The sequence below is a fragment of the Colossoma macropomum genome, unplaced genomic scaffold, assembly GCF_904425465.1.
Source record: "Colossoma macropomum unplaced genomic scaffold, Colossoma_macropomum, whole genome shotgun sequence".
Lineage (NCBI taxonomy): Eukaryota > Metazoa > Chordata > Actinopteri > Characiformes > Serrasalmidae > Colossoma > Colossoma macropomum.
The window spans coordinates 21,542,007-21,658,529 of record NW_023494794.1 but is presented as its reverse complement, the minus strand read 5'-3'; the positions used below and the strand labels follow the sequence as shown (position 1 = coordinate 21,658,529).

Here is a 116,523-nt window from a genome sequence, read left to right as displayed (position 1 = left end):
GCTGGAAAATGAACAACTTGGACTTAATAGCCGTTTCCACTAGAAATGAAACACACGAAGGTTGGACTTTTGCACAGAGCTGTAAATACATGACAGCATGAAACAGAACCATTTAAACCCAGTCTGCTTCAAACGTTCACCTCATACGAGCATGGAGTACATCACGAGCTGAAACCATTACAAGGTGTTTATTGTGTAAATGGTATGATGCGGCTTTAAGAGGTGTCTAAACGGAATAAGGAGCACTCGCTGAAGTTCACATTTGATGTGCTGTGACTTTTTAAACAAACTAAATAGCCGTGTCGATGGAGCATGCATGCACCTACGTCATACAGGTACAGTTCATCCGGTTCCAACTTCTTGCCTCCAACTTTGGAAACTAGTTAGGTTTGTGTTTGTATACCCGAGATGTTCAGTAATCTTGTTGTGTTGTAATTACAGTATATGTTTTGCACTGACAGTAGCAATACTTCCGTAACTGTGGACAAAAAACGTCCCGACGTGTTTTGGATGTGAGACTTATCGTTAGGGTGTCTGAATATTTTGAGCGAGAGAGAGAGAGAGAGAGTACGAGAGAGAGAGATAATAGATCTACAGAGATTTCAAATAAAGATGCAGTTTTGTTACTAGCGTTCCTGAACACAAAGAAATGTTCATATAGTTTTTCTTCACGGATTTTTAAAAATCACTTGTAGGAAATATGACGTGAACTCTCGGATTTTTAGACTTTCTAGATTAGCACTGTTACTATTTAAGACGTTTCTATTTGCAGTGAGTGTCACGATGTTTGATAAAAGTTCGTACGGGTTTTGTTATCATGGTTGTGTATGTTTAGGTACGATCAATGTTTATATTTCGAGATAAAAATGTATTCAAGATTAAAAAAAGAATTTATATATATATATATATATATATATATATATATATATATATATATATATATATATATAAATGATCACTGTTGTCGGAACAAAACCTCGTATCTCCAAAAATAGTAACTTTACAGGAGAAGTAAAAAACATAATTCCCTTTTAATGAAAGTCAATGGAACCAGACTTCTTCCCCAAGTAATTTTGCGCCGTTTCTTTTGGTCCATTCATCATGAAATTTACACACAATATAAAGGCCAACAGGCATTTTCACATAATGACAAAAACTGAAAAACGCTAAAAATGGAGATACGAGGTTTTCTTCCGACAGCGGCGATATATATATATATATATATAGTGTGTACAGCATTATTAGTATTAAAAAAAAGTACAAAGTCATCTTTACTGTTGCTAAATGTTTACTAAACAATTGACCTAGTTTTATAAAGAATTACGTCAGAGCCTAGATTTGTGATGTTTTTAATATTTATATTGAAGAAGAGCATAAAAAGTATATGTATCAGTACCTGTCTTACGTTTCAAAGCATGTTTTTAAGCATTTGTTTTCATTCTGTGTTGGACAGACTGTCCCTCCAAATATCGTAGATTATCAGTTCTGCTCAGAGAACTAACTCTGTTTGTTTTTGTTTGGTTTTTCCCTTATTTGTCAGAATGGTTTTCCAAACAAAACAGATGCCTCAGTTGATGTACATATTTATTTGAAAGGCAAAGTGTTTATTCTTTGACCGTTCTTTGTAATGATTCTTGAATACGGATGGTATTTAAAAAGAAAAAAAGCAACCTAATATATAGGATGTCACTCATTTTACTTTGTTTTCTACACTGTATTGTCACTCTTCTGCTTTTACCATTGAAAGGGGACTCTACCATTCATGTTTATTTCAGTTAGACTTGAGAATGTTTAGTAAAGTTCACTTGCGTATCTGTTGCTAAAGGACAATTCCAGAAGTACATTTCTGCATAATTCAGTCATTGAGATGTAAAGTTAGAGCGGTTTAATGTGAAATGTAATACTGTCTGATCATGCTAAAGACACCTATATGAGCTTATTGGACATCCCATTCCAAATACATGGGCATTAAGGTGGCGTCTGCCAAACTTAGATTTGTCCATCAGGCTGCCAGCATTATTCATCACTCCAGAGAACTGCTCCAGAGTCCAGTGGCGGCGTTTTACACCTCTCCAGCCGACACTTGGCATTGCACAGTGATCTTAGGCTTGTGTGCAGCTGCTCAGCCACGGCATTTCATGAAGCTCCTGACTCAGTTCTTGCGCTGATGTTGCTTATAAAGGCAGTTTGGATCTCTATAGTGATGCCTTGCTCTGTGAGTTTGCGTGGTTTACAGCTTCGTGGCTTAACTGTTGTTGCCCTTGGTGCTTCCATTTCACAACAATAGCACTTACAGTTGACCAAGGCAGATCTAGCAGGGCAGACATGTCAAGAACTGATGAGGCAGAGGTGGCATCCTATGACAGTGCTGTGTTTAAAGTCACTGAGCTCATCAGTACGACTCATTCTACTGCCAGTGTTTGTCTATGGTGATCGCATGGCTATGTGCTTGATTTTATACTCCTGTTAGCAATGGGGGGTGGCAGAAATAGTTAGGAGGAGGGGCGTCCATACAGTAGGCATACAGTGTACCTCTCCACCATGGATGTATTTATATACACTGCAGGCCAAAACCGTCTCTCGTAAAACAACGTCTCAGGAATCAGGCAGCGCATTTTGTGTAAAAACTTTCTGTCAGGAGCTTTTAGGTGCTTTGAATGCTTCAGATGTCTGGTTCCCATCACCGCCACTATGACGTGGTATTTGTAAATCAGAGCATTTCACATTAAACCACTCTGAATGACTGTGTTCACATCTTAACCATTTAATTATGCAGAAATAATATTTAAAAAATTCATGTTTTTCTGATATTTTGGTCTCCCCTTGTGCTCGTCTTACTTTAAGAAATCAGTGATCACCGTTATCTCGCACTGTCTGGCTTTAATGAGGGACTCGGTCTTTTGATTCTCTCAGTTTCACTGATTTCACTCACTGAGACATTGACGCACCACATCACTGAAAAGAAAAAGAGGGAAACTGTATCAATGTAGACTCAAATAAAGTAACTCTTAGAAAACTTTGTATGTTGTTGAGTGCAATAAACAGACCTTATGTGCAATAAGACTCCAGCCGCCCTTGTACCTCTGTCTGTGAAAGGGTCAGCTCTGGCCTTTCATTAGTCGCAAGCTAAAATATGCGAATGACCTTTAAGTAGCTGCACGATGTTCTAAGTGTGACTAATTACCAGCAATGTGACAAATGATTGGCAAATCGCCCTCACGAGCACCGTTACTGCCCGTCATATTTAATAGATCAGCCTCCACTGTGTGCAGGACTAAGTGAATGCAGTGCACCAGCACCCTCTGTCGTTAACTTGGATTCAACACCAGTCACTGAACCGTCCGGTCACAGGAAGAAAAACACAACTATGCTATAAATGTTCAGGCATTGTTATGTTTGCTGTGTTTAAAAATGTATCTGGACACAATCGGATCATGGGGCATCTCATTTCTAATTTTGTGTATCGTTAAACCCACAGCATTTAATACACACCGACAGGCCACTTCATTAAGTACAGCTCCTTGTCCTTTTTACAGGACAATTACAGACTGTAGTCCATCTGTTTCTCTGCACATTTGTTTGCCCCCTTTTACCCTCTTCTACAATGGTCAGGACCCCCACAGAGCAGGTATTATTTGGGTGGTTAATCATGGTGGTGGTGTTGTGTTAGTCGCGCTGGTATGAGTGGATCAGACACAGCAGTGCTGCTGGAGGTTTTAAACACTGTGTCCACCTACTGTCCACTCTATTAGACACTCCTACCTTGTTGGTCCATCTTGTAAACAAAGTCAGAGACAGTAGCTCTGCTGCTGCACAGTTTGTGTTGGTCATCCTCTAGCCCTTCATCAGTGGTCACAGGACGCTGTTAGCTGGATATTTTTGGTTGGTGGTGTTTAAAAACTCCAGCAGCACTGCTGTCTGATCCACTCAGACCAGCACAACACACACTAACACACCACCACCACCACGTCAGTGTTACTGCAGTGCTGAGAATGATCCACCACCCAAATAGTACCTGCTCTGTGAGGGTCCATGGGGGTCCTGACCATTGAGGAACAGGGTAAAAGGGGCTAAAAAAGTATGCAGAGAAACAGATGGACTACAGTCTGTAACTGTAGAACTACAAAGTGCACCTATATGGTAAGTGGAGCTGATAAAATGAGTGAGTGTAGAACCAAGAAGGTTATAATGATATGGTTGATCAGTGTAAATATTCACATACAGTGCACTCTACAAATATTGGCACCCCTGGTAAACAAAAAATATGAGCCGTAAAAAAACGCTTATCCTTTTGATCCTTCATCCAAAATATTAAGAAAAATCTAGCCTTTATTTAAAGTACAATAATTCAACGACAAAACCTAAATCTTATCAGGAAATACCTTTTCTCAAACCTGTGGTACACAATTGTTGTTATCCCTAGAAGTTTTGTGAAATCTACTTGAAGTATATTCCCATTCATATTCTATGTTTGTAAGTTCACCTGAACAATTAAGAACACAAATGTTCAGCCATGACTTCCTGTTTCACTGGGGAATATATATGAGATGAAACACAGGCCAAATTCCCTCAGTCCTTATGGGAAAGACCAGAGAAAACAGCTATAATGTACAACAAAAGGTTGTTGAGCTGCACAAATCAGGAAATGGCTATAAGAAAATTGCTAAACAGTTGAAAATGCCCATTTTCACTTTTAGGGCAGTAATTAGGCAGCAAAAGGAGATGTTATAAAGGCAGACTGGACACACTACATATTGAAAATGTTACATTTAGTTGTTGAGGCTTTGTGGAATTTTTAGTTGTTTTTTTGCTTTTGTCTGATGCGTAAAAATGAATACTGGAAATCAGATGAAAGGATGTCTCTTCTGCACAGTGCTGTAGTTACATAGCAGTTTACTGTCAGCTAACCTGGATATCATTTACTGGATGCCCCAGATTGTTTTGTTTCAAATTTGAAAAGCATTATTTGAAGCATACTGACGATTGTAGTAGTCGGTCTGTTTGCTCCTTTGGATCAAACTGATTAGAAACTCTGACTAAAAATTAAGACATTGGCTCTTCACTGCCCTCTGGTGGAGCAGAGGGTTCAGACATCTTATGGTTATTAAATATGAGCATTTTTAACATTAGAGAGAATTCATCTTCTGCTGCACCTCCTCCATACGAGTGAAGAAACGTAAGGACTCCAGCTTTTTAATTTAGGTTTGTTTTTATTTGAAGGTTAAAGTTAATCCCATGCTGTGTTTCAGTAAGAATACAGACGGTGCTTGTTGGCTCCGGTCAGAATATCCAGTAGTACAAATCAGATTCAAGTTACACATACTGAACGGATGAGAGAGAGAGGACAAAAAAACAAAAAAAAGAGAAAGAAAAGGAGGACAGACCTAGAGAGCAAGCGAGAAGGCGGGACCAAGAGAGGCAAAGCAGAGGGCAAAGAAGTCACATGGACGAGATGATGCTTAAAAAAATGAAGGAAAAATGGATCATTTTTAATTTGAGGGAAAAAAAACAAACAAAAACACACCAGTAATGCTTTCTTGCTCATGGTTTGCACTTAAACCAAGTGAGACAGAGCGCTGAAGAGTTCCCCTGTTTATTTCCTCTAACAAAGCCAAATACTGCAAGCCATTCGCTAAAAATAGATAAGAGACGGAGGACGACGAGTTTATATATAACGCTGGAGCAATGTTCTGGTAAGATAATGCATAGAGGGCTATGAGCACAAACCCACGGGATGCTGGGAATGCGTTCAAGGCATTGAGACGTTCATGATGCATCCGAGAGCCTAAACCTGCTTTAAAAGCCACACAGCAGGCCAGTCAGAGACAGAGGGCACTTAAAAAAAACAAACTAAATCCATCCCTTTAAAAACAAGCAGGAGAATAAAGGCCCTTTCTGGGTTTCCTCTTCCAGAAGAGAGAGCTGAGATTTACCACTGACGTGACCATCCCAACCACCAAGAGACAGCAGGCGATGCACAATTACAGAAGAAATAATTCTTCCAATCACACAACTGCGAATTCAATCTGGCAAGCGATACTGTACCGCCACGGCAGGCCGAGTTAAAAGCAAAGCGAGATATAAAATAAAGCCTGTATGCACACAAGACTCTGTGGGAAGCATTGCGACAGGTAAGGAATCGAGGGGGAAATTCTCTGCAACACCTGTTCTCTCTGGTGGACAAATTCACATGTGGATCTGACTGAGCCAAGTCAAAGGAGGGTGAAAGAAAGAAAGAAAGGAAAAGAAAAAGGGAAAAAACAACATTTAAAAATGCCCAGGGCGTAACCCGAAAGAGCACAAAGCTGGACAGAGACATACCAGACAAAAGAGAGAGAGAATGATGGAAAGAAAGAGTGAGCGAGCAAGCGCCAGAGAAGAGAGTGGCTTCAGAGCTCTTTCTGTGACACCATGGACACCTGAGGGGGGCAGGGACGAGAGGGATATATACGATAGAGAGACAGAGAGAGATAGAGAGATAGAGAGAGAGAGAGAGAGAGAGAGAGAGATTCATGTTGGCTGTGATGTCTCACTGGTTCTCATCTTCAACATCTTGCAGTGCTTCTTTATTCTGTTCTTCACCTGAGAGAGAGAGAGAGAGAGAGAGAGAGAGAGAGAGAGAGAGAGAGAGAGAGAGAGAGAGAGAGATAACAATTACTGTAAATGGTGGGGTGGGCTGTAGGGGTGGGATTAAAAGAAAAAAGAAAAAAAAAACAAAACAAAAAAAAAAACAAAAAAAAACAACAATTCTACATTGTTGCACAAAATGTCCAACAGTCGTTCAGATTAGCCTTTAACTGAAATGCGTCCTAGGGCTGCATGATAAATTGTGTTTTTTCATGGTTACTGTCATACTAGTGTTTGAAATGAACACATCATTAAGAGCTGTGACAACCAATAAAATGACCTTCCATGCGTGCACTGCTCTACTGTACTTTAAGTGCTATAGCAGTGCTGTACTTGTCTTAGCCAAACTCTGCTCTCACACATACAGAGTGACTTAACCACTCTGCTATAGAGCCAGTTACAAGGCAAGTGCAGGTGCACACCCTTAACTAATATGTAAAAGTAGTTCAAACGTGATGGCTATCATTAATCCCAGTGTTGTGCATCAGCATATGGATCTTTCAAGGAATTAAAATGTTTTGTAGGCCTACACTGTGAGCAAGTACTGCATAAAGGAGCATTTTCTGATTATATCATGAGTACTAATAGAACACTGAACAACTGCATGAATCATAAGAGATTTAGGGCACTTAGAGAGCATCTGTAAACAAGAAGAAAAACAACAAAAACCAACAACCACCAACAATCAGTGTATAATAAGAATGTATAATAATAATAATAATAAGCTGCCTGGATATCAGCCCATATGACATTTTATTTCATTCATTAATGTCACTTTTGCAAATATTTAATTCAAAAATTATACTTTTATAAGAACTAATAGTATATAATGTAATCAGTTTTTATTTTTTGATTATGATGTAAAAATAGAGAACTGAATATCATTTTGCACGTAGTTAGTGGTGGTTATTATTATTACACATTCTTATTATACAGCAGTTGTTGTTGTCATAGCTCAAGTATAATGACATCGGATCATAGGACCCCTTCTGATTCCCACCCTAATGTAAAATCTAACGGCCTGGTCAAAAGCTCTCAAACAAGGCCATTTGCCAAATTCTGAATAATTATAAAGCATGCAGTTGATCAGTGTTCTTTAAGTACTGACGATATTCACAATGTGCTTAGAAAAGCTATTGTTTATAATGATAATGATAAAATATTGCCATATTGCCCACCTCTCTGTGTAATACTGGGGAGTCCAATCTTATTAAAAAAAAATGGCCGGTGTAGTTTTGTTGGAATGAAAAGCAGATACATGGACTTAGTCTTAATTGACCATACATCAGATTAAACAAGTGGAATTAGGTGCTTTTCTGCCCGATTCAAATGTAAACTTGTAGCCACAAGAGCTTTTTGCAGATAAGACTGGACATCACAGTGCATCAAAAAGTCTTATAGAACTGTTATATTATATAGTACTTCATCTCACCCACCCTAAAGGTTATGGCATTCTATAATTACATTTCTATGCACGTGTCGCAAAAACGACAAACAGGTCCTCGATGCAATTAGACACATTCTCACTTTAGAACGTGCAATACAGACGCACCACACAGTGGCTCCAGAACAGCAGGCATTTTCAGAACTTGCTGCACATAATCAGGCTTAACTAACAGGCAGTGCTGTGCTGCATGTGTGGAAATGAAGCATGGGTGTCAAACTGAGCCCCTCAAGGCCGACCACCTCACTTAAGCTCACATTTAATTTTACCAGTCGTAGATCTCCGTTAGGACTCGGAGCCGTGAGCTGCTTGGCAGCGTAACCATAGCGACTGCATGGCTGACTGCCACGCAGCAATGTGTGGTAAGGAATTAGCAAAGTGCGACAAAAGGCCCAGAAACAAGGGGGACGAGAATAGCAACCGGTGACGTAGCGCTCGTTAGGCTAGCAGCTGGGTGACAATTGCACGTTGCCCCACTGACTGTGTGCGGAGTGTTAGCAGAGAAAAGAAGGCAAGACTTCAGGTGAGAGTGCAAGTGCAGCTCTGTTGTGTTGGTTTCTGAGCAACTCCAGTGAGAGTGAGGATTCATTCACACAAACATTCAGATTCCACCTCAAAACACCATGCAAACCATACAAAAAGGTTCCAACTGTACACTGAACTAGGGATGTAACGATATGCTTTCAGGTTCAACTTAATTTTTTAATTCTGAGGGCAAAAATAGATTGTTTTCGAAATGTCTGGAGTCTACAGAGCTCTTATTAAATACTATGCAGATGGGCTCAAATAAATAAAAGTTCTCAAATAAAACTTTTTCTTAGCTACTGCAGCTCTACCCTCTTATAAAATATACCTCAAAAGTCACAAGGCCTAGAATTTATAAGCAAAAACTAACGGCCTGGCCATTCGAAACTATCCTGTAGCTGCTATTATACTCTGCCTTTTAATGAGTGCTCTCTGCGGGATTTTTACTTTCTCACTGATTTTTTTTCTTTCTCCTCCTGATGGTCTCCTGGTTAGAGCACAGAGTCGAAGTTTTACCACCCAGACCATGTAAAAAGGTTGAGTCATTCTTCAAAAGCACTGGACGGTTTTTTTTTTCAATGTGAAGCCATCTATCTGAGAAAACATGGAGATGTGTATTCAGACAGGACAAAACTTATCAGAGCACACACTGAGTTTGGTTTAAAAAACAAATTTAAAAAAATGGCAGAAAAACCTAACCCTGTTCTCAGGGTACCTTAGGTGGTCCGTTTTGTTCCAACCCAACTCGTCTCACATAGGGATGAAGGAGATCCATCTGGGGGGGGCCCTGAGAACCAGGTTGATTACCACTGCCACCCTGATCTGAGCATTTATTTTTGCTTTTTTGCGATACTGTATTGAAATGGTTCCACCTTCACAGTAAACCAGAGTGATAAACAGTCAGGAGTTCAGAGTGCAGACAAGCTTGGAGCCAGTGCCATCGTGAACGCCTTTAAGGGCAAATCAACAAATCTCCACTTGGACACACAGCAGGATGCAGTGAAGTTAGTGAGAATCGCAGAAGTCAGCGGGTGTACGGGCGAGCAAGTGAGAGAGAAGGTGAGAAAAGACACAGAAAAAGGAGGAGATGACTTACAAAGAGGAGCTCTAGAGGGAATAAGGGGAGGGGTGGGCTGTCCTTATGAATCTACACCAGCAGGATGGAGGAGAGAGAGATGTTAGAGCACTGGGAGCATGAGTTAGAGATGGAGAGAGAGAAGCAAAACCTGCTTATGGAGGGGGAAAAAAGAAAAGTAGAAAGAAAAAAGACAAAAAAAGGAGAAAAAGAAAAAGACAGGAAAAAAGAGAAACACAGTGAGAAAAAAAAGTAAAAATTAAGAGAACCATAATAATAAACTAAAAAAATAAAATAAAAAAATAAGACAAAAAAAGAAAGCAAGGAAAAAAAATTAAATACATAGGAAAAAAGAGAAGAAAAGAAAGAAAAAAATTAAAAGGAGAAAAAATGATAAAGAAACAAACAGAAGGAAGAAAACTGGCTGGTTAGGACAGAAATTAATTGAAGAATTAGCATTTAGGGAGAAGACAGAGGAGGGGCCAGAGGAGCCCAGCCAATCAGAAAAGAGCTGATAACTCTCTCTGGAGCCACACTCAACCTGAAATCCTCAAGAATACAGAATGTGTGCATTCAGACGGCCCTATTCAGAGTCATGAACTCCTAATCAGCTAAATTTCTGAAATGATCTAAAGAACTGGTTTACAAAGTCAATAATACAAATGGTGAACTGAGGCAAGTTATATGTTACCCAAGTTTACCAGTTGTGACGCAGCACCAACCAGAAGATTCTCTGACTCTACATAAACACACTAGACCAAATGCAACAATGGTAAATATATCACTACTACTACATTTACGTGTATTGTCTGATCAAGTACCTCTTAATCTGAGAAACTGGCCTAAACAAAGACATTTACTTGAAATTATTCCATTCATAGTTCTGTTTACAAGCACAGTCTGACTTCACTAACGTTAATGTGAAACTCTCCTTCGTGGAACATGGGATTTGTAGCCACAGTAGTTTTTAGTTCTGCTTCGGCCTCACTTCGTCTCTCTCTCTCGCGCCGTGTCTCTCCTTCTAGCACCATGTGTGGACAGGCAGTTTGGACGTGCCTTTACATCTAACAAGGCAGTATCACTTTGTATAGACACACTAGGTAAGGGGCGAGTACCACCCGCTGTGTTTTTGTGCAGGTTAGCTCCAGTTAGGCAGGTTAGAGGCTTCATTCTTTTTCATTGCTTTGGCACTGTCCGTAGTCCACTACTGCTGCTAGCTTCGTACACAATATTCTCACTTCCAGCGTTCCCAGTACTGACGGCAGACTTGCCTTTTCGATCACATTCAGCCATATAAATTAACGCTGTTAGCCGGTCACTAATTCACTCTATTGACGTCTAGCTGGATGCTTTCTTTTTTTATACAGTCAAATGTCCTGTTTCCTTTTCCTACTTCACTAAAACCTTTAAAGGTGAATGTATATTGTATTACAAATCATTGTCTAAACGTGGTACTCCCACTGTCCAGGTCTCTCCCTTCCACCCCTCATCACATATTCCATGTTACTTCCCCTTTACCCCTAGATACAATCACAGGGGGACGTAACATTTGGGGGCACATCCAGAATTGTTTTTCCTGGTTTTGGTTTATGTACGTGATGTGTTATGGATTGTGTGGGGTAGTGGGTGTTCCTTTTTTCCTTCAAACTAAATCTCTCCTGAAGACTAATTCAAATTGTTTAACTCGAGGGGTGCCTCTTCCCCCCCCTCCCAAAGTCGCTTGTGCTTGTTTTGGTGCCAAAGTGCCACAAAACATGGAAATCTTCCCCAAAAAACTTTGTCACTTTCTCATTCAGGAGCTGAAACTTTGAGCTTATCCGTTTATTGCTGGGATATTTAACTCCGTTTCAGCAACCTCTGAATGTGCAGCACCCCACATTATAAAGCAGAAGCCAAACAAATCCTTCTGATGTTTATCAAAAAGTATGCGTCGTGGGGACATAGCTGATCAGTCATACTGGTGGTCTCCATGCCAATGCCAGAGACAACAGTGATTGGCTGAATGAGTTTATGCTGCTGGCAAAATAAGAGGGCAAATAAAAATGTCATGTTTTTCGTGTCTGTAAATTTGCGTTTGTGCAAGACAAGCAAATCGCTCAGCGTTCAGACTACTACGGAACCATTGGCCACATAATCAGTTTTTTTATTGTGTAACTCCTAGTAAGCTTACATGCAGTGAACAGACATACCCTCATTAAGCAACCAACAATAAATCATTTACTTGCGGTGTGAGGTCAGTGCTCAATCCCTGTGGAGATATTTTTAAACTTCTCACATGACTTATTAGTGGTCAGTGCCCTACTGAACACAAACAACTGGTAGTTATGATTTGATGACAGGAATTTCCTAACTTTCTGAGCTGACCAGGACCGTCCGAATGCACCGCACAAGAGGTGTCCTTATGTGGCTGACCCTGGATCAGCGTGTGCTTTGGCTTACCGTCTCCCTGCATGTCTGAAGTCCATAGTGTCAGGTTGTCACGTAGCAACTGCATGATGAGTGTGGAGTCCTTATAGCTCTCCTCACTGAGCGTGTCCAGTTCTGCTATCGCATCATCGAACGCCGCCTTTGCCAACCTGACCGAGAAGAAGAGAGACGTCAGAGGTCAAACCTAAAGCATTTACCAAGCTCACAGGCGTAACCTCAAAAACATACCACAGACTGTTTTTTTAACTCTTAATTCATTCTCAAAGCAGAACAAACGTTTTCTCAAGATAATGTTATTAATATAGCTACATAAACAACTGTTTTATCAAGATAACATTTGTTATGTTGTGATAATGGCATAACATCAAGATTTGTTGTGATATAAATAACTCAAGATATTAAGAAAACAAATGAAAACTTTTATCGGTTATGGTCACAAAACTGTTTATAAAACTGGTTGCAAATACTACTTGACGCCTGAGATATTGTACGAATTTAGTTTGAGATAAGACTTTGGCCTAAAACAGGTTTAAAATCTACCAAATGGTGGAGAAATACACGCAGGGCATTATAAGGCAAAACTTCTTTTTCCAGATTTACTACTATTTTACCATCAACACTACATATAAACACTCAGAAGACACGTGTAGGTCCACTGTGTGTCAGCATAGTAATTAAAATGGTTATATTTGAACTATAGACACTGCAAATATTTGCACTGTAGACGCCACAATACCTGGTTTCTATCACCACCACTGTAAAGAAATTAGAGTCGGCAAGTTTATTTACGATGCACCATCAAGCCACTTTGAACGATTTAACATCTGGATGACTGACTTAAACAGAAATTCCGGTAGAACTGCCCTTTATTAATTAATACGTGTGCAGTACACACAGCAAATCAGCCTATAACTCAAATTATAAAATAACCCATGCAAAGCATTAGGCAAACGTCATGAATTAGCTAGAGCCAAGAGGAGGGAGTGGCTGTAAAGGACCTGTCCAATCAGATGCACAGCTGACAGACATGAAGGCCTGGTTTGATGTAGGTGTGATATTCACAACTGCCTTCTATTCATAACACAACGAACACAGCCTTTTCTAAAAGAGGTTCCCATCAAGCCTACATGGTGGTTGGTGAATGAAAGCCTGATTACGATAATCCCAGTGAGTACAAAAAGAGAGACATCAGAGTCTTGCTCCAACCAGAGAGGCTTTCATGTGTGGTTACCATGGATACATGCATATGAGTACCCTCGAAATCTGTACGTTGAAACAGACTGAACCGGTGACTCTTGTGCCAAACAAATGGGAAAGAGTTATTCAAGCAATTCATTTTTATTACTAAAAGCAACACCACTAAGCCTTATCTAAAGCTGAAGTCTGTCTAGTTTGTACTGGTAAAAGGCTACACCCACTGCATAAAGCACATCAAGCTACATCAGTTCCAACCCAGGTGACTGCTCAAAGTACCTGGGACATTAAAGAAATAACTGCTTAACGTTATGGGTTCATATTACACACAAAACAGAAACTGGCTTGTTCAGTCTACGTGCCCTGCAGCTACATGCAACTGGCCACCCAAATCACAGAATGGCCGAATTAAATGCCTCACGGGTTGACATGGGTGACCCACCTGTGAGTGACTCACAGCCGTTTGACTTTGAACCATAAATAGGCCACAAGAACAAACACTACCTTTTATTTTACACCGAGGTAGATTTATATCCTACACTTTTCTTGTTCCTTTTTTCTTCGAGGATCTGCTTACAATTCTTGTGTGGTTTTAATGTACCAAGAACAGTCCTAGTTCATTTTTTGACCATTTCCAACTTCACTTGATCCATTAGGATTAAATAGGCTCTTTTTGTTACTGCACCTAAGATGGATGTATGTAAAAGAGATTGCCCTGTATTGTGTTTCATTCAAAAAGCAGTCATGGCTTAGCTGCAGTAGGTTGAATAGGTAGATACATGTTTGCTGCAGAGCTTTACTATTAGAAAAAAAAAGAAAACATTTTTAAGAGAAGAGAATGGTAACAGTTACTTTACATCTGATTAACTTAAAAAAACTAAAAAAAACCCAAAGTAATTGTGGTATGTGCAAAAGTTTGGACACTCTTCCAGGTGTAAAATCTCAGAACTTAATTTACTTGTTAGGCTTTAACTGACTCCTCAGGACTGGTTAGGAAGGACAAGAACTGTCATTAGTTTATGCTGTGAGAGTAATAAACTATCTGACTCGTCCAATCTTGCGCTAACAAGCAACAACCACTGTCTAAAATGTCTTTAAGAAATTGCAGTTAAGGGGAACCGCTGAAAACCAAAAAGTCTCAGATAGAACTGTATGCTGGACAGAAAGGCAAAGCAAAACGCCCATATGATAGCAAAGGACCTGCTGGAAGTGTTGGTGCACTGTTCTACTGTGCAGTGTTGTTTAACAAACATGATCTGCATGGATCGGAGGGAAACTACCTGCAAACTCACCACAAAAGTCAACTTTAGCTTAAAATAAAAAAATATCTAGATAAGCCATTTTGAGTGTCCAAACTTTAATTTTTCTTTCTTTTTTTCTCTCTAGGTTACTCAAATATAAAGTAACTGCAGTTACAATAGCAAAAAAAGGTAAATTCTTAAGTTTCTTGTAGAGCTTTTATTTACTTATTTGCACATTTAAAAAAAAATCATCAATAATATTTAGCTGGGGTGCCTGAACTAATGCATAAAACTGTATATGCGGGTAGGAGACGATTCGTAGAGCTGACCTGCAGGCGCGGTCCGGGGAGTTGAGGATTTCGTAGTAGAAGACGGAGAAGTTGAGGGCCAGGCCCAGGCGGATGGGGTGCGTGGGCGGCAGTTCGATCATGGCGATGTCGCTGGCTGCTTTGTACGCTACCAAACTGTTCTCTGCTGCTTCCTTCCTGTCGTTGCCCGTGGCGAACTCTGCCAGGTACCTGTGGTAGTCACCCTTCCTGTAGACACGCACACACAAATACTTCTGACAGCTGAACAGAAATTGCTCTAAGCAGTGTTTAAGAGCGTGAGACCCATTTTAAATCTGTAGCCTACAGTGGGTTACAGACAATAAGCGTCACCTTTTCTCAAACCAAGTTTAAGAGAAGTCATTGTGCAGCTGCTGAACTTTACACTGACAGGCCACTTCATTAAGTGCTACACTCACTGTCCATTTTATCAGCTCCACTTAACACACAGGTGCACTTTGTAGTTCTACAGTTACAGACTGTAGTCCATCTGTTTCTCTGCATACTTTGTTAAGACGCCTTAACCCTGTTCTTTAATGGTTAGAACCCCCACACAGCAGGTATTAGTTGGGTGGTGGATCATTCTCAGCACTGTAGTGACACTGACGTGGTGGTGTGCTAGTGTGTGTTGCGCTGGTACGAGTGGATCAGACACAGCAGTGCTTCGGCTCAACTCGGCTCGGATTGTTTGCGCAATGTTCGTCCACTTCCTGTAACCGTTAAGTCATATTAAAAGGCCTCTGCAGAGTTTTGTAATTGCAACTTCATGACATTTCATAAAATTCTGAAGCAGCGGTGTTCCTAATAAAGTTTTCAGTTATATGGCACAAACAATAAATAACCTAACCCTAAATATATAGCAGAAACACGCTATTATTACTATTACTATTATTATTATTATTATTATTATTATTAGTAGTAGTAGTAGCAGTTGTAGTAGTAATAGTAGTTGTAGCAACAGAAGAATTGCTAGAAAACACTGATGAAGACCCACTTAAAGGGGAACTCCCTTTGATTTTACAAAATTAATTAATCATTTAATAGTTTAGATGTGAACAAAATCATTCAGAGTGGTTTGGTGTGAAATGCGCCTTTCTAGAGAAGTTTACAGAGTCAAAATTGTTCACCACTGTAGTACTAGGAACCAGACATCATTAGGTCTACATTACAAATATCAGTTTTTTTCTGCTATCCAAAATGACCAGTGAACTTTTTTGCGTCTTGTAAGTTTTTACATGTCACGCTGATAATAATAAAATAGTGCTAAATTGAAAAAATGTGTTTTCATTGGGTACTATTTTTTGGAGAAGGGTCTGACTGAGCTGTAGATTTAAACACCAGCTGTTTTCCTCCAGCAGAAACTGGAATCAAGGTAAGAAACATTTGTGAGTGAAATTGATAAGGATCTACGACATTTTGTAAACAGACCTCCTCGAAGTTCCCTGCATGCTCTGCAATTTTCCAAACAGGTAAGAAAACCGTAAAAATGAACTGTCAAAAAATCTAAATCAAAAGCTGTGGCTGGCATTAGCCGTGTTGAACGGCTGTAGCTACAGGCTAATAAGAAAAGCCTGTTAGCTCACATGTACGGATCTCAGTTAAGAACACAGTTTTGAGAGGAAACACGGAAGTGATCCTGGAGCAAAAGTTTATACTGAAAATATGTTTTAGGCCAAAACTTTATAACAAAACACAAAACAATGCTTCATGTATCAAGCAATGCATTTATAACCGTTTTGTGTAATAACTTAACTGGATGTAGCTTTTAGAGCCATGAAGTGCTTCGGATGTCTGGTTCCTAGTACTATAATGGTGAACAATTTTGACTCAGTAAATTTCTCTGGAAAGGCACATTTCACACCAAACCACTCTGAACGATTTTGTTTACATCTAAACCATTGAATGACTAAGTAATTTTGCAAATTTGGTAGAATTTCCCTTTAACTAAATGACTATAAATAATGTAGTGAAGGTTCATAATGTTCCTCTGGGAGAAAACTACTTGGCTAGCACACTCCAGGTGATCTGAGTCTGAGACTTGCCATTTCGCCTAAAGTACTGTAAAACGCCCCGTTTCTCCTGATCTACAAGAGCTGAGACACGAGTTTTTGATGCTGTGGTCTGTACGTCCTAAAGCACATATTACACCATATATACAGCTTTTTCAACAGGCATGATATCTGCCTGCAGCACTGAACGCAACCAACCAGAACAGCTCAACAGCTAACGTTTGTAGAACAATCGCATTTAAATTACATACAACAAATGTGGTGTTATTGTAGGACACATCACGTCACCCAGCACATTTAAAAGTTCAGTTAGGTTACATGCAGTAATGCTAGTCTCTTGATATAATTTGCATGAAATAAATCAACAAATGCACAACAGGTCATTAAACAGTAAAGGAAATGGGTTATCATAACCACTGTGGGCTGTTACCATGATAACCCATTAACACTAATAGCCAGAATAACATTCAGTCGTATGCAAAAGTTTGGGCGCACCTGGTCAAATGACGTTTTGTTGATTTTCTAAGTGAAAATAAGTTACCACATCCCCTACAGAGAACATGCATCTGCACACTGTGATGCATAATCACTGTTTATTTGCTGAATTTAATAAAATGAGGAAAAAACAATGCTGCCTGTGCAAACGTTACGGCACGTTTTATCTTATTTTTATTACTTCCAATATGTTAAACACAGCAAATAAACAGAAATTATGCATTAAAATGTCATATTTAAGGTTGTTCTGTGTAGAGGGTGTGTTAACTTACTTTTGCATACGACTGTGAGTGAGTTCAGCTAAAGCCTCCATAAAAAGGAGGCACTGAATGGCATGTGTGCTTTACTTTGAATAAGGACTCACATTTTGTAGTAGAAAACCTTCGACTCTCCTGTGTTGGCTGCAGGAATGAGGTGTTTGTCCAGTACATCCAGAATGTCGTTACAGATTGATTTCAGCTCTTTCTCGACCTATGCACAAAAGAGGAAAAAAGTTTATTATGCACAGTAAATAAAAAAAAACAAAAGAGATGCACATAACTGACAATAATGCTCATTTTTGAGATCAATCGTTTGGAGACAAATGCACATACAAACAGCGCAAGAAAAGAGAAAAGCCTCTGCTTAGCAATACACTAACACAGCCAAAAACAATGAGTTCAGTTATAAAGTTCTAAAATTACAGAATTTCTTGTTTGACATATTATTTAAACACTGTTAGCAGTTTCAAAACGTACCCTTCTCTTCCCAGGCCAGTGTCCATATATGGAAACCAAGCCCTAATAAAGCGCTCATATAACTGAGCGCTTTATTAGGAACACCTTGTTTCTACACTCATTGTCCATTTTATCAGCTCCACTTACCAAATAGGAGCACTTTGTAGTTCTACAGTTACAGACTGTAGTCCATCTGTTTCTCTGCACACTTTGTTAGCCCCCTTTTACCCTGTTCTTCAATGCTCAGGACCACCAAACAGTAGGCATTATTTGTGTGGTGGATCATTCTCAGCACTGCAGTGACACTGATGTGGTGGTGGTGTGTTAGTGTGTGTTGTGTTGGTACGAGTGGATCAGACACAGCAGTGCTGGAGGTTTTTTAAATCACTGTGTCCACTCACTGTCCACTCTATTAGACCCTCCTACCTTGTTGGTCCACCTTGTAGATGTAAAGTCAGAGACAGTAGCTCATCTGTTGCTGCACATTTTGTGTTAGTCATCCTGTAGCCCTTCATCAGTGGTCACAGGACGCTGTTGGCTGGATATTTTTGGCTGATGTCCAGCAGCAACACCAAGGTGTTTAAAAACTCCAGCAGCACTGCTGTGTCTGATCCACTCAGACCAGCGCAACACACACTAACACACCACCACCACGTCAGTGTCACTGCAGTGCTGAGAATGATCCACCAACCAAATAATACCTGCTCTGTGGTGGTCCTGTGGGGTTCCTGACCACTGAAGAACAAGGTAAAAGGGGGCTAATAAAGTATACAGAGAAACAATAAAGTGCTTGGTGAGTGTATCTGCCTGTACAGCCTACAGCAGTTTAGCGCCACCTATTGTCAATGAAGTTATAAGGAGTGTTTCAGGACTACTTTTTGAATGAGGCCCAATACAGAAGAGCTCATTAAAAGGCATAATTACAAAAACAGTGTAAGAAAGGTTAAGAACTAGACAGGAAAAGTGGATTAAATTATTGTTTCTGGCACACAAATCCACACAAATGTCATAAGAGAATAAATAAATTAAAAAAATTTAAAAAGTGTAAGATATGGTCCGTTTAAAAAAAGGGAGAAAGCAACTAATCCACAGTGATTAAACACAGACTAGAGCTCACCGTTTGTCTGTATTCCCGGATCATTTTGAGTTTGTCTTCTCCTCCTTTGCTCTCCTCCTTCTGTTCGATACTGCTGATTATCCTCCAGGAGGCTCTCCGTGCACCAATCACGTTCTTATAGGCCACAGACAGCAGATTCCTCTCCTCAACGGTCAGCTCCACGTCCTTCCCTGCCACGCTTTTCATGGACTCCACCATTTCTGCAGAGTGCACACAGAAAGACATCCAATGAGCAAGGCGTGTCAATTTCTGACCTTACAATGATTACGGTACTTTAAGAAATGATTAGATGCATCACAAAACCTCAAATTTCAATACAAATCAATTCATTTTAGTATGAAATAATTATTAATAATGTTTGAGGAAATGATACATTTCCTGGCCAAAACTGAAAGAAACTGAACTGACAATAGATGAACAATTTAAATTACTGAACTTCAGTAACATAAAAGTATGTAGTCTACCAACATCCTCAACAACAGAGAACTGGTGTTAACCTAAAAGTTATTTCCATTGTTTTTTAGTTATTCGTTGCACTTTGGCTCTGTCATTTGTACATTTTTTCATTATTTCAAAACTTGTGGCTACAGATGGCGTCAGTGCTCTAGCAGGAACTTTCCACTCTGCTCCTGTTGTTTTGCTATATTCTGCGTATCAAGTAGGATGTTGCGTTTTCAAGTATCAAACCTGTGGAGGAGAAGTTCCTCAGCACTGTACCTCCTCGTGATACTTGGTATGAACAGTGATTATAAACTGCTTGTCTAATATTCTTCGTAGAAATCGTGACCCATTTTCAGATGGAAAGGTTTTGCGGCCTGAATTTCGGTGGTCCCTCTCCCCCTGCCAACATCTTCACTTTGGGTTGACATCTTTAACAAATGGAAACTACAACAGAAGGTGACTCGCTGCTAAGTAAAGGTGCTCTTGCTCGCTATGACTAGACTATGTATTTCACAATCACATATCCAGAGCACCACAAAGACACCACTGTGTATTTCCCAGTGTAAGCGTCGAGCCTCAGTGGCTAATCAGCATGGTTGATAAGTTGAGACCAGATTAGTGCAGCAGATCCTGGATGAGCCGCAAGAGTGTCCATAAAGCCGCAGCAGGAGCAGCAGGAATCTTGGCATGCAGTGACAGAATTTCTAGGCCGATAGAGTAACTGATGATTGAAACCTTATTACAGCTGATAATGACGTCTCTCAACGAAAATGTACCATTTTTTAGCAGTTTAAAATAAGTTAAGACTATAATCCACATATAAGGAGCCGGGTGTGACAAAAATGTCTGAATATGGATCATGGATTCATTTTGTATAACTATGACAGATTTCATCTTGTAAATCAGAACATCCAGGGACAACCATGAGAAATTCTGGAATAAATGTGGATGTAAACAAACAGAGTGAAGAGTTATGTTACATTATGACCACTGCCTTGTTTCTATGCTCATTGTCCATTTTATCAGCTCCACTTACTATATAGGTGCACTTTGTAGTTCTACAGTTACAGACTGTAGTCCATCTGTTTCTCTGCATACTTTGTTAGCCCCCTTTACCCTGTTCTTCAGTGGTCAGGACCCCCATGGACCCTCACAGAGCAGGTACTATTTGGGTGGTGGATCATTCTCAGCACTGCAGTAACACTGACGTGGTGGTGGTGTGTTAGTGTGTGTTGTGCTGGTACGAGTGGATCAGACACAGCAGTGCTGCTGGAGTTTCTAAACAACTCAGTGTCACTGCCGGACTGAGAATAGTCCACCAACCAAAAATATCCAGACAACAGCGTCCTGTGTCCACTGATGAAGGACTAGAGGACACACACACACACACATACATATATATATATATATATATATACATATATATATATATATATATATATATATATACATACATATATATATATATATATATATATATATATATATATATATATATATATATATATATACATATATATATACATATATATATATATATATATATATATATATATATATATATATTTATTCCCATTCACTACTTTGTGCGTCTGATGTGTCAGAGAAAACAAGCTAAGCTACTTACAAAGTGGGAGCATTACTAAAATCCCCCCCCACCACAACTAGCACTGCTTCGTACTGCGCCTTCAACGATACTCAGCCATGAACATACTAATACAGCTCTAAACCACATTCTGTTCCAAACAATGTACTCCAGCAGCACTGCTGTCTGATCCACTCATACCGGCGCAACACACACTAACACGTCACCACCACGTCAGTGTTACTGCAGTGCTGAGAATGATCCATCACCCAAATAATACCTGCTCTGTGGTGGCCCTGACCATTAAAGAGCACGGTAAAAGGGGGCTAACAAAGATTTATGTAGACTTGTGGGCTTTAGTAGACAGCCTGCCTGGTCTCCTCTCTCAGCACCAGATCAGGCATCTGAGAAAGAGAATCCCATAAACAGACACCAATGTGAGACTAAATGTGCTGCCCTACACGTCATTCGATTTCAAACATGCCAGTTAGCTGTGTGAGGCCTCTGACTCTTATCTGGTTTCGTAAAGTACAGTCAGACTTTGGACCTGTTATTACTGTGACTTGTTTGTGAACTCTTTGGTGTGCAGGTCATTAAGATGAATGAGTTTTGCTGAGGTAACATTTTTGTGCTGACCACAAATGTGTCAGCTTTAAAACCAACACTTTATCTCACACACACACACACACACACACACACACACACACACACACACACACACACACACATATATACATACATATAAAATTAATGATGAACATGAACAATACATCTTGATAGGGACGTCCCAGCCCTGATCCAGTCACATGTTAATGGATCGGTATTGACTATATTAAAAGGGGTAATTCCACCAAACTTTCTAAATTTCTACAGAATTCAGTGGTTGAGATATAACTGGTAATTCAGAGTGGTTTGATATGAAATGATTCATTGCAGAGAAACTTACTGACTGATTTCTTTACAATGGTGGTGATAGGAACCAGACGTCAGGAATGCAAATATCCATTTAACTTACTGCCCAAAATGACCAGTGAACCTTATTCGTGAGTTTTTATGTCATGTTAATGATGAAAATAAGTTTTCTTTAGGGACTATTTTGGCTTACATTGCCCTGCAAGGATCCCGCCGTCATAAATCCATGTTAAAAACATCTTCTCGGCCAAAACTTTCTCAAATCTACAGTAAAAAAGCCTCAGGCATCAGGCAGAGTGTTAGAAACCATTTCGTGAGGGAGCTTTTAGAGGTGGATGTCTGGTTCCTATCACTGCCTCTGTGAACCACTGTGACTCGGTAAGCTTCTCTAGAACAGAGTATTTAGCCTCAACCCACTCTGAATGACTTTGTTTACATCTTAACTATTTAATTATACAGACATTTAGAAGAATTGGGGGAAATCTCTTTTAAGGCCATTTATTTTTAAGGCTAAATTACCCCACTGCACTCTATTTACCCCACTGTCATAAAAGGAGACAACCTATTGCTGTGAAGCGTGTTTTGTGAGGGTATCAATCAGTTTGTCTGCAACTATTTCAAAAAAGCCTAACAGTCACTAACATCTGCAACACCAGTGTGAACTTCGCCAACCTATTATGTCCAAAAGTTTTTAGACATCTGCTCCAGTGTTTCTTCGGAAATCAAGGATGTTAATGGGGAGTTTGGCCACTTTTGCCGAAGTTACAGCCTCTACTCTTCTGTGAAGCCTTTACACTTCAGCCACAAGAGCATTAGTGAGGTCAGGTACTGATGTTGGATGATCTGAATCACTCCAACTCATCCCAAAGGTACTGGATGCAGCTGCAGTACCCAGTTCTACTCCACTGATATCCTCACATATACAGAATCAACCAAGGAGTCAGAAATCCATGCGGTCAGCAGTGGTTGGCGAGGAGTATAATCATACTTGGAATATGGGCTTCTTATAACGAGTGCAGCAATGAAATTTCAGTAGGTCGAGGAGGACAATTACCACTCAGAATGAAGAGGGTGGAAAGAGACAAACGCTCACAGCATCAGTGCAGCAGCATTTAGCCAAAATCAACTCCTGTATTCCAGCATGTGTTTAAAAAGTGCTTACGCTGAATACTGAATACTAACAGTACATTCTCCACAGTCATCTTAGCCTGCTACGTTTGAACAGCATGAGCAACCAGCAGCCTGGAACGTAACAGTGACGTGTAATGATTAATTTTAATTCCCTGATGCATCGATAAGAATATCAACTGCTTTGATTAAAAAAAAAGCGTCCCATGCAAAATTTGCATTGCTCAATAATCTATTTTAAATGCTACAAATCAAAAGAATCATTAACACAGATGTTTCTTTAACATATAACACACATAAACAAACCTTTATGAACAAATGTTTTACACATGAAATACCAACACTGTGAAAAGTCATCACCCCCGATTTCAGTGTCTATACTGCATTTGAGGACTATATGTGGCGCTGTTAGCTGCAGCTCACTAACCAAGTCAGATCACTTCAATTTTCAAAGAAAATCAGTTTTTTGTAAGATTTTAGACAAAATCGTAGACAAACCACACTAAGGTTGCCTCTACGTATCAGACAGAGACTGTTATATGGATCTAAGGCAGGATCTAGTGTAGATATGGAGTTACTCCACACTATCAGTACAAAGTACCAGAGCAGTGCACTGTGGTTATTTCTAACCACACTCACCTTCGACCTTTCCCACTGAGCTTGTTGCTGAGCAACCCTAAAGGTGGGGGGAATTCTTGGCTGTTAAGAATGGCTGAATGCCTGTCCTGCATAGGTAGAGACAGCAGGTTAAAGAGTGTTCTAGCCCTCGAGCTTTTCACCGGGGCTCAGTAAGAGTCAGCACTACACAATTAAAGCTATTAATCTACATACAAAGTCAGCTTATCTGGAGGGACTGCAGGTACTGCTTGTTCAACAGAGGTGAGGAAATGTATTTTAAAAAAGCAGCACTGTAAAAAATAATAAAGTTGGGCTCGGTGTGAAAAGAAAAATGAGCAGATTTGCATTTCCAGAAGGAAAAAAATTACTAGCAACACAAGAAAACATCATAATATATAAACAAACGTAATAGAAATGGGAAAGAAAACGAAATAAATAAAGAGCGGAAGGAAGGAAATCAAAAGGACAGAAGAAAGGAGTAAATGAAGAAAGGAAGGATGGAAGAAAATAAGAGTAAAAAGAAGGACAGAAGAAAAGGAAGGAAAAAAGGAAGCATGAAAAAAAGAAATAAAGAACAGAATAAAACATGAAAAAGTTCAAGTTAAATTAACAATGAAAAAATGAAAATCAGCTGCTTTAAAGGCTTTTAAATGGAGGGAAAGAAGGATGAACAGAACTGGCCTTTCAAGCACAGTCTCAGTAATAATACTGAAACAGTGAGGTTTAGTTTGAGGGGGTTGTTACGAGGTTTAGGGGCGCAACTTTGGCTGATGCTCTTATCCAGAGCAGCCTACACTTGAATCATGTTATAGAGGAGGGTGATTGCAGCGTCTTGTCCAAGGACTTTCAATGGTATAATCCAGGGGTCGACAACATGCAGCTCTTTTACTGCCCTGTTGTGGCTCCACAGCAGAATTAGAGTTTTAGGTAAAAATAAAATAATCCTCCTTTGCAGTAAAATAAAGCTCTGCTGATCGTTCTAAGACAGTTTTAACAAAAAATGGTCTTAAACGCTGAAGTTAACGTGTAACTTAATTCATCCTTTAACCCTGACGATTGGCGCAGAGGCCGCTGGTCACCATAGGAGCGCAGACAACAATCTTGCCTAGCTAGTTGCTAAAAAAAAAAACGGCAAAGAGAAAGATTTAAGACGAACGGACTCATTTGCATTTATAAGCACTCTGGCTGGTTTCCTGGTACATTTAATCTACAATGAGAAACTATCAAACACTACATTGTTGCGAAGCTGAAGTCAGTATCTCGTTGTTCGAATTTTCCAGTTCCAACTTAAATGGTGCAGCAGGTACATTCTGGTGCCTCAGGTACCATTTAAGGCAAAACGGGAAATTTAGAACAAGAAGCTGGCGAATGAGAAGCGACTTCAGCCTCATAAAAACGAACACAGAGATAATTTACAAGAAACTATTCTACTTCTGAGGAAACGTTTCCTGATGGAGATGCGAGAAAAGCGGCTATGGCTGAGCTACAGCAGAGCAAAGTAAGTCTGAGTTTTCGTTTATATTTTATTTTTTAGTCTATACCAGGACATTAGTTTGCACATATTAAGACATTTTTAGCCAAGATGGTAAAACGTTACTTCAATAAAATAGACATACAATGTTGTGTCCCCCAAGGTGGACTGATCTTTGTTGAAAGGGCAAAATGGCACATCTTAACATTTGGGTTGCGACCCCTGGTGGAGAGCCTTTGTGCCTGCCTGGGCAGGGAATCAAACCCCAGTCTGCTGTGTAGACAGCAGTATTACAAGCTACACTACACCAACTGCAACAATAACACACTCAGCCCAAGATTCGATTCGCAATTCGGCACTCACACACTATTCTGAACAAACTCAAAAGACGAAAAATGTCTATAATCATGTTGTTGCACAGCTTACTAACAACACTAGAGCTAGAAAAGCGCTGCAGTGAGCTGTGACTGGTGCAGCAAACTTGTGTTCACACAATGCAATTGCATTAAACGCATAATTAACATAATGTCCGATCTCCACTGTGCACACTGCCACATTTGCACTGTGGTATCAGATTAAGACGCACTGTTTCACATTTCATGTACTGTGCTGCACTAAATCTAACTAAACAGAACTAATTACACTCTCTTTATAACCAAACTTGCAGCTGGAAATTGTTTAAGTAATTAATTAATCCACCATATGCTCAGAAAAGCTTATTGTAACATAATGTGACAATCTATCGCTGTAAAAAAGGCCATTTGCCAAATTGAGTATTTAAACTGAAGCTACTCCTGCGAGATGTAATGCCGACTTTGTTGCTAAGTGATGCAGCTCTCTGAGAGTGTGTGGCGCTGAAATTAGCTCAAAGAAATTTACAGACTGATGCCATGGTTATATTCTCCATAAAATCCATTTATAGCTCTCAAAACATTGATGGCAGATCTGATCACACACGGGAGAGAGATGTTGAAGTTGGATGAGGTTCTAGTAAAGGAGTCATTTGATTCTCTGTTCTCCTCTACTGTTATTTCTGATGCAGGACAGATATAGCAAATTCCAGTTATTGCATAATGTTTTCCATCTGGGGTGATACTATCAGCTACTCCAGTGGACTGCAGACTTGTTAATGCAGTAAGCACCAGACATGGTTAGAGGTTGGACATCAGTCTGAATTAGGAGAGGGTTACATGGCAAAAACATGACATTATGATGGTTAGGTATTTTCACAAGATATGACAAACGGTATTTCATTTTCTGAGGTTTGACAGGTCGGGACAGACAAACAAGCACCAGTACTGCCACGTTTAAAAACTGCTATTGGAAAATGTCAGTACACTGATTTTACTTGCACTAAAATAGCAGGACATATTACGCCCTGTTTGTAATGAAACATGCAGTCAGCCAGCCTACGACGGCGTTTTAGGGCCACTGTTAATAAAAATAAAAATAGTAGACTTCGAGAATAAAGTTGTAATAAGTCATAATATTTCGAGAAAAAAAAAGGTTTTAGAATTACGACATTGAAGTGGCAGTAATATCAGGAAAAGTCACAATATTATGGCCAAAGGCTTTGCAAAGGGAAGGCAGCACGTCCATGAGGTGTTGAGGAGTTGGTAGAGTTATACTTTCATATCAACTTCACCCATAAAGACACATTCAGTCTCCCTGTCTCTCCTGGCACATCAGCACCAGAGTGTTTTTAGTATAAGACATGGCTGAAATGGCTGTGCAGGAAACTGTGTTTATCTATAATGAAGAACCAGACGGACTCGGAGGAAACTGTCTGTCCGTTCTGCTGAAGGAGAATCGCAGGCAGGGTCGTCTACACGGCTATCGGTGGCTTCATCTCCGCGCCATTCAAAGAGGGCATGTAGGTTCACAGACAGTGAGACTGATGATCAAAATGATTGATCCACAAAGAGACAGGAGTGTGTGGACATCTCCGTCGCCAGTACAGCAACCGAGAGCCCAATGCCTTATGGCAGCCCCCGTACAGTTAGCCCACTTTATCCTCGAAATATTTTGTTCTCTTATTACTACTATTTTATTCTCTAAATATTTCTCTAAATATGACTTTTTTCCTCGAAGTCTACTATTTTTATTAACAGTGGCCCTAAAACGTCATTATCGCCAGCCAGTACTGACATCCACCATACAATCAGAAAAGCATATTGTGAAGTAACATATTACACTAATGATAATAAACCATCAAAGGCACCCACCTCTAATCTGAATGCAATAACCAGTGTTTACGTCGCAAACAAAACAGGGTGCATTTTCATCCACACAAATGAAATACAGCCATATGCAAAAGTCTGGCAGCCCCTGGTTAAATGACCATCCAGATCTCCCGAAAAGAGTGGAAAAGATGTTAAGATATTTAATTCAGCCCTTATTTCTTTTACCTAACCATTCACCATTTTGTCTTAAGTGAATGCAGTGTGTCATTAGCATCACCATTAGCTTTGGAATGCTTCACCCCATTAAATAATTAATTTCCCATGTTCTGAGTTGAACACGTGACACCGGACAGTAAAGTTAAATATCAGCTTGACTTTAGTCACAGAGCACAATGAGGCTGAAGTTGGCTTCCTTCTTGCCAGCTTCTTGTTAAAGTTTTCCCGTTCCACCTTAAATGGTGCAGCAGTTACATTCTGGAACCTCACACATTATAAAAATAACTGCTGCACCGTTTAAGGTGGAATGGGACCCAAAAAAATAAATAAATAAATAAAAATACAAATTAGCTGCAATTACTCATCAGCTAATATTTCACAGCCTAGTGCTAATTCAAATGAACAAGGTCAATTATACTACCACCAACCTGCCCTGACTACAAATACGTCCAACCTGCCGCTAGTGCCTGGGAAACATGGCGGAAGAGCATCCAGACTAATAAGTGTTGGCAAAAGCGACTCTTTCCAGTCAGCCTTGCACATGAAGCAGCATTTCCTTGCACTGTTCTTCATCCATTTTTAGATCTTTAAAGAGATTAGGAGGAGGCACCCTTTAAAAGCATCATTTCCACCCCGCTCGCTTCCTCTCTAATGGAGAGGCTGGGGGGTTGCCAGCACCCTTAGCACAGCAGAGCACAGGAAAGGCCATCCATTACTGATTGTGCTGAGTGGAGCCTTGCCTGTTTATGCTGATCCAGGACCCGCTTTCCCAAGCTAAGTCAACAAGAAGGCCAGAGGCAGAACTGATCTCAGACTAGGGCAAAACCAAACGCATCATATTCCAACACCATGAAGTGCTGCAGTGTCCTGGACGGGGTTCTGCGCTTAGCGCATGCGGACATGGCCGCCAGCCATTTCTAGTGGGGCAGGCATTTGCGAGTCAAGCCCAGGCACGCAGGGAGGAGTCCATTCATAACTCAGTCAGACAAGAGCAGGGCAGGGCCAGCCTCTGTCAGACACCAGAGAATGAGAGCTCCATGAAGATAAGCAGGAGAGATGATGTCATTGGAATGGAAAAGCGGAACAGCCTTCTGTAGTAGAACACTTGGCCGAAGCCCATCTGTGCTCATGTGCTGATGCACAACGTTCTGGAGTGATATATGGTGCTCCAAACATAGCTATGGAACCTCTGGAGAAACAGGAGTCAGCTTGGCTCGACCAATAGGAAGAGTGCCCCTGCATATGCTGCTGAAACCCAAAGCCTTGCGTGAGCCTTAACAAAGAATAAGGGAAAATCCAAGGTTCAAACTGACGCACTTCTGGGTTCAAAGGCTCTGAATGGTTCTGGGCTTGGATGTAGAGTTCTAGGAAAAACGTAGAGGTGATCTCAGCCACAGAAGAAAGAGAAAGATGGCTGAAACAAAGATCATATAAGCCTATAATGAAGTTATCACTGAATATCAATACAAAATGAGAAACGGTGACTAAAAACGGCAGTTATTTCTGCCACTCCAGAGCCAGTCAGTGCAGGCATGTTCAAACAGTGTGAGTAGCAGCGGATCAACAGCGAAAATGTCACCATGTCCAACTGCTACGTGGGACACTAGTTGAGCGATTTATAAATCAGTGCTCGTGCCAAGTATCAAAAACTTTAAGAACTTCTCCAATACAGGTTTGGCACCATTTAAAAACATGATGTCCTGCTCGACACCAAGAATACAGCAAAACAGAAGCAGATACAAAGTCAGTGAGCAGACAAACAACGAAAATTCACAAATAACAGAAAAAAGATCCTGGGATTCTCCTTGGATGATCAGTCCTTCTCTGGTGTCATTTCGTGGCAACGGACATACTGTAATTATAGTATATATAATCATACTGTATTATATACTTTAATAAGACTATTTTATGTAAACCATTTTTATTTATTACCAGCTTTTTTTAAATTTCAGTTTTGCTTTGGACCAAGAATACCACTTTGGTGAATCACTAGAAAAAAAAAAAAAACTTTCAGTGTATGACCTTTGCCTTATTTGGACATTAAAATGGTTCTTTACACTTGCAAAACTTTGTGTCAGGTTTTTTTTTTTTTTGAAAACTACAGCAGCCTTTTGCATTGTATTAAAATTTTCAACTAACCAATGGAAAATGTTCAAAAAATTAAAATCTCATTACATTAAGTCCCATTCAAAGTTATTACCACTTTTTTCCTTCTCCTGTCAAGTTTGGAGATATCAGGTTCCTGTCGACAGCAACATCATTTCAAAGGTTCTTTTTTTGAGAGATTCATTATGGAAGTGTTTTTTTATGGCATCCTATAATTTTAAAAAAAAAAAAGTGTTAACAAAATGTACCTCTGTTTCAACGAGGGAGTGACTCCCCTGAGAAATATGAAAAAGCCATTAGATTGATATCTTTAATTACTCAGCGTCTCGAGAGCCGGAAAAAAGCGCAGTAGCAGGGCGTAACTCTCTGCTGAGAGTGCGAGAGAGGTAGTGTGAGAGGTGAGGCTGATGTATGACTTGGTCCTTGCTGTAGATTGCACGGTGTAGAAGTGCCTGGCAGGGCAGGGAAAGGCGGGGGGGTGGGGTGGGGGGGGCAATCACCATTACGCCACTGCGCTGGAATTCCTGCAGGTCGGCTGGGTGGCCAGAGACGGGGCCCTCCCACTGCGCCTAGAGCAGCGCTGCACTTCACTTCACTTCACTTCCTCATAGCCAAGCAGGGAAAGAACAAAGGAGACGGCTGAATGGTATAGAAGGTACGGGAGGAGGTATACGGCTATTAAAATGACTGGTCTGTTTGGCATCGTCCAACGATATGCATTTTACTATACCACGGATGCAGAGATAAAGCCCAAAAACAATCAATAAAACCCACAATTAACCACCTCCAAATCGGTGCCGGTCAATTTATAACCAATACCTAAGAATAATAAACAGCTCGTTTTCTGACTGATAAAAGGCCTCCTTTTAAATTCTATTTATTATTATTATAATTGTCATTATTACTGTCTGAGGTCGTCCCAGTTAAGCAATTATAAATTACCTTTACATTTTTGGGCGCACATAATGTTTATTTCCTAGTTTAACTTTTCCCTAAAATGAACAAAACAACAAAAATACAAAAGAATTGTTGTATAAAAGGCTCTGTACATTTTGTTATTGTGCATTAAAGTCAATATTTGTTTGGCCTTATTTTGAAAATTCTGGTTGCTCATTAAAATAGCCAGTAGACTCAAATACTAACAATCGTAAACCAGATCTTATTTCATGTTGCTATCAGCTTGTAAATGCAAACAGCAAGTAATCAGCACTTATAAAACTAAAGTATGGTGTCCCACAAGGCTCCATTTCAGGACCTCTATTATTGGCATTATATATGCTACCACTAGGCACTGTTATCAGTAAACATTTTCCTTGCCACTGTCGCATCGGCTTGCACCTATCATAGAAGGCGCTATATGAATAAGTAAAATGAAGAGCAACTAAAAGGAGACACTGAGAGAGGCAGCCAAACGAAGACAGACAGACAGAGACTGTTCTAGCAGGACCTTCTCCTCCAAGGAGGCCGGGCTAGCGCTCCATATGCACAGAGGGGGACCGGACTGGACTAGCCTGTTCTGTTCTTTTCAGAGCTTATGTAAGAGAAGAGAATCAACCCCCTGCCCCCCACTCTCGCTCTGTCTCTCTCTCTCTCACACACACGGGCTGCATTCCTCCCCCTTCGCGCTTGCCTGGCCCGACCCCAGCTGCACTCTCTGCCTCTTGGGCTCCAGCCGGCTAAGCGGGGCTCGAGTGGAGACGAGCTCTGGAGGGAAAGCTCACCAAAAATCTTCATCTGCACTGTAGAAGTGGAGCAAAGGACACATTAAGTGAAATACCTTCAGTTTCAAGACACGGACTGTGCCTTCTCAGTGATTTCTATAGAGTATCCGAGTAATTGAACAGATATTTGGAGGAAGACAAAGAGCTTCGGCTGATGTTAAAGGGGAATTCCGACCTGGAAAAAGCCTTTAATAGGTTCTTTGGTAGAGAAATAATTCAGTAAGCTAGCCAGCTAGCTAAATAAATAAATACCACTTGCGCCCAGGTATCCTCCTCAAAGCACCTTCAAAAAGCATCATAAGGGGCTTTATCTAGTCTTTAAACCAGGAGATCTCACTTTAGAGAGTGAGTGGGCATGTTTCCCTCAGAAATAGTTTTGGTTCCATTTTTCATTTTGGCCAAAGTGTCACATTTAAAATTTCCTAGCTCTTACTCATAATACACAAAATACTGCTAGCCTGCTGCAAAAGATCAGTCAAAAGATCAGACAATTTAGCAGCAAACAGAGCCGCACGTTTGAAAACGTGTTTCACTATTTAAAAGTCAGGGGAAATTCTGGTCACTTCAAGATAAGCCAATAGGTTTTTGTGTTGGATAAAGCTTTAGAAACAGAGGCTGCACCTTCAGACGAGCTAATGAGGCAACACTAACACCAGAGCTAACCAGTGCAGTAGTAGTAGTAACGACTCAGGCTTCCACTTAAGGCTTTAGTCTATTTACAACCGCACGACCTCTGCCTTCTTAAGTCTTTAGTAACGCCTCCTTGGTACCCCGTTAAGGTGCTCATGTTTTGAAGTACAAAGTCTGACACAGCATACTTACATAATCGCAACCTCCTAACAAAACTCACACTTTTTACAGGCCTGGGTTTCCCAAAAGCATCTCAAACAACGATTCTTAAATGGTAGAGCGAGCATCGCACTGAACAATCTCTCTACCAGTTAACCCCTTATGCTCGTAGGTATATTTTGGTTTTTCCATTTGAATTCACATGACCAAATCATACAGCAAATTATTCAGTAACTGCATGAAATAAATGTACATTTTTATATTATTTATTTACTTATTTTTTGTAAAAGCTCCCCTCAAATTAACAGAACATGTGTTTTATGATCATAAACATATTGCTATATGCTTACAATTTACTGCTGAAAGCCAAAAATCTTAGACGCTCTTTGTATTATGTTATAAAAATAATTTTTACAGAGCAGATCACTGAAGAGACGCCATCTGTTTATAGTTTATAGCCCAGATTTGTGGAAAAAATGGGTCGACTTTCAGCTTCTTCTATTATAAGGGTTTAAAATTATATCACCCATCTATTTCACTGGAAAGAAGACAGTTACAGCTCTCATACGACCCCCACCTTTTGTATGTAGCTTATGAAATATGGAAGTTATGAAGAATATGACGAAGTGCGTTTTGGAACCACCGGTGGTCTCAAGGAGTTTAAAAGGTTAAAATGATCTTAACACTAAGTTGCTTTTAAGTCTGAACCGATCTGGGTCCACTCAATCACTGCATGGTTGTAACAAATACATGAATATAGATCTAAGTACTCAAATACTGACACCCGTAACAGTTAACTGTACTCGTGTTCCTGTGCATGTCCACAGCAGGGCTGCATAATATTCTGCTTGTTTGTTTTTATCACAATATTGGCCTTTGAAACATTCATATATGTAAATGAGCTCTTTTTGTCCTGAAATCATTTCTGATCAGCATATATTGATCTCAGATGTCAATTTTTAACCATGTCCTATTATTAATTTGGCAGTGCATTTTAACAAATTACAGCATATCGCAATATATAATAATCACAACATGGTATTCTGTCCATACCTTACGGTGGGCCGAGGGTTTAGGCTGAATATTGGTGCTTCCAGCTCCAATTATGACAAAAATGTGGAAAGACAACATTTTATAACTCAGCTGACAAAGTCTGAATACTGGCCCTAATAAAAAGGCTGCCTCTGAAAAAGGGATAAGGCTTTTGTTGGTCAAATTTTTGAATAAAAAGGGGCAGGATTTAAAGGGTAGTGGAGCAGGTCAGGAGAAAAAGGACAGCTTTTGGCTGAGAGTGGATCTGTACTGAAACGAAACACACCCATTACAGCAGGCAGCGAAGGGTGTGTCTTGTTTCACAGAAGAACACGAAGTCCTTCCAAACAAAAATTACTGGTCAATTCCTAAACATGTCATTCCAGACTAGGCAAGGACCCCCAAGAACCGTTAAGGCTTAAACTGTCTGCTTAACTGCAGAGGAACTAGAAAAATGTTGCATGTATTGTTCACAGAGGCATCTATCATAATCATTCTTGGCTGGAGCTACGGCTCCATTTATTGGTATCACGGTATCAGATGATATTTGCCTGATTAAATACTAAATTACAAAAAATAAAAACTAGCGTTAATAATGTTAAAATGAATGAGCCCATGCTTCTTGAGTGCTGCTACTCTACGCTAAAACAATGTTTTACAACCCTGATCTTCCTTGTTTTGCTCCGTTTTCTTCTCTTAAAATGACACCAAACTGTGTTGTAAACATGACCCAGACAGAAAGCACATTTCCAGAAAGGAAACTTGCTGCTGATTTAGTTTTTATGGATTTTAAAGTGGAAGGCATGATGATATCTGAATTATAGTGGAATTATATTGCCAGATAACTGCTTTTGGAGTGATGTTTAAATTTGACATTTCTGATAAGCTGACATTTGACGTATTTATTGAATTTCAGAGGAGCAGAATGTTTAGGCAGCGCTGGGTTACTATACTAAAACATTTGCATTTTATTTTTCATTTTCTTGCATTTTACAAAAATGAATGCTTTATATTTCTCTGTAACGCAAATTTGCACAGATTTAGTCCCAATTCCTACATTTTATAAATGCTTCTATACTAGAATGAGCAGACATATATGAAAAATACCAGATATTGGCATGAGCCCATAGTTCCCTTAACAGACCATCCTTATTTCCTACAAAACAGCAGTAAATGATATACATTGTGGTTGGCCGGCAAGTCCTGGAGTACCATTTAAATTGGCTACAGGAACATTTATTTAATGGCCATTATTATTGACATATTGCTCAATATCTATCAAATATTTCACTAAAAATAAGGCTGAAAAATGAAATGCAATATCACAATCAATACTGACAATGTATCGTCCAGCCAGTTGATACGAGACACACGGGAGAAATAAACCTGCCGTCATTTTTACAACACAAAGTGATGGGCATGTCACAAACACCCACACAGCAACAATGAATGAAACATTATGATTTATATCCTGCTTTATGAACGACCCTCAGCATCTTCGTAATGGTCTCTCCAGCCATGGCACTTTCTCCTCCACGACCTAGATTTTAGAAAGTGACCGAACCTGCACCAACACGTTAAAGCCTGCACAGCACCCTCTCTGTGTCTGCTGGTAATTCAGAGCAGAAAACAGAGAGAATCCAGCCCCTCCTCTTAACACAGTATACACAGTGATTTAGACAGTGATGACAGCCTTATCGCTATGGCAACTGACTGCTTTATTGCCGTGCACTTCAGAGACAGTCGGTCCGTTTCTGTCTCTTTGACGATACCAGGTATCAATATTGCACCAATATCAGCAGAAAAATGCTGGATTGGTATCTGCAGGGAACAAAAGTACGAATCTAATCTAATTCTGTAACAAATCTGCTCTGAAATTGCACTTAAATCGTGTCTGTAGTCGAGCTTTAAGAATGCGTGATGATATTGGGATCATATCTGATGTGACTGATATTTTAAACCAATATTTGATGATTTTTTGATGATTTTGATGATTTGATGAGTATTTATTGTACTCTAAAAAAGCAGAATGTTTAGGTGATGGTGGGATACTACGCTAAAATATCTGCATATTGCTCCTTTTTTCATTCCAGGTGGTCCCACTTTCTACATTTTACTTTTTTTTTTAATCAGCACCAACATTGGCAGATATGCTCATTAAAAAATATTAGATATTGCCATCAGCCCACATGTCCTATATGGGTCATGTAGTTAAGCCACGTATAGCTGCTTTCAAAAGCTCCTCAGATGCTGCTACTTGAGAGTTCAAAAGACAAATATGACATGATGTGTTGGTTTTAGTTGGAAAGAAAAAGTATTTTTTGTTTTATGTTGTTTTTCTGTCATCAAACAGAGTAAGTTATTTTGTGTTACTCGAAGAAAATGAAGAGCAGAGGATGCTTAATGTGAGTTTTATCCAGTTAGAAGCATTGAATCACATATTATATCGTCAGCGTCAGAATAAAACCTTAAACCTCCATTTCTCTCTTTTTTTTCTTTTGTTAAAAAATTATTTGAAAATAGCAGCTGTTCTTCACAATGTGTCAGAATCCCAGGATACATGGACTAAAATTACTTGGGAAAAATTTGTATTAATGAACATTTCCACTGTGAAGATGCGACGATGATATGAGAATATAAAGACTTCTGTTCACGCATGGCTGCTGAATAACTGAATAACAACCAATTTACAAAACAAACATCAGCAGCCACCAAGATTTTAATAACTCCCCCAACTTGAAAATCTGAGTTTTCAGCTTTCTAGCAATTACGACACTGTGAGGTGGTTCAGGCGCACTGACTGGACCTGAAGGCAGCATGTCCTCTTGTGGGCTAGCAGAGTGTTAGAGTATTTTGAGCATGATGGCCCACTTTTAGATGCTCATCTTAAGTGACATGCTTCAATAAAAAAAGCTCATTTTAAAGCTTCACAGTTTCCAAAGAGAAACAGGTATTTGCCAAGACTCAAGCTGTCAGTGCTGGTAAAGAAAGTGGTATCGTGTCATCTCTAGTGTGTGGGCTTCTCTGCGCTGCTCGAAAGGCCGAAGGTTCCTCTCTACAGTCGCCCAGAACTGCTGTGTCAGTGCTAAAGCATAAATGAATACATGTCACTTGAGGGTGTGGCTTCTGTTCCAAGAGTGGCTACTAAGGAAATCACTGCACTAAAGAAGCATCCAGGAGAATTTACCGCACAAACCATTTCAATTCAACTTAAATTCTACCAATTTTTCTAAATTTCTGCACGATTACATCACCGAGAGGTAAACAAGGTCATTCAGAGCGGTTTGGTCTGAAATGCTCCGTTCTAGAGAAACTTGCCGAGTCAGAATTGTTCACAGTGGTGGTAACAGGAACCAGACGTCCACCTCTAAGAGCTCCTTCAGAGAAAATGATTACATGAAATGGTCAGATACATGCTGCCAGATGTCTGACACTTTGTTTTATGATAAAGTTTTGGCTTTAATCCATTTATTTCAATCCACTGATGGCGGAGGAGTACATGCAGGTGTTGTAAGGCAAAACAGTCCCAAAAGGAAACTTATTATGACTATTTTACCATCAACATTGCATATAAAAAACTGTGTAGTGTAGGTTCACTGGTGGTTTTGGACAGTAAATAAAATGGCTATATTTGTTTTGGAGACATTGTGAGCCCTGGTTCCCTTCAGCACCACTGTAAAGAAATCAGAGTCAGTAGGTTTCTCTACAATCAACCACTTCACATCAAATCGCTCTGAACGTTTACATCTCATGGACAGAATTATTTTTAAAAATTTAAATATTGGTGGAATTTCCATTTAAAGATGAACAGCTGGCTAATCTTGCTTGCTTATTTATCTAGCTTAGGACTAGCCAGCTTTCCAACTAGTCTACTAGAAGTTTACTGGCCAGCTTGCTCTGTTCGTCATGAAGCAGAGGGTAAACAAAATAAATAAAATTCATGTACATGTAAAGGCGCTGCAATGCAACTATCACATATTACAGACAACTGGACAACTTAGCTGGCTGGATTTCACCATTTTCATCACAAAAAAATGGGGATAAAGTGCAACATCATGACTTTAAAACACTAAACATTAACGATAAACATATGACGACTCGAACACTGTTTAATCAGCTGAGCTTGCTATTATAGCTGGACAATCTGACTATCGTTATCATGATAAATTACATCACAATATCTGGCAATGTTGGATTTAGTGCATGAAATGCTGAATTCAGGTGATTAAAGGTATAGTTTTTGATATTTTTTAAAATGTGGCACCAATTTGTCTGTAGTAACTTAAATATCGTGAGGCATCGTGTATCAAAAAACCTCCTGAAGTATCGTGATATCGCTGCCACATCGTCCAGCTCTTCTTGCTATGCAGCCAGCATCATTTTGCCTAGCAGGCTAAGCTAACTAACTAACATGTGTTACTGGATCCCACCTGAAACCCAATCCACAGGCGCTACGCAGCTGCTGCAAATCTTGAAGTGTAAAAAAATCTCAGACTTATTTTATTTCACAGCGCTGTTGCCTGTTGGTAACACCAACTAACTTCAGCTTAGGTTGTCTCTCTAAGTTTCTAGCAGACGACAAAGCCTGCCATCTCAATCTGGACCTTTAGCTAGCCTAGCTCCTGGCTAATAACGTGACTCAGTCACATCCAGGCTGCTATAGTCTGCGAGCTAACGTTAATCTAATCTCAACCACTAATCACGACCGTCCAAAATGGTTCATTTTATACTTATAACGCTACTGCGACCTCACACTGCCTATCTGTGATGCTTCAAATGGACGATACTGGGATTTATATAGCAGCTCTGCGATGCTAGCTTGCTAATTACATAGTAGTAGCAGAGTTTGAGCTCACCAGTTCGCTCACAATTCGGAATTTTCCGTTCCACCTTAAAATGGTGCAGCAGTTCCATTCTGGCGCCGGCACAAGGGGCCGAATGTTACGGTAACTGCCGCAACATTTAAGGTGGAACGGAAAATTCGATTAAGACGCTAACTCCGTAGCTCATCATGGGGCCTGTCCAGCAAAACTAAGCAACAGTAACGTCGCTCCCCCTCCCATTTCATCCGCCACGACCGTTAACATAAGAGAAAATCAGTGCCGATTTAAAAAAAAAAAGGCTTAACATCATCCACACAGGCTCCTTAATCAATAATAAAACCCAGTGTCCAAAAGGAGAGAAGGGGAAAGGCCTGAAACTGAGGCAGCTAAGCTAGCTAGGTTAGCTGGCTCGCTATCACGCAGGCGTGCGTGTGGAGCAGATGCCGCAATGTTCACCGAGCAGCAGAGAAAGAAAACAAACTTCTACGTTACCGTCGTATCTCTCCGCTTGCTCAGCGAGCTTCGCTTGGTATACAAAGTGCTCTCGGTCTGCCATGGCGCTGGGCGTTGGGGACAGGCGGTGCTGGAGCGAGGCTGGGCGGGTGCGTGAGGCTCTGTCGGCGGTCTGTGGAGCAGCGGCGGCGGCTTGGAGCTCCCACTCTACCGGTAGGTCTGCTCTAAAGATGGCGACTTAACTCTATCCGGGAAGGCTTACACACATACACCAGCACTCGGGCTTAGAAGAGTGCACACACACACTCATAGGGTCTGGTCAATACCTGAACCTCACCACTAGTTGTACATTTCAGTGTCCAAAAGTCTGTAGACATCTACTCAAGGTTATTCATAGGGATAACCTTATGACCTTAACCTGATGTCACCCTCCCTTTGCTGCAGTAACCCTTCTGGGAAGGCTTTATATTATGTGTTGGAACATTGCTGTGAGGCTTTGACTGCATTCAGCTAAAAGAGCATTAGTGAGGTCTGGTACTGATGTTGGATGATTAGTTCTGGGTCACTCCGGCTCATTCCAAAGGTTCTAGATGGGGCTCCATCACTCCAGAGAACCCATTACCACTGCTTCACAACCCACAGCTGGAGAATCTTTGAGGCCTACCCCTCTGCAGATGGTTCTAAAAGGGAATAGGTATGTCTAGAACCATGAGTTCTATTTAGAGCAATTTCATGCCTAAATGGTTCTTCAGATTGGTGTTGTATATGGTTCAACATAGAAGCTTTAAAATTGTTATATAGAACCCTATACAACACACTCGCCATCAATCTGAAGAACCATTTTACTGTGCAAAGAACCATTTAAGCATGAAATGGTTCTAAATAGAACCCCCCTGTACCAGAGAACCCTTGAAGGACCATCTATGTGCTAGCTGATGCTTGGCAATGCTTTTCTAAGGGGATACAAGTTGTGTGTTCAATGTTGTGAGTGCAGTTTAACCCCTATGTCAGCAGTGGGCACCTTTAACACTTTAAAGTAATGAAGTTCACCAAGAAGGTCCAGGAAGGACTTCTGGACATTAAGAGCCAGCTTCCAAGACTCAGATTAAGTCCAAGCATAGACTTTAAAGAACTTCCAATGGCAAGTCACCATCAGCACAGCAATTTAGTCCAAGACTAGGCTAAAAAAAATGGTTTCTTCAAGGCAATGGGTCTGTGTAGAACCATGAGTTCCATGTAGAACAATTTTATGCGTAAATGGTTTCCAGATTGATAGAGAATGTGTTATATATGGTTCTAGGTAGAACCTTTTTGGAAATGGTTTTATATAGAACCATATACAACACATTCTCCATCAATCTGAAGAACCATTTCACTGTGCAAGGAACCATTTAAGCATGAAATGGTTCTAAATAGAACAATTCCCTGTAAAGAACCCTTGAAGGACCATCTTTGTGCTAGCTGATGCTTGGCACTGGGCGTGGTGAACTGCTCCAGCTCCTCACATTGTACTGACAATGCTTTTCTATGGAGATACAAGTTGTGTGAGTGCAATTGAACACCTTTGCACCTTTAACATTTTAAAAGAAGATGTTCACCAAAAAGGTGTGTCTGGGTGTTTTTGGACATTAAGGGTAGCTTCCCAGACCCAGATTAAGTCCAAACATAGACTACAAAGAACTTCCAATGTCAAGTCACCATCGGCACTGCAATTTAGTCCAAGATTAGGCTAAACAAACAAAAGACACTGGGTCTTGTTACTGATGCTAATGATCACTGAAACCTCACTATTAAAATGGATGCTAAATTAGGCCCAATGGAGTTAATATAAGCCTCCCATACCTTGCAGAAGTGGTCTGTATTAGAATGGAGTGCACAGGTTAAATACTCCAGTGGAATTAAGTTTCTTATTGTAAAACGGATAGTTCCGGTCCTAAAGTCTGATTGGCTGAGCCGCATCAAAGCCGTTGCAAAATCCACGATATACCACGGCTATGACCGCCTCACAGCAACTGAACTCTGTATAACTGCACCACGGCACGAAAAACCCTTCTGCTGTTAATGGATTAATTTTTTCTAATGCCGATCGCACGGAGCACCGAGTGTACTGTTGAAGTAAGAACCTGTTTTTGTTTAAACTCAGGGGCTGAAAAGGTATTTTCTTTCATACAACAGTTAGTTCCGGCCATGCAAGCTGATTGGTTGACAAGCATTCTAACCGTGCTTTTATTTCGCCATAACATCACGTTTTTTTTCACAAACACTGTATCACTCCGCTAAGACGCTGTTGCTAAGCAATGACTTTGACGGCTGTAGGAGACGCTCAAGCCATTTGAACGTTTTTACTTCTTACTTTGCACACAAAGGAAAAAAATGGACACTTTTAAGATCACATTGACCGAAAGCCGATTTGGTCAGACTCTGAAGATGAGACGACACTAAACTCCCAAACTGTCATCACCACTGAGCAGCTTTTCAGTCAGTAGCTGTGACAGAAGGACACCTAAACAACCTGGAATCAGCTAGAAATGAACCGAATACCATTCGCCAAACTAAATGGGCTGTAAGATGCTTTACAGACTGGCTGGAACAAAACAACATTAATACTGATCTGGCAAAAATTGACAAAACTGAGCTAAACTTGATATTGCAGCAGTTTCATGGCTCAGTCCGATTTGGTCAGGCTCTGAAGATCAGACTACACTTTTGGCGAACGGTATTTGGGTCATTTCTGGCTAATTCCAGGTTGTTTAGCTGTTCTTCTGTCGCAGCTTCTGACTGAAAAGCTGCTCAGTGTTAATGACAGTTTTGGAATTCAGTGTAAGGAGCTGGAGAACGAACTGCCAGCTGTGCAGCGAGTTTGTTACTTTGATGTAGCTACAAGCTGTTTGTTAAAGAACTATAATTTGGCAGAAGGAATTGCTGACATTAAAACATATTAAATGCCGCGTTTACGGCCCAATTTATTAATTTCTTACTTTATTTATTTAACTGTTGTATAAAAGAAATAGAACACTCGAGGTCGTGTGTCATCGCGAATAGCATCACGGCTGTGATGATCTACAGAACTCGCCGTAGAACTCGTGATGTTATTTTGCGATAACACACTGCCTCTCGTGTTCTATTGCTTAAATCTAGAACTAGGCTGGTTCAGCTAGCCAACAGGCTAAAAGATAGCAAACATGCTAAACAACTCCAAAGTTAATATGACAGGCTTGAATTAAAGTACTTACGATATGATTAACTGAAGAACGGCAATATAAAAGTCTAAAGAATGTCACCTGAATGGTTTACACGCTTTAAATGTCTGTGTTTCAGTCAGAAGTAGCATCAAATCCAGGCTGAATCCCAAATGGCCCTGTACTCCCTAACTAAATTGTGTTCTGTGTAACATTAAGTTTAGAAATTCTAGCTTCTGCAGTCAAATAGGGCACTGCCTGTCGAGTATGAATGCAGATGAATCCCAAATGACCATTTTTAGCGATATTTTGCATTGTTGGGGTGCAGGAATATTTAAATACAGGAATATTTAAATTCAGGAATATTTAAATACAGGAATATTTAAATTCGGGAATATTTAAATTCAGGAATATTTAAATACAGGAATATTTAAATTCAGGAATATTTAAATTCTTCGTGTTGTGCCAAACAACACCCTTCCCCGTGATAAAATCACAGTAACCCACAGCCTCTCATGGCTTATTGCTCTAATATCTGATGCCAACCACCCACAGTTGGAATCTTCTCAGTAATCCACTGTAGTAAAATGTTCTTCTTTGCTGCAAAGGTTGTTGTTGTACATACACTTTCATTCAGTGAAGTTACTTTCCTACTGGGATTACCCAGAATCAGAAAAAACGAATATAAATCAGCTTCAGTATTAAAGATACTCCTGATTCCTTGCACTGCCTTAGCCCAGTATTCCTGTACCATATAACATGACCAAAACAATAGGTAAGAGAACCTGACTTGTACACTTTTGCATCAGAGCTACCTGGCATGAAGTCAGGATTATTAATAATTGGAGTTAGAACAGAGGTCAACTTCCTTCAAAGCAACGTATAGCCCGCCATACCTTAACAGGATTAGCACAGCGCTCCCAAACTAATTTGAAATTTTTAACGAATAAAAGGTCGGGATGGGATACCTAGATAGGAACTGTTCAAGGTCCAACCATATAGAGGTTGCTTCACTGTTAACCCATTCAAAAATGTATTTTAAGTGTCCAGACCACAAATAAAGTTTAATGTTTGGTAAATCCAAGCCACCCATAGATCTCAGTAGTTTTTAAAACATCAAAGTCTTCAAAGACTTTAAAACATGGTCTTGGTTTACCTTACTAGAAAGCAGAACAGGAATCATCTGTATTGGGCGCAAAAGTCTTGGTAAAATGTTCATTTTAAGAAGGGCTAAGTCCCAACCAGGTGTTCCATTGGTCGAGGTCTTGCATTATCTTTTCCAACCAAGTGTGTGTGTGTGTGTGTGTGTGTGTGTGTGTGTGTGTGTATACACTGACGTGCCAAAAATCATGGAATAGCAGTTTTTCTAAATTGCTTATGAAGTGGTGTTACCTCAGGGGACGGCTTGAGATCGCCCACACCTGTATAAGTTGTGAGGTGTTACCTTGTGAAGGAGGTTGAACACTGGCCGGCGTGCTCATGGCAAGGCGACGTGAGTTCGAATGAGACCTGATAGTGGGTGCCAGACGGTTGGACGTTCCATTTCCGAAGTTGTCAGGCATTTAACATTCCTCGATCCACAGTGTCACGTGTGTTTCGGGAATTCGGCATAGAAGGCATTACTACCAACAGTTGACAGCAACAGTGGACAGCATAGCATTAAGCCCACGGGTGCTTAAGGATTGTGACCGGCAGTGTCTGGCTAGAAGCGTCTGAACAGACAAGAAATTCAGGCAGAAATCGCATCCACATAATGCAGGAGGCCCCACACACGTGACCCACAGGTCAGTACAGCGTTATTTAGCTTCCATGGGAAATAGTGAAATTCTCCTCGACATGACTTATAAGTAAATGTAGGGGGGTAATGGTAGGTATTGATCTTAATCGACCTACAGGCAGAGCTACCGACTTCATAATATGAATTTTATAGCCTGAGAAGGAGCTAAATAAAAGGTTGGTACTGAGGTCTCAAAACATCTGTGTAAAGGGTTATTTTATGATATTTAGCACCAGTTCACGATCCTTCAACAGATTTCTCTGTTCTCATCGCCTCGGCTAATGGTTCAATGGCCAAGGAGAAAAGGGTGACAGAGCAAAACCCTTGTCTTGTCTGTTTATGTAAAGAAAGACTCTGACCTAATGCCATTTGTAAGGACTGCTGCTTTGGGATCTTCATATAACACTTTCACCTACTTAATAAAACTGCCACCAAGGTTACATTTTTCCAAAACAAGAAAAGTGACCATTCTACACGGTCGTTTGCTTCCTCTGCATCTACACAAAGCACAAGGCCTTTAATTCCACGCTGTTTGAAAGCCTGAATTGCGTTGAGAAGACATTTAACATTATCACATACAAGAAGATATATGACAAAAAATGAGTTCAAATTACCTAACAGTAATTCATAGAGCTGTAAAGGAGTGGAATTCCCTTCTGGTCTCACTGCTTAAAACTGAGGGTAAAATAATGTTTAAAAAACTGATGAAAAAAAAGACACTATTTAACAAATCTAAAGATCAGTTAGGTAGATCAGTCCTTGACAGTTGGAATAACACTATGGTGGAGTTTCGAGTTTCATGGTGGGCAGGGATGAAGACGCTAACCAGAACAGAGTCGGCTAAGGACTTTGTGAGATATACCAAATGACCTTTTCTTTGTGTGTTTTCAATAGTTTTTCTACTGTTCTTTTGGTTTAAATTGTCCTGTTATTTTCCATTTTTGTTTTCTCTGTTACTTTTATTTTTCACTCGTGTTTTGTATGACTTGTTTCATTGATTGTTACTGCACATTTTGTAATGTATCGTATGTCTGCTGGACTCCAAAAAGAATAGCGGCTATTGCAATAGCAGCTAATGGGGGTCCTAAAAATAAACAAAAATAAACATGAATTACTTTTGTGAAACCAGTCTGGTCCTTTTCAAATATATATGAGAAAATGTTTTCTAAGCAGGAGATCCTAGCAAGATCCTAGCGGGTACCTTCCAGTCTGCATTCAATAAAGACACAGGTCTTTATAATACAGGGTTTTAAATTTTTTTTTCTTTTTCTTTCATAAAGACTATATTAGGCCAGTTGGTTTGCCTTATTTCCAAGATAATTTAATATGTATGAAAGAAAACCTTCATAGACCAAAAAAGCACATTTGAATGACCATATTAGTCCTCATACACAAGCATTCTGACCCAACAAATAAACAAAAACACCAAGAACTCATCAGTTTTCACTAATAGGTTTTTATTTACTAAGTATATTAACATATTACATGCCTCATAAAATGTAAATTTGAACTTCAAATAATATAGTTATACTACAATGGCACATTTCAGAATTTCAGAAAGGTTTTCTCTTTGCTTTGCCCTTCCCTCAGTCTTCCTTCAACATGAGGAAAATGGAAGAGAATAATCTTTGGGGTATAAAACAATAAAAAGACACAAAAGGGAGGTTTCTCAGTCAGTCATGCAAGTCAGAAAAGAGGAGGCAATCATCAATGTCAATGTCAATGTCATGACTCAGTACGGAGAGCAAAATTTAGAGGTTGGCACAATTAACCTCAGTAATGAACAACAGACCTCCTGACAAAAGCTCCTTTTTCATAATGAAACAAAATCACCTACTTATCAGTTCTGTAAAGGCAAAGTAGTGGCTTGGATGTGATCAGGTGAGTAAACATTAAAATACTTAAAAACAGAAGACGAGTCAACCACAGATGCTTCAACATCTCTGCATTTGAATTAGGACTGTCACGATTACCTGATGAAATTTTACGTTGATTATCTGATTACACAGATTAAGGATTAGTTTAAAAGTTTGAATGATAAACAGGGTAGCTGCAGGTCACTGTAAAGCTGTGTACAGCAGTCTAAAGATTCTCCACAAGGGGGAGCCATTAGCACTCAAGTTGCCTTTGTGTGCCTCACTAGAGGGGAGGAAACCCACACAAGCAGGATCTCATGAATGCACATATGTTTGGAGTTAGTGTTTGCTGCTGTTACAAATTGTGCAAATAGAAACTAACACACTAACAGGCTACTCCAATAATATTTAGATAAAAGTAAAGAATATGACACTTTAATGTCTGTTACAAGTTTATTTCACATGCTTTAAATGTCTTTAAAAGACATGACCTGGCTTAAGTGGCATTAAACCCCTGTGTGGGAAGTGAATGTACACCACCGCTAGCCTGACACTATCCTTACATTGAAATTCCCTTTCATATGCTTGAGTAAAATGAGCATTATCATAGGGGCAGTAAACAGCATTTATGATTTCTCCAAGTCTCTCAGATTTTGGCCTTGACATTTGGCACTAAATCAAATTTGCTGATACCTGCAGACACCTTAGAAATGCTTATTTTAAATTCTTCTGCTAGTCTTCTTCTTACAGCCTAATGGACGGACACATTTCTATACATTTTTTTTCGTATGAAGTATTTTCAAGGCCTTATTTTTGTCGATTTTGGAATCACTGAAAGACGCTGCTTTGTGCATTATTGTTTGTTGTTCCTGTTTTTTTCATTTGGCTTTAAAAAAAACAAACAAACAAACAAAAAAACAAATTAACCAACAAAGTGTTTGGCAAATTACACAATTACCAATATAATCGATAGTGACAGCCCTACTTTGAATGCCGAGTTGCGAAGAAATAGAATCTTATGTATCTAATAACCCCAAAGAGAGCATTATGTGCATCAATATACAATTCAGAGTCACATATGAATACGTAATGAATGACAAAGTAAGTCATAGACCTGCTGGAAGCACAGGGACTCTCATTCCTGTGCAACACAAGCACTTAAAGAAAAAAAAAAAAAAAAACAAACAAACAAAAAAACAAACAAAAGCTTGTGTACAAGCTTACCAAAGCCTCTCGGTCAGTCTCTTTTTCTACGACGTTAACAGAGTGGTCGAGTCAGTCAGTGAATACAGTTTCTGTCTGAGGAATAATGTATCTCTCTTTTTCTCTCCACTGGTCTCCAATTCAAGTCAGTCATTCATTCCTTTGTACAGTTTTTGCCCTTTTTTTCATTGCACTGAGCAGAGCCAAGTGAGATAAGGCTGGAGAAAGAAAAGGATGACAGCAGCTTGGGGTACAAACAGTGGTTTTCACACCAAGACACATATGAGAATAGACAACAAGAGAATAATGGAAGCAGTTGCGTAATCCTAATGTGCACTGTGACTTAACTAGGATCATATACATAACCTATACTTAGATTTATCAATACCATCAATATTCATAAATTTTACAGTGTTGGTTTTTTTTTATTTAATAAATGGGAACATTTTCCTTTCGTGTTTGTTTTTATGCCTGTAAAACTGACTGTTTGAAGAGTGCTCATGGCTTTTTCTCTCCTTCTAGCACAACTGGAAACTGTCCTAAATACATAACTGTAGTAAATCACTGATTTTAAATAATGACAATATCAGCAATTTTCATTAATTTTTTTCTGGAGTTATCATTTTTTCAAAGTAGCTTTTCGTCCCAACTGTATATGTAACCTACACTTACAGTGCCACTGTATCAAAATCAAAAGGAAAAAAAAAATCTATGGAAAACATTATGGTCCCACTCAAAAAACAGATGAATATAAATCTTGGAAAAAGGTGTAAGGGAGTTGATCCAGTAGCTTTACAATACAATTTCATGACATACATTTCATTCTTTCCAACAATTACGCCCGTGCCTTCAGACACTATTGACAGACATGCATCTTTTGACACGTGCAGCGCCATGAGAACTCTTCTGTAGTGTTCCGAAATACGTCAGCACACAATACAGAAATAATAAAGAAACACACACAATCATATGGATGGTCCAGAAGTGCTAAAGCACTGACAAATAACAATAAGCATTAAGCACACAACAGCAATAAGCACAGTTCATTGTGAAGGAATAACTGGAAGCATTATTTGGCTCATTTTATAAAATAACTACGATTCTGCTAGTTTAGAACACATTATGTGCCATTAAGTGTAGTTTCTTGCCTTCTCTGAAGCTCGTTTAACACGTTTTTCTATCTTTGTTCTTTCTGAACTTTGACAACGATCAATTCGTCTGTAATTCAACCTTTAAAATAGGCCTGTCACAATTATTGCACACTCGCCTGATCGCAATTATTTGAGCTGACAAATTATTTTCCAGATTTCTTTCACAATTATATGTTTACGTCACGACAAACACTGAATTGTGAATCATCCGCTGGGTTGAGGCAAACGCATGTATAAAAGCAAAAGCGGAAAAACATTTATCGAGATGCGTCGTTAAAAAAAAAACAAGGCTTCTGCCTGGTGGTGACACCTTTTCAGGGCAGCAGTGAGTAATGTGTAATGCTTGTTTTTTGAGCTGTTCTGTCATCAGTTGGGAGCCTCTAACAGTTGGGAAACAAGACAGCTAATCAGTCAGTTTGGTCACTTTAGGCTTGTACTTTTAGTAGTTGCATACAATGAATAAAAAAAACAATGTTAATTCAAATGATTTAGATGGCAGCTAAAACGTCATCACAGGACTACCGTAAAAACAACTCAGCCGCATCTGGGTTTACCTGTGACATCACATCAGAAATGTAGTGAACTCCAAGAAGACAGATGTAAAAATATCTAAGGCTATGTTCACATTACAAGCCTCAATGCTCAAATCCGATCTCTCTGACTGGATGGTTTACACTCATTTAGATAAGTGATTCAAATCTGTCATTAATGTGAACGAACAGGCGTCCCGAAATGACCCATGAGCACATCCTATTCAGTAACGTCACGTGAATGAATCACGTTCATCATCAGCAAACAAACTAAAGAGCAGAACGAGCTTCACTGAGAAGATCATTAACTCTGATCAGCTCTCAGCAGTTCATTATTAAAGTGAGACGAAGGTGAAAAAGGTGAGATGAGCTGCTTCTCCACCATTTACAGGCTTTAACTTCTGTTCGGGTGCTGCTGCCATGGTAACGCTGAACGACGGCGCACGCACAGTGGAAAAAAAAGCACATGAATTCCAATCTGAGCGTCACATTAAGGTCGCAGGGCCACGAATTGGATACGTATCCGATCTAGGACCACATATGACAGTGGCTCAGGTCAGATTTGAAAAGATCAGATTTGATCAGGCTGTGTCCACACAAACCCTGAAAACATCAGATCTGATCAACCTGGTAATGTGAACGTAGCCTCAGTAACCGTGTTCAATTTGACAGCAGAGTCGATGAAAAGTCAGTGGACGCCACTTTTTCTATGCATTCTAAACTAACTGAACGTGTAACTAAGGCCACACAACTCGGATTTCACTACCAGGTTTCGTTACTCTGCACCAGCTCAAAGCTGGACTGCTCCATGCAAAACAAGTGCGGTCCTTCTTAGCTTCTTAGCCTTAAATAATGCACACAAAACATCCATTCAACTTTGTGAAAAGTTGTAGCACGCTCAGTTTTGGGTAAACGCCTATACTTACACTGCTTTATTCATTTCAAATTAAACGCATTTCGTTTTTGTTTCCAATTGGTCAAAATGTTTAGAGTTGGGCTGAACAGCATTTTACCGTCTTTGAATATTTCCGAACAAATACTCAAATAACTGTTTTCAAAACCACCCTTAAAACCAACAATTTGAAGCGTTTTAAGTTGCCCATCGCAACAGATACACTACTGCAGAAGGTGGTGCAGTTTGAGGGGAGGTGATATTGGTGCCAGGCATAAATTCAACTAAACGAGGCATATCAAACTGGGGACCTTCCAGGCCAAAGTGCTGCAGAGATTAGCGTTACCCTCATCTAACACTCTGAATTCAGTTCAAATTCAAATTATCTGATGAGCTGAATCAGGTGTTTTTAATGAGGCAGTGTGCTGAAGTCTGCAGTGTTTTGGCCCACTTGACACATGTGAGCTAAACTATCCATAATTTATTTATTTTTTTTAATTTTTCATATATGAACAATCTAAACGAAATATTTTAAGCTCTAATTTAAAGACGAGGATTCTGAATACTAAACGCAGAAAGGAATACCAACATACAGAATAAATATTCAAATTATTTGGGCTACGAGTTTAGCTACAACACAGACAAGATTGGTAGCATAGCAATTCAAGCTGGATGAAGTAGCACACAGTTGAATGGGATTCATTTCGAGAGCATTCTGTGAACTGAAAAGAAGGACCAGTCTGCAGGCTGCCTCGGCCTTCTAAAATCCTGACTGGCTCAGCTGACGAAGCTCATGATTGATTGCCTGAGGGTTTGGAATGCTGTCAGAGACAACGTGGCTCCGGTTCACCTTCGACAAGCATTACGTAAGCTCACCTGCCAAACACAGCTGTTGCTGCGGCTTCGGCAGACAACGACAAGAGACTGGACCCTGGCGACACCCTGCACAACCCACCTGTCTATATCTGTCTGTCCTGCCTCCCTCTATGGCCATGGAACAGCCTGATCCCACAGATACAGACAGGGACATGAATAAGGGAGAATAAATTACACTGTTCTTTAGGGTACGATGCAATAATGCTGATGACAGAAACTCAACGAATGATGGGGAGAATGTGAGAATGGCATGTTCGGAAGCATCAGCATAGTGGAGGATGTCTGTGGATTTAGAGGTTGAACAAAAAGCTCAACCGTGTTTGTTTCATACAGGAAAAATAAAGAAGGCAGCGCTGTGGACGTGTGCTTTGCATCTTTGGCACAGGAGACTGGAGGAAGGCGAAAGTACACAGAGGGGAAACGGAAGATGGGGACTTGGGAGGGGACGGGAAAGGACAAGGAAGACGAGAGAGAAAGGAAAGTGGATGTTTTTCCTTGTCTTTTAGTCAGCATCTAATGTCGTCTGTCATACACTTTTCCTGGAATATGAAAATATCAAATCTGGGAATGCAGACTGACTCAGGACTTTTTTCCTTGTCCTTCAATACGAGTTCCTATTTGCAAACATTATTCCAGAACACGTCGTCTGGAAATGCATTTAGTCACCAGCGTGGTCATCAGACATGATACACAGGGTAAAATATAAATCAAATATTAAAATAAGTAACTGGCATAATATTTAGCATGTAATGGTACATAATATATATGTCTATTTTTCCATCATAATATTTTCCATTTCAGTACAAAAAGAGGACCAGAGCTTGACTGGTAGTGTTGGCTGGACCCAAGTAAGGGTGCTGTAGACTTCCAGAGGAGGGCAGTGCAAGCCTAGCCACAGTCTATGGGACAAGAGACAGTTCAAGTAGTGCTGTCTCTTCTTTTTTCTTTCCGTCAGCAGTCAGAGGGCATTGCCCGCTCTTTTGTTCCAAGAGTTCCTACCGCTCTGGTTTTCGGACAACAGTCTTAAGAAGGAGGGAAAGCCGTTAGTGGCTAGTTGTTACGCATGTGACTCTATTGAAGCGTGTGGTCCTTGTCTATGTAGGGCAGATGTGTGTCAACTCTATTGTTACATGAAAGTGTGAATAAGTGGGAAACCTATGCTTATATCTGTGTTTGCATAAGGAAGATGTCAGGGTAGTTGAATACTGATGTGGTCAAACACCCAGGTTAGATCAATTTTAGCTCGAGCAATTTTGTACGGATGTAATGATTGGATCAGTCATGGCAGAGCGTGAAAAACTGCAGCGTGTTTGTGTGTATGTGTGCAAGTACACGTGTGCCTCAGCTTTCGTCCTCAGGCTGTTGCTGGTCAAGCAGGCGGACGTGTGTGAAGGGGAAATGGCCTTTCTTGCCCTTGCACTCTCCCTCCCACTGGCCGTTCACGTTGATTTTCGTCACCGTCACCATGTCGCCCACCTGCACACACAAACCTCGGTTAGGAGAGCACAAGTTCATCCATCCTTTGCTGTGTTGCTGCTTAATGGAGACCACATGCACTAGGCATGGTCAAATGCACTTTGCATGCATATATACATATTTATGGAAGAATATGGAAGTACGCAGCGGCACATATGGATTACAGCTGCAAAATATGGACAAAAAACTACTATTATGATCAGACGCCTATTGTGATAAGGATACACCTTGCAATGTATTTAAAAAAAAAAAACAAACAACATTATCAGTGTAAAGACTGGCTTGCGTTATTTATAGAGAGGCAATGAAATTTTGGCCACCATAATATTTCTGGCCAGAAACGGTCTTTTGGTTTTTGGCTGAAAGAGAAAAACAGCTGAAAATTTTGACCAAGCAAAAAATGAGCCAATGTGTCAAAATCTCAAACTAATGAAAAATTGTGATTAAAAACACTGTTTGTTCCCTTCGCTCTCCGGCACCCATCAGCCAATTCAAACAGTTTGACCAACAGTGAAGATGTTGGCTGCATGGAGTCATTTCCCAGTTTCTATGAGGGAGCAATCTCTGTTCGTCAAGTATCAAGAGATGATACAACACCAGAAACCTCTCCATCACAGGTTTGATACCCCTTGAAAACAAGATGTCCTGCTCGATATGCAGAACACAGCAAAACAGACGCAGTAAGAAAAGTACCCATTTCAGATTTTGAAATGCTGAAAAAACATCATGTACAGCAATGCCAAAGTGCAAAGTAAAACTAAAATGCCTTGAATGACCAACCGTCCTGTTGTTGAGGATGCCAGGTTTTGTGGCACATACTGCAGCCGGCGTTTTACAGCAACTGTAGGATGTTTATTTAGTCTAAACTGGTTTCATTTATTGTCAGCTTGGTTTTCAGTTGAGTGAGCCCTGAATTTAAGTTTTGGTTTTGGCCAAGGATTTTCATTTCAGTGCATCACCAATTGTTCATTTATTTTACTGTCCACTTATAGTCATATTCAGTTCCACACATTAGCACACGCTTTCACCAAGACAGGTGAAGCCACCCCATCTTTTTGAACTCCTGTTACTCCATCACTGAATAGCTAATTTGCACGAAGCCTCCAGAACACCGTCTGTGCAATCCTCACACAGTGCATGTCTGGAACACGGAGAAAAACGTATCTAAGCACTTAAACAGAATCTGCTCTTTTTGGTCTTCATTCAGGGTGGTGTTGCATCAGTGTTTCCTGGGCTGGACTTTTCCCTCTGCTTGGTTACTTGGTTACCCTAAACTAGGGGTGGAAAACTAGAGGTTTACAATACAATGTTATCACAATGCTTGAACCTTGATATAATTCTACTGCGATTTTTAAAGATTTATATGCTATATATTCTTATATGACACTGTTATATGAGATTTACTCGTTCTGACTGAATTATACTTCCACAACTTTATATAATGAAGATAAAGTTTGATCATCTCACTTCAATCTTTTTGTTTTAAGAAAAACAGAACTGTAGCAACCTTAAAAATTTCCTTGATAATTACATACTTAGCATATCGCTGCTGTCCGAACAAAACCTTGTATCTCCATTTTCATCTTTTTTTCAGTTTTTGACATAATTGGAAAGTGCCTTTTGTCCTTTACATTGTATGTAAATTTCATGATGAACGGACCAAAAGATACGACCCAAAACGATGTGGAAAGAAGTCTGGTTCCCTTGACTTACATTAAAAGCAAAGTATGTTTTTTTCTTTCTCCTGTAAAGTTTCTATTTTGGAGATACGAGGTTTTGATCCGACAGCAGTGATATGCTCATATCTGGAGCATAGATATATCAAATCTTGGACCTGTATAGACACTGCTGTACCATAAAAGCATACCGCTAGGAAGACAACCCATCCATACCTCTAAAGCGAGGGCAGTCTTATCGTAGGCATTAGGCACTCTCTTCTGGATGGCTCTGGCGTACACTGGCCCATTCTGCAGGCTGGGTAGAGGAGTGTTGACCACAGGCTGGGCGTAGTCCAGCTTTGTGGGGACTGGAGCTCCAATGCCATCCGCAGGGGTCCCCAGGACTGCCTGTCCCACAGGAGCCCCCCCAATGGAGGTGGGTGAAGCAGGCCGGTATCTCTCCACATAGGGTACAGGGATCATTCCAGCACGCCCCTCGCTGTTCTGGGCGTTCCACCACTGCTCCTCAGGCTTCTCCAGAACCCGCAGCACGTCGCCCTTGCGGAACGGCAGGTCCTCCTCATCGTTGCCAGGGAAGTCAAAGAGAGCACGCACATACTCTGCCTCTTCCTGCCTCTGGGGAGTGCCAGCAGGCGCCACGCTGATGAAGCTGGCATGCTTGGATCTGTTGATAGGCTCGATAAGCGTGGTGGTGTCCAGGTAGTGGATCTTGTAGAACTCCAGCAAGCCTGGAAGAGTGTCGAACTCCTGGTCCCCGATACGGAAGCGTGGAGACATCAAACCTGGACAGAGTCAGTACTGATTAGTCGGCAAATATGCATGATGATAACGCATATTTTAAACTCTCCAACTGTTCTCTCTTAAGACTTAGTCACTCCAGCGTTTCATCAGCAAATCTGGAGCTAATAAACTTTGTGTGCAAAACTTTGCATTCGACTCTGAAACGTAAATTTGCATCCTCAACTAACAAGCGCTGTTGTGAAGGGGTGGGACTCGTATAGCAGCACTGAAGATCCAAAATAAAAAGGAAAAGCAGGACCCCTAGAGGAGGCATTTTCCCTCGCTGACTCACTTTGTTGAAACATGTATGAATGAGGAGTGTAGCTGGCCCTCAGCCGGCCTGCTAACCGCCATTCGTCCAACAGAAAAAGAAGAAAATAACGTAGCTAGTGTTAGCAAACAGTGTAAGCTAAACAACTCAGCTTTAGCTTACCTAACGCTGTGTGACATGAGAAGCTGGCGCCCTCACCCTAAGCGCTGAGAGGCCGAAGCCCGACCCTCTCCACCCTGAGTAGCCGAGCCAGCACCCAAGCATAGGGCTCGGGCCCAGTCTTCTCATGCTACATAGCATTAGGTAAGCTAAGGCTGAGGCTGCTGTGTTTCATGTGTTTGTGTGTCCTTGCTTGAATGATTATGCTGTGTGCTGCCACAAGTCGTCAGAGAGTTTAGCGCAAGCTGAGGAAGCTCTAATGGCTCCGTGTCAGCTCTTTTTTAGCTGATTGAGCATATTAAGTCAGCATTAGCTGAGACCGAGATGCAGGAAACCAATGAAAAAAGAACAGTGTATTGTGCAGAGTAGCGTTTTATCACTGCGGATGGGCATTTGTTATTCTAATATTCAAATATGTAAACATTAGAATATTGAATATCAATGAAAAAAATTCATTTCAACTTTTATTTTTTTTTTAAATCTAAAACAGCGCACGAAGAGTTCATTAAACTAGGCGATGCAGAAGTAAACAGGGAGAGTAGCCCTGTTATTTGCTATTAAGGAAACTCGAATGGTAGTTAATGCTGCATTCCCCGTTTAAACGGTCACTTAAGTAGCCTTTTTCGCCCACCCAACGGCCAGCTAACGGTGTTTTACTTTCACTTTCTCACACTGGATTTAGCTTATGAGATGGTAAGATGCCTTTGAAATAGGGCTGCAACTGACGATTATTTTTATTGTCGATTAATCAGTTGATTATTTTCTTGATAAATCGATTAGTTGTTTGGTCTATAAAATGTCAGAAAATGGTAAAAAAAAAAGTCAATCGGTGTTTTCCAAAGCCCAAGATGTCCTCATATTTTTTGTCCTCACCCCAAAGATATTCATTTTGGTGTCAATGAGGAGTAAAGAAACCACAAAATATTCAAATTTAAGAAATTTCAGAGAAATAATTCTCGCAATTAATTTAATTGTAGACAACTAATCGATTAATCGATCAACTGTTGCAGCTCTACTTTGAAATTATGTGAGATTGGCTGATTAAGATTAGTACAGGTTTGTTTGGGGTTTAGAAAGTAATGCAGTGTACAGTAATAAATGGTGATACTACTTTTTCTTAGAAGTAATAAGTGGAAGTGGAATATTTTTTGCATAACTACCCCACCACTGGTCAGTGATGGGTCAGCTTCTTGTATTGGCGCATAACCGTGGTTTTGTATTCTTGAAGCAGATCGTGTGTCTAGCTAAAAACTTTGAAAGGCTAATTTTGAACTATATATTTCTGAGCTTGTTAACTTCCCTGTGGGGTGTGTTTGTATATTACTTCCTGAAGCCCTCATACTGGCTTGACTGTAATAAATGCACATACTGCTACAGGCTTTATACCAGTAATACTAAACCTAGAGGTGTGGGGTGTGGGGCTTCAGGGGTGTTAGGTACTGACAACTGTGGCCCCCTCACTTTTAAAATGGCTGCCTGGCATTATGTTCAAAAAGTTGCAGCGGAGAGAATGTGCGGCCTGGCAGTCCGGCGAAACTAGGCTTGCCCAGTCTTGTTGCTTTCCTAACTGGCTTTAAATAAACACATGTAGTAGAAATAGCCTGATACACAGTCAGTTGGTAGAAAGTATTAGATTTCTGTTATTCTACTGTTTGTGACAGGCCAGTTAGCCAGCTTGCTAACTGCCAGGTTAAGCTCCTTGGCTAAATACAGATGCAAACCAGTCATGCTACTTAGCTACAGCTCAGTGTGCAGCACTATGTTCTTGCATGTATGTAATTACCTGCTTTAATTAGGTTTACTTTTGTGTTTTACGTTTTATGGTTAGTGAATTAGACCGCTTTATACCGGCACCAAAACGGAGGATGTTTTTTTTCCATCACCAATCTTGCGGTCTGGCGCTGACCACGCCCATTTTGCAAGGCAGCGGAAACTGCAAATGTGTGACTGCAGCTTCACAGAGACACACCCATTTAAATGCTTTTTGGCCACCTTCTGTCTTTAGTCTTACTCTGAGCTTCTAGTTTAACTTTTTCTAATGAACCTTTTGGAGTCTTTGAAAGGCTATGCACGTTTATTTAACGTTGGGCCTTCATTTAAAACTTTTTACTTGATTAACAGTGAAAAGAAAACCATTTCTAGGTTACTAACCTAATCAACAGACAGTCATATTTCACTGACAGGGCCATCACAAAAGTGAGAAGCCTCTAAATCAGTGGTTCCCTGTACATTTCGCAACTGATCCAACTTATCAGCTAATTAAGGAACTCTTCCTGAACTGAAGTAGGGGTATCAGAGGCAGGGCTACGTCACAGAGTTGGAAACCACTGCTTTGAACTGACATTGAAACGTTTTAGACCTGTTTAAAAGCAACTCTGAGCACAAACCAGGAAAAGGCCTCAGCTGAGAAAAGCCTATTAGGACTCTCTCTTCAACATGCACCATCATGATGCACCGTGAATAGTGCATTAAATAACAAACATCCCTGCATTCCTGAACCATGAATCAGCAGATCACCAAACCTGAACGTGCAAAACCTAAGAGATTACAAACCAGGTAAGTCAACTGACCTTAAAGGTGGGTGAAAACAATGTCTCACGATACTTTAACAACTTTTTACCATACATGATATGAAATGAAGCGTTTTTTTTGACATCCGATAACTTAAACAAGAGATAAGAACCAGTAGTGGCACATTTTAATAACACTACTATGAATACTATGAACTATGAATGCAATGGTTGGTAATCAACATCCTGTTTTGCACTAAAAAAATAATAATAATAATAAAAAAGGATTAATGATGCTCGTTTTGTAATAAGAGAGCCACAGTATGCTTTAAAAAAAAAGCATAGTGATGTCATTTATCACGATAAAGATGACCATCGTCGTATTGCCCAGCCCTAACTGACCTACATACAAGAGCAATGCATCCGTTTAACACAGATTATTTCTAAGGGAACAAATCACCACTGACACTGAAAAGTAACAGAGGTGAATCAGAACTAAAGGAAAATGTGACTGCAACTTGTGACTACTTGCAAACATAAGGAACTTGCCCTTCTATTTCATTCATCCTGTAAGATCCAGCTGTGTGCGAGAGGCGGAGAGCGAGCAGCGGACGAGGCGCGAGATCACACGCATTCCATGAACACCATACCGAACAGTCATCCTGACTGTGTGTCACCCAACCCATTCATTTCTTGCACGAGTCTCTGAGTGTCAACCACCTTGCAGTTCCGCCGGGAAATTCCACTCCTCCACCCTACCGCTGACAATCATTCCTCTATCTATACTTAGGTAAGAACTAACAAGGGACTCACCAACGTGGATTTGGGGATGTGCACAGGTACTAAAGTACTTAGTTAAAAGGTTCCTTGTTCCAATATTTGAATACTGAAATCACTATTTGTGGACTCAACAAGGAAACCCAGGGAGAAAAACAGGCTAACAATTCTGTGAAAGTTATGTTTTAAGGGTTGTTTAAGAGGCTGTGACACACCAAAATCAGTAAGTATGATACATTATACTTTTTTTATAACTAAATGCAAGAATTTTAACATCTGCATGTTGCCAAACAGCACATATTCAGGACTTGACTAAGAAAGCACTGATAGTGCAGCAGCAGCAGCAAGGTAAATACTCTCGCTGCCTTAGCGAGGACTAATAATAATGAGTGCGTTTACATGACCAGTTGAATAATCGGATAACTGCAGAAATCTGATGATAGATTATTGAGCGCATGTAAACTCCATACTCCGATCTAGAAATCCGATAAAGAGAGACAGATTTTAGCTCAGTAATCAGATTCCTCAGTCTGCGCATGTGTGAAAACGGACTGCTGTACTGGAAATAAGCGAGCAGTGTTGCTGCGAAACAGCAGCAAAACACTTTTGGAGCGACGCTGAAACCAACTACATGCTTGACAAAATGAAGAATTTAAATATTCTTCTTCTTCTAGAAGATGTATGTTCATTTTCAGGTAAAGTGGTGCAATTTTTTATTTATTTATTTATTTTTTTAAAGGATTTGCCACGAAGTTCGAGTTTTACATTATGTTTACATCACGTCTTTTATTGAGAGTTTACCGGCCGGTTGCAAAGCAGGAATCTGATTACTTCCTGACTTCTGTAGACCCGGATTTTCTTATTATCTAATCACTCAAGTGCATATAAAAGAGTTGATCGGATTACCGACAAAATCTGACTTTCTGCATTTATTGGATTATTAAGTGCATGTAAACGCACTCAATGAGATTTCTCTGTCAGTGTTACCTCATAACATTAACATTGCAGCACATCATGCACTGAGAAGGAAGGACTCCCTGCAGACAAGTCATCAACTATCGCTGCACCAGCTCTAGTGTTAGCTAATCAGCTCATCTGAAGGGGCAGCCTCTGTACTCAAGTGCAGTGATCAAAAGATCCTACATTGGTATTTTTGCCAAAGACATGTTTTAACATCCACAGCTAAAATTTTCACTCATGCTATACTGAAGCATACTGGCAGTCATTCACTGTGTTTTATGTATTCTGCCTTTTCTTCTTCCCCATGGTAAACCGAATATCCATTTAATAACTCTTACAGATAAGTGAATATCAAAAGTAGTCTGAACACATCCCTAACGGGAATTCTGCCAAATGCCAAGATTATACCCAATGTTTTTCTTCTGCGCATCTGTCAATGCAGATATCCACACTCAGCGGTGGATGTTGTGATGATCCTTTATCATTATCATGGTAAATTATATCTAAATACTTTTCTGAGCATATTGTGGATTAACCCTGCAGGTCCAGACATGACCAAATATTACCACGGTATGCAGTATAACAAGGGTTATATTATCATTCAATAAATGACTACCTAGTGCTCTGCTGAACTAATGCAGTTGATAAACACTAACGTCTGTAGAACGTGTGTAGACGTTGAGTGACTGGTGTTGGAGTGACAGCGAGCCAATGTCGAACATGTTCCGTGGAGCCTGGGACTGCAGTGTTTTGACTAAGCTAATAAGAGCTTAGTTAGCAAGCCAAACGTGCCACACAGCACAGGCTTGGTGCAAGCAAATCAATGCTAAAATGGCACCTGTTTAGAGGACACTTTGCGTGTAGAGCGTTACCAATGCAGTACAATAAATAAGAATCAGACATTTTAGCACAGTAGACCTGCATCACCTAATCATTCTGCTCTTCCGAAATACAATACATTAGTCAAGTATCAGCCTCAACTGGAGATGGCATTTCAGGCTGACATCAGCTGAAAACGCTGGATCAGATACCAGACGGAAAAGCAATGAATTCGATCCAATTCTGTAACATTTCAAGCCTGAAACACCATCGCTCACACTGCGAAATGATGTTCTTAGCTGTTTATTTCTTAAAAACAGCTCATTTTAAAGCTTAGTAGCTTTTAAAGAAAAAGTATTGGATCACTATCAGTCAATATGTAAGGTTTTGATAATGGTATCAGGAAAAAAAAGGGAATCATGCCATCTGTAGTTTATCAGTCAAACCTAAGAATCGGTCCGATGCCAATGCGTGTTTTTGACAATTATCTGCCAATACCGATACGAGTTTTACATCACTGAATACAGCCCTATTTAACTGGTTTAGTTTTACCAAAGAAGGTCTGCTAATGTAATTTGTGTGCGATTTGACTGGCGGATTCAAACGGGATAACGGATCCATGTCATTTCCCCGAATGGTCCAGATTGAAACATCACTGCGTAGATGTTTACATCGGCATTATGCGACAACCGCCACATATCAACACACTGTGGGGATAAACTGGCAAATGGACTAGCACTTGGCCAGTAATGGGTTCGTTGAATTTACCAAATGCCGCCCAACAAGACAGAAAATGCAATGCCTTGCGGGAGGTGCATTCAAGTTCATTCTCCTCATCCTTGTAATTTGGCCATCACCAAAAGTGTTGTGGATTTCAGGAATCATGAACATGAGGATTAAGGAATGGGGTCAAATCAGGCTCCGGTTTAACTGCTAGCCTTGTCTTCAGGTTGCAAAAAAAGAAAAAAAAACTGAGTTGCCGTTTTCTATTACCCAGTTTTGTTATAACATTACTGAGACGTCGATTCGAACACGACCCCTATTATTGAGGGAGCTCCAAGTTCAGTGAATTATAGAAGGTAATTCACTCCACATTATTGCACAGCAGACGTTGTAAAACCTACAAACATGGCAGATTTGTTGGTTTAAAATTACGGATCTGGTCAGTAATCGCTCAAACTACAGCACTTCCCCAGGTAAAACTAATCCAGCTCAAACAGGGCTCGAGACAGAGCCAAGTAAAAGCTTTCACCTCTGATCCTAGCCTGGAGACAGAGTGAGCTGTTTATCTTTACAATGGGAAAACCTTGTTAAAGTTAATCTCAACTTGAGAACCAGTTTTAGCTGCTTTAGACAGCATTCATCAGAAAGGCAGGACTGTTTTAAAGGCCTTCGGGTTGCAAAGTTGGAGACAGGACAGGACAGTGCTAATAAAATGGCTAATACCAGCTCTGTCCACACCCCTTCAAGCAGCCACGTCGGGTGGAAGGGGAGTGGACGCTCTATCTGACTGGGCTAACTTTAAAAATACTAACACGAGTGCTTCGGATTTTACTCACCAAAATTATACACAAAAGATGTAGGTTAACGTTAGAGAAGCAAGGCTGCCGAGTTTAAATACAACGCATGAACACAGACCAACACACTGTTAACGACTAGCTAGCAAGTTCGACACCACAGCCAAGTGAAGTTATGACAGCAAAACTGAAAAAAAAGTAATGCGGCAAATTATGTAGTTTATAACTTACAACGAGGCTTAAATTGGCTTCCAAGTTATTCGAATTTCCCGTTCCACCTTAAATGATGCAGCAGTTACATTCAGGAGCCTCAGGCGCCAGAATGTAACTTCTACAGCATTTAAGGTGGAGCGAGAAAATGGAGCAAGAATCCAACTCCAGCTTCATGTTTAGACATTTAATTGGCAACCTAACATAATTCTACTTCATAAGACTTTCCCAAAGGCTATATGTATATAAGAAGATACCCGAAGGACATTATATGAACGGTGTCAGGGCAGCGTTAGCTAGCTAGCTAAATTAGCTTGCTAGCTCACCAACTTTAGAGTGCTGACCGAACGTGCTAAGCTAGCTAAACAATTCCCGTAAGGTTTAAGTTTTTGTTTTTATTTCACACAGAAGGCTAGCTACAGGGATAACGGTGCAGGTGGTGTAAAAGGTTTAACAGACAAGCATAAAAACGTTTAATTCCACTAAGAGTGAAAGTCCAACTCCTGAAGACAGAGAGAAGGCTATGCTAACTAGCTAAGCTAACTAATGGTTAAGTTAACTTCGAGGCTCAAGTTGGTTTCCTATTCACCAGCTTCTTGTTCGAATTTTCCCGTTCCACCTTAAATGGGCAGCAGTTACCCTCTAGAGCCAGAGGCACCAGAATGTAACTGCTGCACGATTTAAGGTGGAACGGCTGAATTCGGACACGAAGCTGGCGAATAGGACGCCAACTTCACCTCCTGCTACAGAAATCGAGTTGTGCTAAACAACAACCACTGGCGACTCGTAAGAACGAATAAGTTAAATAAGACCTCGTTCAAAATTAGCTGACAGAGTTGTTGAAGCTGCAGTGAACACAGTGAAAACGAAAAGTGATGTGTACCTGATCCGGATTGCCGGTTGTTGCTAATGCTGTTGATTATATAATGGGAGACTTTAGAGTTTTCAGAGACGGAGAGCACATAGTCTCCTTTGATGGTGGTCGAGTCTCTGACCAAAAACACCCCGTGTCTCTGGCCCTGCAGCAGAGCCACGGCGTCCTTTCTGCTCATATTTCCCCAGTACCAGCTCCCGCGGTCCTCGGCGTCAAAATTGCCAGCCATGACTCTGTTCTTCCACACCGGGGCTCTTCCTCAGCTCAGGCCTGCCTCTGCCTCTCCCAGTCAGTCCGTGTGCCTCACTTCAACTCATGCAAAAAAAAACTTCGGCTCCCAGCAGCGCAGCACGCTCCGAGAAAAAGCCCAGCAGCATCGGAGCCGCCTCGGACCGCTTAGCGTTAGCTTCGACCCAGCCGCCCCAAACTCCGCGGAAAACGGCGCTCCGAAAGCGGCCCTAAGTTAGCAGAACTGACTCTAAACTGTTACGGCTCCTCCACACAGCCGACTTTTTTAGTTTAAAATATAACCTCTTTCGCCCAACATCCAACTGTTAACTCCAAAAAACTGAAATGGCGGACGTCGGGGGAATGATTGACCTCATCGGCCGGATGTGAGGTAGACTTGGGTTTGAAAATTAACGCGGTGGGACACACCCGACCACACAGAGCGCACGGGCTTGTTCGCCTGCAGCTCGAAGGGTTGGGCGATACGGCGAGAATATCACATCACGATACTTAAAGTTGAACCGATTTTTCAAAAACATTTGCGTAATTAAACGGTTGAGATGTAAACAAAGTCATTGAGGTTATGTTCACACAGCGGGTAAAAGTGGCACATTATCTTTTAAATGTGATCTGTATGCGACATCAGTCTGAACAGATCAGCTCCTAAACCGACCCGCATGCGCAAAGGAACAGTGCTTCACGTGGCTCGTCTAGAGGTAAACAGTCATGACGGCCAGTGAACGCCAGTCGCTCCCGCAGCTTTCAGTTTCGTCTTCGCCAGCATCACAGGAGCGAGTATAAAGTTCCAGTGGTTGACAGCTGGACTCAGCACCCACAGTGTGTTCGAGTTCGCCGTAAAAGGGCGCGATATTCGGCCACGGCCGCTTCTTTGGTTCGTGTTCTCGGATTCTTTAAACTGTTCTCTGACGCTCCTCCGTCTCCTCCGGCCGCGCTCGGCCATTTTGTTCGGAATCTTCTCGAATACGGAGCGGCTGCGAAACGTCTCTTCTAATGTTTTGGTACAGAAACATCAGCCTAAATGTTTATGAGTCTCAGCAGCGCGGAATTATGTCGAGTTGGACTGACGTAAAAGTCCAAGAATTCCGATCTGGCTGTTCAGACTGAGTCGCATTGCCGCAGATCAGATACGTATCGGATTTCAGTACCACATATGAAAGTGTCTCAAATCGGATTTGAAAATGTCAGATTCAGTGTGTTTATTGCTGTTCACACTGACACACAGACACACATCTGTGTCACATACGGAGAAAAAGATCGGATTCGGGCCACTTTTACCTGCTGTGCAAACATCCTCAGAGTGGTTTGGTGTGAAATGCTGCGTTTTAGAGAAACTTACAGAGTCAGAATTGTTCACAGTGGCGGTGATAGGAACCAGACGTCCACCTCTAAAAGCTCCCTCACATAAAGTTTTTACATGAAATGATTATGAATACTCAGCCTGATGTCTGAGACATTGTTTTATGGTAGTTTTGTGGTAAAGTTTTGGGCTGATAAGAAATCTCTTATGTTAATTTATTCATGGTGGAGGGGTATACGAAGGCTGTTCTAAGGCAAAATAGTCCCCAAAGAAAACTTTTTTTTTCAGATTTACCACTATTTTACCATCATCAACATTACATATGAACACTCAGAAGACATACGGAGGTTCACTGGTGGTTTTGGATAGTAAATAAAATGGCTATATTTATGTTGTATACGTGGTGACCCCTGGTTCCCATCACCACCATTGTAAAGAAATCAGAGTCTGTAAGTATCTCTAGAAATGACCAACTTCACATCAAAACACTCTGATTGACTGTATATATCTCAAGGATTGAATTATTCTGAAATTTTGAACAGTTGGTGGAATTCCCCTTTAAAGATATTTTTACAGTATACAGTACGAATCTTGATATTTTGATACAGAATCGATGCACTAGTAGAGCTGTATTTAAAAACAGACATAAAAACTGGGCCTCATTCAGCAAAATCTGCCGTTTTATCCTAAATTTGTTATTCAGGAAGGTCCTAAGAAAAAGTCTACATAAGATTCATGACGTGTTCTTAGACCACAGAGCCGTTCGCACCTTTGTGCTCTTGAGTGTGCTGGATCTGAACTCTCCAGTGTGCTGGATCTCCAGGACCACGATTGGGCTCCCCAGGGTAGAAAGTAGAATGATTGCAGTTCTTGGATCAGGGCGATAGGGGGCAGTCTAGTACAATAAAAGTATACTGCATTATTACTCATGAACGGTTGAGTGCTGGTTGTACTAATTCAGCTGCTCAGTTTATTTACATCAGTTTTATGCATTTATGTACTTCTTTATTTTAGGTATTTTACAGTCATGTGTACTTCCCTCTTCAAAGGACAAAACAAAAAACACTTGCCCCAGTTGTATCCCTTACAAAACACAGCTGCAGAAATACTGCAAGAAGCAATATTTCTGTAATGCTGCGTCATACTTCTGTAGTGATCTATAATATTTTCATCTCAATATAAGTAGTTACGCATATTATATAATATATAAGTACATATACATATACAAGTAGTTCCACATATCCTTTATAGTTTAGTATAGTATGCTGTAGTATAGTGTAGTTGTATAGTTATGCTGTAGTAATAAAAACAGTATAGTAATTGCTTGAATTTACTAAAAGAATCTTATAGGAATCCTTTAGAAATTTCCATAGAATTATGCCTTTTTCATAAGGAATGGTTACATTCATAGATACATATTAGAGATCTGGAGAGCTGTATTTCTATGGTTATGCATAGTCTTGGCCTAATCTGCAGTGCCAGTGGAAAATTACTTATTGGAAATCCTATTTATTTTAGGTTTAAGCTTAAAGGGGCATTCGAATAAAAAAAAAAACTAGCATTTAATATTTTGTTTATGTTGTGTATTATTCTGTGGTGTAGTATTGCATCCCCCAGCCTCACTCGTTTGATTGAATTCACAATTTTGTATTCCTTTTCTATCCTTAGTGCTGATTTCTTGGATGTGGAGTAAGCCCAGTCTTGTGGAGTTTGCCCTGTCTTGTGGAGTTAACCCAGTCTTGTGGAGTAAGCCCAGTCTTGTGGAGTTAACCCAGTCTTGTGGAGTTTGCCCAGTCTTGTGGAGTTAACCCAGTCTTGTGGAGTAAGTCCAGCCTTTTGTGTTGTTATTTACTACAATACCCAGCATGCATTAAGCATACAACCATTGTGACACCCCCCTTCACCCACCCACAGTGCTAAAGAAATCTGCTAGGATAGCCACCAATGTAGAGGTTAATTAATATACACGTGATATTCAGCTCCTAGCAGTAGGCTTAGCTGTCTTGCTTCATTCTGCTTTAGCAATTCAGCAGAAAAAAAACACAAGCCCCCAGTATCTGTTTTAAAGTGCTTGAAGTTTCTGTCACCTTCAGATTACATCATCAGAAGGGGGTTTTCCTAGTCTTTAAATCAGAAAATCACTCTATTGTGTCATTGACGTAGGAAACGGGTAGCACAAAAAATTGGCCTGTTCTCTGCTGCATTACTCGCTACAGAGTTCCAAACCGCCTCTGGAAGCAACATCAGCAGAAGAACTGTGTGTCAGGAGCTTCATAAAGTGGGTTTCCATGGCTGAGCAGTAGCACACAAGCCTAAGATCACTATGCGCATGCCAAGCGTCGGCTGGAGTGGTGTAAAGCACACTGCCATTTGACTTTGGAGTAGTAGAAATGGGTTCTCTGGTGTGATGAGTCGCACTTCACTATCTGGCACCATCTGTGTTTGGTGGACAAATCTGGGTTTTGTGGATCCCATTAGAATCCTACCTACCAGAATGCGTAGTGCCAAAAAGTGAAGTTTGGTTGAGGAGGGATAATGAGCCCATTAGTTCCAGTGAAGGGTAATGTTAATGCTATAGCATACAAAGACATTTTGGACAATTATATGCTTCCAAGTTTGTGGAAACAGCTTGGCCCATATTGCAGCATGAGTGTGCCCCTGTGTGAGGGTCCATAAAGGCATGGTTTGATGAGTTTGGTATGGACCTGCACAGAGCCCTGACCTCAACCCCCTTAAACATCTTTGAGATGAACTGGAACGTTGATTGTGAGCCAAGCCAAAATCTTGAGGAAAGCCATCCCAGAAGAGTGGAGGGTGTCATAGCCACAAAGAGGGGGGGAACTCTATATTAATGCCCATGCTTTTGGAATGTGATGCTCATAAAGGTGTCAGGTATCCACATACTTTTGGCCATATAGTGCAGATGTATTATAAAGGGATGTGCTTTATTTGGGTGTTTTTAGACACTGTAGATCATGAAATGTCACCTGTTGTCAGAAGTGAGGGAGATGAAAGTCAGAGAAAAGAATGGCGTCTTGTTATGGAACTTGTGAGGGTTGATTAAGTTGAACAGAGCAGCAATTTTTTTTCCCTTTCCTGCAAGCAGTGGCTCAGTGGCTCATTAGTGAGTCTGGCCGGGGATTTAGAGATTGATGGGGAGAGCCCCGCTGCTTCAGACGCTCATCACTAACCGCACGGATTTTCTGTCATGCATGCCTAACAGGCCGGCGAGCCCGCTCCCCCTGCGCCTTCTTCACTGTCTGTCACTGAAGCTTAGCATGGATGCACGGATGATGAAGCGGAGGCTCCTGTTGTACTCGAACACTCATACATGAACACACTCACTCCTGTGGTGACAGACAGGCGACTTCTTCCCCAAAGACTTGCCACTGTTACCCTTCATCCTAGGCTGATTACTGTTTCCTCAATGTATATTACAGTTGAAGGGTTGAAGGGTTGGAGATAGTCTCCAGTATTCAAATCTATATATTTTAATACAGAATATACGGTGAGGGGAAACAAGTTTCAGATGCTTTTGGTTTTTGTTATTTAATATATTTCCAGTGGACTTCAAATTTACACATCACATCTTTTGTCATTGTACTTATAAACATGAAGAAAAAGTATGTATTAATAAGCAAAAACAATGTTTAACAAAGCTTTGTGGTTCAACTGTGGTCCGTTCCTCTTGGCAAACAGTCCTCAGTACCCCAGTGTTACCAAGGTCTCTCTGCTGGACTTGAAATTTCAAAATCCTCATTAAAGTCAGAAGATTGGCCACACCTCAGCCTTTTTTAGGAACCAGTTGAGTTACTTCGGCTGTATGTTTGGGGTCATTGTCTTGTTGACGTCCATCTTCTCCCGTTTCTTGACTGATGAGATTAAATTCTCGTCTAATATGTCACGGTACGTCGCTCCATTCACATTTCCTTCAATGACCTCCAATGCCCCAGTACTGTTTTCATAGAGTCAGCCCCGTATCATGTTGCTCCCACCTTCATACTCCATTGTGGGTCTGGTTTTCTTGGGATCATATCACAACTCTTCTTTCTTCAAACAGAATCATTCTTGCCAAGGAGTTCTATTTTAGTTGCGTCTGACGGAACACATTGTTCCAAACGAGTTCTGATTGGTCTGAATGCTTGTGTGCAAATTTCAGACACTCATTTCTATGTTTCATTTTCAGCAACGGAGTTTTGCTTGCGGTGCAAGAACAAAGACGATTGCGGTGCAGTTTGTTGCTTATTGTTCTCTGTGTAACTGCTGTTCCGGTCGTCCTGAAACTTTTTCTCCTCTTGCCTGGCGCATCTGTCTGGGGGCGATTTGGTGTGGTTCCATGAACTTTCCACTGGGGTATTATTGAACCAGTTGTACTGACAGGGAGGCTTGCCAGGGCTCTTTAGCTTTTTTTCATTCGAGTCTTGTTAAATTATGTTGTCTTTGAGTACTTTAGGAAGCTTCTTCACTTTCATCATGATTGCTGCTTGTTACATGAAATCTTCCCAAGCAATGGCAACATCTTTTATAATGATGCCAGGTGCAATTTGCACAAGGACATTTTTATTTTTATAGCATGTAGAGCTTAAGTGATTTTTATTTTTTTTAACATGTATATGTACTTTTTTTCCTTATCAATTTTGTTTGGTAAAAAAATCTTTGTGTTTTTCTGTTTTTGGACATGATGGCGCATTAAGAGTGACTGTTCCTTGAGAAAGTTATTGTGACACTAGATATGTGCTAAAGGTCCACGTGGAATATTTCATCCTGCTCCCAAAGAAAACCTGCACCATTTGCCATTTGTCCTGTTCCCTAATCATTTTGTCCCGCTCCCACCCACAGTCCTGTTTATCTCGTTTCCATCTACATTAGTCATGATTGAACTTGACTGCCATAGGTGGCCTTTAGTCAGCTTTATTGTTTATGTTATTCGTCTTTATTAAAAACACTTTCCGTTTGACTTTCTGAAGATCCATCGTTTCTGCAACCTACAAGAATGAAATTCACATGATTCATGTGAGTGTTTGTTTCTATTTAGAACTAGTTTAGAACCTGTTTAGAATGAGTCTATTACTTTTTGTTATGTTGCTGTTAAATATTATTTATATATGCCAATTATTAAATGAGAGTTATCATTTCATTTTGGCTTTTCATTAATTTGCAGATTCCTCTACACGTGGTGTACTGCTTGCACCCACACTGGGCTGGTTAACCACCACCGTGACACAAATTAGCCCCAAAATTCAACATACTGTGGTGGGTCCTGCAGAATGTAGACCTCTACTCCAAACTATGCCACCAGACATAGTGGTGCAGCCTGTAGTACTGAAGCTTATTTTAAAGGAATTTAAGGTATTAAGGAATTTAAGGAATGGTTTGGCAAAATAGCAAATTTACATAGTTGTCCAGCTCAAATGTAATCAGTCAGCCAGGGCATGTGTGGTTTGTTTTGTACTGGAGATCCAAGACTAAAAGACTTTGGGTGACACAGACCTCCAGTATTTGTTCTAGTGCAGCTATTTTGTCCTTTCAACAAAAATCAAACCACCTTGGGAGCCACAACATTTTATGTCCATTTTACCATCTCGGCTGTAAATATGTCTCAGTATGTGCTGATTTACTAGTACAGGCTAAAAATAAAATATAAATGAAAACACAGACTTACTTTGTTCTGTTTTAAGCTTTAGCTCAGCTGTAGCTGCTTTTCTCACATCTCTGGCAGGAAACGTTTCCACAAAAGTAGAATAATTTCTTGTAAAATGTCTTTCAATATTCGACTTTTTACGAGGCTGAAGTCAGCTTCTCGTTCGCCAGCTTCTTGTTCTAGTTTTCCTGTTCCACATTAAATGGTGCCTGAGGCACCATATTGTAACTGCTGCACCACTTAAGGTGGAACGGGAAAATTCGAACAAGAAGCTGGCGAACGAGAAGCGGACTTCAGCTTCGCAACTTTTTGTTTGACAGTTTCTCGTTTTAGATTCAATGTATCAGGAAACCAGCTGGAGTGCTTACAAATACAAATAAGTCCATTTGTCTCCAAATTATGGATGTTCGTCTTAAATCTTTCTCTTTGTCTTTTCCTTAGCTAGGCGAGATTGTTCTCTCTGTTGCTGTGTGACCAGCAGTCTGCGCTCCAACCTTCAGGGTTAAAGGATGAATTAACTCCAGCATTTAAGACCATTTATTGTTAAAACTGTGTTAGAACGATCAGCAGAGCTTTATTTGACTGCAAAGGAGGATTAGAGGATTGTACTGGACAACATTACGAGCCCTTGCCAGCATTGCAAGGGTTGTTTTAATTTGTGTGAATTTAGGATTGCAAGGACCTGGACGACGCAGCTGCAGCTCACTCTCCCCTGCAGAACGTAACAGACTAAACTGAGGTGATACACCATCCGAGTCCTGATTGCTACTTCAAAAGGCCATTTTGTTAGCCTTACGCTTTGTTCACCCAGCAGGAAAGAGAAATGAATGCACTACATATCAGAAACGTGTGCAGTTTCACTCTACAGCTCAGCATTAAAGTCTCTGAAGACACCAGCTTTCAGCTTTTCTAAAAACTTAAAGTCAGTGAGATTTGCCAAATCCTCTCCGCACATGCTGCATGTTCTCTGATATACACTCAGAGGCAGATTTGGGAGAGAAGAGAAAAGGAGAAGAGTGAGAGAAAAAGAGTTGGGGGTGGTGGGGGTGGGGGGGTAGAACTGGACACATCCAGAATAATCCAAATATGCATGAGCATTCACACACAAAGACTCTGAGGGCAGATGCTTTTGTGAAAAATGACTCAGTTCACATTACATTTATGCTTAATTCATTTTAATAGCAAAGACTGAGTTCTTTATCAATATAGACAGCAATGTGCAAAAGTCAGAGACGACCTTTTTAATTTCTAATCAAAATGTACAAGCTGTTCATATTTCAGGAGATATTTATGAGGAGATTAGATATAAGATGATCCACCTGTATGAGGAAGTTTAAAAAATGGAAAAGCTACAGAGAAAATGAGACTCCTAGCAACCACCTGCAAGAACTGGCAGACCCCCAGAACTGTCCCCATCATATAAACAGCACTCTAATCTTTGAGAGAGAGGAGAAAATCAAGCTGCTTCAGATCTGAAAACATCCACAGGTGTTTCTGTCCATCCTTCCACTGTGAGAAGACGACTCAGCGCTATGACTCTGAAAGGCCAGAGAAGCTGCTGGTGTTCTCCAAACAACAGACCGTCCAGACCTCAACATCACTGAAAGTGATGGTATTATTTGGATCATGAGAAGCAGAGAATGCAACCAACTTCTAAGACTGAACTTTGGAGGTGTGGGAAAAATTTTCCTGCAGATTTCTTTAAAAAACTGAAAGCAAGTCTCCTGAAAAGAATGGGAGCTGTAATAAAGGCAAAGTGTGAACACATTAAATACTGAAATAGTTGATATTTTTTTAGTTGTTGATGCTTCAGTGTGATTTTCTGTTAAATATGTTTTCTGCCTTTTTCCTGATGCTAAAAAACGAAGACAATATACTTCATAGCTGTTTGTTACTGGAAATAAATGAAATAAATGAAGGGTGGTCTCTGACCTTTGCACAGTACTGTACTGTAAGTACACTGTAAAGAACAAGCATCATAAACATTCAACAACTTTGCAACCTTATGATATTCTTCAATGGTAGCATATAGAGAGTACTAATGTTACTGTATGTACACTACTGTTCAAACGTTTGGAACCACTTGTCACATAATGATAGCTGATACCTTATACAGTGTGGATTGAAATGCTATCAACTAGACACCAAAATACACCATTTAAAGTATTTCAGGAACAATGAGAAGAAATGAAATGGCAAAAAGTTGCAGATTTTACTAGATAATCTGTAATAAATGGCAGTTTGATCAGCAGGTTTTTCCTATATAAGGCTTCATACATTTATTATGGAATCAACTTCAGCTCTTTTCAGCATTGCAAATTTCTTCATATTTACATCCTACAAATCATCTGAAACCTATAAAATCTTAGCATCACATCAGAATCATTTTCTACATGCGTTTGCAACAAAATTTGTTTTACATTGATCAAAACAGTGATTCCAAACTTATGAACAGTGAATGCAAACATTTGAAGAGTGGTGTATAGAATTAAAACATCCTAACGAAAAGCCAGGGAATAATCTATTAAATTCTCTGTACTTGATTGGATGCACCAAGTCTCAAAGTGCTGACTTATGACACCGAAATAGGTCCACTGCTTCTTGTTGCTACAGTTATTGTTCGGTGCACTTCTTTAAGGATCCGAGCCAGAAAATAACTGTTCCTTTTTTGTGTACGCTTCACTAGAATTAACGACCCAATCATGAGTCGTTGCATAAATGAATGAATAATTTATGAATGCATAAATTACAATGGCTTCAATACCACATAATGGTGGCAAAGTCCCTCGTGGGATTATAAGGCAAAAAAAAAAACATTGAAAATGAAACTGACCCTTAGCTAACCCCCTCCCAATATACAGATTGTCTAGTCGTAGCTTAGCAACTGTAACTAGGCCCTCTGACAAACTACAAAGTGCCACAGTGGTAACTTGCTTTGTATCAGGAGTTTGGAGTGTGAGGTGAGATTTTATCCATTTCTTTAGATTAAAGACAGAGAAGAGGGGTGTAGGGTCCATATTACATAGAGGAATTAAGCCTGTCATCCATCTGTACTGTGCTGCAAAATCTGCTAAAGCTAACAAAGTCTTCATTGTTATTGTCAGTTAATTAGATTTAATATTTCATCAAGTTGAGTAAATAATGAAATTCATTTAATATGCAGCCACAGGTTTAAACCTGTGAGCCTAAAATAGAGAAATGCATATAATTATGCATGATTATATCTACACTGCAGTACATGCCATTAAAATGGATCGCAATTTGTTGAAGCTTCTCATTTTTTGACTGTAGCTTCTAGCCTTTATCGCTGTTTAGGCTGCTGTTAGAGATGCTAACACCATCTGTGACAAACTTTTGACGTTCTAGTTCTAGCTACTGGGATACAGCTGATCCTGGTTGTAAACATGACAAAGCCAGAGACAGCTGTGATTGGTTGGAGAGTTAATGTCATCAAAAATCGAACAGTGCGTTAATAAAACAGTCGCTGAAAAATCGCATTTGGTGTGCAAGTTGTCCTCAGTTGTACAAGTCGCTGTTGTTGGAAGAAAACCTTGTATCTCCATTTTTGAAGTTTTTCAGTTTTTGCCGTAATTTGAAAATGACTGTTGCCCTTTACATTGTATGTAAATTTCATGATGAATAGACTAAAAGAAATGACCCAAAATTACTTGGAAAAAAGTCTGGTTTCATTGACTTACATTAAAAGTAAAGTAGGTTTTTTCCTTCTCCTGTAAAGTTACCATTTTGGAGATACGAGGTTTTCTTCCAACAGCAGCGACGTGCTTGTTTGAATAAATCGCGACACAAAGGCCTTTAGGCTGCCAAGAGTTCGCAGTGTTACATACCCAGCCTTCAAAGGCAAGCTGGCAATCTTTTACTCTACTTTTATCTAAAAATGATGAAATATAAATGATTACAGAGTAAATCTACTCTTCCAATCGAAAAATCTATTCTGAACATACCGGGCTTGAAAGCTCATCAAACAGTAATAAAGAGGGCGGGGCTTAGCAAAGCGTCAGCTGTTGATACTGGAACGACGTAAGCCTTTAGACAGTAACGCAACAGAAGACCACACCTAATAAAGCACTGGAGTAGGTGAGTCTTCTGAGCTCTCTGTTGCTGGTACAACTGATGCTCTGAATGGGGCTGTAACCAGTGATAAAAACTAGGGTTAAAAACTATGTAGTGACCCAATTCCTTTAATATTGAATTGAGCTAAAGTCAAGTACTAAACTGACTGTATGTATTTTTTTAAAGGTAGGTAGTAAAATCGGTCCAATTTAAAAAATATATCATCGCTGTCGCATCAAAAACCTCCTATCTTTAAAGTGCTAACATCACAGGGGAAGGAAAAGGAGTTTTAAAATTCAGTGAAAAAAAAAACCAACAAAAAATGAGATAGAAGGTTTCGTGACGCTAGGCTTACAATTCAAAATACATCAGTAAAGTACATTACAGTATTTGTTATAGTATTTTAGTATTTTTTTGAGAAAAAAGTAACACAGCATTACTTTTACCACTAAATAAGCTGCATTAGCTGCGCATTCACATTTTACATGTGACTAGTTTAATCATGTTTCTATGAAAGTTTGCTAGCTTAACTGCAGTTGAAATACCAGCATCGCTGGGCTGTTTTCATTTTTCTCTTTAAAACTCCACACTGCAGACATTTAAACCGCCTGTTTACTTCTGAAAGCTGCCAGAAGTTGTGGTTAATGTCTGTTTACATCACCTCGACATCAGTGCAAGCAGAGCATGATGGAGTAAGACAGCCTTAACATGGGGCCGGAATTCATTCAGGCTTAATACAGCAGATACAGATCCATTAAAACATGCTTTTATTGGCTCTATCGCTGATCTTTCCGGACAGACTGGGACATCTCGAGTTAAAACTGGGAGGCTACTTAAAGCTGGAGAGTTTCTGTCCATTAGAATGGTTTGTGTCTTTCTTTCTTACTTCAGTGGTCTTTTTACTTTGGAGGTTCATGGCTACAGTCATCGTACAGGCACGCTGTGTGTCTTCCCAACAGCAGGAATTCCTCTATCCATTACTGCTGTAAAGATTTCTAGACAGTTTTGAAAAATATAAAAGAAAACAAATGTTCACAACACTGTATAGGCTGTACTGTCTCTTCATTTATGTTTCATTTATCTTTTATGGAAACTATAAAACAAGAAATCACTGAAACAGCAACATAACGCTGTCAGACTCAGTGTATTGATTCAGTTTTGAGGGTTTAAAAATGGAGATACAGTATAAGCCTTTATATGTGGCAGTTAAGTTTTTTGGATTTAGTAGTCTTGCAGGGCCAGACAGTCCCGTAATGAGAATCTAGGGACAACTTGCTAAACCTGGCGCTGGACTGCAGGAAGTCCAGTGCAAACAAAAGTACAGCCCCTATGGTATATCCTAGAGGGACTTTTCTGCCATGCTAACTTACATAATGTCCGACAATGGTGACATGCACCGCCTTCACAAGTCTCTGAATAGGGCTTGAAATATTCATTCAGTTCGTTCCCACCTTAATTAGTCTACGCTCCCACCTACACTTAGCCCACAATTTCTCATAGCTGTCCCCAGACATTTTGAAATTATATTTATCTGAATCAAACCTGTCTATGTAGTATATAATTAGAGCTCCGTACAATCAAGACATTTTTTACATTTTATATACATGTAAAATATCAAAAATCAGGTCAAAACTTCAGAATCGAAAATTCATTCTGGATTTATTCTGAAAATGAGTCTCGTTACGCCCCGACCCATCTTCCATGTCCAACTGAAGGCTATTACTTATCTAACTATTAAAGTCACTTGTAAATTCTCATCATACCAGCGGCATCGTCATCATGTCTCATCTGCTGACCCTGAAGTCCATGTGGATGTCTCCTCCTCTCCAACCTCCTCCAAACTAGTGCTCCCACATGCCCCACACCCGGCCCAGCCCCTCATCCCAAACCCCCTCTCCTCAGCCTCGCCTGACTGTGCCTCTCCCTGCTCCTGGATGGTGGGCAGATTGCCCTGCTTGGGGCAGCGCTTGCGCAGACCCAGCAAGAAAGGTTGAGGAAGGGAGAAGATGTCCACATTGTTGCCCAGGTCCACCCAGGCCAGTGCTGGAAAGCTGCCTGGGTCCTTCAGGGCGTCAGTGAGCTGGCGCAGGATGCCGCGGGTCAGCCGGTTGCCGTTAAGCGCCAGGCTCTCCAGTGCAGGCAGGGCAGCCAGCGTGGGCAGCAGAAGCAGCAGGGCATCGTCTGTTAGCTCAGTAAAGCCCAGCTCCAGGCTTCGCACACGGGCGGAGTGGCGCCGTAGATGAATAACCAGACGCTCTGTGTCTCGCCATGAGAGGGGGATGCCGGACAGGTCCAGCGTGCCGCCAGCAGGAGGGGTGGAGAGAACCACCTTCAGACTGAAAGAGAGAGAGAAAGATGATTTTTTTTTTTGTAATGAATACAAGACAAAAACAGTGACCACTTTTCTCCATTCTCCATGATTCTCAATACTGTTGTCTCATTTGAAATGTAAAAAAATGAATTAAAAAAAGCCAAAAATGAATTAATTTTTATTCTGTTTCTGTCAGAAATTTGTAACAATTCATTATTAACCCCTAAGTGTCCAACAACTAAAAGCGGCTGAGTGAGGATCTGAAAATAAAGATAATAGATTCTTCCAAAGCAAGAAGATATCTAAAAACTGCCTGATTGTTACTGTCCCTGTTTGAAATGTTAAGAAGAACTGCTGAAGTCAATACAAGATCTGAAAGACCAAGAAAAACCTCTGAAAAAACTGCATGTAGACTGCAGGTATGCAAAACTCCCACATCACTGCCAAGGACCAAGAGGAAGATTTAGCTCACACTGGAATTGTGATGCAGAGTTGTTGGACAAACCTAATCTATGCGGCTCATCAGAAGTTAACCTTAACTGTGATCTCTAAACCAGAGACCTTGTGAAATATAATGTACAAGGGTATGTTTAGACAAAGTAAGGAGCAGCATTTGATGAAAAAGAACATCTTGCCAATTGTTAACCACAGAGGTGGGTCTATTATGCTTTGGGTCAGGCCCAGATCATTGAATGGGTTTTATGAGGCATGTGCCTGGGTCACGAACCACCAGGGGACCCCGGCAAACAATTATAATATAAATATAATAAAAATACAGAAAATATAAATGCAAAAAATGTACCAATCTGTCATTGTGTCATGGCCAATCATAATTCACATACCCTCCATGTCTTTCCTAAACGTCCATTTTCTCCTCCAATCACTGCTTAGCAACTGTTGCACTGCCAATCTGCCATTACCTTGGTCAAGCTTTCAGGTTCTCAGCAGTGAAGTAGTGCCTTTTAATGTACTTTGAATTTGAAGCTTTACATATTCAAAATATGTGCCAGGGGATCTATAAAAAGGGACCTGACACCTCAAGAGAGTAGAGGATGACCATTTCCAAAGCCAAATATAAGTCAGCCACCTGAGTTAAAGAAAAAAATTGCATCCTTGTCATCAGTGATCTGCAAACTTTAGCGCATAAAGTCATTAGATGTAAGATATAAATGAGAAAGAAAAAACTTCCACACCTGATGCAGTATGCATTAGATAGGATGCTTGACGGTTTGGTTATTTAAGTATGTTATTTTTTGTCTTTATTATGTACATTTCAGTGGTTCGATTTTAATAAGTGTCGTCTACATTGGGGCAAATGTGTTGCCTGTCAAGAGCGGCGCATGCTTTATTGGGAAATGTTGTATTGTTGTATTGGTTAACCTGTGTTCTCGTTAATGTGTGCCTAATCTTGCTACTGTTTTGTTGCATTTGGAAAAATGATGCACTTATAATAGTGATGTGCAGTTAGTATGCTGCTATCGTGGTGCTGCAGGTTTTATAACCTGTTGTAATATAAAAAAAAATTACTAACCATGCAAGAAAGGTAGTCAGTATGGGCCCACCAAATATTTGTGCCCAGGGGTAGATAACTAGATGTTCCAGGCCTGCTTTGAGTTTGTGTGGCAACCAGTGGCACAGGAAATGTTGTGGGGAACGAGGAAAGAAAGGATTCTACTAAATAACAAATCATGGATGTCCCACAGTCAATAGTGGCTTTTCCATCCACCAATTTTTTCTAATAACCAGAATTTCAAAAAACACCAAAATATCACAAATAAGTTAAAATAAGCCGAAATGCAAAAAAGGGTGCTGGAAAAGGGTTTTTCGAATAAGCGCTGACATATCAAGCCAAATCCAAAGCCTGTTTGAAAAATGCCTGCCAGAATTGTCTGGTGCATTGGACGTCTTCGGGGTGGTGCGGAGATTTCCGCTCTCGTTAGGTGAGCCACTGCTCTTCTAGTCTTTGTCTCTGAGCTGAAAACATCATAAAATATGGCAAATGGCTGTAAAGATAGAATTCTACTTAAAGGAAAAAAACGAGTTAAATATTTCCATCTTGCCTGTTTTGATGCAACCCCTATGTCTTCTAAAGTTTCTTCACATAACTGTAGTGGATGGTTGACATGACTTAATTCGCTTTTTTCCCTGTCGAAATTTTGTAAATGTGCGTAACATTTGTAAAACGTTTGAATGGAAACCCGGCCAGTGAAGGACACTGAAGAAGACAAGTAGCTGGATATTTCAACAAGACATGATTAAAAACGTACATCAAATCAACCTTGAACTACTTTTTATAGTTTTTTGGGCTTCACTGTCCCCAGACTTGAATGAGGGTAGATCTGAAACATGATGTGCATGTAATATTTAATACACAATATTAAATACGTATTATGTAATATTTAAGTTTGTTCTAAAAAGAGGTGGTTTTAACTTTTTTTATTTAGAAAATATTAGTCCAAAACTTTTGCATACAACCTTAAATTCAATAAAAACAACAACTTTTTAACTAGAATGTGTGGTCATGACTAACATGTGTTGCGGACCACTGAGGTAGAGGAAGAAGAACAAGAACATTAAAAGCTGTGAGCGAGAAACAGCAGAGAAAAATGACAGAAGAAAGAACAGCCCATATGTCAGGAGCTAATTGGTGCAGAGGAGAGACAGTTTGCATACTCGTACAGAGACGGTGTCACAATAAGACGTATAAGCCTAGAAGTTAAAGCGTTTCAGAGTCTGAGAGAGAGACAGAGAAGCAGCAGGAGCTCTCAGCATTTACAAAGCCCAATCTGAAATGATGGGTCTTACCTTAAAAGAGCTTCCCACACAGATAATATAACTGTCACATAAACACACATACAGATATACACAAAAGAGTAGGGACCCATAGACACACAGGTCACCCCCGAGGGAAACACACACACACACATAGTCCACTGGGTTCAGTGTAAACAACAAACTGCGTGCTTCCATACCAACATCATATGGATGAGTCATAACAGGAAGCGCTGTTCTGTTTTATTTGTCTTTATACCAAAGTTAGTTCTGTCAGCACATCTGATTGGTCATTTCACAACTGTATTGTTTCGCTGAGCATCGTTTGCTAATTAACGACTGCTTTGCAGCTAATCGTTATTCCGCTTCTACTTTACCCTTTTTATGTTTAAAAGCAATTGAACACTTGAGGTCATGTGTTATTACAAAAAACATCACCGCATCTGTGATAACACCTGACCTCAGTGTTCTTAGGCCCAGTCCCGTTTCACCCCTCGCCCCTACCGCTGAGCCCTTAGCCGTCCGTTTTTTTTCACGTTCACATCAAGGGGTAGGGTGTCCTGATTTTAGTTGAGATAGAGGGGTAGGGCAAAGTGTTAGGGCTACATGGCCCTCCAAACAGAGGTTTTTCAGAGTCACCCTCCAAACAGAGTTATAAGAAAAAAAGAAAAACCGGCAAGATGGCTGCATGAGCGACCAAAGAAACCCATAAATGTATTTTCTCTGTTAAAAGATTGTGATAACCATTGTATCATCTTAGTTTAATGTCGTTTCAATGTATTTTGGTCCTTTTCTTCATAACAAGCATAAAGATTTGCTAATAGTATGCTAATGTCTCAGTAGCTAGCCAGCTAAATTTCCCGTTCCACCTTAAATGGAGTAGCACTTGCATTCTGGCGCCTCAGGCATCAGAACTGCTGTATTATTTAAGGTGGAATGGGAAGATTCAAACAAAAAGCTGGTGAATAGCTGACTTCAGCTTCATATCACTGAAGAATTAGGGGTGGGAGATAATAAATAATTGTCACTTCCTCCCCTTTGAAAGCATATGATACCCTAAATGTAACTAAAGCCCAGCAGTGAGGAGCTGAACTTTACCCTCCCCTGCTATCACTGCAGACTGGCAGGGTCACCTACAGAGCAGCGCTAGTAGCTGTTGATGAAGTAATGCTCTTTTTATTTTGAGGGTTGTTCCATTTCATAGGGGAAGATTTCAACCACCACCCCTTCTAACTCAGTTGCAAGAGGCAAGGTGACGCTCGAAAACAAGGGGTAGGGGTCAAGTAAGAAATGAGATTGGGCCTCAGAGCTGGGCAACATGACAATATTTATCGTTATCATGATAAATTACTTAAATAAGCATATTGTGACATACTGTGATGTAATTTATCACAATAACGATAAATACTGTCATCTGTGCCCATAATCAGATATCATCAGTACTTAAAAACACTTCCCAGTTGTGTGTTTGGTTAAAGAGAGCATAATTAGTCATGTCGAACTGGCTTTACTGCAGCACAGTGTGTGAAAAGTTGAACACAAGTAATTGGTTTCATAGTTTTGGTAGTATTTTTAAAATGTGGCACTATTTTGTCTGTTCTAACTTATCAGATGTCAGAAAAAATAAATATCGTGACCCATCGTAACTCGTGAAAAACTTCCTAAAGTATCATAATATTGCATTTTGCCATTTCGCCCCCAGCTCTAAGTGTTCTACTGCTTAAATCTAAGCTACACTCTTGTATGTATGGACGAGACCAGACATAAGGGTAGAAGGATGTAGGGATGAATGGAGAGGAGACCAGAGATAGAGAGATAGTAGTAGGGATGCATTGATCCAACTTTTTCTCTCCCAATACTCCCAAATCTGACATCTGAACTCAGGGTGTAGATTGATAACAAATACACTGCCAGCAATGCAATGCAATGTATTGTATACATCTGGAACCTATGCACACATTTGAATCAAGTAAATTCAAAGCAACAAGTTGTGTTTTATTGCTAGGTAGATGAACACAAATATACATACAGTTTAGCACAGGGGTCTCATACCTGGGACTCTTACCTGGGACCACTAGTCCAAACAATGCTGAACAACTGCAATAAAAATATGTTCCACATTTTTCTGAGATATGTAGTTTAACTGGTCATTTAAGCATATCTTTTTGAAACCTCAAAGAACAGCTGTTCAAGACTTGCTTAAATAACTTGTCAGTTTTTTTATATGAAATGTAGTTTTTGAGTTTTCATTTCTCCTTTTGTTGTACGTGAAAAAAGGAATAACATTGAAAACTGGATAACTTACAAGCCAATTTGACTGGTAATTAAATGAAGGGTGGTCTCTAACATTTGCAGTGTGCTGTATATATTCACAGCACTGTGTATGCGATGAACCAAAACATTATGATAACTCACAAATGGTGAATAACATTGATTTTCTCATAACAACGGTGCATATCAAGGTCTGGGATATCTTAGATGGTAGGCACACAATCTGTTCTAGTTGATGTGTTGGATGTCGGAGGAATGGGCAACTGTGAAGACCTGAGTGACTTTGACAAGGTTCAAATCATTATGGTCAGATCAGTTTTGTGGGGTGGTGAGCAACTACTGACAGTGGTCTGAGGAGGGACGAACCACGAACTGGTGAAAGGGTGTTGGGCGCCCCAGACTCATCGACGTGTGAAAGCAACAAAGGCGATCCTGTCTGTCTAAACTGACAGAAGGGCTGTTGTGGCACATCACAAAAATGTGTAATGATGGTTACAGGAAGAAAGTGTCACAACATACATACATACAGTGCATCGCACTCTGCTGTGTATGGGGCTGTGCAGCTGCAGACCGGTCAGAATGCCAAAGCTAACCCTAGTTCACTGCTGAAAGTGCATGCAAGCTTCAGAGCTGGACCTTGGAGAAATGGAAAAATGGTCGCCTGGTCCAATGAGTCCTATTTTCTTTTAGATCTTTTGGTTGGCTGAGTAAGTGTGCAGCGTTTACCTGGGGAAGTGATGGCACCAGAATGCACGGTTGGAAGAAGACAAGCCGGTGGAGGGACTGTGATGCTCTGGTCAATGTTCTGCTGGAAAACCTTGGCCATTCATTTCGGATTTCATCGTTGCGGATCAGGTACACCCCTTCATGGCAGTGGTATTCCACAATGACAGCGGAGCCTTTCAGCAGGATAATGCACCCTGCCACACTGCACACCTTGTCCGGGAATAGTGTGAGGAATATGATGAAGTGTTCAAGATGTTGCTCTGGCCTCCAAATTCTCCAGGACTGTGTTGCACCAGGTTTGCGTAAGTTTATACTTAAGTTTGGGCATAAAGTCTTTAAGTCCTTAGTTACACTAGTTAGTTTCAAACTATCCTTTTACTAAATTTCATTGCACCACAAATTCGTAAGTCATGCCTGAACTAGTAACAACTAACTCATGCATATGTTGCTTTAACATAACAATAACATGATCAGTAAACCTGCTTCCATGGAAATGTGACGGCAGCTGTACAAGTTAAACTGAATAAAGCTAATTATCTACAGCCACCGTCTGTTTATTCTTTATTATTGCACTGTTATGCAGCTTTTACAACGACGGTTTCTGGATAACCGACACAACAGCAGCCTCAGTTTAGCAGTTCGGGCAGCTATCAAATCTCACTGAGCTGGAGCTGTGAGTGTTTAGCTTCATGCTTGGAGTTCAAACCAGAGTGATGATTAGAGCTGTAAGTAAAATCACAGCTTACAGCGTTTTGAATTTTTAGCTTAGTTAATTAAATGATTTTGGTCTTTTTTGTGCGTTCAATGCGAGGAGGAGGAGGAGGTGTAAATATTTAGTAACTATTAAGCTCAAGGTTAAAACTAGTTTGTGTGGTGCAACTTGTTCTGATTTAGTAATGCATTAACCTGAACTTAGTAAACACTTATGTTACAACTAGCCTGCGTTTTAACTTACACACAGCTGGTGCAACCGGCCACAGATCTCAAAATGATCCAGCATCTGTGGGATGTGATGGAACAATGCTGATCTGCAGTGGCTCCAAAACACAACTTTACAGGATTGAAGGATCTTCTGCAAACATCTTGGTGCCAGATATCACAGGGCACCTTCAGAGGTCTACTACAGTGCATGCCTCGGTGGGTCGGAGCTGTTCTGATGGCATAATGGTCATATTGTTTTGGTGCATACACACAAATATTGTTTGTACAATTCAAGTTTTTGTTAATTTGTCTCGTGGGTGGGTCTGTTTGTGGTTGATTGTTTTTAGGCTCATCATGGTATCCATGCTAAGTATCACATGACAACATCACTTAAGTATTCACTTTGTATGCTGCTGTATGTCCTAGCCCTAATTTTAGTGCATTTAAGATAGAAGAAACATGCAATGGAGACTAAATTAATCTTGAAGTCTGAGGTTAGACTCCTCTTTCAGCTCAAAAGCCACACCATAGTTGAAGCCTGACTTTATTAGCTTAGAAAGAAGCAATAACTCACACAGTGAGAAACACAGACACAGACACAGAGGTGCACACAATTCCAAAATTGAAATTATTGAAAACCCGCTGTTGAAAGGGCAAGTTGTCAGCCTACTAGTCAATACTAACACAATTAGGAAGGCTTTCCCAATAAAGGGCGGCGTTGACCAGCACAGGTCAAATCTATGGGCTTTGTGGTCTCAGCCATTAGAGACTGGAAGCTATCAGTATGCTGTGGGAGACAGTCACTAACACAATGACTCAGAGAGAGAGAGAGAGAGAGAGAGAAAGTGAGTGAGAGAGATAGAGAGAGTGAGAGAGTGAGAGAGATATGATGGCACTTGAAAAGTGAATCACACAGTAAGGAAGTCGTTTGTGAGTTTGGGCTGGGCCAAAACACTTCATGATTCATTTGCTGAAGAAGGAACAGAGACAATGTGTCTTTTCCCAGTATTCCTGGGAGTGTCAAGGAAAAATCTGGAGCCAAACCCATATTCTTTTAACTAGTTAAAAATATATCAACTGCTTTCACTGTATTAATGTTTATTTATATTTGTATTTCAATTATTACAGTATTAATCAATTTAAGCTATTTGCTTAGGTGTGCTGATGGTATTGTTGTGTGTACAAACTACTGGGAACAGATGCTTGAGATGTTTGCACAGTCCTGTATATACAATACTGTGCGCAAGTCAGAGAGCACTTTATTTTTTATTTCCAGTCAAAATGGCAATTAAGTACTAATGTCAATGTTAAATTAAGTACTAATAACTTAATGACTAATGATTCAAGCTTTCATTTTTCAGTGTCAGAAGAAAAATATTTAGCAGAAAATCACACAGAAGCCTCAAAACTAAAGATCATTTTTTCAGCGTTTACTGTGTCCAGCTTTTGCCTTTATTACAGCTTCCATTATTGTCAGGGGACTCACTTTCAGTTTATAAAAGAAATCTGCAGGGATGTTTCTTCACACCGCCAAAGTTCAGTCTTAGAAGTTGGTTGCATTTTCTACTTCAGATGACAAGTAATTCCAAACACATTCAGTGATGTTGACGTCTGGACTCTGGGGTGGTCAGTCCATTGTTCTGAGAACACCAGCAGCTTTTTTGTTTGATGTGCAATTTTTCTTCATTTCCTTTTCTCAGTGAGGCTTCTTGACAGCTACTACCTCAGTAACTGCTGTGTTTATGTATGTTATCTGACTGCGTAACTGCGTAAAGTGCTGTCCTGTCTGTTTACTGTGTCTAATGTCTGTTTAATTTATCATATTTATTGTATTGTTTTCTAGTCTCATTTTTTGGTTTGCACACTTACGTCTGCACGTTTGCACTTTGTACTCTTTTGTTCCATGTTGCACCTTGTTCCTGGAGGAACGTAATTTCACTCCACTGTGTACTTAGATGGAATGACAATAAAAGCCTCTTGACTTGACTTGACTTGACATCCTTTCAGACTCACAGCGCTGAGTTGTCTTCTCACAGTGGAAGGATGGACAGAAACACTTGTGGATGTTTTTAGATCTGAAGCAGCTTGATTTTCTCCTCTTTCTCAAAGATGAAAGCTTTAAGTGCTGTTTATCTGATGGGGAACGTTTTGGTGGTCTACCAGGTCTTGCATGGTTGTTAAAAGCCCCATTTTCTATGTAGCTTTTAATTATTTTTTGAAGTCCAGTTTTGGAAACACCCTTTTTCCCATACATTTACCTTTGACTTTCCCTTCCTTATGCAAGTGGATTATCTAATCTTCTCAGAAATATCTACCGAAAAATGAATAACATAATTTGACTGTAAATGAAATAAATGAAGGGCGGTCTCTGACATTTGCACAGTACATGACATATTCTTATTGCAAATGGACACATCTATATATCTAATACATTAGATGTAGACCTTTCTATGACCCTATGTCCAGACGCTGAATAAAAATAAACCTGTGTGTGTGCATTTCTTGTGCCTTTTCTCTATTTCCCTTCCCTCTCTCGCTCTCTCTGCTCTCTAATGAGCAGGTTCATGGCACTAACAGGGCTTCCCTCTAACAGAAGCACTCTAGGAGAACAGCCCTCATGTGACAGGCAGGAAGAAGGAAACTGGCTCTGAATGAAATGGACCACTTTCTCACAGGAAATGGGATTATACTCCTTTAATTGTTACTGGTGCTCACCCTAATTAGTTTTTCACTGCTTGGCTCTTGACACCGCCACTTCCTGACCAAGGGCTCACTGCTTTGTTTTTAGAAGCATTCGGTTTGGGTTCAGGGAGGTTCAGTGTGACACAGCCCAATGTGCCATTCTGAGGCAGCGTGCCAGATTAAACCTAACAGGATGTGCAGCTGCCACTGGGGTGCCGTTTTACCATCTCACCTTTTCAATATTTTGCTGGGATATATACATCATTCTTTGTGTTAGGAAAGTGGCACCGCAAAAATAAGATTGTATGTTCATTAGCGCGGGAGTGTGTGGAACGTTGGTATCGGTGAATTTTTATGAGTACAAGTAAATGAGCAAGGTATCGGCCTGATACCCAATATCAGCACTGATATCGATGCATCCCTAGTGGCCTTTATTAAGGGGGGCTGAACACTCTGGTACTTGCCCTGTGTCGTGCCTCCCTCCGGTCCCGCTGTTACTACTTCCCAGCCTCCGGACTCCCAGAACACCCCATCTGATCACATGACCCCAGATCTCTCTCATGTGACACTCCACTGTACCGCTTCACCTGATTACTGATACAGCTCACCTGTTCAGCAGACTACATAAACCCCCTCAGTTTGTTTGTACTTTGCGAAGTATTGCTTTCCCGAGCCTTCTGGGTTTTTTTTTTGGATTTTGGACTCATTGTTACTGTTTTCTCATTTTGGCTTCTGACTTTGGACTGGCTGACCTTGATTTTAGATTCTCCTTTTGCTAATAAACCTATTTTACTTCAGTCTGGTCTGTGAGTGTCTAAATTCTGTCCGAACCCGACAACCCGTGCCTAAGAAGGTATTTTTTTTCTTGCATATTCCAGCACTTTGAATTAAAGACGAAAAGATATGAAAATGAGGCAAAATAACAGAAGGTCACGTTTCATTTGCGGACATATGAGATCCACATAACCTCATCATCGTGATCATCTATGTGCATGTCATCATCATCTGAGCACTGCACCCGCACACACACTCATTTTCCACCCACACACACATACACACACGCGGTCTTTAACCACATTAGCTCAGATCACTTCCAATCCTTCCTGGTAACACGTGGTTAACAATAGAGGCTGAACACCAACAGAAATATGAGATCAAAGAGGAATGGCATTTTAGACCATGTAGAATAGTGACCTCTCTTTTGTCCACTGCACCACACAGACTCATGGAATATGTCATATCACAGATCGATATCTATTGGATTATAGACTCCATCCTCATATGCCAAACGTTGCTTCTGTGTCATGGAATCAAGTTTATTGTGGTTATAAAAGCACATCTAACTACTGTGCCATTTTCAAAGCTGCACTATGTAAGAAAGAAGTAGCATTACTTCACTCATTCACTCATAGACTTGGAAGACATGCTTAACCAAGTTTTGACTGAGTTCTCTTTTCATTCTCAGTCCAGCAGTGACACTGAGGTGTTTAAAAACTCCAGCAGCACTGCTGTCTGATCCACTCAGACCAGCACAACACACACTAACACACCACCACCACATCAGTGTCACTGCAGTGCTGAGAATAATCCACCACACAAATAATACCTGCTCTGTGAGGGTCAGTGGGGGTCCTGACCACTGAAGAACAGGGTTAAATGGGGCTAACAAAGTATGCAGAGAAACAGCTGGACTACAGTCTGTAACTGTAGAACTACAAAGTGCACCTATATAGTAAGCGGAGCTGATAAAATGGACAATGAGCGTAGAAACAAGGAGGTGGTCATAATGTTATGCCTGATCGGTGTATATATGGTAAAACATGACCAGTATTGCTTAAGATTGAGGGCATCAAAATCCTCCACAGACCTGATAAATGTTGTTCCTTACTAGGCCTCTGACTTATCTGTACCATTACTTGGAAATTATGCTTCATAACTCTGTTATATACTGTAAATGTCCATCACTTTAGTCTTAATATTGGTCACAAGATTCATTGGCTTGGTGGCCCAAGTGGCCAGTGCAAATGTTCATATCTGTCTACCCCTGGTTTTACGACTGTTATGTTGGGGTTAGAACATGAGATGTTCTGCTTAGAGTAAACTGATTATTTTTCTGTTCTGGACTCTAACATGGACAATTTCAATAATGGAAATGGAAATGCAGTTATAAATCAATTAAGCCATTCCACTGAACTGGAACATGCTGAAAGCTCAAAGAAGTAAAGCAAAAAGGAAACTGAATTTGTTTGTTGTCTAAATGTGCTGCCTTTTAAGTCATGTTGATGCTGATGTGTTCTAGTAAGCGAAGCGGGGGGGGTTGAGAATGGGAAGAATTTTCCAAACTGGACAGTTCCTGATCCCATGGCTCCAGTGGAGCTTAGGGGACATACACAGACACACACAAACACAGAAGAGTCCAACTGATAAAACTCGGTTGCTGACGGCTATAAAAAGACTGCAGTTTCCCACAGACACACACGGCACATACTGCCGCCAAATATAGATCAGCTAAATCAACAAAAGTAAAAGCGGATTCTTACTTAGTGAGAAGAAGCAGAAGAATGATGGATGAATACGTTAGCGCAGGGGGAAAAGCTTCATGTGTAATTACATTAAAAACCCTCTTCAAGGAGAGAAGCCAACTGAAGGCATAAACAACCAAAGCAGTCTTATGAGGCTGCTGCGCATGTGACTTGGGTTTAATGTTGTTTATGATGGCTCTTGCATTTCCCCGTAATTGCTAGTGTTGCCACTTTTCAAATTCTAAAAGGAAGGCTCTCTGCTTACTCACTAATGCAATATGTGAAGGACCCAGCTGAGTGAAACCTGAATCCAAGTATTTCAGAGCTTTTTGGAAAATGTTTAGATTTTAGTGACATTCATTCTGTTTCATTTTGATATTCAGTTAATGAATGGATATTTAACTCACCACAGAGAAGAACAAGAAAACATTACATTATCGTTAATAATAACATTTAGTAGCTTGCGATCAAAATACACATGTACACCGTGTACTGGTGCTAGCAAGCTAAAACGTCAGTTGCACGAAGGAAAATACAACGGCAAGCAAAGGTGTACATGTGAGAACATGGTTTATTATTTAAAAGCAGCCAAGGGAAAATATCTGAAACCATTTTTGTGTCTCCTACAGCTTGACACAAACAGAGGCTGCTTTTTCAGATGAACTAATGAGGTTCGGCTAACACCAGAGCTAACCGGTTCAGCAGTAGGCAGTGACTCATGGGCTTCTACTTAGGGTTTTTTCTCCTCAGTGGGTGCCAATATGATGGTCTGTCAAGAGAAGCATCTTTTCACTGTTTTCGGTTCTAGCTCATTCCAGCTACAACAATTAGCCTAGTTACAGCCATGCTATCTAGGCCTGCTCAATCATGTCCTTAATGACATGTCCTTAGTAAAGCGCTCATGTTAAAGCTCACGCGTGTTTCATAACAGCAAAGTAGCTATAATATAATGTACTTATACTTATTCGCATATATGAGCAAAACTAACACACTTCACATCCCTGTTAAAACTTTTCACCGAATTTTAGGCCTGTATATTTTTTCCCTTACTGTTCATGATGCAGAGTAACAAATACCAGTATATTAACCCCTTAAAATCCCAGGCTGATTACATACTTAGGACTATTATTCAGGAACTACGGGGACTTCAATGCACACTGGCTGAGATATTCTAAGGATATCTAAGTATGTAATAAATCTTTGGGCCCGCCTGTGGGTCCTGGCCATTTAAGGGGTCAAGTATTCAAGGGGTTATTATTCAAAAGCTATCACCTAGAACAGTTACACTAATGTAATTCAGGGGAGGATAGATGGGGACATGTTCCCTCCACCTTTTGAAATAATGCTGCAATTTTGGGAGTTGCAAGATGGTTGTCAGGATAGTATATAGCTGAGTTGCATAAAAAAAGCTGTCACATATCAATTATTATATAGCTGTTATTTATTCCCATGCATTTTCAAATTCAAATTAGATTATAAATTGTTGTTTTGTTTAGTTATAGTCAGTAATGACAAAAACAAAGAAGCACTGCCCTGCCTACCTGTTACAAATGGAACTGTTTTCTTCACTGTTCTATGATTATTCGCTGACATACGCAACATATTATTAACGGTCCTTTTTATTTATGCTTAATTATCATCACATTGATCATTATTGAAATATTTTGCTTAAATATTTATGCAAATCTGACTAACAGTTGTGACACAATGAAAAGAAAAAAAACATGCCATTATAATACGCAATAAAATTGAATATCTATACTGGATATGAATGCCATTACTATTCCTGTTAATGACTTCCTTTGTTTTTGTCTTTTAATATTTACATACATATCATATTTAGCATTAGATATTAATATATAATATAACTCTAACTGCAGATGCATTTTGTTTACTTAGTATAACATTTGAATTCTCATATGTGGGCTATACCTTCCCCCCACTTGTCAGATCAAATATGCACCACTGAACAGTTAACCTCATCAAACCGAACCTCGCCCGTTATCCATTCTGAGACTTTGTCTTTGCCCACTTTAACTCAATAACTTAATATCTACTGCTACAATAGTTGGGCTGCATGCATGTTCAAGTCGGCCACAGTAAAATGTTTAACATACAGAATCAGATTTTTCTGTGTGCTGCTGTGTTTCCTATCACTGCGTAAAAGATACACAAGGTTTCCTTTACTACTTCATGCACTGTGATTTTTCCGAGCGAGTGTGCAAACTTATTCACAGCACAGTTCGGAATGCTAGGCGCTCATTATTGTTTTGTTTCATCAAAGTAACAATAACACGAGACTGAATGTTTCCCTATTCATGCATTTCTTGTTCAAAGTGGTAATTTGTGACCCAAACTGATTAAAAATCTATGCATTTTGGCTTTGCTGGATCTCATTACTTACAAATCATATAAATGCAACAACAGTTTGAGAAGCCATTCTTTTAGCGGCAGCCAAAAACAGTTAATCAAGAACCCGTGCAAACCTGTATTACATGTATTCATTTATCGGACGCTATAATCCAGAGCGATTTACAAAATGTGTAAGGACAGGAACTTTAAAAAAAACTTGCTCTGCTGTCAATATAACATGCACTTCTCATTAAAAGCAGTACAAGTTTGCGGGTAATTACTCAAGAACTAAGGCTAGCAACTCTGCCTGTTGCTGCCAGGTTGTCTCTTGTGGTTGCTGAGTTGTCGATGCACTTTCAGTTAGCCTGCTGTGAACATTATAATCTCTCAAGTTGCCAAGGTAATTAAGTAGTGAGCAAAGTTGCTCCAGGATGACTTGTTTTTCATTGTGTGAGGGCTGACAGTTCAGCTTGAGCTGAGAGGAACGGCACTCCTGCACTTCAGAGAAGATAAAGGCACTTTTTATGGCACTGTACCAGTGCTTCCCAATCCTTGACCATAAGTACCCATACTGCATATTATAATGCCTACCTGGCTCTAAAACATCTGGTCCAACTCACTGGCTAAGTACAAAAGCCACAGAGTCGAAGCAAAGTCCTGACAGAAAAGTCGGTCCACACAGAGGCCTCTAATAAAAGTAAAGGGACCTCACATAACAGAGACAAAATCTGTTCCATGAAATTTCCATGAAAAAATTTTCTGACCAAATGACAGCCCCTCACATGAGGTGACCGTCTTCTTTCCTAAGTTTCCATAGTAATGAGTATTAGATCCCTCCCCTGGATAAACTGTAAACTTGATCAACTCAAATTTATAAAGTAACTGTACAATCCAAGGCACTGAGCCGCTCTGCTCTCTTTAAAACTGAACAAGATTAAGGCTTGAGCACGTCTCAAAGTGAGAAACTTTACATACTTTTGACTTTAAATCAGCAACAGCCATAACGACACAGAGAAAAAAAATGCTGTTAAATGTGTTTCTGTTGGCAAATATTAATTTTAGGCTATTCAAACCTGTGACGACTAGTTTATCACATGGTATGATAATAAGACATTTTTGCAAAACCACCAATATATGAGCAGAATTTTTATCAGTTTGGTATTACTTTGTATGGGACCCACCAGATATAAATCACACAATATAACAAATCTGCCTCCTGACAATGAAATCATTTTTACTGCCTAAATAATATACTTTTGTTAATCAGCTGAGAAAAGACAGGCTATTAGACCTATCTGCAGTGTCTTCTCATCAGCTTCTACTTACACTTGATATGAAGCTAAAAGACTCCTGTCTCATAATTCATTGTGAAAAAAAACTGATAGTTTACCATCAGTTTAAGATTTTCTGAAGTAACAGTAAGAACTTAAAAGTTTACCAGTGTTTAAATTGTTAGTGTCCTAACACTTTTTGACCTTTCCATTTCTGGAATAGAAATGATTACTTGGTCCGTTTTACTATTACTATTTACTATTATGATCACTTTTTTAATTTGTTCTTCAAAGCTGGTCTCTGGTTGAAGTGAGTGTGAAGAGCAGGGGAAACATTAGAATGTGCAGGGCAGGGGTACTCAGGGAACAGGGCTGGGACAAAAAGTTTAGAAAAAAGAACAGGCCTGATGAAGTCTTCAGCACTGCTAATGCTCCCCAGAACCTGACAGGACTCACCTGGCCTGGGGTTTGCCCTTCAGAAGCCCCTGTCTCCTCCAGCGTGGGTGAGGGCTCAAATGGTAGGTCAGCTGACGACAGACCTTCTCCATGGCGCTCAAAGAATCACCCTCCTACAGGAAAAAGAGAGAGGAAGACAGGTAGCAATGTAGGGATGCACCGACTTTTCGGTCACCGAAACACTTGGCTGAAAATGGTCAAAAGTGGCGCTTTTGGTTTCTGTCCAAGAGAATAAAGAAGGCCACAAATAACCCAAAAAAATCCAAACGATCACACAGGACTTCAATTATGTGTTACAATCTTACATTTAAATAATTTGAATGACAATGAAAAAGAGAAACAGGGATAAAAATGCTGTTTAGTTTCCTTCACTCTTCTGCACTGGTCAGCACTGATGTGATCAAACAGTTTGTGCAACAGCAGATCAACAGTGGAAAAAAAACTCAGTTATGTGGAGCCATGTCAAAGTTTATAAAGGGACATTTGACAAGTGATTTATAAACTCTGTTCATCCCAACTATCAGAAGAGTGCAAGACGCTCAAGAACGTCTGTGTTACAGGTTTGATACCACTTGAAAGCACGACATCCTGTTCAATACGCAGAAAACAGCAAAACAGCAGAAACAAAGGAAAAATCCTGCCAGCCACAGGTTTTGAAATGACTAAAAAATGTACAAAGAACAGAGCAAAACTGCAAAGTACAGCTAAAAAAATAATGAAATTCATTGTCTTGGATGACCAACTGACCTTTTGAGGACGTAGCACATCATGCCCTGTTGCAACAACTGCAGTAAGTCTATCAAATGTAAACTGATTTTATTCAGCTCAGTTTTGTCTTGAATTTCAGTTTTGGTTTCAGCGAGGAATTTTAATTTCGGTGTATCACTAGTGCAGTGGGCCAAAAGTAATCCGTTAGATTTATCCACTGCTTCACCCCGTGCAGTCTGTTTGTGGTCAAGTATTGATTCACTCAACCTGAGCCTCCTTAGCCTGCCTGCAGTCACTCTCTCTCCGTACATAAGCTCATCCAAGGAGACTCTAATCACTTTAGCTCTGGTTCTTCTGCTGTCACCCTGGCCTCCCTCACGTAACAACCCCCACAGACACACACATAAAGCCTCCCTGCATGAGCTCTGTAGGTCCAAGGAGCCGTGGGGTGTCTGTCTGCTGATCAGGAGGTTTATTGATTACCAATTGCCTCACCTGTCTCTCCCTGTAGGGAGTCTGAAACGAATAGAGTCTAACAGCCCCATGCTTTCAGAGCAGGGCTCAACCGATATGGTTGGTATTCTTTTGTAACTATGTCCAAGACTGATTTTGAGGAGTGAAATATTCTGAATTATAGTGGCCGATGCAATTTAATATGGTCAAAGATCAAACAGATTACAACAGGTTTAGTTAAACAGTGCTTTACTGGCTCGTATAGCTGTCTGGTGTAAAATATGATTGTCATCTTTCTTAAACTTAAACTAACAGCTGAAACAGCTTCTCAGCATTCTTAGCACCCCAGGGACCCGAAATGCATGTTTTCAGTCTATGTTGGCTGGTCTTGCTCTTATGGGCACAAGTGTATACATGTATAAAGTATGTCTTGTTAATAACTTTCCAATGTCCAATAAATGGCTGACATATTTTGCCAACACTCTCCTCTTTCGATGTAAACTGGGCAGTCCTAATCTTGGGTACTGGGTACAACGGCTTCCTTCCCTCTGTTGGAGAAACTCCAGTGAACATAGTGAACATAGCTTGGCTAGCAAGAACATCCATTCATCCATTTCTTCGGTCACCCAGCCACGTCAGCATTCTCTGCATGCACATCCAACAGTAAAGTGAATAAGAACCTCCTTTGATACACAGCATATAAAAGCTGGACAATGTTTTTAGTGAGTCATGAACACAGTTTAGACTTCATCATGACTTCTTTTGTATTTTAACATAATCGTGCTAAAGGCAAGGTGGGGATGCATTTTCACCATTTTAACCATGACAGTGTTTTGTGTTCAACCTTACGTCCGTCTGTATGTCTGTAATAAAACAGAACAATTAACCCTTTTTTGGTCTCTATACAGACTAATGTGAGGAACTGAAGCCAATGAAATCACATTAACCAAATCTTCAATGGGGAACTATTAATTTCATGTGGAGCTAAGAACCTGACTGTACACGAGCCAGACACAATACTTTAGAAGTGTTTAATAGTGTTTCACTTTATAAATAGTCATTGCAATGCTAATTTCCATTAATGTCTATTTTGTAGAGTTATGTTAGCGTCAAGCTAACAGTGGTGTACATGTACTTTTCTTTCCACATTGTTTTCAAAACTAAGATTACACTGGCAGTTAAACACAGAAATATATTACACTAAATCCTCCAATAAACATAAATATATGTAAACTTTAGTAAACTTTAAATGCAGCCTAAAGGCCTTTTCACACCGATTTATTCATGTGATTTATTCAGGTATCAATAATTGAATTCACAGATATAAATGATAATATCTTGCATAGACAAAAACGCCATGTTATTTGATTGAATTGGATTTTTGAGAACTTTTACAGGCCACACAAACTCGCTCGACCAACCACTGGTGTGTATGGCATTGGAATAGTAACAACTGAGATGATGTGTCCAAGCAACTGGAGCTTTTTAAACACCGAAAGCAGCTCAAATGGAGCTACAGCAATCTGAAGTGTGAAAGCACTAACTCCTGAAATAGGTGGTAAAATTTTCCATTCTTTTTGCTTTTCCAAAACTGAAAGTAGCTGATCCAGTGTCACCAGGTGCTCATTTTGTGAGGCGCAAAGGATATAAAGCGAACAACACAGCACAATTAAAAAAAAAAAAATTGTGTTGCGCAGCTGTGCATGTTTTAATGTGAAAAAAACTGTCTAAATATTTCACGTTTTCATGTCGTTTATTCATATCGTGTTTGGTGTGTTACAACGTTAACTTTTACTATTATTAACGGAGGAGCCTGACAGCATCTCAGTTTAACCCCAGGGCCAATCGATGGGCCCAAAGTTTCATTACAAACTTCTATAACCAGAATAGCTCAACCAGTTTGCACTGAGGTCCCTATAGTTACTGAATAATAGGCCTTGGTATGTAATAAGCTTGGGATTTTAGGGAGGGGGTGGTGTTAAACAAAGCAAAGTCCTTATGTTTAGTGCAGTTTTGGGCATTTTATTTCATACACATTAAGAAGCCTCTTCCTTCCTATGTATCAATACTATATTCTGTAGTCCATGTAAAGATGATAATTGTCACAGATTATTTCAAGACTGCAAAATACGTTCACCTGACAAAAATTAGTCACCTGTGACTGAAACGTACCTTATAGCATGTAATACCTCCATGATTTAAATGAGTGATTCGAATTGGCATGGACTGGACATGTTTCTGGACGTAGGCAACATCCATGTTCAGTCACTCTTGCATCAAAGAACTGCGCAGTTCGGCCAGATTTCGTGGACACCTTTCCCGGCGTCTTACTCGTTGTTCCAGGCAGTCCCACAGATTTTCAAGAGGATTCAAATCTGGTATTTTGCGGTCCAGTCCAGATGTGTGAATGCTCCTGAATGTTCATCATGCCAATCAAACACATTTGCAGCCCTGTGAACGCGAGAATTGTCATCTTGGAATACAGGGATAGGAATGTTATGTTCCTCCATAAGATAATAAACCAAAGCACCCATTTCAACCAAAGGACTAACCTAAGGACCCATTTCACTGTAATTAAAACACAACCAGAACATCACAGAGCTCCTCCAGCTTGAACCACACCTTGCACGCCGTCCTCACCGAAGGCTTCCTGAGGTCTACGATGAACATGACGCCTAGCATCATTCACATACACGCAGAAACGAGCTTTATCTGACCAGATAACACGTTTCCAGTCATGAAGAGTCCAATTTTTGAGTCTCTTTGCCCACTTTGCAACTTTATGAGCAGAAGTGAGCAAAGGCTTCTTGTGTGCCACTCCACTCCATATGTTCAGGGTATGGAGTTCCCTGCGGAGTGTTCTTTCAGAAATTGGTTGTGAAGGACCTGTGTTGACTTCTACAAGCAATTCTTGCCTGAAAGCGAAGCGATTTTTATTCATAAGCCGTGAAACACGCCGGCGGTCCCTGTTCGTCAATTTCGTCTTTCGGCCACAATTCAACGAGAATTTCCTGTATTGTCCGTGCATCGAACGAGACAATCACTGCGCTGTACCACCTCTTCTCAATCTATGAATCCTGTCGCACACCCTGCAGGTATTTATAGCCCGGTCATCCTTGTGCAACGCCATCTGCAGGAGCCTGAAGTTACTACCAACTTAAACATGCAAGGTGACTATTTTTTTGTCTGGGGAGCATATCTTGTTCCATTGTTACAGAATTCAGTTCAGTTGATGTGAATGGTCAAACGTGTACATGTATGGATTACTTTACAATGGCTTTAAACATGGCTCAGATTTTAGAACTGGAACTAGTTTTATAATAAGCATCTTATCAATATTGGAGCATTATTAGCAGGATTTTCATCACTTCTGGCAGATCTATAGGAAGTAAATACTGTATCATACGTAATTTAGAGCTTCAGATGTGCCTCCTTATGTATGATCAGCTTCTTCCTGTCTGCATGAATGTGTTCATTAGCACAGAGGAGGCTAAAACTAATGCTAAACAGAGACACTGTACGAGTCTTGTTGCTTGTCTGCATGAGTATTTTCTGGATTACGGCTTTGTGGGATTCTCTCTTCACCTTAATCTGCTTTCGTTTTTCCTTCACCACCTCTCTCTCTTTCTGTCTATTATTCGTTCTCTGTTTTTCCTTCCTGTGGAGAATGCGCCCTCGCACACACACACAAACACATTCACTCTACGTGGGCACATACACACAAACACACACACAAACACACACTCAAACACACACCCACACAATGTGACAAATTATCAGACACAAACAACCTGCTCATCTCTCCAATCACTCCGTCTGCTCTTCCAAAATGTTTCCCCCTGCATATGTGTGTGTGTGTGTGTCTGTGTGTGTGTGTGTGTGTCTGTGTGTGTGTGTGTGTGTCTGGTTCATTAACCCCAACAAAAACAGTAGTGGTCTAGCCAAGTAAAACTAGAAAAAGTGACTCATTGTGCATAGATGAGGGTCTTTTACACTTTGTATGTGTGTATGTGTGTGTGTGTGTGTGTGTGTGTGTGTGTGTGTGTCTGTGTGTGTTTTCAGACATTTTCAGAACAAAAAGTCTCGGCTTCATAGGAAAACCAGAGAAAAACTCATGTTTCATTTGTTTAAAACTTTTTTTTGGTTATTGAGTTTAAGAATAAGGTTAGTTATAAAGTTATGCTTCTAAAATTCTTATTAAAAATAGACATTTGCTGACACACTCCGTTCGAACATTTGCAACCACATTTCTGAATATTATAAAAAATATTTTGTTTCAGGCCTCGGTATAAAACGTTTCATAGGTATAAAATACGATTCTAATATCCTATAGGTTTCAAACATTTTGTAGGAATCTGTAAAATTAAGAAATTGTGAATGAACAGAGCTGTGCATGATTCCATAACTGAGAAAGCTGTACAGCATCAAGAGTGAAGTCATAATAAAAATACTATCCAGAATGCCTCAAATTGAAAATGCAGTGACCAAATCTTGCTGATCAAAGAGCTTTTTTAGTAATTTCATGACGAAAAATGACTACAAATAGATACTTACAGATTATTAATTAATAACATGTACTATTTACTGTTTATTATGTGGTTTATACATATATATATATATATATATATATATATTCTACTGTATTAGTTCAATCTGCAGTCCCATGGCAACAGCAAAAAATTATTTAAAAATTTTTTTACATATTTTAGATACTTACAAGGATTATGTTATAATCTATTTAAACCCAAACCCTATCTTTTTAATAAAGATATTAATAAGCTAAAAAAGATGAAAAACTATAATTTATAGGGTACTTTCAATGGGGGGGTGTCTGGCCCAAACCCCCCTAACCCCTATATTTCAACTTGTGAAAATAATACTACATTAATAATTTATATATTCATAATATATATTAATAATATTAATAATATCATTTTTTTGCAAAGTTGTTTTTAAGTGAAGTTAAATAAATAAAATAAAAAAAGTTAGTTTTAAATAAAAGCACTTTATTCAAACAATGCTACCAAGACTCCAGAGTTTTAGTCTATGGGCAGAGCCTTTTATTAGCCACACCCCTGCATTTCAAAACAGGAAGTGAGACTGCATCCCTGCCCCTCATGGCCACATGGTGAGCAGTTAGATCCCACTGTTTTGAAGTAAATGTGTTCCAAAGTCTGAAAATCAGTGTGGAACATTAATAATTATCACTACTGAAACATAATCTCTGCAATTAGGGATTTGTTTTTTGTTTTAATAAAACTCATTATGACTTTATGTGTGTATAACTGTTCAAAGCATTTGCTAGTCATGTACTGCGGCTCAGCTGGCTGTTTTCTACTAATGCCTCACCAGAGTGTCTCTCTCTCTCTTTCATCCTCTCTTCCCTTCCTGCATTTCCATTCATGAAGGGCTCTGTTCTAAGAATCAATGAGCCACTGAAAGCTCTGCCAACGCCGCGGCCAAACACAGTGATGGGACACAACAGAGCTCGCAGAAGAGGGCACTGTGCCACATCAAAAACACTGATTAAGAATGCGCACACACACACACACACAAATGCACGCCCACACATGCAAATAATGAATAATGCTCATAGAGAGAATATAAATATGCAGCGACTTCATTACTTGCAGCTTGCTTATTAACTTCAGACCCCACGCAGTATAAAGGATCTTTTGTGTATGTGCATATGTGCGTATGTGCCTGAGGGGAGGAGCACACATTAAAACTATGAGTGCGTTTAAATTTGCTTGCTGTTCCTTTGACTGACCCTTTATTTTTTATTTTTGTAATACTGCCTGGCCTCTGTGTTTGTGTGTGTGTGTGTGTGTGTGGGTATGATCCTGAGGCTGATGCTGAAGATCTATATATAGTTCAGTGAGAGAGTCAGCTTATGTCTGCACGGCTGGTTATGATTGCTGCTTTATATTACTGCATGTCTGCTGCCACTGAGGCTGTGGACTTCATGCTCTTCACAATTAACAGAGTCTGGAGGAACGATGAGGAACCTATAGAGCAAATCAGAGTGTGTGGAAACAGAAAGGCTGGCTGTGTTTCTGGGTACTTAACTCGCATCCAGTCAGCATGGAAGCAGCTTAACTTAAGTAACAGACAAAACACTGGAAATAATGGTAACAACTTACTGTGTTTGAGGCTGTAATGTCATGTACACTCTTAAAAAAGATGGTGCTTCAATGGTTTTTTAGTATAGAAAATGGTTCTATATAGAACCAGGAACACTCAAAGAACTTAGCAGGATTAAAGGGTTCTCTGCATCATGAAAGAGTTCTTCAGATTGATGGAGGATGTGCTGTAGAAGGTTCTATATAGAACCTTTATGAAAAAAGTTCTATATAGCACCCAAAAGGGTTCTTCTATTGTTACGATGTCAAGCTTGTAACAACGAAGGAACCCTTTTGGGTTCTATATAGAACCATCTTCAGCACATTCATGCACATTTTAAATCTGAAGAACCCTTTCATGATGCAAAGAACCCTTTAATCGTGGAAAGGGTTCTTTGAGTGTTCATGGTTCTGTGTAGAACCATTTTCTTTGCTAAAGAACCGTTGAAGCACCAGGTTTCATTTAAAGGGCCCATATCAGGGGGAACTGAAGTGTCCTCACTTATTTAACATACAGAGCTTGATGTAGCATGTAAACACAGTTAGTTTCAAAATGTACTGTTGACTTCCCTGTACATGGAGTTCATATGGGAAATATGCTGAAATTAGCCTGTTTTAAATTCACTGGTTTTGGGTTATCGTGAAAAAAATCAGTGCATTTACACCTGTCAATCTATTCAGCCTAAAGCATTTTAGCCCCGCCCACTGACACTGAAGATGTAAGGAGTGTTTTAACCTATAATGCTTTCGAGGGCAGCAGCCAATTGGAACAGGCAACACTTACATACACCGATCAGGCATAACATTATGACCACCTCCTTGTTTCTACGCTCATTGTCCATTTTATCAGCTCCACTTACTATATAGGTACACTTTGTAGTTCTACAATTACAGACTGTAGTCCATCTGTTTCTCTGCATACTTTGTTAGCCCCTTTTACCCTGTTCTTCAGTGGTCAGGACCCCCACTGACCCTCACAGAGCAGGTACTATTTGGGTGATGGATCATTCTCAGCACTGCAGTAACACTGATGTGGTGGTGGTGTGTTAGTGTGTGTTGTGCTGGTACGAGTGGATCAGACACAGCAGTGATGCTGGAGTTTTTAAACACTGTGTCCACTCACTGTCCATTCTATTAGACACTCCTACCTTGTTGGTCCACCTTGTAGATGTAAAGTCAGAGACGATGGCTCATCTGCTGCTGCACAGTTTGTGTTGGTCATCCTCTAGTCCTTCATCAGTGGTCACAGGACGCTGCCCACAAGACGCTGTTGGCTGGATATTTTTGGTTGGTGGACTATTCTCAGTCCAGCAGTGACACTGAGGTGTTTAAAAACTCCAGCAGCACTGCTGTGTCTGATCCACTCGTACCAGCGCAACACACACTAACACACCACCACCACGTCAGTGTTACTGCAGGTACAGTGACAAAAACATTCTAATGAATAAGAAATGTGTCACGCTTTTGGATTTGTCCGTCGTTTCTAATAAATCTTTGGACTCCACTTCCCATAATTCCACAGACCAACATGTCATGAACACATGCCCTCTGTTACCAAGTCACGGACAGTTGGTAAGAGGTACCTCAGCTGAATTCTAATTTCATTCACCTGTGTTTGATTGTCTTTATCTGTATAAATACTCCTTTGGTTGTCATACTTGCTGAGAAGTATTGCCATTATTCCCGTGTGCAAACCGAGCGTTTTCATCTTTATTGTGCTTTGACCTATTTTTCTGATTCTCGATTTGCTCTTTTTGCTCTGCCCTTCTGTACAGCTTGCCTGATTCGGTTTTTGGATTTTGACCTTAGCCTGTATCTCGAGTTCGATTTTTGCCTCGTCCATTTGCTTATTCTTCTCATGCTTTTGACTTGGCTTTGGTTAATCAACTTAGAACTGCCCTTCAAACATTAAAGCCCCTTCTCTATTTTATATCCACGTCTATATAAGCGTCTGGTTTGTCACAGCCGCGTTACAGAAGGGTTGGAAAATGGTCATATGAAAATTAATTATGACCGTTTTGGTACACAAAACCACACAAATATCATGAAAGGACCTCAAGTGAAATACAAGAAAAACTTGAAAAAATTGGAAAAATCTTTTACGTTTTTCCAATTTCAGATAGGTCTGCTAAAAGTGATATTAATCCCAGTGAGTCTTTGGTTACACTCATAGCTGAAGCCAACAACAACTTAGCAAATCATTTACTGCTCTAGGTGAAGATAAAGTCACTAAGCACTCTACATCACCAATAAGAGCACTGGAATGTGAACTAAGACAGTATGTGTTAATTTTTAGAATTAATACTTTGTAAAGAGTATTAATTTACATAAGATAGGTAGCTGACACAAACACCATTAGTATTAATGCCAGTCTCTTCATTTGGCACAGGTGTTATCAGGCTAATGTAATATGTACTGGAAGCTAATTCACACCAATTAGTATCATCCAAATGCAGGTCTAAATCAAGACAAACTTGCCTTTAACTGTGCTGAATAGTCAGCCCTATCAATAGGTACTATCAAACCCCACATCTCAGCAGGTTTACATACAGAGTCCTTGTTTTTAACCCCTTTATCTTATTAAAATCTGCACCCAGAATAGTTGATGAGTGTTCAAATTGGTCATAGTCACATGGATCAGCATGTGGGATAGGAGCTTTCTGTGTGCTACCGTGTTTTCGATTCAAATTGAATAAATAATTTACTCTTAGATGCGACTGCGATTCTCTCGAAAGATTCTGAATCAAGTAACAAAACATCAGTATCAGATTTTTTTTTTAATATTTAGAGATTAAAGTCGTACTATTTCAATAATAAATTGTAAAGTTCCAAGAATAAACTTGCAATATTTTGAGGACAAAGGAGGCCAACGGCATAACGCCCTGGGGCCTCGGCTGCTTCAGGATCGATCGTTTTGATTATCGTTCTCATTGTTTTCTGTGAAACTACACACCCTCTTCTTATAATTTTACCAACTCCTCTACGTCCCTCATTGTACAACATTGTTACTTCTCCTGGTAATATCCCACTTTCATGTCGTAATTCTGCGACTTTATTCTCAAAATATTACGAATTTATTCTTGAAATATTACGGTTTTATTCTCAAAAATATGACTTAATTCTCTAAGTCTATTATTGTTTTTTTTTAACAGTGGCCCTAAAAAAAAGAGAAGGAGAGAAAAAAAGGGAGAAATGGAAAAAAGACAGTCAGCTAGCAGAGAGAAAGACAGACAAGCTGCGTTCCAAAGCCTAGCAGGCCATTTCAAAGTGAAGGATCTTTTGTATACAGCCTAGAAATGCAGCCTACGTTCAGAGGTATCGTCCCAGGCCTTCAGTTACCCACAGTTCTCTGCACACGAACGACGCAAAGGAAAAAAAAAAAGCACCACGGAAATGGCAGAAAACAAAGCTGTTGGAGTTTAATTTAAAATTTAAGTTCTTCACGTCCTTGAATTTGTCTTCGTTACCTTATAAAGTGTAAAATCACTGATTAATTAAAGCATCGTCCACATATCGTATATCGTCCATATATCGTATTTTATTTAGTAGTATTTGTATATATCTAGTTTATCATACTACATAAGAGCATTTTCTCCATTTCCGTGAAGAAATGAAAAAGCAACAAACAGAATGCAACGGGCTTGGAACGCAGCTACAGACAGGCAGACCAGCAGTCAGAGCATGAGTGTGTGAGTGTGTTCTCACTGTTTTGGGGCAGTGCACATAGCGAGCAAGGCTGATGATGAGGTCGTGAGTGATGGGGTCCACCATGTTACGGAAGCTGGCGTATCGGTACAGCACATCGTCCAGAGACGTCGACTCCATTCCTAAATCCTATAAACAGACACATAAGGATTAGGGGTGGTATCATAATATATGAAGAAACCAAAAACTATCACCACATTGTTTTTTATTCAACGTTCTAGATACTGTGTGGCACTAAATCCAATTAAACAAGCCTATTAACAATTAACTGTGCCCTCTTTGTAATGAAACATACAAATGAGTTTCATTAACCCTACTCGACTGAGCATCTCAGCTTGAATCATGTTCCCGTTAACTCGCTGAAGTCAGTCGCTGTATCCAAACTGGTTCTGTATGTGTCTTAGAAACATGTTTTCCTGTGACACATATGGTGATGTACAGCTGTGTACACTGATGCCGCTTTGTCCATGAATACAGAAATACCGAAAATACCGTCCCGAAAATACCGTCCCCTAGATTCTGCTTTACATGTGAATCACCTTCGCATTGACAGCTATCTGAAATGGTCAGGACTGGTCAGAGGAGTAGTTGGGTTCTGTGCTGATGTGCATCGTGGAAATGAAGGAGCCTTTATGGCAGCAATTTGAAATGTGGCCTGGGTCACAATGCTCCTCTTTCGCTTGATTGTGTTTGTGTTTGAGAGAGAGAGAGAGAGAGAGGGAGAGAAAAAGAGATACCGAATTAGAGCACAGGTGCATAAGTGTTACACAGCCAAAACGTAAGGGCCTCAGTGAAAAGAGAGATAGAGGGAGAGAAAGAGAGAGAGGGAGAGTTTGAGATTGAGTTGGAGAGAGAAAGAGAAAGAGAGAGAGAGAGAGAGAGAGAGAGATACTGAATTAGAGCACAGGTGCATAAGTGTTACACAGCCAAAACGTAAGGGCCTCAGTGAAAAGAGAGAGAGAGGGAGAGAAAGAGAGAGAGGGAGAGTTTGAGATTGAGTTGGAGAGAGAAAGAGAAAGAGAGAGAGAGAGAGAGAGAGATACTGAATTAGAGCACAGGTGCATAAGTGTTACACAGTCAAAACATAAGGGTCTCAGTAAAAAGAGAGAGAGAGAGTGAGAGAATGAGAGACCTCAAGACTAAGTTGGAGAGAGGTAAAGAGAGAAAGAGAAGGGAGAGAGAGAGAGAGAGAGAAAGAAAGAGAGAAGGAAAGAGCAAGATGAAAAAGAGAGAGGGATTTTGTATAAACACATATATGTACACACATATATAAACACATGTAGAAAGAGAGAGAGAGAGAGGGAGAGAGAAGGATGAAGAGAAACAGTGAAAGAGAGAGCATTAGCATCAGTATTAGCATTAAAATGGCAGTCAGGCTGGAAACACACTCAGCGGCCAAAGAGAAACATGAAACACACGTCCACCAATCAAAGCCGAAGGAAGGCATATCAGAGAAACGAGAGGAGCGCCCGAACCGCTGTGTGTGTGTGTGTGTGTGTGTTAGCGCTCTAGGGAAGAAGGGAAGTGAGGGTCAGGGAGGGAGCAATGCATGTGAATGAAGTGTGCGCTCACAAAGACCCAAATACATAATAATCACTCTTCTACCTGCGTGTGATCCAATTAAAGGCCCATCTGTTATAATCCTCCATTCAGTGTTTTAGTAATGCACCGATCTGATATACCAGGATGGGAATCTTTAGGCTTCATACGATTTGAATCAATTTCGATTATTAACCTGTTTTCTGCATCTTGATTTTATGTCTATTGCCTATGTGTGATCTATAGGTGTCCAGTCTTATCTGCAGCAGAATGAAGTAGCAGCAGGTTTTCGTTCCCAACAAGCCGGAGCACAGATCATTCCTCATTTAATCAGTTGGTCTCAGTCTTGATTGATATTCAATAATTAACCTGAATAACTGTTTGAAGACTGACACCAACTGATTAATAAGTAGAATCAGGTGAGCTCCTACTTTGTTGGAATGAAAACCTGCAGCCACACCAGCCTTTTGTGGACAAGACTGGACACCCCTGCTTTAGCCAATCTTTTCAAGTAGCATTCGCATTGAATTTGACTCAAACAGACGCATCAAATAGGCTTCAGTTACATCTTTAGACCTACTTCTTTATGATTCACCACCTAATAGGTGCAAAATAAAAACTAAAACAACAGCTCAGTGTCTCAAGCCTTGGGTTCACTACATGACTTTTAAAGTCTGAACAGATTATAAAAGACTGGGCATCTCACACTCTCAGACTGGTTTTTGCAGATTTTTTTGGGCGACTGAAATATCAGGGATCACATACTAAACAAGTAGTGATCACACACTACTCAACTGCTGCTGCTGAACCGAACAGAACTCACTGAAATCCCGCAAACTCACGCAAACTCTCGCAAACTCTCGCAAACTCTCGCGTTACTAGAAGACCCAAATAAACAAACGTGGAGCAGCTGCTGCTGTTTTCTCTGCCGTTTGCACTAACGCAGTAAAGAAGCAGCAGGTAAACATGTTTAAGTGAGGCTCATTGATTTAAAAATGTGATCAGTTCGGTATTTTTTTAAAGTTTTAAACATACATAAACTCGATTGTGCTCATGCCTTAAACATAGCTCATTAAAAAGCTTCGTTCCACACGTGAGAGACTTTTCACTATTTTTCTTTGTTTACTTGCTGTATTTTCTTTTTTCACGCTCTCAGTTTTAATTGGCTGCTGCAGGAGTCGTTGACCGGTTCACACTAGATTTTGCTCAGAGTTGGGTCGAAAAAATCAAACGTTTGATAAACTCTGACTGGTCTGAAACACGATAGGGAGGCCAAAAATCTGAGTCTGCGTCCCTCACACACGACTTGACTCTCTAACTGTTGACTCTGACTGACCCAAAAATCTGCAGACTGGAGCCAACTAGAACAGACTCGGCCAGACTGAGAATCTGGGCTAAAATCTGGGTAAAGTCGTGTAGTGTAACCCCGGCTTCAGAGGAATCACATGCTAGCCATTATCAAGTCGCCTATTTTATTATACACATTTGTTTCTGGTTGGATTTATTAGTTTTTTCTTTTACAGTTGAATTGTGATGCCTAGTTATAGCCTAATGTTGCCTTATGCATAGAAGAGTGATCCCAAGCTATTCCACAGAAGAAAAAACAGCATGTATGTAGGGGGTAACAGTCATAATAGAGAAACTTTGGTGGAAACCACACACAGCGATCACAACTGGTATCTGGTGCATCCAATCAGTTAAGTTTGTTGGGAATGAGAGGCATAAGGCTTAAGCTATGCACACACCCAAGAAATGACAGAGCTTTATTCTGATTTTTAGTGTTTTTAATGTGAGAGAGTGATGTGGCCAAACCAATCTGTGTAGTATGTAATTAGAGCTCTGTGACATCAGAGTAAATGTAATTGAATGTTTACCTCAGAACCGAAAAAGTGTATGAAACCTGAAAATACATATATCATCACAGCCCTGCTGGTATCAGATCAGTACTCTTTATCGGTCAGGTACTGGCATCAGGAGAGACCAAGGCTGAATCGGTCATCCCTAGTTTTCTGTTCCGAGTCTATTTTGTGGCGTTGATGGGTTGATGGATATTTGGAGATTGGCTTTGCTGCTGAAAAATTGAAAGTGAAAAGCAGAATCTTATAAGAATGAGGACAATTATGCATATAGAGGAGGGTCTTCTGCATTTCTCCACACACACTAATGAATGTATGACTGCATGAAATATTCATGCATCGTGGAGTCCTTTTCTCCGTCCTCTCGGGTGCTCAGTTTCTGATAAACAGCACAGTTATATGTGTGTGTGTGTGTGTGGGGGTGTGGGTTGGTGCGGTGAGACAGGGGGGTCAGATGGAGCAAAGAAGGCCACAGACCCCCTTCACTTCCCTTTAAATCCATACTTTACAAGTCGAAGCACTGGCATTAAACACCTAGAGGGAGAGAGTGAGTGAGAGAGAGAGAGAGAGAGAGAGAGAGAGAGATGTGAGAAAGACAGAGTGAGGAGGCAAAAAAGGTAGAGAAGAGACAGAGAGACGATGAGAGAAAGAAAAAGTCAGAAAAACAGAAGGAAAGAAAGAGAGACAGAAGAGATGCGGGAGAGAGAGAGAGAGACAGAGAGAGAGAGAGAGAGAGAGAGAGAGAGAGAATGATGCGAGAAAGACAGAGCGAGGAGAAAAAAGATGGAGGACAGACAGAGAGAGAGACGATGAGAAAAAGAAAAAGTCAGAGAAACAGAAGGAAAGAAAGTGAGAGAGAAGAGATAGAAAGAGAGACTGTTCTATTTACTTCCAGTCAAACTTAAGAATGTTTTATAAGTTACTATTTTGGAGATTTCGATTTTTTTTGCAACTGTGCCAAAATATCTATCTATCTATCTCTCTATCTCTCTCTCTCTCTCTCTAGGGGGGAGAAGGAGGAGGGGAAGAGAGAAGTGAGAGAGAGTTTATTCATTGTGAGTGAGTGATTGAGTGTGTGATGCTGGCTGAGTGATTCGGGCGATCGAGGCTGATTTACTGTTCGCTCTAAACACCACCGAGGCACACATACACACACACTCAGAAACGGAGGGCGAGGAGAGGCGGGGCAGATGGATGAAAGTGTGAGAGTGTACGTGTTCTATGTGTGTGAGGGGAGTTAGTTAGTTTAAAAGGCTTCATTGACATTCTGCATGGCTGCAGGCCTTTATCAGCATTTCCCTCCGTTCTCTCATGGAAGATTCTGCACTGATGCACAAAACATCATAATCAGCCTTTTACACAGGCTGTAAATGAACATGTAGGGGGGGCAATACGATGATATTTATTGTGATGAATTACACGCAATATGCTTTTATGAGCATGTCATGGAAATCGGCAGTACTTTATGGACACCGACCAACTGCATGTTTCCTTAAAAGAAAGCATTATTAGTCCTGTGTAACTTAGTTTAGTGCAGTGCTGTAGATAAAATGTTGAATAAAACTAATTTATACTCATAAACTTTGAGAGTATTGTTTAAATCTGGCTCCAACTTGTCAAACCTCAAAAAAACTAAATATCACATCATACCGTGTATCGTAAAAACTTATTTCTTATTATCGCCCATCTCTATAAACATACACATAAACTAAGTCTAAGGCAGGCATGTCAAACTGGGGACCTTCTGGGCCAAAGGGCTGCAGAGATCAGCATTTACCCTCATCTATCGCTCTGAATTCAGCTCATGAAGGCCTTGCTAATTAGCTGCTGAGCTGAATCAGGTGTGTTGAATGATGCAGTGTGCTGAAGTCTGCAGTGTTTTGGTCCGTGAGGACTGGAGCCTGACACATGTGGTCTAAAGGCATCTGAGAAAATGAGAGCAAATGATTTGTAAAGTAATTTGTCGAGGCAGTAAAGCAGTTACAATAAACCAACATTTAAAAAAAATACAAACAGATCTAAACAAATAAAAACTATATTGTGAATTGATGTCCACATTGAAGTCAATCTTTAGACGTTCATTTTCCTAAATTTCTCACTTGTAGAGGTCAATTTTCAATAAGATTTAGGGGCACTAAAATATGGAATAGGTTTTTTATGGCGTATTTATGGACGACTTTTTCAGTTTTTTGACATAATTTGAAAGTACCTGTTGCCGTTCATTAAAGTTCATGATGAATGGACCAAAAAAGTGCCCCAAAATTACTTGGACGAAAGGTCTGGTTACATTGACTTACATTAAAAGTAGAGTGTGTTTTTTCCTTCACCTGTAAATTTTGGAGATAGAAGGTTTTCTTCCAACAACAGCAATACGCTTACACATTTGCATGTTTTTGTTTTATGCGTTATGCCGATATTTAGGTTATTTGATGTTTATGTCATTATTGTTTTGTATATTATTCTGTATTTTCCACAATATTGTGAAATTTTAATATTATTTAGGTGGAGGCACTGGTACAAATACAGGTTGCACTGATATTGGCGAACTGATTAATGATACCATGACGCATTTCCTGATGTGCTACTCAGTGCGCACCTGTAGATAGAACTTAACCAAAGCAAGCAACATACTTGTGGTGCTGACTGACAAATAGTAGTAATGAAACCAGTAATGGCAGTATTGAAGGGAGGCTGAAGTAGTGTGTGATATACCAGTTGGAATAAGGTATTAGTTTCATTGATATGCCACAGATAAGTGCAGATAACACTATGTACAAACAGTGCTAACAGGAGCTCTTTACCTGAGTGGCTGAGACTAGAGTTCTTTCAGTAATCACTCGTCTCCAGTTAGTCAGTTACAGTCTGAGTTAATGTTAGTCCAGGTTTTTATCGAATGAGCAAACATTAGAGAGGTACAGGGAAGAAACAGCTGGACTCTTAGGCCAGAAACATACTCAATGCAAGTGACGCATTGCAAACGCTTGGTCCTGACATTATATGATAAGTTCCATGACTAATGGAAAACAATTCTATTACACATGCGAGTCCATTTAAGGTGGAACGGGAAAATTCGAGCAAGAAGCTGGCAAATACAAAGCCACCTTTAGCCTGTGAACCTAAATATAAGATAACCTATATGTTTTGGTGCTCACTACTAATTAGTACTACTGAACAATAGACTTAAACATCTTCCATTTAGGAGGTATTCATTTTTTAATTTCACAAATGTGCGCTTTACAGTGAAACTGTGGTGTGTCTGCCAAAGCGCTTAGCATAGTTCTTGAGAAACGAAGCTCCTCAAAGTCGTCCATCTTTGTTTCATGGCACGCCTCCTTTTTACTGACCAATCACAGGCTTTGTCACGTACCATCTTGTCCGCAGAGTTCGCCCAGCTGCCATGTGCGTGACATGGCAAACGAAGCCTCTGCACGACATCTGCAGTTGTTCGTTTTCTCCACAATTAAGTCAGATTATTCGCTGGAGCCAGGCGAAGGTCGTCTCCGCAAGAAGTATGCTGAGGCCTTTACTGTGCATTCTTATGTTACTGTAGCGGTTAAAACACTCAGTACTGAAGGGGGCGACAGAGGACAAATCACAGAGGGTTCTACTGCTATTCCAACAGCTAAACGTGAACAAGTAGAGGACAGCGAGCTGCATTACCTCTTCTGTTGGAATAGAAAGAGGATAATGTATTATATTTTTTATGTTTATGTCATCTTTGCGTGAGAGTCTGCTCGGCTGCTATGGCGGTTGAGAAAGCATGTTAGTGGAACAAGACCGCTTAGACAGGTTTGGCTGTAGTTATAGCGCCCCTTGCTGTTATGCTCAGATTGCAGCTCGCGCTTGCGTTGCGTTATTAAATGTGTCGTGACACACTGTGGAACACAACTACGTATTAAACCCCGTCTGCGTAGCTCAAAGCATCTGCATTGGCGTCCCTTGCATATGTTTCGGGCCTTGGAGTAACGAACGAAAACTGGATAGGAACTCTGTTCATAAGTGGTCAGGAACTGATGAGGAGCTGTGGTGCCCAATGCTTGTCCTAGAGATCTACCACACTAAAGATTTCCAATCCAACACACTTGGCCCTAATATTCAGATGCTCCTGAAGCCCTTCATTACCTGGATCAGGTGTGTCAGATTTAGCGAACGCTGCAGGGTGGTAGATCTCCAGGCCCAGGATTGGGCACCCCTGGGTTTAGAGGATGGCTAACACAAATAGTGCATCAACAGATGGGTGACAGTCTCTGTACACCAGTTTCCAATAAATTGGCCAGTGAGTGTTTAGGCACTTTCTTTCTTGTTTTTCCTCTCTTGTTCTAGGAACGAGTGCACCACCATCTTGTATCTCTGCTTCTCACCTCACGGTCAAGTCTGCGCCAAAGCGACTCACCTGTCTCAGGTGTTTCAGCAGCTCCGTGGCCTCTTCCTGCCTGCCCTCCTTCGCCATCAGCAACATGTCCTGTATCATGCTAACTCGGCGCTTGTAGGGTGGTGGCACCCCGGAGCTTTCCGAGCGGTCAACGGAGGATGAGCGGAGCAGAAGGGAGCCCTGAGCCCGTTTCCACACCCCTTGCAGCGGGCTGGAGCCTGCCTCTGAGTCCTTGGACTGCCTGGTCCCCATCCTCGCCACATTGACCAGTCAGGCGTCCACAGCTTGTAGGACAGAGGTCGCCGGCAGTGGCACTAGGAGAAGGTTCATTTGAGCATGTGTTGGACAGAAAGACGCTCTTTACTTCCTGACCTCAAGTCCATAACACCGCGGCGTGAAAAGGTTTGTGAGAACCATTTTTGTGAGAGCTTCCCAAGAAAAGCCCTCACCACATACAAGCTCATGCAGTATTCATAGGAGATGTTTCAGCCCAGGATGCTCTAGTAAAAGCACACAGCCGGGTCTCTTGCTCAAGGCGAGCTTCTCTCAGGGCAGCAAAGCATTGTTTGCAGCTGTAAGTGGAAAATTAGCCCCTTTTCTGGAGAAGCCAGTCCACGAACTGATCCAAAAGTGGTCCGTTAAAACGTCATTTCTTGGTTAGCAAGCTAGTCAACACAAGCTAGGTTAGAGAATCCAGTCATGAAGTGGGGCTGAGGAGAGACCCTGGTTTTCACTCGACGAGAGCCTTAAACCGAACTACGAGGTAAACAAAACGAAGCCAGTCTGAGGTAGAATAACTTTTCCGAGCTAGTTCGAAAGAGAAAGCGAGTATTTGTTTACCTCCCATGACAGAAGATCGACTTCAACTCCTCGCCTCTGCCCGCGTCTCCTCGACGAGCGCCCGCAGTCAGGAGAAAGTGAGGAAGCCGCTGCCTGGCCGTTAGGCGCTAAACTCTGGACCAATCAGCGGCCGTGTTTACACTGGATCAGCCAATCAAATCTTGCGAACGAGCGAGTTGGCGATGGTGGTCTTTATCCGTCCAGATTTCTCAGTAACCGTCGCCCTGTCAGCGTGAGAAATCAGCTCGTTTTTTCCCCCGCGGACGCTGGAAACGAGAGGAAAAGTGATTAACCGGCTGAAGAAGAAAGAGAAAGGAGCGGAGAGAAAGAAAGAGGGAGACGGGAGAGAGAGAGCGAGAGAGAGAGAGAAAGAGAGAGGGGTGGTGATAGCGCGGCACAACATTGGCTCAGCTTGCCAACTGTAAACTGTGTCTATTCACTCGTTTGATTCACTTTATCGAATCGATTCTTTCGAACTTGAACGTCCAACCAGTGTAAACTGATAACGCACGGTAATGTGTTATTTTATCATTTCACGACTTGTAGGCAACGATGGTGGAATTTTATTATATTTTAGCCCACGTAAATGTTATTTTAAAAAGTCCGATTCTTTTAGACTTGTGAGTCGGTTCACCAGAACGAATCGTTCACGAGTCAAACTTAAGTAATTCTCTCTTCAGGTAAATCTTGACCTCGGTCCTCGGGTTTATGATGCAGTTATACTGTAAACTTCTATGCTGTATCGAGGAGTAAAATCAAATCAAAAATACACTGTATTAAACTCCAACTACTAACAAAACCACACAGGATCATCCCCAGTGTTCATCTGCCTGGATAGAACATGCAATCAGAGCAGTAATCCCGCTGTCAGTGGGGGGATTTCAAACTGATCTGGGAGCAGCTTCACAGACGCTCTTATTATGAGGGGAGACTCATTCTGCAGCACCATAAAGGCCAAAGTCTATGTCGAGCTATAATCCCTGTCCTGTTTTGTCCAGTGGAGATTTTACAACGGCAAAAACGCTCAGATGGCGTCTGTTACTTCAACTTGCATGCAAGGATTTTATTTATTCATTCATTCATTCATTCATTTTTGATTTGTCGCCACCTGTTGACCAGTTTAGACTTGTTTTATCCAAAAGATCTCCAGTGACACCTGGTGGATGAACTTCATCATAAAATCTCTGAAATCTTCATGATACATGGTTTGATATGAAGTACAGTTCAATAGGAACTGGACAGTGTTTGTTTGGCTCTGTACTCCAGCACACTTTGCTGCAGTCCCTACTCTTCTGGGAAGGCTTTACGCTAGATGTTGGAACATTGCTGTGAGGATTTGGTTGCTTTCAGCAACAGTAGCATTAGTGAGGTCAGGTAATGATGTTGGAGGATCAGTTCTGGATCACTATAGCTTATCTTAGTTATTTGATGGCGCTCCATCAATCCAGAAAACTCAGTTTCACTGTTCCACAGCCCAACGCTGGGGGGCTTTATACCTCTCTGGCCAATGCTTGGCATCAGACATGGTGACCTTACACTCATGCTGCTGATCCAACCTCAGTCCACCCAGATTATTGTCTCTTATCCAAGTTTTTAATCTCCTCAGTCAATATCTATGGCTCCCCCAAAAGAACAACATCCGGTTTAATCCACCTCTGCAGTCGACGGCAAAAGTTGGAAAAATTGAACTCTTGATGGAGCGTTCTGCTCACCGCTGCAGTCTGCAGAGTTGATGCTTAGGGTGGCAGAATTTTCTGTTGCTGCTATATTGAAAACAATGAATAATCCGGTTTGCCGTCATCCATCTGCCGCAAACATGTGAACGCAGCAACACTCACTTAGTCAATCAGTCAGATAGTCACTCAATCAAGTCAGACATTGTCAGTCATTCTAGTCAATCATTGTCAGATAGTCATTCAAGTCAGTCAGTCAGTAATTCAGTCAGTCACTCAAGTCAGTCATTCAGTCAGATAGTCACTCTTTCAAGAGAGTCACTCTTTCAAGAGAGTCATTCAGTCAGATGGTCACTCAGTCAAATCAGACATTGTCAGTCATTCATTCAGTCAGATAGTCACTCAGTCAAGTCAGATATTGTCAGTCATTCTAGTCAATCATTGTCAGATAGTCACTCAAGTCAGTCAGTCAGTAATTCAGTCAGTCACTCAAGTCAGTCATTCAGTCAGATAGTCACTCTTTCAAGAGTCATTCAGTCAGATAGTCACTCAGTCAAATCAGACATTGTCAGTCATTCATTCAGTTAGATAGTCACTCAGTCAAGTCAGTCAGTCAGTAATTCAGACAGTCACTCAAGTTAGTCATTCAGTCAGTTAATCATTCAGAAAGTCACTTAAGTCAGTCAGTCAGTAATTCAGTCAGTCATTCAGTCAGATAGTCACTCAGTCAAATCAGACATTGTCAGTCATTCATTCAGTCACTCAGTCAAGTCAGTCAGTAATTCAGTCAGATAGTGACTCAAGTCAGTCATTCAGTCAGTTAATCATTCAGACAGTCACTCGTCATTCAGACAGTCACACGTCAGTCAGTCAGTAATTCAGTCAGTAATTCAGTCACTCAAGTCAGTCAGTCAGTAATTCAGTCAGACAGTCACTCAAGTCAGTCATTCAGTCAGATAGGCGCTCAGTCAAGTCAGACAGTCACTGAAAGCATGAAGCAAATAACTGAACCTTACTAACTTTATTACTGTCATTCACCTGGTCTTTATTTGTGCCTTTGCAAAGAAATGTTATTACTCTTTTTGACTGAAATGAGCGTCAAATTTGGCTTTCATCATCGTGAGAAGCAGTCTTAAAAATAGCATAGGTGTGAATATTTCCTCACATGCACACAGTTGCTCTCTTTCTTACATACTCGCACTTTTACACATTACGTCTCACACAAAAATGCAATCTCGAGACTTTCGTTCACATTCAGAGGAAAACAGACTTTTAGAGCAATGACAGACTGTTTATGATAAAAGTGAAGCATCTTCACAGAGAGACAGAGGAAAACATCACTGTTGTTTTCCTGTGATGGAGTAGTGGCTACGCTTTAAGAAATATTAATGCATTTTTTCAACCTAATCTTTATTTGGAGCGTCTGGGTCAATGACATGAGGTGCATGTCCAAGTCCTTTATCTTCCTATTAAATAATTCAATAAATACATAATCACACTATTCAATACCTCCTTTATGTGAATACATTTCTAGTGCATCAAAATGCATCGCCTCGTTCACCGTATATACAGATGAAGGAAACTCTTAAAAAGATAAATTTGTCATGTACAATTCTAAAGGAAAAATAGGGTAGCATGATTTTGTGCTCCAAATTTTAAAATAACATGTTGAAAAATTTAAAACTATTCAACTCTAAATTTTTGTCGATAAATTTCGACTTCCTCAAACATCATGCGGCATAACCAACATTAAAAACTTTTATTTTTGACATGCTTTTGAGAAAGCTATTGCACCATGGATGACCCCAAGTGAACTTTACGGTACAGTGCTCAGGTCAGTAGCCCCTTTTCACAATTATTTTTTATATTTTTTATGATTTTACATATATATATATATATATATATATATATATATATATATATATATATATATATATATATATATATATAATGTATTTATCTGAAATGTGCATATAAAGCTGAGTTCAAGGACAAAGGTTTATGCAGGTGTCCAAGTAGACTAGAATAGTTTATACACGTTTTCAGCAGTCGACTTTTAAATATACATTTTTTAAATGTACAGTTATACCAACCACTTTTCTGGGTAAAATTGATGATCCATTACAAAAGCATAACAAAAGAATATAATATTATAATATATATATATAAATATAAAAGAAACAAATATCAACACACTGAATAGATTCTTGCAGATACAAAACTGCACATCATATAATTTTTAATAAGAGTTTTAAGAGATCATTTTGAATACCATACTTGTCACTGACTCATCTCTGGTGTACAATCAGTTACAACAGTCAATAATTTTGCTTAGAAAAGAACAAAAAACAATTTACACTCACAGCAGAAGTCAGTGGAGTGGTGCTTTAGCATCTGCACAATGGCTTCTATTCTAAGTGCGTTTTGAGCCAACAGGTTTTCTTTCCTTTCACTAACATGGAAACATGTCAAAATTACTGTCTCCTGTAAGGACTGTGCACTGAAGATACAGCAGATAGAAAAAGTGCTCACAGCTGATTCTTGCACTTAAAAACTGCTGGACATTGTTCCTGATGTTAAGTTATCATGTGGGATAGACAATGTAAACAATTTGGCTTTTGTCACATTTAGCACACCTTTAAAATAATCAAGAACACCTTGCACTACATTGTGTGGTAACTAGGATCAGTTCTCATGCCTCACACCACAGGTTTGAAACTGTAGCAAACGTAAAGGACCTTTTTACTTTTGTATGCAAAAGTCTGGACAGTCAAATCGTTGATTTTCTGATATATATATATATATATATATATATATATATATATATATATATATATGATTTTTGTGTTTTTTTATTTGCTTTAACATATTGTAAAAAAAAAACAAAAAAACATAAAATGTGCCATAACTTTTGCACAGGCCACACCCCTAATATGCTACATTCAGCAAATAAACAGCAATTGTACATTAAAATGTGCAGGAGTGTGTTCTCTATAGAGGCTGTGTTCACTTATTTTTCACTCAGAAAATCAACAAAAACACAGTCTGACTGGGGTGTGCAAACTTTTGCATATGACTGTATAAAAAGATTTTAGCAACTCATGAGTCTATAATCAAAGCAGTCTTCGTTCAATAAGATTAAAGACATGAACACAAACCAACCTCCCATCTGAAACTTGAACATAACGCAACATTTCAAGATGTAAACAGAATACAGTGTATTTTATAGGAACACTTCACTTGAGCCTTGTCACACTGACATAACCACACCATGAACATGTCACGGCAGATGTCATATCCTGTCATGAGCTGTAATAACAGACGTCGTTCAGTAATAGAACAGTGTCATATTACTGTTACTAGTAATTATCACCAGTAAATGTGTGATGTCATGACTGTTAACTAGAGCACACAACAAAAACTAGCATGTGACATTACCAGTAATGATAACATGACACTCTTATATTAGTGGAAACAATCTACCATGACAGTACATGACATCTGCCATGACATGTTTATATCATTGTTATGTCAGTGTTATGT

The 116,523-nt window shown here is 40.2% G+C and overlaps 3 protein-coding genes across 5 annotated transcripts; all 3 read right to left on the bottom strand.

Moving 5' to 3' along the window:
- Positions 1-5,190: 5,190 nt before the first annotated feature.
- On the bottom strand, positions 5,191-38,925 carry ywhae2 (tyrosine 3-monooxygenase/tryptophan 5-monooxygenase activation protein, epsilon polypeptide 2). 2 transcript variants are annotated; one of them, XM_036580579.1, is made up of 7 exons: positions 38,714-38,925; positions 19,197-19,396; positions 17,728-17,834; positions 14,863-15,069; positions 12,111-12,247; positions 9,693-9,743; positions 5,191-6,582 (listed from the first exon to the last, which is right to left on the bottom strand). In XM_036580579.1, exons 1-6 carry the CDS (start codon positions 38,775-38,777, stop codon positions 9,736-9,738), a joined length of 723 nt encoding a protein of 240 aa, XP_036436472.1. In that variant the 5' UTR covers positions 38,778-38,925; the 3' UTR covers positions 5,191-6,582; positions 9,693-9,735. The 2 variants fall into 2 exon arrangements, with proteins under 2 accessions (XP_036436472.1, XP_036436471.1); XM_036580578.1 differs by lacking the exon at positions 9,693-9,743.
- A 10,841-nt stretch (positions 38,926-49,766) lies between these two features.
- On the bottom strand, positions 49,767-62,780 carry LOC118814796 (adapter molecule crk-like). The gene is made up of 3 exons (XM_036580576.1): positions 62,180-62,780; positions 53,507-54,075; positions 49,767-51,614 (listed from the first exon to the last, which is right to left on the bottom strand). Exons 1-3 carry the CDS (start codon positions 62,397-62,399, stop codon positions 51,480-51,482), a joined length of 924 nt encoding a protein of 307 aa, XP_036436469.1. The 5' UTR covers positions 62,400-62,780; the 3' UTR covers positions 49,767-51,479.
- A 10,293-nt stretch (positions 62,781-73,073) lies between these two features.
- On the bottom strand, positions 73,074-111,713 carry LOC118814795 (leucine-rich repeat-containing protein 75A-like). Of its 2 annotated transcripts, XM_036580574.1 has the most exons (5): positions 111,308-111,713; positions 110,489-110,781; positions 102,701-102,829; positions 91,713-91,825; positions 75,206-75,764 (listed from the first exon to the last, which is right to left on the bottom strand). In XM_036580574.1, the coding sequence occupies exons 2-5, from the start codon at positions 110,717-110,719 to the stop codon at positions 75,206-75,208; spliced, it is 1,032 nt and encodes a 343-aa protein (XP_036436467.1). In that variant the 5' UTR covers positions 110,720-110,781; positions 111,308-111,713. The 2 variants fall into 2 exon arrangements, with proteins under 2 accessions (XP_036436468.1, XP_036436467.1); XM_036580575.1 differs by lacking the exon at positions 111,308-111,713 and having other exon boundaries at positions 73,074-75,764; positions 110,489-110,719.
- Positions 111,714-116,523: the final 4,810 nt, after the last annotated feature.

Bases quoted from the DNA above. Each gene is read 5' to 3' on its own strand.
- ywhae2 (XM_036580578.1), bottom strand. From the start codon at position 38,777: ATGGCAGACCGAGAGCACTTTGTATACCAAGCGAAGCTCGCTGAGCAA. The intron at 15,070-17,727 runs GTGAGTCCTTAT...GCGTGTCTACAG, and splicing joins AAGGTTTTCTACTACAAAAT to GAAGGGTGACTACCACAGGT. The intron at 12,248-14,862 runs GTCAGCTCTACG...CTTCTCGGTCAG, and splicing joins TCCCCGGACCGCGCCTGCAG to GTTGGCAAAGGCGGCGTTCG.
- LOC118814796 (XM_036580576.1), bottom strand. From the start codon at position 62,399: ATGGCTGGCAATTTTGACGCCGAGGACCGCGGGAGCTGGTACTGGGGA. The intron at 54,076-62,179 runs GTACACATCACT...GACTCTGTCCAG, and splicing joins CAACCGGCAATCCGGATCAG to GTTTGATGTCTCCACGCTTC. The intron at 51,615-53,506 runs GTATGGATGGGT...TTGTGTGTGCAG, and splicing joins AGACTGCCCTCGCTTTAGAG to GTGGGCGACATGGTGACGGT.
- LOC118814795 (XM_036580574.1), bottom strand. From the start codon at position 110,719: ATGGGGACCAGGCAGTCCAAGGACTCAGAGGCAGGCTCCAGCCCGCTG. The intron at 91,826-102,700 runs GTGAGAACACAC...TTTTTCCTGTAG, and splicing joins ATGTGCACTGCCCCAAAACA to GAGGGTGATTCTTTGAGCGC. The intron at 75,765-91,712 runs GTGAGTCCTGTC...TCTCTCTTTCAG, and splicing joins AAGGGCAAACCCCAGGCCAG to TCTGAAGGTGGTTCTCTCCA.